General features: G+C 45.9%; 1 protein-coding gene and 1 pseudogene across 8 annotated transcripts; one reads left to right on the forward strand and one right to left on the reverse strand.

Moving 5' to 3' along the window:
• Positions 1–616: 616 nt before the first annotated feature.
• MTCL1 (microtubule crosslinking factor 1) lies at positions 617–114256 on the reverse strand. 8 transcript variants are annotated; one of them, XM_036418131.2, is made up of 16 exons: positions 112729–114256; positions 103511–103735; positions 102034–102192; positions 55406–55465; positions 54192–54269; positions 49023–50330; positions 47757–47912; positions 35211–35441; positions 33562–33759; positions 22792–22959; positions 19022–19276; positions 13246–13542; positions 11235–11266; positions 7363–8902; positions 4225–4281; positions 1693–1831 (listed from the first exon to the last, which is right to left on the reverse strand). In XM_036418131.2, exons 1-15 carry the CDS (start codon positions 113803–113805, stop codon positions 4243–4245), a joined length of 5823 nt encoding a protein of 1940 aa, XP_036274024.1. In that variant the 5' UTR covers positions 113806–114256; the 3' UTR covers positions 1693–1831; positions 4225–4242. The 8 variants fall into 8 exon arrangements, with proteins under 8 accessions (XP_045430857.1, XP_036274020.1, XP_045430856.1 ...); XM_045574903.1 differs by having other exon boundaries at positions 22792–22964; positions 33561–33759; XM_045574901.1 differs by lacking the exon at positions 4225–4281 and having other exon boundaries at positions 617–1831; positions 22792–22964; positions 33561–33759; positions 54192–54266.
• On the forward strand, positions 29293–29597 carry LOC118707803 (annotated as a pseudogene).
• Positions 114257–144179: the final 29923 nt, after the last annotated feature.

Raw genomic sequence — 144179 nt, forward strand, 5'->3', positions numbered from 1 at the left:
CCACAAGGACTCATATTTAGATTTTCCTCTCTGTCAGTGCCACCCTGATTGGAGTGCCTCAGAGTGTATTAAAGAGCCAGTGTCATTAAAATTCATTCAGAGAGACACCTTGCTTATGACTCAGCCTGACTTCTTGCTATACTGGTTCCAATGCACATTGCATTCAAAGAATAGTGCTGAAAGGACTAAATGCAAATTGAAGAAAAGCAGGGCAAGTAGCCTATGTACTGGTGGCCACTTGGAGCAATTATGTTTAAGAGTCAAAACAGGTCACTGGCAACTCCTGCTTTCCCAATGAGGGGAGAGGGATGGAGGCTGGTACATTCCGACTGTGGGTAGCCAGTGTCCTCACGCCCTCCCCCCCCCCCCCCCCCCCCCCGATCCCACATCCACCCCTTTTGGCTTTTTCAACAAGAATGCAGTTGCCTTTTTATCTACTTCCGGAGGCTCTTGCAATCCAGTGAAACTACACCACCATGCACTCAGCATATTCCAATAGGTGCCTCATTGGCCACAGTTGCCTTTTCCTATGAGCTCCCCGGGCCTGAGAACCCCCGTTTACAGCATCTCTCCTCTTGAGCCCTGAGGACAGACAGAGGGCGTGTGAGACACCAGGTCTGGCAACAGGCTGCCATCATGTCAAGGCTTTATTTCTCCTTCATCATTGTCTCATACAGACTCCGAGGCACTGTCCTTGGTTCCAATCCAGTATCCTCATGACCGTGTGTAGTATTTTTCCCCGTAAACAGAACGTTTTGAGTAAACACTGCATATTGTTAGCTCGCCTTTTAACAATAATTTAAAAAAGCCACGGATATTGTATCACCGATGCAAGAAGACAACAGAAGTACAGTACGAGGGAACTCACAATGTGCACAACGGGACGACTCACTCGGGCGGTGGGGAGCCACAGCAGCGGTATGTACATGCACCCCAGCGCCTCGAACCCGAGGACGTGCAAGTCGACAGAGTATGTGGATTATACAAAGAATTGGGTGAGTCCCGCTGAGGACTCGGTTGCCCTTTTCCAGAACGCTGACATGTGTTCCCTCCAGCATATAGGGCATCTGTCTTGACTATTGGCTTCCTGACTTTTTCTCTACAAGAAGTTCACTTTACCAGACGGTCTGAAGTTTTCAAAAATTCTTAAAAACTAAAAACACAGACAAAAGAAAATTAACTTAAAACGCTCTACTTTCAACGTGGAAATAAAGCAAACCAAAACGTAACAGTGCAAATGGAACAGAGAGGCAGCCAGCATTAGATCGAGGGTGTTCAGGATCTCTTAAAATGTACATCTTTAAAACGTTTATTTTTTTTTAAAGTTTATTTATATCTTATGTACCCTTTTTTTTAAATATACTGTGTGTAAAAAAGATGGGAGACAAAAATAGTTTTCTGAGCTATGAAAAAAATTAAGTTAGTACAGGCACATTTACTGTTTCGTTCTAGAAACATCTCAGGTCGGAGGTTGAACATTCAGCAGCTGAGTGTGTGTGTTTTTTTAAACACGTTCTTTGACCTCGGGGCAACGAGTTCTCTCCTCGTGGGCAGAGTTTGGTGGGTGATGGTGGTGTGGTTACGCAAATTACAGTGAATTATTCCGTGATAATCCATGCGAACTTGCATCCCGTCACTGGTGCAGCTTCTCCCCGGATGGCGGCTCCTCCTCCCCGAACTCCTCCAAGGAGGCCGGGTCCCCGAGCGATGGAGCCGTGGAGGCAGTGGGGGAATGTGGGGCCCAGCGGGACGGAGGGCGGCGGTTTGCTGGTCTCTCGGGCCTGGAGAAGCAGGATTCTAGGGACGGAGCTAGCGCGGAACAAGGAAGTTCCTTCAAAGCCAGAAAGAGAAAGACAGGGTTACTCAGACGGACAGCGCCTCCGGGGGTGGGGGATCTCCCCCAAACACACTTCTTGATGATGCAACAGACCGAGGGCAACTTCTGCATGCTAACTGACGTTTTGCTCATGGAGAAGAACTTAAAATGGCAAGGAAAGACCTCAACAGGAATGGTCAGTGATGACAGTCATGAGGAGAAAACATGGCAAAGCCGTGAGATGGGTGTGTTTGCAGAGCACCGTCAGAATGGGGCTGGAACCTATGGGGGGGGGGGGGGAAGCCACAGGCCATGTGTGGTCTCCCCAGGCCATGTGGCCGGTATGATCCAGCCGATCCCGTCACTCTGCCCCTTCTGAGTGACGTACTCAGTGACAACGCCAGTCCTAGGAGGCCAGCCTCCCTTGATGCCATCCAGTTGTGTTAGGAATGAGACTCCCCTCAAAACAAGCACTGCTACTGTTTATTCCACATCGACTGGCAGCGGGTGAAACAAACTCCCACTACGTGCAAACATGCTGCCGGCAGAAAGTTAATTTAGGCCTAGTTTTCTTTAGTGACGCCTCCTGGCAGCAGCATTTTAAGAAAGCGGGGTCAGAGCGTGCTTGTGCTTTTGTGTTGCAGGCATCCCACACCTTCTGAGGACAGATGATGCCACACTCCCTCCACCATGGTGCCCATCACCGGGAATGCTTCTTCCCAGGGCTCAGTCTCCACGAGGGGAAACCAGGCCACCGCATGGGAACTGGCTGGCACAGAGCAATGTGCAAAGCTGTGGCAGGAGGAAACGGGGAGTCCTATGGGGGGGTGTGGGGGGGGACTCATATGCCCCAATGACACTCAGACAACAGAAAGCTGAGATGGGAAACCACTGCAATGCCAATGACCGAGCGCCAAGACCCTCCGAGCCAGCCGGCAGGTAGAGAGGATGTAAAGAGAGGTGACAAGCAGCTGCAGAGGTCAGAATGAGGACGATGTAGTTAGTCAGCAGCTCAGGCGAGCGACACAGAGAAGTCAGTGGCTGTGTTGAAAGACGATGTGACAAACCAGGTGACAAGGAAGAAGATGGAAGGTGGACAGGGGAGCGATGGAGTGAGGCGGCTCCCCCCCTCTGGGGCCCACAGAGGAGGAGCACTAACATGGAGACTGCTTCTTGCCGGTCCCTGCCTCTTCTGTGGTGGGCACTTTCTATGACAACGGGGAGGCCTCAGTCAGCAAAGCACGTGTGCTGACAAGAACCATGACCACCTGAGGTGCCTGCCTGTGGAAACACCGTGGGCCCCGACATACCTGGAATGCGAACTTAGGCGGGGTGAGCTGTGTCCTTACATCGGCCTCAGCCCAGGGCATGCGGGGGCGCATGATTTGGGAAATCTGCTACTGTTTTGTGTCTTCTGGTGTCACTGCTCCTGGTGTGGTAAGAGTTGTGTGTGCTTGTGTTGAGTATGAGAGTGCGTTGTGTGCAAGGGCGTGTGCTGGTGTGGCTGCTGCTAGAGGTTGATCAGACACACTGCAGCCAGTTCCCAGCTGTGCTTTCCATACGTGTTGTGCCACCTCTTCGCCAGCACCAGTTTGGGGGCTCCCGCTGGGAGCAATGGCGTGTGGCCATCCCAGCACACCTCCCTGTCCTTTCCCGACGGGCCTTGCCGTGGGCTCTGTGGGCCTCTGGCCTTTGGAGCACTTCAGTCTTGGAGAAACAACTATACTTTGGCCCTGAGCGGCTGACTTGAGATCAGTGAATGAGCCAATGATGTCCTTGATTCAACGCGAGGCTCCTGCTTTCTCACGGGTCCCGGCGTGGGCTTTGAAGCCAGTCCTGAGAATACTTTTTGGAGCAGGGGTGACTTTGCTGTTTATCCAATCAACACCTATCTATTGAGCACTTACTAGGTCACCCCGCCTAAGTTTGCAGTGTGTCCCTGTGGTCACCTGGAAGGACAAGATGTATTTACTCTTATTCCTTCTGGTGCGGTTGTTGAAAAAGAAGCCTCCTTAAATTATGGTCACCCCCGATATAGCATATGGTAATAACTTGTGCCACCAAATACTGGCAGCGGGTCCAGCAGATCCCCACAGGCTAGGGCTCTGTGTCAGAGACAGTCCCCTCTCTGAAAGCACACTGGCTGCCAACTGCACAGGGAGCAGAAACTAGGTGGGGTCCCTATCACCTGGGAGCCTTTCTTTGCACCCAGTAGTCCACCCTTGGCAAAAGGGACTGTGCAGGCCATCAATCCGTCCCTGTAGACGGACCCTGAGCCAGCGGGGGCGCCGCCTCTGCGAAGCAGACCTTCCTGAGATGATTCCACCCGTTTCTGAGTGTCCGAGGCCAACCACGAGGAACACCATGCCCCCTCCAGACAGCGTGGGGAGAAGAATGGAAGCACTTACTGCGTGAGGCAGGCAGGGCTAGAGTCCCCAGGGGGCAGTTAGTAAGACAGTTTGGTTCTGGACAGAACAGACAGACAAAGAAAAGAAGAAAAGAAAAGCAAGTAGGTTGAAAAGTACTTTAAAAAAGAACAGTAAAGGTTTTACATCAACAAGCCAGGTCCCAGCTCGAGGGACAGCTACCAGGAGAGGCAGGAGGTCCCCCAAAGGGGCATGGCATTCCTGGGTACCCAGACCTCTCCTCGGCTGTGTCCGAAGGGAGGAACAGCCACAGGCCTCTCCCTCCTGACTTCCATTCTTCCCTGAGTCGCCCTTTGGCTTAACATTTCCAACATCCTTTGGCACAGAGAGATGGAAGTCGCACGACTCCTGTATTTGAAAGGAGGCACAGGACAGCCAGTTTGACGTAATGATGCAGCGACCGCCGCTCACACTAAAACCCTCCCCTCCCCTTTTACACTTCGGTACGGGAGAGGAGAATAGAACTACACTTTCAGATTGTGTTCATTCTCTTCACTCTAGCACTCCTCCTCACGGCTTCTCTGCTGGGTGTTATGGCTTCAAGAGAAAAGAGTAAGCAGTGTGTGGGTGACAGTGGGAAGTCCCGCTGTGTGGGTCCCAGCCAGGACCCCTACGTCCCTGTCTCGCTGTGACCATTCAAGGGGAGCCCGGGCAGGCCACACAGAGCAGGATGGCAACTCAGAATCACCGGAGATTTTGAAATGAAAACCTAGAACTACCACAACATTTATGGAGTGACAAGAAGGGCTCTCCAGTGGGCCTAATAGATAGTAGTCAATTCAGACGAGAAGTAATTCCGGTGGAATCTAGGACAAGTAAAATGGCTACAACACAAAAAGGAAAAAAAGAGTCCAGGACATTGAAACGGTGGCAGAGAGGACTCCAGTCAGGCTCTGACCCCGGAACTCTGCTGTGCTCCCATCCCACGGCCACCATCTCTGAGGCGGTAAGCACCCCTAGTGAGAAGGAAGTCTAAGACACGTGACAGAGAGCCGGAGGGCTGGGCATAGCTTCGTACCGGTAAAACCATCTTCACACCCGAGAGCTGTGACTCGGCCGTTAAACCGTTCTTCGTATTATCATAGATTGCTTTTTAACTCCAAGTATTTATTTTATTTTTGATCCTGAAAATTAATTTCCATTTAGTTTCAAATATAAATGGACATTCCAGACACAGCCAGTTAATGTTGTGGGACAAAGCCCCGATTTCAACCTGAGGCAGGCATTCATACAAACCCTCCTCAGCAGGGCGCCACTTACCTGAGGACCCCGAAGGATGGGGTGACAGAAGCCGCGGACACCAGCTGTGACCTGAGAACACTCAACCATGCTATGTGTTCTTCTCAGAGCCTGCACACCGCTGTATCACAGACTCACGGCTTCAGAACATGGGGGCCATGGACCGTCAAGGTCAGGCTGAACCATAGGGCATTGCCATCTCAGTGGGTCACTGGCCTGATTGAACCCATTTCAGATTTAAACTCTGTATTCTGAGTTAAATACCACTTGGTGGGTTAGACTGGGAAGCTGACCATCATTGTTTCCCTGTGGGAAATGTGGGGCAGAATGTAGGAATACACTATTCTCCTCTCCCTACTCATGAGGGCCGGGCCACAGGGGGTGGGGGTGGGAAAGATGTGGCAGCTCAAGGAGTGAGTTTCTCTTCTTCCTGCCACCCCTCGCCATCCATTGGGCTGCCTGGCCCGGAGAATGCCTGTGGGTGTCTGTGAGTGTGTCCATGTGGGCTTCTAGTGGGTGAGGGCACACACTCAAATCTACGCGTGGATCACTACTGAACAGCGACCGACTGAGTATCTCAACTCCGGGAGGCAGGCGTCACCACTTCTTTCACCCCCAGCACTGTCACCGGGCTGCTTCACTTTGCTCATTCTGGATGTGGAAATGGGGATTGCTTTCTAAGGTGGCGTGGGACGAGGACACCACGTGTGGAGAGGCATCAGAACAGAATACAAGGCTGACTGATTTGAAGATATTGTTAACAGGGATATAATAATAATTACATGACAATGTGATAACGTGTGTGGTCTTATGATAATAATGTGATAACAGGTGATGTGTCAGAGGGTACTAATCGTATTGCATGAAGGCAGGGTTTAGAGTGTTATGATGGGGGGCTTCATGGGCACAGAGAGTAACGTGTGAGACGGAAGGCTGCAGGTTTGCACTGAAGCCCACACTGGAGTCCCGCTGCTGTATAATAACTCCTCATGAAAAGTTCTAGAATCCACACTCTCAAACCCTCCCCTGCACACCTCTCATGCTGTCACACAGAAAGACCTGGAGCACGCAGAAAGCCCTGACACGACTCCCATACTTTACACACACACATTCCTAGGACACAAATTTATCCCCAAAGATGGCACATGATGACCCAAGTGAAACGCTCAGATAAACAAATGAGCAGCCACCGCTTAGACCGGAGAAGAGAACCTGAATCACTTTTAAAAAGCAGCTCCGGCTGAAACCGGTTTGGCTCAGTGGATAGAGCGTTGGCCTGCGGACTGAAGGGCCCGGGGTTCGATTCTGGTCAAGGGCATGTACCTTGGTTGCGGGCACATCCCCAGTAGGGAGTGTGCAAGAGGCAGCTGATCGATGACTCTCTCTCATCGATGTTTCCAACTCTCTATCCCTCTCTCTTTCTCTCTGTAAAAAAAATCAATAAAATATATATATTAAAAAAAGTAGCTCTGAGTTCGTGGTTCTGCCTATTCCATTCTCCCATAAAACAGGTATCTCCCCAGCTCACAAGAACCTTATTATGAGCCAGGATTCTTAAAATCAAATGACCTAGTACCATGGTTGGCAAACTACGGCTCACGAGCCACATGCAGCTCTTTGGCCCATTGAGTGTGGCTCTTCCACAGAACACCACGGCCTGGGCGAGTCTATTTTGAAAAAATGGCGTTAGAAGAAGTTTAAGTTTAAAAAATTTGGCTCTCAAAAGAAATTTCAATCGTTATACTGTTGATATTTGGCTCTGTTGACTAATGAGTTTGCCAACCCACTGACCTAGTCCAATCCCAGGTTCAAAGTTTGTTTCCCCAGCACTGGAGTGGAAGAGCTGGCGGGGGAGGGTGGGGAATACTCAGCTTTCATTACCTCCATGGACCCTGGTTCGGCTTTGACGGTCTCTCCCGCGAGGCTGTCACTGTTAAGACCGGGGAGGCCCTGGGGCGCCTGCCTCCTCTCCTCCTTTAAGGCATGCTCCAGCAGCTTCTTGTGGAGGATCCGGGCCACGCTCTCGGTGAACGTGTAGCCAGGGGGAGCGGATAAGTCCTGCCTCACAGGCGTGCTCTCCCCCCCTTCCTCCCTACAGGTCTCTGAGCCAACCCCGATGGGGCTGGGGGACCGTCCCCGGGAACTGGGGCTGGTGTCCTGGCCCGGGCCCGGCTCCAGCTGCGGTTCCGCTGAGCGAGCCCGACCCCCAGCCCGCACCCCCTTCTGGAAGGGGTCCTGCACCACGGGGCTGTGGTCGATGATGTTGAAGAGACTGGAGAGGCCGTCGTTGATGGCGGTGTGCACGGGGCTCTCCCGGGTGGTGGTGGAGCGGGCCCAGGCCGACTCACTGCACCCCTTCTGGGCCGGCCCCGGCGAGGTCCTGCTATTGGGCTGGTCAGCTTTGGGGAGGGGCTTCCTCTGCAGCTTGGGGGACCCGTACTTGGGGGAGCAGCATGTCCGTTCGAACTTGGCCTGCACCTTCTCGATGGCGGGGGCCACCTGCCTGCTCCTAAGGCCACGGGATGGAGACGATGCAGGGGTGGCGCCCCCGCCTGCCTTTGGCGTGAGACACTTGTGGGGGCTGCTGGTGACGGCGCTGCTGCGCAGGGCCTCAGTCTGCAGGCCAACGCTGGTGGTCTGCACGGTCTGCGTCCCGGTTGTTTGGGACCCGTTGGTCTGGCAGGCCATGTCCTTGACCGAGGGCTCGGGGGAGCCAGAGCAGATGGCACTCCTGACGGAGAAGGCCACCTCCTTCATGTCGTCACTCATGTTCTTGGACATCCCCAGGCTGTGCAGCGGGGAGGCGAAGCCCAGGGAGGGGCAGAGGGTGCCCTCCAGGGGGCGCAGGCCTCCCTCCCCGTAGTCTCGGGGCTGCCTGGGAGAGGCACAAGGCCACCTGCTGAGCATGTGTTCCGAGGGGCCCCCCTTAGCGTCTCCCGGGCCCCCTCGGGCTCTGCCTGTAGCAAACGGGTCCTCGGGCTCTGGGTGGCCCACGCTCTCCCCGCCGGCCACCACAATGCTATCCATCCTGCGGACGGCAGGCGGGCTGTGCAGCACCCGCACCCCCGACGGCTCGGTGCGGACGTGGCTCCTCAGGGGCTGCTTCTGGCAGTGCTCGGGGCTGGTCATGGTGTCCGTGGTCATGGTGACGCTCGTGGTGAGGTACCAGGACGCGTCAGGGAAAGGCTCCACAGTGGCCTCGCCCCCAGCCCGCCCCACCTCGGTCCTGCCCGCCCAGGGGTCTGGGGGCCTCTCGTCCCAGCTCTTGCTGTTGAACTCCTCGATGTACTTCAGATCATCAGGGGACAGGGGCGGAGTGATGTCCTCTTTGCTACTGGCCGCGGGCAGGCCCTTCTCCGGCAGGAAGGGAGAGACGTCCATCAGGCGCTGGAACTCAGACATGGAGGACACGGACACCGCCCTGGGAGAAGGAGTGGGAGAGGAGACAGTGTCAGCTGCCCGCCAGCCCGGGCGCCCACCCACCTGCACGGCATGTGCCTGTTTCGTGCAGGTCGCTACCGGAACTATTATATGAGAATGCTTTCCAGCCGCTCGATGCTCTCCAGCCTTGAGCTGACCCTGTGGATGTTCAATGGGCTTTTTATGGCTCTGGAATTGTCCCAGGACCTGTGTCTGGGTCAGAATCGAACACAGCCAACCCTCAAAGCCTGGGAACGAGTGGAAGGTGGGGCTATCAGGCAGGCATGGCTAAGCTCCGAGTCACCTTGGATGCTTCCCTTCAGCCTACGGTGTCCCAAAGGAGGAAGGGACACCTGGCTGTGGCCTGGCGTCTCCATCTACTGACCAGAGCCTTCCGTCCCCACCCTACTGGGAGCTTCCCGAGCGCCGAGCATTATGGGAGGTGCCATGCTACAGACATGGGCCACCACAGTCCCGATCCAGAACCAGCTAGCGGTATGGGTGGGGGTGAGGGGAGCTACCACAACAAAATAACTATCATCTGAAGTCTTTTTCACCCATTGGCCTCATCCCCTATTGACCTGAAGTACTAACCGTCTCCAAAGGCCAAGTGGAAGATGAGGAAGAGGGGAAAGTGGAAGATGGAACTAGGTCAACAAATACATTTCCAAATACTTTTTCAAATGAAATTTCCACCTGGCCCTGCCCAAATCTACCAACGGGGCTTGACTCCCCTCTCCCTGCTCTGCTCCCTGCTCTACAGTCAGGCCTTCTCTTTGTTCCTGCTCCTCCTGTATCTCTGGACACGAGGAAGACACTCCACATGCACACAGTGGAGACAGGTGAGCTAAAGCAGCAGGAAGACAGGCAAACTAAAGCAGCAGCAGTTTTGGGGGAAGTTCCTGCCTGGCAGATGTGGCTTTGGCTGTAGATTCCTCAATACGTCAGCTCTTTAATTCAATCTATTTCTACTTGACAGGAATTTACTGACTTCCCTCGATAGGCTGGGTGCTGGAGATCTGACATGCTAGGTCGGGGGTTGCTGGAGCATTTTGGCAGCTTGCCAGCTCTCCCAGAGCAAAGACAGAGTAGCCAGGAAGGAAGCCTGGGGCTGGCCATGCCTATAGGTGCAGGCCCAGGGCCCTCGGGCCCGGGATCCCTCTGGATGGGTGACAGGGTTGTGAGGTGTAGGCACACTCACGGTCTCTGCAACTGTACCACTTCCCCATAGGACACCGATATTCACCCACCGTCAAACTGAAGCTTGAATACTCACGTGACTTTTTATGCCCAGGCCTGGCCCTGCCAGAGGGTCTCACATGACATCCATGGGCCTCTCCACTCTAGGGCTGATTAACGATGGTGAGGCCAAAATTGGGGTCTCTGTACCACCTAGACTGGCCCACAGAGCCAGCAAAGCTCCCGATGGCTCTGCCCTCACCCTGGGGCACATGCTCTTGTGGTGGTCACTGTGGGGTAAGGGTCTAGGGGACAAATGCCACTGTTAGGCTTTCCATCTTATTATTCCTCACTAAAGGCAGAGTCAGTGAAATTTCTATATTAGAAATAATCTACAAACTGTCCAATGCCCTTAAGCTGGCGATAACCAGTGCTGGACATAAATGTATATATCAATTTGTTATTAGGTCTTAAGGTTTCCTGTAAGCGCGATTTCCCTTTCCTTGTCTCCAGTCCTGTCAGGAAGTGGCTGAATTAACACTGAGCTTCAGAATGCTGGCAGCTGGAGTACTCTGCAGACACCTGGGCCCTGGCCCTGCTTGGACGGGACTTATCTAACCCCCACGCCTGCCCACACAGGAACCACTCAGCGTTGAATCAGTGGCACCCATGTGGAGACCTGGCCTTTCAGGCTCGGATGGATGTTGTGGAACAGAGATCAGGTAGATAAAGGAAAGGCACCAACCTCAGCAGCATCCGAAGTGAACCAGAACAGTAACTACAAAACCAGGATGCATCTGAAACACACTGCCCAGAAAATCACTGGTATAGTATAAAGTTTCCTAGCCTAGCAAGCGGGAGCTTTTCCAGATTCTAAATGAGAAGAGGAGTTTCCATGGACTTTTCAAAAACGATTTACCGCAATCGTTCCTTAATATACACAAATACACAACTGGAACGGCAAAGTTCTTACCCTAAAGCTAATAACAACTCCCCCTCCCCACATTTATTAAGTTAAAAATAATAAAGCAACTACTTATTCAGAAGCCTTATTTTGAAGAGAGTATGATAACAGACCGCAGTGACAGGTGGAACTTCCAGACAAGGGGGTTTTATTTCAGGCGTCTACTATTGTGTTCCTCGATCTTACTTACCTTTGAAGATTTCCCTTGTGGTTTTCTTCTTCCTGTAAAGAAGAAATAAGTTCATCCGAATCAGCTAGTGCTGGTTGCTAGGAGCTCTCGGGGGTGATATGGGATTTGCTCTGCTCGCCTGCCCCAGGACAACAGCACTGAAAATGCGCATGGAGCCAGCTACTGCCCCAGCCCTTCGAGGTTAGATAATAAAGCCACGATCCACAGTGTGGTGAGGGGCTGGAGCTTCTGCAGTCCAGGGAGGAGTCCACATGAGTAAGAAAAACTGGCCAGGAATTTTGTATGAACACTGGCATGGAGAAAGTGTCCCTCCTGGCTTTTTCAAAGGACTTCCCTGAGCACATGTCTTTCCAACCTCGCTTTGTAATGACCCAGATACGTCTGCATGCGTGCCTGCATGTGTGTGTGTCAGAGAGAGAGAGAGAGAGAGAGAGAGAGAGAGAGAGAGAGAGAGAGAGAGAGAGAGAGAGAGAGGGAGAGGAGAGATGTGGGAGAAGATGAGGATGACAGACTGAGTTAGAAAATGGATGTCCCTAACTGAAGTTGATTTGACATCCTTAGGCGTGAGTACTTCCTTCATTTTAAATTTCGCCGTTTGGAATCAAAGACGAAGTTTCAGTGACTTCTGCTTACGAAGAATGATAGCTGCGCTGGCAGAGGACAACGCGAACACAGGTGGACTTGGGTGTTTTCGAGCTGACATGGTCTGGAAGAAGGAGCAAGGATCCTACACGCCCTGATAACGGAGGTTTATGCGCCGGCGTGGTCAACAGCCTGGTGCGCTTCCCCCCAGCGAGCACGGTCCGCAGTGCAGGTCAGGAAGGGGCCCAGGCCCCTGCAGGGGGCACCAGGCCAGTCTCCTGACCCCCGCTGCCTCCTCACTGCTGTGAGCCTGGACCATGTGAGACTGCCAGCAGATCTAACAGGGTGGCATACCTCAGTGTTTCCCAACCTTCTCTCATGATGAGAATCACCTGGTGGAGTTGTTAAAACACAGATTCCCGGATCCCAACTAAGAAGTGCTAAACTAGAATTTTTGGGAACATATAGGTAAAATTGTATACTTAACTAGTGCTCTAAGACAGATTTTATATACAGAGCACTAAGTTAGGTATGCAATTTTACCTATATGTTCTCAAAAATTCTAGTTTAGCACTTCTTAGTTGGGATCCAGGAATCTGTGTTTTAACAACTCCACCAGGTGATTCTCATCATGAGAGAAGGTTGGGAAACACTGGCATACCTGACGTCACATCAGCTGGAATCTATTGCGGAGGAGTCGGGTTGGGGTGGGGGTTGGGGGGGCACCTGGCCTCACTGACATGTGACTGAGTATAATTTCCTCACATTTCAACAGCACTATTGACAGTCCATTAAGAACCTGGGACAGGTTAAAAAGCAGGCAGAGCAACTGTTAAATGGACTCACAGGTAATGATTCCTAAAATCAATTTTTAAAACCCAGCTTTACCAAGGGCTTAACCAGAAAAAGGTAACGCTGAGCAGTGGAGATTTCAGCACACAGCTTAGCTCAGCTGCCTGCTCGCCTAGTCTATGTAGGGTCTCTAAGTGCTGGACTGTCTTCCCATGGTGCAGAGTAAGGCCTTCAGGGTATGCCATTGTTTAGTGACATCTGCTACTCCCACATGTCAGGTATTTTCTTTAAAACAGAGTTGCTTTCCTGTTATTAAAACATTTTCTATGATTTGAGGTGAAGCTGAAGATCTACACTCCCCAGAAGAATCACCTACTCCCTCCTGTGTGTCTCACTGGACATGCCCCTGTGTGAGACCTCTCCGTTTACACGGGACACGAAACGTGAGACAAAGTGGCAAAATATAGCTGGCCGCAGCACAAGCTAGGAGTTTGGGGTCAGGGCCACCCAGCAATGCCCTTGGCACTGTGAAGGTTTCATTTTTCCTAAGCCCCGGAGCCTGCCTGCCACGTTGCAGGGCCTCCCACCAACCCCATGGCCCCACAGTGGTTAACTGGACCTGAAAACCCAGGCCCACCTGAGGGAGGCAGTTCCTGAACTCCTTTTGGGGCCCGCGGGCCGGAGGCTCCTCCGGCTCATCCTCCAAAGACAGGGCGTCCAGATAGAGGTTCTCCCGGGCAGAGCACCTGTCCGACTCCTTCAGCTTGGAGAGCGGCCGGTCTTCAAAAGAGGTCGAGTCCGACTCTGTGCAAGGCCACATCCCCAGGGGCTGGGGCATGCGCGGGCTTCCCGGGGGAGCAAAAGGGCGGATGCTGCCTTCTTTTTGATCACAAAGAAAATTTCCACCTCTCCGGGGACTGTTTTCTCTCTGCAACTTGAGGGTTAAAAAACGAAAACAATTAGCCTCACATTTCTGCCTGTTGCTCTCCTAAAACCATGGTCTCACCACAATTTGGGATTCCAGGTGAGTCCGTCTGTAATTCCATAGCTCACTTCTCAAAGACCAGGACAAGAAAATGCTCTTATAGTTCTGGCCTTAATTTCAAAACGTAACCCACTACCATAACAAAGGCTTTAAAAAAAAATCACAATTTTGTTTGGACTGAAAATCTTCATTAATCACATACAAGCCAACTCCTACTGACAAGAATTCATTATGGTACATAACTTTGAGTACTGTACTCACAGAAAACAATACTTTAAAAAAATCTAATATTAAATGACATATTTAGAGCTCCTTTTTTTTTTTTTTTTAATTAGCTTCAGAACGTAAGGTATACTCAGTGGAAAACGATCAGCAAACTTCTGAAGGTGAATTTGGTTTTCCCAACTAGCAGTTTCCTAATAATAATAGCATATTATTTCCAAATCATCTGGAACAGGTTTTACACATAATCCGAGCGATCAAACTGTTATAACCACTAGATGGAAAAACACCTTCCACTTTGCTTGAGAGGATGGAAACTTAGCTATAAAGGGAATTAAGCTCTGATATGACTGAAAACAACACAAGACAGGTGCTTCTGAGTCACACATTTTGTGCCTGGCGCGGAAAGCTCAAGGAGCAGTTGTGGGGAGCACACAGGGCCACTCGGAGTTGGGAAGACCTACCTGAGTTGGAACCATTGGCTATTAGGTCTTCCTAGCTCTGTCTCCTCATCTGTAAACCTCCCTCCCAGGTCCAGGGGGCACTCCTGGGAGAGGCCATTGTCAGGGAAACCACCCCTGACTTCCCTCAGGCCTGCCCTCAGGGACTGGGTCCACAATGATCACCTTGCCTATTCACTGCACAAGAACCAAGTGGAGGACGGTCAGGATGGGTGCCAGGGTGAAACCACAGGACAGTCAGGGAAATGCATGGAGGGCGGATGCCCTCGTTCCCCTCCTCAAAGCCCAGGAGAAGCCCTGATGGGCGGTTTCCCTCTGCTCCACTCGCCTGCACTTTCTGCACTGAGCTCTCCTCTCTGCCTCCATCACACATGCACAAAACGCACAGCTGGGCACTGAGGGTTCCCACCTACACACCCCTAATGGGGTCTTTGTTGAATGAGGAGCTCAGCACGCTACACGTTGGCTGCTTTTTTGAATAATTGTCTCAATGACAAAAAGGACTTTTGGGTTTGTCGTGAAGGGGTGGCAGAAGAAGGACGTTCAGCCGAGAGTGCTGGGACAGTGCCAGGAAGTTCTAAAACTCCCTTAGAATCATATATTCTTTTAAGAAGGCATCTTCCATAAGCTCTAGCTTCCTGTCCCGATTTCAGCCTGCACCCACACAATGGCTATACGTGTGGCTATGGGGCTAGAGGACTTTCACTTATTTTTAGTAATTTTTGAGGTGGTGGAACCGAAGTCTCCAAGTCCCATCTTCATTTTGTGAGAAATATGAAGCCTCGAGCAGCCAGAGCTCCAGTGTTGGAGTCTGAGGCAGGATCACAGTTGTGTTAGAACAAACACATCACTCTGGGTTTCAGCTCCGCCATCTCCACTCTCAACCCCTCTGCCCCCATGGCAGTTCTTCCCAGCTCTCTTAAAAGATGCTGAATGCTTTCTTCAATCGAGTAATAAAAAGGAAAGCTTTCTATTATGTTTATCCAATGCATGTCAGCGCAATTTACTTTCAACGCATGATCATCTCCAAGCTATTCTGGGCAAGGAATTAAAATGCTAGAATCACAGTTGAAGCTGTAAATGTGCACGGAGCGTGAGTGCGAAGAGGGGGGAGGAATGACTACAGAGGAGAGCTATGAACAAGCAGGTTCTAACTCAGGAAAGTGGAATTTCAAAAATAAACCCTGCAGCCAGGAGCAACGAGCTGGGGAGCCGGTGTTAGGTTTCTTAAAAATGAAGCTGAGTGGTTTTAGCTGGAGGTATCTGCTGCTGAGATGCCTCTGGGGTGGCGTAATAGAATAATGGGCCCTTAAAAGGACAGGGTTTCCTAGGGGAGTCATTTCAAACCAGGCATCTGCAATTACTGCATTTAGAATCCTGCATTGGAACAACTTGTAATGCAAATATAAAGTTTTAAAGATTTGCACTTCAAATAACACAGGAAACAATACAGCCTCAAGAGTGTCACCTCATCTGAATCAATCAAAAAAAAAAAATGGTCACTTTGTGAATACATTATTATTATTTCTAAAAATATATCTTTATTGCCCTGCAAGGTGTGGCTCAGTGGATACAGCATGTGCCCTCTATCCACTGAGCCAGAAGGGAAAGGGGCAAAGGAAACAATTACAGCCAAGGGCATAAATCTTGGTTGTAGGCTCAATCCCAAGGCCCCAGTCAGGGTGCATAGCGGAAGCAACCAATCGATGTGTGTCACTCTCTGTCTCTTCCCTTTCCTTCCATGCTATCAAAAACAACAACAAAAACAAACAAACAACCCCCCCAAAAAACAAAAACAAAAACAAAAACAAAAAAACCACCACCAACAACAAAGAAAATCAATAGAAAAATTTCTTTGGGTGAGGAGTATCAACAACATATAATATACATATTATTTCAGGGAGCAAGGCCAAGGGAGAGAGATAGAAACATCAATCAGTGATAGAAACATCAATCAGTGATAAGAATCATTGATTGGCTGCTGCTTGCACGCCCCCCACTGGGGATTGAGCCTGCAACTTGGGCATGTGTCCTGACTGGGACCATGAGCTCCGGTTTCATAGGTTGATGCTCACCTAATGAACTACACCAGCTGGGCATGAACAGGTTTTAAAAGAAAGGTCTTTCATGTTGTAGAGGCAACTGATTTAAGGAAGTTACTGGGAGGAGAATGAACTTCCCTTTAGCTATAAGTCTTCTATCAGCTTGTTAATTGGGAACTTAACGATTCTAAGGAGAAATGCAGTGTGACTCCATAAAAGTTAACTATCACCCAATCAAGTGCGGACTGAGACAGGATGTGTGATAAGATAGATGATAAGTGTTATATGACCATACCCACAGTCATCCATCATGTAAAATGCCTCGTGTGGCACAATACTTATGTAGGAATTCAATGACACCCGACAAGTATGAAGCATGTGTTCTGAAAGTGGAAAATGGATTTAGTGTTCCTTCTTTTACTATCTGTATTAGGTTATCCTAGTCAAGGATATATGGTTCACCACATAGTCAAATATCAAGAGCACACACTATGAGGAATGTTCATTCTTGATTATCTGTGAAATGTGTAGCTAAACGTTAAATGAGTGAGCAATCCAGTTACTGATAAACAAAATCTATACACATACATACACACGCCAGCCAATTTCCTCTTACACAGAGAATGCCTTTACCTGATTTTCAAGATTGGGCATCAAGGTTTATAAAATCTCCTTTTAAAATCTCTAATATTTGGGGGGAAAGGCAAGACTTATTTTTGAAAGCCACAACTGCATATCTGAAGCACCATTCACTGGCAACAATCCCTCTTCTAAAAACAGCAGCCAAGTCATTGTACAAAGCCTGTGGGAGCCACCACACACACAGATTTCAGAAACAGATGGATGCCCGGAACCCATTCTGCTCAGATGTCAACCTTGAGGACTGACGTTCTGGGGCTGTCAGCTTGGTAGAACTGTCGCAGTGTTGATAATCTGGACATGGGGTTCAGCTCCTATCCCCTTTTCTCTTTCCAAAATGTGGTCTAGTAATGAGGTGAATGCTCATCCCTCAGTCATTAACTTTTTGAAAGCTGAGTATCATCAAATGTCTTGCCACTTTTCCCTCTACTAGAAACCCCTCATTCCCCAAAGTAAAAAAATAACAAACCCAATGGCTCGCTTAATTTATATCCAAGGTGTCACTTCCATAATGAAGCCATCTAAGACCAACAGATCTTAGATGAGTAGGCTAAGGGGACCCAGAAGGGCAGGGATAGTGATGGCCTTGCTGGGGTACAGGAGGGACAGACACAGTGAGAGATCCCCGAGGGAAGGCCAAGAGGGAACATCCCTGGTAATGAGGTGCCTAGAGTTACTGGGATACCGACCAGCTGCTGCAGTTGGATATAGTGAATCCATGACCATCCTTATGAACACATGCTGCTTGGCCCCTACAATTTCCACTGAACAACTGATCCACTCGGTAGAGCACAAGCACACAGGGGATTTAAATCAGAAGATTCTCCTCAAGGGCTGGCATTTCTAGGCTGCACAGGAAGTGGCCAACTTTCCTTTGATAGAATTTTTAAATGAACCATATCAAATATCAGTAGGATGACTCAGTGGTGAGTAATCCAGGCTCAGAGAAACTTCAGCTCCTTTTTATCTGCAGTGCACTTCCTTCTCCTCAAGGATTTTTGAGCCAAAGGCTCCGGTTTTTTCCCAGTTCATCCCCCCACCTTCCCCACCCCCAACACTCCCATGCAGTATGCAGAAACTAGCCTTTGCTACTGCACCTGCAAAACATAGGTAGCCATATGTCTGGGAATAATGGAGCACATTTAAAAAAAAAATAACCTCATACAAATGCAGGCAGTATGGGTATTTGTAACTGAATAATGAGGTTATTTTTCCTGGACTCAGTTTCTATTGATTAATGCATTTCCTTGAGGCCTCATGAATGTATGACAAGCTGAAATAAAATGTGTGCTATGTAAAAATCCAGCCAAGAAGGAATTCCAAACCTTCATCAGTTTAATGTAAAAATGTAATCTGTGCATCACATAGGCACAACTACAGCTACACAAGCTGTCCTAAGTCTGATGCAATGCAGAGAATAATGATCTGGGCAGTAGAAAAACAACTCCCCCTCTCCCCATGTACTCATCTGAGTCTCTGACTCATTTGTTTAGCTGAAGACAATGAGCTACCAGCTACTTCCCCTGACTACGGTGCTACGTAATTATAGCTCAGTAATAGCCACAGCAGGTGCAAACAGCCCGACTTCTAATTTACTTCAGCAATTTCTTTACTAATGAACAATAATTCCATTTAAACTGGGGCAATCACTGTGACCAGATCTTGAGTGGAAAACTTAAAAGTTAATTTGCTTTTTGGCAGAAATCACTTTATAAGACCTGAAAAAACCCTCATGTTCCAGGTTTAGTCTTTAAATTCCTTTAAAAAGTTACTTCCCAACCCGGAACATACATGTACACACACACACACACACACACACACACACACACGCATACACACGTTATAAACTTTGCAATGAAAAGATCTGTGTAATAGCTGAACCCAGGTTTTCAATACTAAAAATTCCACTTTTTCTTTTCTTCCTCTCCCTTGGGGAAGAAACATCCTAATGTACTAAGGACCTCTGAGCAGCCTGATTGCTGTTCCCTCTACATGTTCAGATTTCCAAGTCATTTTAGCTGTCTCCTCTCTTCCCGGTTCTCTGGAGTCTGGGAGCTTCCTTACCTGTTCTATTTTCCACAAGAGTTCCTTCCGTTGCCGCTCCCACTCCTGCCGATCCCTGTCCAGACGGTCTAGGAGTTCCACCTTCTCTCGGTTCCAGTTCTTCTCACTGTGATGGATCTGCCAGCGTAGGTCCATGACCAGGCCGTGGCTGTCAGCAAGGAGCTTCTGGTGTGTCTCCCTCTCCTTCCTGAATGCCCCTTTGCTGTCAGTGGTGGAGCCTGGTTCTCCCAAGCCTTTCCCAGTCTTCTCTTCCAGCTGTCGAGGAAAAGAGAACTTAACAACTTAGTCCCTGCCAAGTCTCACTTTAATCTGTGAAAAAATCTCAGATCATTAATGCATTATGCCTGGAAACATGTTTAAACGAAGATTTGACCAATCCCACGGAAGAAACCATTTTCATGTTGAAAGTCCTAATTATAAACATAGTCAGACAGAATATCAGTGTTCTCATAGTCTGCTTCTCAGCTCTACATCCCTACTGAGTCACCACCATCTTTTGCCTGTCCTTCTATTGAGCTCCTTGAAGACAATTATATGTCTGCCCTATATCTTAGCACCTCTATGGAACCTGGTGATGGGGCCATGGTGGGACCTGGGCATCTACAATACATATTTGTCGAACACTCGTTTAGTTTTACTAAAACTAATCACATGAGCAAAAACACTCCCATCCAGGCATATCATTGAAAACTAAAGAGGAAGCTGTGGAGGCAGAGAAAAGAGACACATGCATACACACACACACACACACACACACACACACACACAGAGGCACACACATATGAACGACAACAGACCTCTCTTCAGAAACTATTTAAGTCAGAGGACAATGGAGTGACATCTTTAAAGGGGGAAAATGGTAACATCTTTCAAAAATAAAGAAAAACAAACATTTTTGAATAAAAATTGAAGGGGAAAAAATCCCATTGACAGCAGATGTCAAGAAATGATAGAGGAGCCTAGACAGAGTGGTTCAGTTGGTTGAGTGTCATCCCATGCACCAGGAGGCCGCTAATTTGATTCCCAGTCAGGTCACATGCCTGGGTTTTGGGCTTGATCCCCAGTGGGGTGCCTGCAGGAGGCAGCCCACCTATGATTATCTCTCATCACTGATGTTTCTCTCTCTCCCTTCCCCTCCTTTTCTGAGATTAATAAAAATATTTTAAAAATCAAAATGCTTTACTTTCATGATGAAAATCAAGGTTATCATTTTAATTCTGTGAACGTTCTTTCTCTCACACCTAATGAGGGTTAGTCCTGCAGATGTGGCAAGCTCCCTTCTTCATGATGTTCCTATTCTATCTGACATATCCTTTCTCTCCTTTTCCATGTACTCATACTATTCATCCTCTGAGATTCATTCTAAGCAGGCCTTTCACAAACACTCCTTCCCTAAACCCTCAAGTCGAGGTGTGTGCCCTGCATGCCCCCACTCCCAACAGCACTGTGTACAGGCCTAAAAGGGCACTTCTCTGGGTCTCTCAATGCATTGAGAACTCAGTCAAAAAATATCTTATTTGTTGTTGGAACCTTGGAATTTAGAATAAGGTCTGACTTAGGAGTCAATGGAAGGAATCACAAAGTTGGAAACTGATACAACATGGCCTTCATTGAGGAAAAAATACTTAAGCTTTGGTAGATTTCACCTATCTTGCTTTTAAGTAGAAGAGGTAACCATCTACACTAATCTACACTGATAAAAGAGTAAGATGCAAATTGACTGTACCTTTGTGATGCCCACTAGCCAACCAGGAGTGAGTATGCAAATTAACCCAATAAAGATGGCGGGCTAACTTGCACATGCAGGTGCTGAGTGGCCAGGGGCAGGGTGACACGCTTGCGTTGTCGCCATGGTGATGACGCAGGCATTCCAGGCCCCTGGGCAGCGTGGGAAGGTGGAAAGGTGGCTCGGAGCCAGAGCAAAAAGGCGGCTCTGGCTGGAGCAAAGGCGCTGCCATCAGCCAGGGGAAGGAAGGCTCATTCTTGCATGAACCTTCATGCACCGGGCCTCTAATAGGACTATTATAAATGAACCAGCAACCACCCACATTCATAGCTTCCTGGGCTGCAAATGTTTAAAAAGCATCTTAAATGATTTGGGCAGAAGATGAATCTTACCTATTACCACCTGCCTTTTAGGTTTGAAGCCCTAGCATTATTTCACAGTGTTTAATGACTCTCCCTGAGGCTTTATTTGTGGCACACACGTGGGCGAATACCATGTTTCTCTAAAACAAAGATGAAATGTTTTGAAACTGGTTCGCATCAAAGATTATGCCTCCTTTTGTCAACTACAGTCAATGTCTTTGAAAATATTTAGTTTTTTTCTCTTATAAACATATTTTTAAGTAGGTTTAAAAAAACATCAAAGAGTGTATTCCTCCTCTGCTACTGACTGTTCAGGCTGCATCTTAACATAAACAGAGCATCTGTAGGAGTCTGCTACCAGGCAGTGGGCAGGATTAGTAACTGGGTCAGCGGTTCTGTCACCTGACCAGCCTGGCCTGGCACTTGGGTTTTCCTGTGCTTTGCAGCATCCTCTGCAGAAAACTTTGTATCTCTGCTTGTCTCAGGGCTGTGAGCCTGACAGCGCTGCTCCCCTGTGCCAGGCAATGCAGGTGAACTGGGTGCCAAAGGAGCCGTTTCCTTTTTAAATAAATATGTTTATATTGATTTTTTTAAAGAGAGGGAATATATATATATCTCAATGTGAGAAAGAAACATGGATTGGCTACCTCCCTCCAGCCCCACGGCTGGGGATCAAACCCACAACCTGGGAATGTACCCCAACCGGAAATGGAGCCAGTGACCTTTCAGTGCATGGGACAACATTCAACCAACCGAGCCACACCAGGAAGGGCAGGAGCTATTTTCTTTTGACATGACAGGTCCTTTCCTATTTTATTAAGGCCATTTGAAAGATATCTCCTTTCTGTGCTTTGTGTGTGTGTGTGTGTGTGTGTGTGTGCACGCAATTCATATAAAATTATAATTATTTTATGGTTTGCCTCAAAATAAGGCCTAGAAGGTTGATTACCGAAGATGCACAGACCTTTCCCCCTCATCATGATCAACGGGCTGCAGGAAGTGGCTGTGCTTTTAGAAATCTCAGGGAGAAAATGTTTCTGAAAATGTAGAAAAGAATGTTTCTGGCTAAGTCTGCTGTGAATAGCCCTGCCACGCCTCAGACCTCCCAGCAGGCTCTGCTCTGTGGGAAGGGTGGGTGCAGGAGCCCGCTCTCCTCCCACGTGAGCACGGAAGGCTCTGTGGTCTGAGAGCAGCCACTTCTCCCAGGCTCCCCTTTTCTCCCGTGTCCACCAGGTCACCAAACCTCATCAGAGGGCATGAAGTGGAAGGTCCACAGCTCTTTCTAGTATTCACAGAAATTGAAAGGAAAGTACGTGTTTACCTTTCTCAGAGATAACCAAATTACCGTCTGCTTTTTCTTAGCTCCCGTCCGAACCACGTCAGTGCATCCTGGTCACCGCCCGATGCTGGCGGGCCTCTGGATGGAGCCAACCACAACCTTGCCCGATGTGGGATGAGAAAGTACGTAAACGCTGCTTCAAAAATGCAGACGCGTTTCATACACGGGAGAGGGAATATGGGGGCGGAAGAAGATGCTTGCAATGGTGGGGAACTTTAGGAAGAGACAGCAGGTGGCTGCTCCCGGTCTGCTCACAACCCTCTCTCTCTCAGATGAGGGTCACTATGGTCACCTGTGCCTCCTCCCCGCCTGTCCTGGGGAGAGGGGAGATGGGGGCAGGTACCTGCTCCAGGCGGCACTTGAGCATGGCCCACTCCACGTCCCAGGCCGCCTTGTCGCTGGCATACTGCTGCTGCAGCCGCCGCCGGGCGCACTGGTCCTCCCGCAGCTCGGAGCGCAGGTCCTCCAGCAAGGCCTTCAGCGCGCCGAACAGCTGCTGGCTCTCCACCGCCTGCGGGGACATGGGGGTGGGCTGTCACTCACGGAAGGGTGTTCTTCAGGTCAGAAGAGGAGGGAAGCCTGCAATCAGGGTGGTGCTGGGCTGTTTCCAAGGTGCCACCGGAAATGGGCGCAGAGCCAGGGGGTCCCCAGGCTGGCCACCGGGCCCCTGGGGCTGAGGCTGCTAAGGGCTGGTTGGAAGAGGAGGGAGGGCAGGGCTCAGGCTGGTGCAGGGAACCTGAAGCAGAAGCGAGGAAGGCGCAGGAGGCACAGGGAGCCCTGGAGGCCAGCTGGGGCTGCCATGACGCTCTGCGTGACTTCAGACGTCCAAAGCTCTGGCTAGGGATGCAGGTAAAACCAAATACAGGCACTCGCCTATGTGTAAGGCCATTTTAACGCCAGCTGTTGCAACAGAAGGCAATGAATAAAGGCCTTGTGTTTCCTATAAACACAGGGTGGTACCCTCTGACTTGCAGTGACTCCAAGGTCATGGAGATGACAAACATGGCCATGGGGAGGGGGGCACTTTTAAGCCTGAGCCTGACCCGCCCCGACATTTCCAGGGTCTTGCACAATGCCTGCCATGTGAAATGTGCAAACAGGTCTGATAAAGGAAAATGGGTTTTTATTACTAACCTGCTTACGCCCACCTTAAAAGATTTTATATATTTTTAAAACCTGTCCCCGCCCTTTGAAGGCACATTTCAAAACTATGACTGCTCTCTTAGTATATTTCAGCATGTCCATTTTATCAGAAAGGCTTGGCCAAGTGAATTAATTCTGTAGCTGGATAATGATAGCCAAATGAGCCTGTCTCTTGAAGCCAGACAGAAAGCACAAACATGCACCGCGCGGTCTCGAGGCAATCCTGTTGGCTGCATTTATGAGACGGAGGAATGAAAGCTCCCTGAGTCCGGCTGGAGGCAGAATGTCTCCGTTATAGAAAGGAGAGCCCCTTCCTCTCGAGTGGAACCCCCTACTTGGTAAAGCACGGTGAGTGCCCTTCAGCTCCCTAGCGAGGGATCTCCATACACCATCTCCCCTCCATCCCCGGAAGAGTCAGCTGTGCTTCTAAAACCATCTAGTTCATGCCCTGAGCACACACATGCGCATACACAAAGATGGTCAACCACACATTTAAGATACTTTGGATATGGTTGGATTTAAATAAAGTTGAATCAATAAAAAGAAATTCTTTAACATGAACCGATTTGTTACTGAAAACTCCATAGTTGCTCCCGTAATTTATAGGAAGGCTTATAATAGTAGATACAGTAGACTTTTGATCTAGTGGAAAGGCTTATTTGTTAAACTTTTTACTTATTGCTCTTTGATTTTTCTCAGCTTGAACACCAATTTTTACTTTAATAATCTTGAGATAAAAGGCTTGTTAAGAGTACAATTCAGTTAACATTTGAAAAGCTCAGCAAACAGAGAACCTTCTTAAAATCCTATAGTCTTTCCAACCTCCTGAAGATAAAGACCCTGAATAGCCTCAGTAATCTTGAGAAAGACAAAATTTGGAGGTATCCCAACTATACTATAGTTATAGTTGGGCCATTGTTATCAAAACAGCCTGGTACTGGCAAAGGAACAGGTATATAGATCAATGGCCTAGAAATAAAGTCACACCATCAATACATCCACAAACAAGTGCTGGTGAGGATGTGGATAAATTGGAATCCCGGTGCACTGTTGGTGGGAATACAGACTCATGCAGTCACTGTGGAAAACAGTATGGAGGTTCCTCAAAAGATAAAAAGTGGAACTGCTGTTTGACCCAGTGACCCCACTTCTATGAATATATTCTAAGAATCCCCAAACATCAATTTGAAGGAATATATGCACCCCTATGTTCATAGCAGCATTATTTACAATAGCCAAGATCTGGGAACAAGCCCACGTGCCCATCGGTAGATGAGTGGATAAAAACTTGGTGGTACATTTACGCCATGGAATACTACGAGGATGAAAGAAAAGAAGGCTCTTGTACCCTTTGATCAGCATGGATGGACTTGGAGATTATTATACTAAATGAAATAAGCCAGTTAGTGAAAGACGAATACAATATGATTTCACCTATATGTGGAATCTAATGAACAAAATAGCTTGAGGAACAAAATAGAAACAGGGGCATGGATACATCGAACAGACTGACAGCTGACAGAGGGGAGATGAGAAGGGAGGCAGGATGAAAGAAAGTGAAGGGATTAGCTGAAGAACATGTATGCATAACCCACAGATACGGACAACACAGTGTGGCGATGGCCAGAGAGGAAGAGGAGGAGGTGGAAAAACAGGGGAAGGGAACATCTGTAATAGTATAAACAATAAAAATAAAGTAAATAAATTACCTCTATATTCAAAGAGATGCTTTTGAAATGCATGAAATTGTAACAAATGCTGGTTTCTCTAAACTCTATATCAAAAGTACTATTTAAAAATTACATAAGTGCAGGTGAGTGAGAAAAGGTGTTGCAACTATCTTTTCAGGAATATCCATCAGTCTAAGTACAGAATTTGTTGAGAAACTATGTATACATGATGGTGATTTATTTGGTATTTTCATCTTTGTATTTTAATGTTTACATATATCACTACTTTTTAAAGTCGAAGTAATTTGAGCATAAAATAATGATAATAATTTTAATACAGTCTTTGGAGTAGTCATCTAATTTTCACTGCAGAAAAGCAGAAAACCATGTAATAAATTCTTCTATGTAATCCATAGCTCCCTATAAACCCCAGGCCACATCAGGGGTCAGCTTGTAGGGTTCTTAACCTATACCAATCAGCTTACACAGCACAAGGGCCAGCCAGCCTTTGTGCTTCTCGCAAGCAAATCAAGCCTAATGTTTCCATGTCCATTTGGGTCCGAGCAATCAACATCACCTATTTTATCAGTATAACTTTAATCATCTCAGCATGAGCTCAAAATGGCTTTGGGGTGAAGGTGGCCATGACGGCAATAGAGTTCAGAGAATCATGCCATTGGCATTTGTCACTGCAATCACCCGCAGCAGTGCGTGGCATGGCGAGAAGCCACATGAGCTCTCTGCCTTGGTGCACAACAGCAAGAACTGAGTCTAAGGAAGAAGTTCTGAAGCCCCTGAATGAGCCCTTATGGGGCTTTTCACATACAAAGCCCCCAGTAATGATAACTAATATTGTTTTCCATGAGTGAGGCCGGGGAGGGGGGATGCTAAATCATTCATTTCCATGACCTCGCGCTGTACATCAATCCTGGGTACATCCTGCCACGTTCACCATGTTACAGAGGAGGGGCCACATGTGCAGAGACTGCCAAGATCTAGCTGTTAGAAAGTGCAGGCCCGGACTGCAATCCAGGTCTGTCCCTTCCGAGGCCGAACAACCCTAGCTAGGATATTTGAATTCTGACATCATACCCTGCCTGGGCTCTCATTATTAGTATTTTTCACTTGGCCTTAGAGAAGCCATCTAATCTCTGTGAAATGAATTTTATCCCCATGTCAAGGGAAATAATAATAGTGAGTCACCCTGAAAGAGTCCCTCAATGTTACTTCTCTCACTTTTCTTCTGGTGGTGGCCCGTATGGGGCTCTCTCTGGGGGAAAACAATGACCCCAATCAAGTCAGGAATAGAACCAAGATGCTTTGGTCCATTTAAAGGTCTTTAGGTGGGAGCATTCCCAACACAGAGCTTCTGAGCCTTCTGTGCCAGGACCCCAGCTATGCAGCCTTTCAGCCGGGCATCTGTTAGATATTGGCCAATGAAAATGACCAACTTTTCGATCTCTTTAAGATCAGCTGGTTGGTTTTCTCACAAAGAAGGATCAAATGGTTCTATTATTTCCCCTCCCCAGGTTAAGGGCATTTCAGCCCTCCCGAGTTCGTCTCTCTTGGGTGAAGCTTAAATTAATCCCAAAAACTGGATCAGGAGCTGGGCTGTACCGTAAAATGTTAATCTTTCTCTAACAGGTTCAAGGTTAGGCGTCAGCTAACAGGACTGCTATCCAAGTATACAATAAATTATTAATAGAAACTGAGAAGGAAGTTTATGGAAAAGGTAACATACCAAGCTGTGAGTGATGCAATGCTAACGATTTTATAAAACCATTCTTGCCGAAGATTTCTAAAACCTGTGTAAAATTTTGTTACTTGTGATTTTATCCTTACAATTCTGTGAAAGGCTAAATCATTATCAACTACTTTGCTTGCCTTCGAGGCATTTACTTTGCAAATCAAGATAGCTGTACTTGGCACACCCGGGGTTAACCCTGGGAGGTGGGACTGGGGCAGAAAGAGTCCTGCCTTAAATCCCCATTAATCCTTGTGACTTTTCACCTTCAGCAGTAACGGAAGCAAACAAACAAAAGTAGTCAGCAAAAATAAAGTGATTCATAATCATAAGCTCTTGTCCGGCTCCTTTTCTATTATATAAAGTTGCATGACTCCTACGGTGAGGATATAGCTGCAGAGTCTGAAGAATGAATCATGGCATAACATACAAAATCAAAACGCAAAAGCTACTGAGGCTCAAGAAGAGAGTTTTCTTACTACAAAAAAAGAAGAAAGCAAGCCAGCAAGCCAGGGCATGTCCTAGTTCTGACATGCAGGCCTTGTCTGGAAGAGCTGTTCTTTCTGGAAGTTTCTGCATTTGGGGCAAAATGGAAAGACGGGCCGCCAGGAAGTGGGTAGCTGGGCAACCGATGAGTCGAAGTCTGAGAGGTCCAGGAAGCCAAAGGCGCTTTGGCTACAGAAGGAGGGACGGTTTTTCCGTTTAGGGGAGCCCCGGGAGCCCCTGAGCGTCACAGGAGTCCTGGTCAGTGACAGAGGCCCAGGGAGCAGGAGCCACTCGGTCCTGAGTGAGGCTCTTAGTGACCAGCCCCCGCTGAAGACTGGGAGACTAATATGAAACAGTACGGCATCAGGTCCTGCTCTGAGTTTTAGATTAAATTCCCTATGTTTACACTTAGATGCTTTAATAAAGAGGAGTATGTCACACCCCTGAATGAAAAAGTGATTTCTCTTTTTGAAAAATTAGTCCTATTCTTGGAAGACTGGAGTCATAATTCTGGCACTATTAATCACCTTGTTTAAAAACAAACCTTGATTTCAGGGATTACTAATGAATACTAAACGCACACATCCTTAGCAGTGCTAGTCTCAAAAGCTTAACACAGCAGCAAGTGGCAGGCATCTGGGAGCTCAATGAGAACTATCTGAGGTGCCCCTGCCCACTCCCGGCCTCTGCTCTGCTCCAAGGCGAGCGTGCTGTTCGCAAGGACAATCGGGTCGCTGCTGCAGATGGCATAGCCAAGGACCAGTCAGCAGGGAGCATTCGCAGGGCCAAACACTTTCCAACCTGATGGTTTTCATGATCGAATTCCAAGGTTGACTCAATACATGTAATTTTTTTTTTTTTTACCTCATTGGACATGATCAATGTTGCCATTCATTGTGTTCAACTTGGAGAATGTCCAATATGACAGAAATTAAAGACCAAGGCCCGGGAAATTTTGTTCCTTGTGAGTTTATCCTTGGGAAAGAAGTTCAGCCTCGTTTCTCATTCTGCTTCTCACCTGGGCGGGGGTAGGGAGGAGGGGAGGCGGTTCTCAGAGTTTCTGAAAGGCTGTGGCCCTGTTTGGCAGCTCTGTAAGACACCCAGCCTGCCCAGCTAATACCCAGGCCACTACAGAGCAGGCAACCCTTCTAAGGGAACTCGCAGGGAGCCAGCTGTCGCTTACAGTGGAGCTCACTCATCCTCTGTCCTTGGGCGGATGGCAGTGCGCCCTTATGACTATGGAGGGATGGGTCCATTAAAGGCAGAGCTGATTCCCTTCTCCCCCCCCCCCCCCCCCCCGTCTGGGCTCCGCTCCGAGAGCCCCTTCACCTGCCTCTGCTGCACCAAGTGAACACCCACAGGCCCCTCGCCATTTGAAGGGGAAGATCTAAAACATTAGCATTGGAAGAGGAGGAAAGGAGAGATGATATTCAAATGCACTGAATGTGAGGTTCCGGCTGAGTGACTTTACATTAGTTTTCACTCCAGGGGCAAATTTTCCATGACTCTGGTTTAGAAAACCAGATGTTACATTTTTTTCTCCTTCTGCAAAGCATTTGGATGTGCATATGAGGAACACCCAACACATGCTCTTAGTGCAGCAGGTTTTCAACTACATGGAAATTGAAAAATACTATTTGAGTTAATCACAGATAGTTTACAGTATCGGTGGCCAATAAAACAGGTCCGGCAACAGTCTGTGCTGTAGGGAAGAGAGATGGATTTGTAAACCCGGGAGCGAGGTTCTCTCTACCCTAGCCACTGCTGTGCGGGGAGACCCCTGGTGAAGCCACCACCCCCCATGTCTGGCCAGCAGGCAAAACCTTCACAAGCACACAGGGGATAAGAAGGAAAGAGAATACATTAAACTCAGTCTTTGGACAAGACAGCCGTGAGATTCACTTCTAAGTGAAAATGGCAACACATCTCCAGACACTGAAAGACTCATACAGTCCAAGACTGGGAGGCCAATGCCTTCCCTCAGGTTTCTCTCGGGAAGTCAGAGAATCGCTGATCATCCACACTCCAGAAGAACCGGGGATGGAGGAAGAAGATGTGACTGAAGTCTACCAGGAACACATGGGGGTCCTTCAACGGTTTACATAGTCTTCCTATTTTTTTCTTTCCTCTCGCACCTTTTTCATTCTTAAAAGTAGTTCTTTCTTAAAAGAAACTGGCACCCTGTTTCTTTTAAACACCACCCATGGAGAGTCCAGGGCCCATGTTTCATCAGTGCTGGTTTTCATTGTGCCGATGGCGGGCAATGCCCTCTCCTGCTGAAATGTCACCTGTGTGAGCAGGGAGGCACCTTTTCCAGGGCCGTACCCTTCAGGCTTGTGCTCACTAAGGTCGACCAGGGCAGGTGCTCCTAACGGCTGCCACCTGGCCCCGAGGTTCTGGCCCCGAGGTTCTAGCATGTGTTGGCTGCACTCCTGGGCCACGACTCTCAGGGCGAGATGGAAAAATGTCCTTTCTTTGCCGTGAAGCTACTTTTGAAATCTGAGGGTCAGGACCCAACAAAGAGGAATATGAGGTTGGAGTCAAGATGACAGATCCGGTGAGAATAAAGACTGACAGTGGTGGCTTCCCTCAGGAGAAAGCATGGAAGAGCAGAGAAAAATCTTGTCAGAAGATCCCAGAAAGTCCTAACTTTCACTAGCAGTTCATAAGATATTCGAGTAGAGGTGGGTACAAAGGAACAATGTTCTTTTTTAGTTTATTTGTACTTGTTTTGGCCTGGGATATGGGTTTTAAGTGGACATCGTCTGTACCAGCTTCATTAAAATAAACAACATCTTGGTTTAAAAAACCTGGCAGATTTTAAAGGATTATTGTGCAAAGTAGCATTTTATTTTCTAAGTCATTGTTGGCAAATTCACCCTGTGAGCTACTAAATTCTCCCCCTGGACTCTGGCGTTATGACGAACTTCCTAATGACTGTAATTAAAAGTGCCTTTGAACATTCCTCCTTGAGTCACATCAGTCGGGGAAGAGGAAGGGTGGGTGGGGATGCGCAGAAAACAGCTCTTCAGTGTGACCACTGAGCGCTGCTTGTTCGCCTGGAAGGCATTCCTCTCCCGGTAAAAACAAACGCGCACTTGACGCAGGAGCACCCTCGACGCAGGCTCTGGATTATGAAAACTGTTCGCTATTTATTAAACTAGCAAATGATGCACACATTTTGTTTTTCATGTACTCGGCGACATAAGTAAAATTAAATCTGTCCCTTTGTTTCCTTTGAATGAGACCTTCCATGAGAAAGTCTTACACTACTCCTGCATATATTTTGGGGACACAGATACCAATAGTTTCCATTTTGGGGGCTTACGGGTTTTTCTTTTCCCTGTTTAAAACACTACTTATACTTTTTTGATGTATAGTACTTGAAATTCTTACCAGAAAACACGTTAAGCACAGTTACTTGATTACAAATGAGAACTATCCAACATGCCCCTGCCCACTCCCGGCCTCTGCTCTGCCACAAGGCGAGCTTACTGTTCGCAAGGTCTATCGGGTCACTGCTGCAGATGGCACAGCCGAGGACCAGTCTTCTGCGATTTGGCTTTTGAAGCCTTTATTCAAACTACTTTTAAATGAGTGGTTTACTGTTAGTGTGTGTTTTTTTTTTTTTTTAATAGCACATATTTCCTTTACTCTTTTATTTCTTTTAATATATTTTATTGATTTTATACAGAGAGGAAGGGAGAGGGATAGAGAGTTAGAAATGTCAGTGAGAGAGAAACATTGACCAACTGCCTCCTGCACACCCCCCACCGGGGACGTGCCTGCAACCAAGGTACATGCCCTTGACCAGAATCGAACCTGGGACCCTTCAATCTGCAGACTGATGCTCTATCCACTGAGCCAAACCGGTTTCAGCTACTCTTTTATTTCTTTCTTCATATATATAAGAGATCCAGGATATTGTCCTGCCACTCATGACAAATGCTTTGGCACCAAAAGTAACGGCCAATGTTAAAGGGGTAATAGAAAATTAGAGCAAAGAGTCTTTCAGCCTCAGTTTTTGCTCACCAGGAATAAATCATTAAAACACCACATGGAGGAGTCTGCATGGTGACTATTCGCCTGCAGTCCCGTGGGATTTTAACATACTGTCCCCTGTCCAGTGAACCAGAGTAGAAAGAGTTGTCTACATTACTGTTATTGGTTGATTTTTTTGTGTGATAATAGTCTATCCTTATGACACTTCTGCAACCAAATTGGCTTTCCATCTCCGCTTTAATAGATATAGAGGACAATGATTATCATCTCTGCTGCTGTAATGTGTTAGGTATTTTATGCTAGTAGAATCTAGTGTAATTGTTTCAGGTGAAAAGTATTCTTTCAGTTACCATTTTGAATGTGTCTGGATTAAACAAACAATAAAAGAGAGAGAGAGAGAGAGAGAGAGAGAGAGAGAGAGAGAGAGAGAGAGAGAGAGAGAGAGAGAGAGAGAGAGAGAAGTGAGAGAGAGAGGAAGAAAGAAAGAAGCAGCTCTTCAGTTGTGAAAAATCTTATTTGCACATGGAGAGAAAGCAGTAAGGGGGCCTGTGCTCACACACCACTTTCTGTCTGTCACTTGGATCTGAGGCCAAGTGCTGACACAGCCTCTCCTCCCTGACCCTCTGAGGCTCCGGGCTGAGGGAGGGTTGCAGCTGTGCTGTCCGCGCAGAGGGAGTGCCCAAATATGCTTGTGGCTGAGCGGCCGCAGCTGCACCCGCCCTCCCAGGGTGACTCCGGCCCTGTCCCTCACCCCAGAGCCGGGCCTCAGGCTCTGCCCCATGGAACTCCCAGGAAGTCTGGAGTGAGGAAGCTTTAACAACTGGTGCAACCCTCCAAACCCACCTAGGCTGCTGTTTCATGTAAAACTGCAAAAAATTTGGATGGTAGCAATAGTATCTTTTGGGTTATTAAGCAAGGTCTATCTGCTTAATAATTAATAAATGTGGCCTCTAGCAACACTACTAATTACTTAATATTTCACACTGAAGTCCCACCTCTCTTTAATGCTTTAATTTTTTTAGGTGTCATCAAATATTTTTATATTTCAAGTGGCCCCAAAAGAACATGAAACACTTTACACATTTGGGGATATTTTTTAAAAAGTACTTGTTCCAGCCCTGGCCAGTTTAGCTCAGTGGACAGCGTGTGGGCCTGTGGACTGAAGAGGCCCGGGTTTGATTCCAGTCAAGGGCACGTATCTCAATTGCAGGCTTAATCCCAGGCCCTGGTTGGGGCATGTGTGGGAGGCAGCCAAACAGTGTGTCTCTCTCACATCGATGTTTCTTTCTCCCTGTCTCTCCCCCTCTCTTCCACTCTCTCTAAAAAATCAATGGAGCCAAGACCGGTTTGGCTCAATGGATAGAGCGTCGGCTTGGGGACTGAAAGGTCCCGGGTTCGATTCCGGTCAAGGACATGTACCTTGGTTGCGGGCATATCCCCAGTAGGGGGTGTGCAAGAGGCAGCTGATCGATGTCTGTCTCTCATCGATGTTTCTAACTCTCTATCTCTCTCCCTTCCTCTCTGTACAAAATCAATAAAAAATATTTTAAAAAAATCAATGGAAAAAAATATCCTCGGGTGAGGATCAACAACAACAACAAAATACTTGTTCCTCTCTTACACATTTTATTACCAAACTAGTGCTATTGTATTTTCAAGGGCCCATTCAGCTGAGCATCCACACAGAAGCCCTGCACTTGCTTTTCTCTTCCATGATGGGCGCGTGGCACTCAGTATCCTTTCCTTGGGAGAACAGTCAGCTTTCATACGGCCTCGGACCACTCTGCAGAATACTCTCTTTCTCTGTCTGCGGCACATGCACGGGCCTTCAAGGGACACAGCTAATCTGCTCTTCTGTCGTCCTTAGTTATTGGGGTAAGCCAAATGAACTAATGGGCTGACATCAACGTAAAAGCCTTCATGATGTGATTTCTAGCAAAATTACAGCAACAGGCAGCCACAGGTGCCAGAGACATTTTCTGATTCCCAGAACACCTGCTCATGATGGGAAATAATACAGACACAGGCTGGAGTCTTCTCTCCCCAGGTGTGGGGACGCGGCACCCACCTGCCCATGGAGCTGCCCGCCATCTGCAGGCTGCAGCCGTGATCCGTGGTCACCGATCTGCACGGGGGAGTGTGGAGAATGCTCTCCCACCGAAGAGCCACAGCCTGGACCGTCGTCCTCTCGGTCTGGACTGGCCCCGTTTGGGTCCCCCTGGACTCCAAGCTCCCCAGGCCTGGGGTAGAGCTCCGGGTGCTCGCTCTGAAAACAGCAAGAGAAGATGATCACAGCTTTACCCAAATGCTTCCGCTGTGCAATCTGGTTGTTATGGTTTGAGGATAATTACCCACTTTATAGGCTTTATCAACTCTTCACATGGCAGCAATTCCCCCTAATATGCTCATGATGGCCCTTTCGCTCACTGGTCACTTTCTCCATTCCAATAGCATGCAGGTTAGTAAGTATAGTTTATTAGAAAAGATTGGAAATTGTACTATTTATAAACTACTAGAGGCTCAGTGCACTAAATTCATGCACTCTGGGGGTGAGGGGTTCCTCAATCCAGCCTGCACCCTCTCACAGTCCAGGAGCCCTTGGGGATGTCTGACTGATGTGGAGGCAGGAGAGGCTCTCACTGTGAGCCTGGCTTCAGGCTGAGCAGCCCTCCCCCTGTGGGAGCACACTGACCACCAGGGGGCAGCACCTGGGTTGAGCATCTGCCCCCTGGTGGTCAGTGTGCATCATAGTGACCAGTTGTTCCACTGTTCGGTCAATTTGCATATTAGCCTTTTATTATATAGGATTATTGCTTACAGTTATGGTTTTAAATTAGAGGAAAAAGTCCAAAGCATTGATGAAACTTTACAACCACTTCTAGGTTTTGCTTAGTGATGATTTTCTGTCATGGATATTTGGGAGCAGGTTGAATTAATTTTTGAAGACGTTCTTCACTCTGAGGAAAGATTATCACTGTATCTTCCCATTCACAGGATGACTTAAAATTACTTACCCTGCTCACTAAAGTGAAAAGCAGCTGAAAGGTCTTTGGGGACTAAAAGGAAACCAACATGCTCGGTGTCGGAAGCAGCTGACAGAGTGGCGAGCGGTGTGGATACCAGCCTGCTCTCACTGAAAGCTCACGGCCACTCTGCTTAATCAATAAAGAGCCATCTGGAAACAAATAACTGTTCTGGTTCTATTAAGAATCTTGGAGTGGAGGCATGCTCCCTTTCTTAGAAGAACACACATGAATTTCAGAGATGGCAAGGAAGTTTAGAAGCTTCTTGGAGCTTAGAAGAAACCCTTATAAAACTGCACTGGCAGAATGGGCTCTGACATTTAGGAATAAAAATGTAAACTTAGAACTAGGTTTTACATACTAGCAAGGTAGAGGGAGAGAGTCAGGGATGATCACCTTAATAAATTTATAAATCAGCAACCAAAGAGATGGTAGCAAAACTCTGTCACAGAACAGAGTTACTGACCCATATACTCTTGCAACGAGGTCAAAGGACAGACCAGAACACTCGGTCTGGTACATAATTGGACAACCCATTGCATTTCCATCGCCTGGAGCAGACTTGACAAAAACGATCTGAACGAACAGAACGTGACTGTGTGTAGGGGGGAGGAGCACAGCAGTGCCTGGGGGTCAAGAACAAAACCGATGCAAATGACAGTGAACTCCCCCGGAACGCTCCGGGTGGAGGTACCTCAGTGAAGTCCTCTCCTTCCTCCTCCATCTGTTTCCCTCGCCGCCAGTGCTTCAGCAGCCACCTGAGTTTGACGTAGAAAAGGAAAATGTTCTGCTTCAAGGACCGGAGCTCCTGCTGCACGAGACTCCTCTCGTCGCTCCAGGTCCGCTCCGGGAGGGCACCCTGCAGAGCCAGGCTGTGCAGCTCCAGTTCCTTCCACCTCAGGGCGTAGAGGTGATCCTCCTCCACCTGGAACGGAAGGAAGGGCAGCGTGACAAGCAGCGATCCCCAGGTGCCACCCAAACCAAACTAAGAGTCTTTTCAATCTGCCATTCAACCCACACCATTTTGCATATGGTGCTTGAAATAGAAACCAACAAAAGTTTGGTGAACTCCTTGAGACTGTCACTATGTATAAAATATTCTGAGTTTTCTGATTTAGAAGGAAGTGCCATTTCAAGTTAAGGGGTTATAATTTCTCCTAGTCAAGTCTCCCCTGGTGCTTTTAGATGTCTCTGGATGCCTTCAGGAAAATTATTTCTTGGACGCATGGCTACAGATCACATACAAGCAGAGTCCACCTCGGCCTCTGAACTTGGGCTTGCTCACAAAGGCACACTGAGACTGTGACGGGGGGAAGAAGTAGGAATCCTTCACCTTGAATTCCTGGGCCCTCTGACCCCTCTCAACCCCCAGCCCCTGACAGAGAATGGCACGCGAAGAAGAGGCCCACAGGGAGCCTGCAAGGGAGAGCTGGGGCCTCAGACACTCTTTCTAAACACGAAGTACTCCACTCACACGGTGGTGAGCAAACAGGGAAGTACATCCATAACCTACGTCCACTTCCATGCCCAAGATTTCGCATTCCTGTTAGATGTGGGTTCGTCTGAAGGAAATAAAAGCTCTGCTAAAAAGAAAGGTTTCTCGTCTCTCCATCAAGTTCCTGCTTTTACAGCACAGGTCTAGGCACGCTTCCAACAATAAGCAATTATTATATGTCAATGACGTCTAAGCAAAAGGGTATGAATGCAATCTTAATCTACTTAATCTCACAGTAGCTGAAGTGGGGTGAAAAAAGGATTAGGACCATTATCAGCTGTCCTCTCCTAATTTAACACTCCCTCCTGCGCCAAACACTAAGGCGGTAGGTTTTGCTTTGTTTGCCTAAAGTACTAGGTTAACGTGTGGGAACCATGGGAACATGACTACCACTGCCTGGGCCGATGGATGTGGCTGTGCCCAAGGCCCGTGAAGAGCAGAGGCAGCTCTGGGAAAGGTCTGGGCAATGACTGGGCAATGACTGAATGGCAGCTGTCTGAGCACCAGGTTTGTTTGCTCTTGTTGATTCAATTCAGCAGCTCAGCTGCCCTGAGTCCCACCCCTGTTCTCCCCCGTCTGGACACAAGAACGAACGGCACAGAGTGGGTAAGGGGTAGCCCACTGTACTGGAAATCCAGTTCTCAACTTACCGTAGGCCATTAACTGCCTCTGGTGGTTTCTAGTCCTCAGCTACAAAATGGTTAGGCTAACAGGGCAGAGTGCCTAGCTCCAGGTAGGTACTCCAGAGGCGACAGTGTTAGTAAGAGAAGCAGTCCTGGGGGGTGTTCTTTAAGTCCCTCCTGGAAATGCCCCTCCGGGCTCACTCTCTCGGACCACTCCTCCCCTGCCCCTTGGCCTGGGCTGTTCAGGACTCCCAGTGCTTCCCCTGAGGCAAGCGCAGAGCTCTGCCCGGGGGCGTGTTAGGGAACACCTTCCCTCCCTCTGAACAAGCCCAGGTGACATCACACCACCTGGGGCCAAGGTCTGGGAGCCTCTTCATCCTGAGTACAAGCGGAAGAAACACCTGGGACCCGGCCACTTGGCTAACAGCATCTCCAGGAATAAACTCATTTTCAAAGAGGATTTTTGGTGCAATGCAAAAAGAAAAACAAAAACAGGTTAATTACTTAGGAATTTACCTTCTGTGTAATAGGAAACCATTTTCCTTTTGTAGCAACATGTGACGGTTTAAAAGGGCTGTGCTTCTGCTGGTGGAGGTTGGCAGAGCACTTAGATCTGGGCACTCAGCTTTGCTCTCCCCAAGCCGCCGAAGGTGAGCAGGACCATGGACAACGTGGGGCCCATGAATTAAATTCTTGGGATACCTAATTGTGCACCGGACATGCATTTTACATTTTGATGCCCTGGTCAAAACCAACTGGTTTTGTTTTTAAAAGTACAAGTATCTTTCCCAATAATAAATAAATAAAAGTGCAAGTATATTTTGAGGAAATATACAAATTAGCAATACAAAGCGAAAAGGCAGCAATGTTTACAGGTTGGAGGTGGCAGCAGGGACTGGGCAGTCCCCAGGCAAGGAGTGCCTGTATCTGCGAATCCTTCCTCCTGGGCGCTCTGGGAGAGAATTTAATGGGTAATCAGCCAGTAACAGTTTATTCTAAAATAGCTAGAAGGGCTGATGAAGCCACCGCTCAATGGACGTTTGCTGAAAACATCTGGGAGTGCTCCTTCCTGGTTCACCCTCTGACCTCTGCCCCCTGCCCCAGGCCTCCGCTGTTCCACGCCTTCCCCGCCCTTCCTAAGGCGCAGAGGCTCCTCTGCCCTGGGTGTGCTGGGGGACACCCCCTCCCCCCAGAGTTGTTGGACACACATTCATGATGCATTAGGGCCCTTATTTTACTTTACTTTTCTGGTTTGGATGCAGGGAAACTTAGATTAGGTATTAAGTACGCCCTGAGACCACACCGTAAATACTGAAAAGCGTATTTTAGAATAGAGAGGAAGGCAGTTGTCTGTATGAGTTGTCTGAGGGGGCACCGGACTTTCCATACGCCCTCCAGTCCGTGCGTTCAGGAGCCCATGCACCACCGACAGCGTTCCTGTACAACACATCTTGTCATCTCTCTGGAGGGGCTCCGTGGTCTGAGACATGGTTGTGCTGAAACCTACGTGACATATTTACTTTTTGGATCTTGAGTGTAAGTTTCTCTCTCTCTCTCTCTCTCTCTCTCTCTCTCTCTCTCTCTCTCTCTTTTTAAAAAATATATTTTATTGATTTTTTACAGAGAGGAAGGAAGATAGTTAGAAACATTGATGAGAGAGTCATTGGTCAGCTGCCTCTTGCACGCCCCCCACTGGGGATGTGCCTGCAACCAAAGTACATGCCCTTGAATGGAATCGAACCCGGGACCCTTCAGTCCATAGGCTGACGCTCTATCCACTGAGCCAAACCTGTTTCGGCTCTCTGTCTCTTCTTGATGCACCCTGGTCACCTGTGCAAGCTGACCCTGTAGCTCCTCTGTTCAAGTAAAACGGGGTTGGAGGCGGGGGGGAGGAACCCTGAGCTGAACAGTGGGATAATGGAAGGGGTTTAGTGGACGGGAGAACTCTGCCTGGTGTGAAGACGCAGGACAGACCTCTGCACATGCCAGGGACACGCGTGGAGCGACACGGCATGTACGCTACAGCAGAGGAGTGACTCGGCAGCAAGTCCCCGGGAGTCTGCCCTGGGCCCTTGTATTATCTGGGGAGGACAACTTCACCCGCCCTGCACCTCTCACCTAGGAAACCAGGTGAGTAAGTAAGTGGTGCCTATCTCCTGAACTTCGAACACCGCAGTAACCACAACCCAGACTGAGCAGGGAGCCTGGTACTGAGCAGGTATCTCTGCTACTACAGAAGCTTCTAGAAAGTTTTATGAAATGCTGGGGGCCATCAGAGCTGGCAATGATGACCGTCAAGCATGACCCCTCACACACAGTCAGCCTCTTAGATGCACTGCCCAAGTTCAGACATGGCTATGTTGCATAGTTAACTTGTCTGCATGCTTTTTAAAAAAATATATTTTATTGATTTTTCTTACAGAGAGGAAGGGAGAGGGATAGAGAGCTAGAAATGTCAATGAGAGAGAAACATCGACCAGCTGCCTCTTGCATATCCCCTACCAGGGATGTGCCCGCAACCAATGTACATGCCCTTGACCGAAATCGAACCTGGGACCTTTCAGTCCGCAGACCCACGCTCTACCGCTGAGCCAAACCGGTTTCAGCTGTCTGCATGCTTTCTTATCAGAGTCTGCCCTGCCTTCCTTTTCTCCCGGCAGTCCTATCCTGGCTGCCCACAGTCATTGGGGTGGGGGGGGGTCCTTCATTCGCAGACACAAGGTTTCCGGTCTCTCCACTGCACACAGTCTGTGCCGAAGGGGAATTGCACAAAAATCTGTTCATTTACATTTAGAGTTAAAAACAGTTAAAGGAATCTCTTAAAACTCTTTTTTATTGGTAAAGTCTATCTTTCATGCCTTTATGTCCAAACGGCAAGGATAGAGGAGCCGTTCTCTACTCCTTACTTTTTTATTTTTTAATATATTTTATTGATTTTTTACAGAGAGGAAGGGAGAGAGATAGAGAGTTAGAAACATCGATGAGAGAGTCATCAATTAGCTGCCTCTTGCATGTCCCCTACTGGGGATGTGCCCGCAACCAAGGTACATGCCCTTGACTGGAATCGAACCTGGGACCTTTCAGTCTGCAGGCCGACGCTCTATCCATTGAGCCAAACGGGTTTCAGCTCCCTACTACTTTTGATATGTGCTTTTTTAATTTTTTTTAGAGATGTCTTATTAAAAATCTTAGGCATCATTAAAATGGAAGCATGAGATTTTACCCACTGGTTTATGCTACTTGAGGACAGATGATTTGTAAAGCTAGAAATGAGAGTGGATTGTTGCAATAAAAACCAGGATCATTTCACTAGTTCATTCTGATGACCTTTAACTAACCTGTTATTTTTCATTTGGTCTTCCTAATCTGGTGTTACCTGAGTTGCTGTGATTGAAAACCACACACCCCCAAAACAGGAGACACAGAAAATGAAAGGGTAGATCACTTCCCTTAGCATAAGGGGAGACCAAGAGAGAGTTTACAGAAACAAGGATTTAGACAGAGAAAATCAGACACACTGGGGACTCACCAACTGTGGGGTGACATTTTTGAAAGACGTAAGTGCATCCTACTTTCAAGAACTCCTGAGAACATGCATGCTTCTTTGATTTGTTAGTTATTAAAGATCACTAGTGTAGTCATTTATATCTGCTAGGCAAGGTTTCATGTTCTCTTTGAAGAGAGGTACATACTTCTCTACACATTGAATTTGCTCTAGCGGCTAACTTCTCATTTCTGTCTTACTGTTTTTTAATGTGTGGGGTCCTTTACAACAATGACTCTTCCCGCCCCCCCCCCCATTTGCTTAACTTTCGTAGTTTTAAACACATTGATTTTATAGTTTCTTTCTGGCAATTCCAGAGTTGGAGGGTCTTCGCGCTGGATCCTGCCGTTGGACACTGGCTGTCTCCTGCACCAGATGCGTGTTTCTGGCTTGGGTGTTGGCAATTTTGCATCGTGAGGTCATCTTCAGTGGGGAGTTAGCTATGATCTCATATGTGACATGGCTGACCATGTGCCTCCAGAGGGGCTTCGTGCGAGCAAAAGGCAGCAATAGAACACAAGCCTTCCTTTCCTTAGGGATTTCTGGGCCTCCGGGTGGCACCAGTTCAAAGCCTGGTCCTGGCGAGGCTACAGGGGGAGGGGAGACTCCATGCTGGTGGACGAGATCCCTGTTGCTTTCCTCTCCCGTAGGCAGAGGTTTCTCCAGTTTGACCTTTCACGACGTGCAGCCCTTCGAGGGGCCTGGTTCATGTCTTTCTCTGCCTGTATTGGGCCCAAGGCCCTGTCTCCTGTCCTCTTAGAGCTATTAAAACCCAATGCTCTGGGTAAGAATTCTGGCAACTTTCCACTCATCTCACCCAAAAGCCAGACACTTCTCTGGTTTTCAATTCTGAAATCAATTGCAACCCTTGAAGGTTTTTTTTTGTTTTGTTTTGTTTTGTTTTTTTAAACTTCTTTGGGAATTCAGCTATATATGTTAAAGGACATTTTATATTGTATGCAGCATTTTCTTCAATAAACCTTTATTAAGCACCTATCGTGCTAGGCACTCTACTAGGGGCATAGCAGGAAGTAAGGTTTTTTTTTGTTTTGTTTTGTTTTGTTTTTTTAAACTTCTTTGGGAATTCAGCTATATATGTTAAAGGACATTTTATATTGTATGCAGCATTTTCTTCAATAAACCTTTATTAAGCACCTATCGTGCTAGGCACTCTACTAGGGGCATAGCAGATCCAGCCCTCCTGGGGCTTCCTGTCTGGCTCTTTAGGTGTTTTGCCCAGTTGGCTTCTCAGGTTACCCCCGCTGCTCTGGGACATATTACTTTATACCTTTAAAAATGTAAAAATCCTCCATGCTCTAACACAGTTGGTAATAGCCCAAAGCTTCGTAATAGATGTTAAAATGGGCATCCTAATTAAACTTATCTCTTAAGGGGGAAAAAAAAAAAATATATATATATATATATATATATATATATATATATATATATATAGTTTCTATTTATTATACTGCTATTTAGTTCTGCTTTAATCTTAATAAATAATTATATAAACTATTTTTAGTTTAAACAAACATGAGTTTCATACTCCAGGCATTGTTCGACAAGCGGTCCCTGTGTCTGCACACCCTGTGGAGGCCTGATCCTCGGGGGCATCTGGTTTACCTACAGCGGCTCCCGTGGCATCTACAGAGACTGGTGAACAACAGAAACCTTTAAGTCCTCTGTTAGAAGTCGTACTTTTCTGCACTGTTCATTTTTGCTGAGAGAATACTAAAACTACGACAGCTAAGCCTCCCAGACGGGATGCCGTCACCCCAGTGTTACAAAAACAAAATGCAAACAGGCTCTGGCACAGTATTTGTCCAGAACTAGCCTACGCAACACAACCACTCACAGCCGCACACATCAGAAGAACATTTTCACGTAACACACAGAAAAGAAATAATTCCCTTCACGACCAGGCTCCCCAAGACTTGATTTTAAACCCATCCTTGGCCCACTTAGCTAGGATTGTGATTACACATCGAATGAATCCACCTTGACATGCCTGTGAAAGCAGCTTATGTGAACACATGCCACCCCTACTTGGTTCAGAGGCCGTGGGGCTTGTTCATCTCCACACCACAACCACCCTCCCTGTGCATGTTCTGAACCCCTGGCCATGCTTTTCCCTACACCCACCTACACAGCCAATTTCCTGGACATCTTCAGAGAAAGGGGCTTGTAGATTACCTCCCATACCTAAGAAGATAACTGCACTACCTCATTCTAAAAAAAAAAAAAAAGGATGCTTTCCATGAGGGCATTAACAATGCTCTCACCTAACAATACTACTGTAACCAGAACTCTGTTCCACCTCCCTCACCGTGACTTCATATTCTGGTGAGTTCCATTTTGCTCCGGCCAGTTTTGTTACTGCTTCTCCCCAAAGCAGTAGATGAGGTCAACAAATGTGTACACATGCTTGGCATCAAACCAGCACACATCGTTTTACCGTGGCTGGTAGGGCACAGCTGAGGCATAAGTGATCACAAATGCTCCGTGCGCTTCGCCGATTAAAGGATAAAGGGGGAGCTGGGGAAAGAGGGCCCTCTGAGATTTCTGAAACCCAATCCTCAGGGCACAGGCTCGGTTTCATTTATATCTGACATCTGACCAGTGCCCGTACTGGGCTACTCCTCATGGAGAACTATTTTTAAGGCACCCTGCACATTCCAAACCACAGATTCTATATGTTGCTCTCTCTCAACTAATGGAAATCTCTCATGCGGGGCAGAGTCAGGGAAGAACCTGGTGCCAGGTGTGAGAATCTTGCCACCGTCTATGGAGACAAACAGACAACAGAAATATTGTTTGTTTGAAATCTTTTTTTTTTTTTTTTTTTTTTTAACCAGTTGAATTTTGTGTGGTTGCACTAATGGGTCATTGGGTGTTAACAGATTCCGAGTTCGGCTTCCTCTGCCCAGGACTGTTGTAAGAGGGCAGGGCGTAGATATGCCATGCCCTTCCTGGACTTATTATGAGAGCCATCTGAGTGGCAGTCTTCCCTCACAGATTTGTTATCTGCTTAAATGCTACCATGTAAGAATGTAGATTTTTTTACTTTTCTCCTTTTGTTGTTATTGCTGCTACTGGTACTACTGGTACCATTAGTACAAGTAATAATTTAACCTGCCCCAAACATCTGAATTTCCCAAAATAAGAACTTACCTTTCCCCCCCTTTCCCTAAATAGGCAAACCTATCAGGCGGAAATCCTAGAAGGTATTTCGCAGATGGAACTGGAGAAATGGATCCTTTTTTAAAACTTCAGCTGAAAGTCAGAAAGTTGTTTCTTCTTCTAAGCCACTGATACGAGGCGTCCTATAAGGCTCCATCCCTTCCCCGAGGCACGAAGGCAAAGAGCTGGGGGAAGTTTGGACGCGGCCCACAGAGGAGTCTGATCCGGCCCGCCAGGTTTTTTGGGCAGTGAGCGCAGCCGAGGTGTTACAGTAGGAATTAGTAGTTCATATAGTCTGGCCCTCCAGCTCTCTGAGGGACCGTGATCTGGCCCCCACTTTAAAAAGTTTGAGGACCCCTGCCGTAGAGGTTGGCTTATGCAGGTAATTAGTGGTAATTCCAAAAGGAATGTAGAAGGGAATATACTGCCATGGGTGGGTGCACGCTGCCTCTGTCTTGGCCTCCTTCTGGAGGAAAGCCTTGTGCTTGCCTCTCCCCTGGTTCCCGAATGTCTTCAAACAAGAGTCAGTCAGCTGCCCTGATGGGGGCCTGGGTACCCTTTCCATCCTGGCCTCAGAGGAAAGCAGTTGTAAGCACTGCGTTCCGGATGTTTCCATTGAAAGGCTCTTAGGAGTGCTTTCTAGAACTGTCTGCTGTACCATTTCAACCCAATGTAATATTCAAAGACCAAATGAAGCTGTCTGTCAGGTGACATCACCCGAGGGACAGAGAACTCCAGACCCAGACTCCACGAGGGTGGATATCTGGCTCCTCAGAATAAAAGAAAAAGCTATGGAGCTACCAAAGTGGTCCTGGAATATGTTTTATCTTTAAAATATATTTTTAAATATGATATGCTTGCATGCATAACTGGGTTTTCTCTTCTGTGCAAAATGCCTTAGTGAATAAAAATGTCTCCACAAAGGATGTTAAACTTTGCGTTCAGACCATTTTCCCTTCTAGGGATGCTGCCTAGATACTGCCTTTCACTATGAGTCTTCCTCCTCCTCCTCCTCCTCCTCCTCCTCTTCCTTCTTCATGTTCTCATTAAAATATTTAAAATTAAAGAAAACCTGCCGAGACCGGTTTGGCTCAATGGATAGAGCGTCGGCTTGCGGACTGAAAGGTCCCGGGTTCGATTCCGGTCAAGGGCATGTACCTTGGTTGCGGGCACATCCCCAGTAGGGGGTGTGCAAGAGGCAGCTGGTCGATGACTCTCTCTCTCATCGATGTTTCTAGCTCTCTATCTCTCTCCCTTCCTCTCTGTACAAAATCAATAAAATATATTTAAAATTAAAGAAAACCAGAGAGATGTTCAAAAAGTACAGTAGAAACACACCTTGGTAACATCACTGGTCATGCAGTTAATCACCTGAGTGATCCATGCTCAGAAACATCCCCCAGGAAACGGAGCTCTTGTTGGTGTGTCTGGGCCCCGGGGCCAAGGGGAGGTCAGGGCTGCCAGGACCTGCCGTCCTGGGCAGCAGCGGGGGGACAGGATTGACAGGGCCTGAGCAGACTGTTTCAGACCCAGTCCTACCACCGTGCCCCTGGGAGCCGAATGGCCAGCCGCTCCACTCAGGCCTCGTGTTCCTCATTCTCCTCCCGAGGGAGACAGACATTCCCTTCTGTGCGACGTTGTTTGGCGATTCAGCCTTGCCATGTGGCACCAACTAGCTCGGCTAGTCTCCTTCTGGAGGTTTGCCTTTTTAGAATATTCAGTTTTATCCAATAAAGTATTTCTCTCTCCCTCATGTGGAGGGAGCTCTCTCTCTCAGATCTTTGCTGGTTTTTGAAGCTATGCAGTGCGTGCGTGCGTGCGTGCATGCGTGGCAAGCAACAGCACGACGTCTCAGTGGCCTGGCATGATAGCACCCTTGATCAGAGCTTCACTAACAGGCTGGAACGATGGCACCCACGGGAAGACAGCTGCAGTTCTCCGCAAACAGTGTATCAGAGAGACCAGGGCGGCCACGTCCAGCCAGAGCTGTGCTTCTGTACAGGACCCGGGAACAGCCAGTAACGAGGGACAAAGGGCTACAGGGGCAGAGAAAATTGGTCCCATGACCAGGGCAGCTGCGACACCCCTTCCCGCCTATAGTCTTCGATGGCGGGACATAATCCCTCTCCTTATGATGAATCACACCTGATGCTTAGATGGCATTTAGCACTCTTTAGTGTACTTGTTCAGGTAATAGCTCACCGGCTCTGAGAATCATCCCCATATAACCACATGAAGCAGGCAGGGCCATTTTATAGATGAGAAAACAGAGGCTGACCCTTGCCTGAGAAGCAGGGCTAGGGATGCACACAGAGCGGCCAGGGCCCGGAGCCCCGATGCCTGGGCCAGGGGTGATTCCAGCACAGCATGGCGGCCCTGCTAGACATCACTGTGCTCAGGGGAACTGAGAGCTGGGGCACGTGTCTTCCTGAGCTTTCTGCCTTGGAGGCGGATCATTCCATTCATTTGAAATGTATTGTGAGTCTGCTAGTGTCCGAGCAACCAGTATTCCGGATGAAGACCCTGCGTGGGGCACGGGTTGATCAAAGGGTTTTACTGTGAAAGTCCCATAGAGTTACAAGACACACCAATCACTAAATCTATCTTTTGGGGGGAAAACCCAAATATGTAGTGTTCTGTTTTACTTTTGGTATAAAACCTAGGAACAGCTGACCTGCAAATCTGGAATGATAACACACTAAAGTTGCTCTGCCGTAATACATGTCCAATTCCGTAATACATGTCCAGAGCCTGTGCCCAGAAGACACCTTTAAAAGTCACAAATGCTTATGCTGGGCACTGAGAGCTCCAGACTGGGACAGCCCGGCATTGCTGCTCTGGGGTGGCACATAGCAGCCCCACATGGCACACAGGGATTCAGCTTGTTGTCCGGGAGCTGGCACTGCCGTGTGCTAGGCCAGTGGCATGCACAACTCTTCTTGTCACACCTCTGTGTGGTCCACAGTTACTTCTCTCTCCTCGGGCATGGACTTGGATGCCACCTTTGGGCGAGCCTGGCCTCTGCCAAAGTATTATAATGTAAGGTGGTGGGCTACAAAGGCTGTTTCAAAAAAACGGTTTTTGTTTTATTGAAGCTGTTTGGAGAAGGTTTTCATATTACCGCGTGCTCTACCCACGAGGGTAGAAATGTGACATACTCTCTCACCGACTGGAGCTATGTGAACTCCTGTCTGGAGTTCAGTGCCCCACCCGCCTACCTCTGACGGGGGAACTCGCAGCCTAACCAAGGCATTAGCTGCCAGCTGAGCAAAAGGCCCAAGCGCCCCACCCCCAGGGCCTCTTCATTTCTTAGCCAAATGCCTGCCCTTCTTGTGGAGGGAGCTCCAGTTTGCATCCAGGTGTGAGGCTCCCGCCCCCGCTGCTCCCTACTCTGCCCTCTGGAAGCCACTAAGGTGGCTCAGAGCTGAGTGGTTACACCCCCACTGGGAATAATAAATTAAGATTCTTTATCCAGATATTTCCTATGCTTGGTGTACTATGCTTCTAACCCTGCAATGCCCTGCCGGGACCAGCAGTATCGGAGCCAGGGACTCACTCCTCAGAGACACCTGTCTTCTGGTCCTGGGTGGAATTACTCGCATGGAGGAGCTTTTGCTGACAGGACCACTGACAACTGTTTCATGGAATGGAGTCTCTGTGGTGGCTCAGGACTTTGTTGGCAAGGCGTTACCGTGGCAACAACAGAGCAGGCTGAAGAGTCCAAGTCAGGAGTGCACTCCTAGACTCTGCTACTGGCCAGACCGCCGTCACCAGAAACTAGGGACGCGTGAGACATGGGAGGGGTTTTCTCCAGAGTGGCAAAAACAGTGCATGGCGTTATCCCAGTTTTCTTTCCCGTGTGACAAGAAGCCGTTTAACCATCAGTCTCCCACGTCTTGCTAAATTTCCAGGCACCGCCGAAACTGGTTTGGCTCAGTGGATAGAGCGTCGGCCTGCGGACTGAAAGGTCCCAGGTTCGATTCCGGTCAAGGGCATGTACGTTGGTTGCGGGCACATCCCCGGTAGTGGGTGTGCAAGAGGCAGCTAAAAAATCTCTCTCTCTCTCTCTCTCTTCCTCTCTGTAAAAAATCAAAAAAAAAAAAAAAAATTTAAATTTCCAGGCACCCATGGGCCCTGGAGACACCGGTGTACGAGTGGGACCATGCCTGCCTGGCCAGGGGTGCTGGCAGCTCCCTGCAATCAGCCTGTGCAGACCCTCCAATTCCAGAGGCATGCAGCGGGTTGGCTCCTAGTGACGTCCTCCTGATTCCATCTTTTCCTACTGTGCTCGCTAAGGGCCTTGGACTCACAGGAAATGCTGGATAGCCAACCACACAGCCAGGGAAGGGAGGGAGGGCCGGGGCGGGGGTGGCCGGTGGGACCAGCCAGCTTGCTGACCTCTAGACTGAAGCAGCTCTGGCCTCCGGGCCGGCAGCTCCGGGCGTCCCCGTCGGCTCGGCGGTGCAGCTCCCGCGTGGCTCCGAGGGGCAGGTGCTCCCGCTCGTCCCCTCGCTCCTGGCCCAGCCGCCACTCCGTCTGCTCTCTCAGTTTGGACTGTGAGGCGCATGGAGGGATTTGGTGGTGGTTGTTTTTTAATTTTAAATAAAAAACAAAGGACAAAGAGGGTGAGGGTAGGGTAGGGTGGGGAAGGGAGATAAAGAAAACAAAGATGGGTAAGGCGGACGACTGAGAACACTACCAGGCGAAGAAAAGCACGGACAGGAAAACCAACTTAAACACAGTGGCGTAAGAGAGCGACGAGAACAGAACCAAAATGAGGATGAGCAAAACGATGGGCTGAAAGATCTGGAAAGCAAAGGCGGGGAGGGAGAATGCAAAACACCGGTTATGAGGCGCATGCAATGGGGATGCATGAATCACAGACGCCACCGCAAGCACGCTACCCACGAAGGATACGGAAGCAAGGCTCCTCCTTCCTCGCTGTGGTCGAGCAGTCAAAGCCAGAATCCGGGGTGGCAGCTGGGTCATGCACCCCAGGGTGACACATAGGAAAGCAGTCCTGGGACGGCTGCTCTGCTTGGCCCTCACCCTCGGCTCAGGGAGGGCAGCGGGAGCAAGCCAGCAGCGAGACTTTCCGTCACCACCATCCTTCTCTCAGAGCGGGGCTCCTCTCCCCACTCTGGCTCATCTTCCAGTGGGAGTGGGTGGGCCTGGGTGCCTGGGGCCTTTCAGAACTGTCCCCTTTGGCAATGCGACTTGCTCCTGAGCGAGTGTGCTAATTATCCTGACTGTGAGATGAGTTTGCACTTTTGTCTTAAAAACTCCTCTTAGCTTCTTCATCAGGACAGCTGGTCGTTTGAGACACCAAAAAAAAAAAAGTGAGAAAGACTGCTTCGATCCCTATCGCTTCCATTGGGATTAGCCTGGTGCCATGAGGGAGGACCTCTAAGCCAAGAGCAACGGCGCAGTTAAAAATAAGAGAGGAAAAAGGAAAAAAGAAACAAGGGAATAAAAGAGAACTTAAAAAAAGAAAAAAACCCAACCAATAGAAAGGATTTGGTTGACACTTGAGGCTTTAGTACAATGCAGGCTTGAAAATCATAACCAAGCAGCCGTGAGCAGAATGAGTTCAAGTGCAGCAAGGCCAGCAAGGAGGAGGAAGAGCAAAACCGAGCAGGGAGGCAGAGCCAGGAGCCCCCTTACCTGCAAGTCTGGGACCAGCTCCTTCCCCAGGTTCCCGATGGGGGAGTCCCGGGACACGGAGGTCACGGTGGAGAGGAAGCTGGAGGACTCTGTGAGGTGGGGCAAGGGGGACAGGCCTTCCAGGCGCTCCCTCACACCGTCCCCGAGCCGGTTCACCTGCTCCAGGAAGGTCTGGAGCTCCTTCCGGAAAGTCTTCATCCTGGCATTGATGGTCCCCAGCAGCTGGGGCCCCTTCCTGTCCCCCTCCCCCTGAGCACCGGGCCCCGGCGAGGCCACGTCGTCCACAAAGCCGTTGGTGTCCGTGATGAGGCTCTCCATGGTCCGCTCCAGCCGCTCGGCCTCATGCTTGATGCTCACCAGGCACTCGGAGTCCTCCCGGGCCCTCAGCACCTCCGCCGGGCACAGCTCGCCGGCCTCCGACGGCTTCCCGCTGCTGAAGCCCGACGTCTTCTCCAGCACCTCTTCCGAGTCGCTCTCCCCGCCGATGGGGCCCTCCCGCCGGGGCTGGGGTGGGCGGCCTTCCTCCCCGTCGCTCTCCTTCTTGGCGGTGTCGCTGTCAGCGTCGCTGTCCCGGGGGCTCGGGGCGCGCAGGCCCAGGTGGGCGGCCAGGTCGTAGCGCTGGACGTTGGACAGCAGCACCCGGTTCTCGTACTGCAGCTTCAGGACCTTCCCGCTCAGCTCGCTGATCTGCAGCCGGGCGGACTTCAGCTCCTCCTGCAGGGGAGCCCCTCCGTTCACGCCCTTGCCTCCGCCGTCCGCCAGCCACCCGGGCTCCGGGCGCGGTTCGAACTTGAACTTGCTCAGCTCGTGGGTCAGCTGCCGGTTGTGGTCTTCGATCTCCGATATGGACCTTCGGAGCAGCTCCGCCTCCTCCTCCACAAACTGCAGGTGCCGGCGGAGCTCCGTGGAGGACTCCAGGGAGTCGCCGCCGCCGAAGGGTGAGGTAGGAATGCTGGGGAGGTGGTCCCGGCCCAGGCCCTCGCGCTCATACTGGCCTCGCAGGTCCTCCATCTCCGCTTTGAGGCCTCGGTTCTCCACTTCCAGCTCCACGATCTTCCGGCCCAAGATGTTGGCTTCTTCCTCCACCAACTTCAGCCGCAGCTTCAGCTCCGCCTCCCTGGTGCTGGGCGGCCCGCCGGCCTCCCCGGTGGGCAGGGGGCTGTCCACGTCGCCGTAGAGGGCCTTGTACTTCTGGAGCTCCTGCTCCAGCTCGTCCTTCTCCTTGCCCAGCTTGGCCATCTTTTTGCGCATCAGGGAGCCTTCCTCTTTGGCAAACTGAAGCTGGCATTTCAAATCGGCACTGTCATCCTGCCAGGAAAGAACAGCCCAGGAGAAGGGTTATTTGAAAATACCAAATGTTCGTGTTTTTCATGGTTTCCCTCGCACCTCGCCCCCCAGCACGCACACACAAAAACAAAACACCGATCTTTCTGTCAGTGCGTCAGGTTACGGGAGAAGGGGCCAAAACAAAGCCGAGGGGAGCTGGGGCCTTCCCAAGGTCCGCGGCGTGGTCCCAGACACAAAAGAAACCAAACGATTAGTTTGGAAAACACGTGCACATGAAAACCGTCATACAGGCGATGCGTGAGGAGAAGATGAGATGAAACTCAACACCTGCCGGTGGATGCGGTGATCCCACGTTACCTTGTGGTCCAGCCTGACCCGCCACCAGCATCAGCGGGAGAGAGAACCCCTCGTCAAGTCTGGTGCAAGGCACACAGGCTTCCATAGCCACTTCCACCTGCGGCCACTCGCTTCCTCCACGGTACAGACCTCCCTCATCCAAAGGGGTCATCGACCCACAGGTGTTACTAGGAGTGGGGAGGCCAAGTGACCCCAAATCACGGCCAGGCTTTCCACTGACATGCTGAGAACCTGAGACACGGCAATGCCCCTCCCCGCTCCCCAGGTCTCCCTGACCCCAGTGTATCCCAAGGATGACATGAGCACAGAATGATGAGATGACAGGCATGAGGGTGCTTTGGGAGTCGAGGTGTGGGGTAAGTGCCAAGCTCTGACAGTTAGTATGAAGTGGTTACTGCAAACCTCAGCCCCTGGGTTACTCACAACCTTTCGCCATGCAAGTGCAACTTCAGAGCCCGGGGTTATGTTCCGCTCCCTTTAGTTGCTATAATGCAGCAGGAAAGTCAACTTAGAAACCCAAGGCAAGGAGGTTAAGTGTTTCAAAACCCGAGATGCAGTTATTACTGGACTACCAGAGGTTGCCGAGGATCACCAAAACAGACTCTCTCTCTTAAATGCCACACTGCTTGGCTGAGGTCACACTGCTTGGCTGAAGTCAAAGGGGCACTATTTGGCCAAGTGGAGAGCAGACTCTGCCTTCACAGTGCAGGTCTCAAAGCCGGGAAGCGACATGAATTCTGGTTCGGGGTTGTGCAAAGGTTTTCTATCACTTTCAGTGGGAGCAATGACCACTTTCAGGAGTCATTCCTCTGCAATTGGCTATCAGAAGTTTCAAAGGGCTGTCACGGGGACAAAACTTTCAGCAAAGGAGACACTCAACAGCATGTTGGAGGGTAGGCAAACCCTATCAGCTCAGGGGCAGGGATGTCATCAAACCAGTATCTGGAACTAAATCCTCTGGGGAGAATGAACTCTTTGAGTGTGTGCTCACGTGGTAGAGTTGACACAGCTTTCACTCTCACTCTGCCATTTTTGCCACCTCTCACTACTACTCAGAAAGATATGGAAAGATTTCCCTTGGTGACCCCCCAACTTTCATCCCTCCACCCACTCACCTCTTCCCTGTCCCACAAATCTATTGGGGATAGGGGGTGATGTGACAGGGCCGACTGGAGGAAAAACTTAAGGCCAGCTGTGAGCCAGTGCTGCGTGGAAAGTAGGCCCAGGTGCTGTCTGTGCACCTTCTGAAGGACATGCTCCCCCTGTCACCCTCCTAGCAGCGGACAAGCCAGTCTTGCCTCACCTGGGGTCAAACATGCTGCCCTGAGTCCCACCACTTCTGCCCCTTCTGTCCCTGGTACCATGGGCTGATCACAGACAGAGCCCTGGTGAACCCTTTGTCTAAAGTAGGATTCTCACTCAGTCACAAGGTCGTTTTGAAGGTCAAATGGAATAATGTTCAGCAAAGTGGTTTGTATATATATATGATAAATCTCTATACTCTAGCACCCTGAAATTAACTTTCTCTCTGTCTGAAACACAATTAATATTAGGGGAAGGAGCCAGTAACTTTACTCCCCACCCTTCCCCCACTCTGTATATCAGAGAGTAATATATATAAATACCATTGGGAACAGAGAATGGTCTTCGTGTTCTAAGAACTCATTCCATTAAGGATTTAGTTTTGGGGGATTAAGGGGACATAAAAAAGGCTTCTATGACTAACTGGGAAATGAAGCTGTCTGCCCACTCACAGTAAGCAAAACATGTTATTAACACTGCTGGGATAGTGATGCACATATTTTTAAAGGGCCTAATTGAATAGATGGGCTGTAAAAGACATATTGTAATCTATCCTAATACTAAGGGGAAATGTGTATTTGTTGATTCACTCATTCTTCCAGTACATACGGAGTACCTACTATGCACCAGAAATTGACATTTTACTTTTAAATGACCTCAGCTTCATAAAACTTTCTAAAGTAAAACAAGCAAAAGTACCTTTTCAATTTATTACTAAACCTAGATTCCCAAGAAGTCAATGGAGACGGATAAACCAATCCTTTGTAAATTGATTAGCATACGAGTGAAAAGTGTGGGACAAGACAAGATAATGCCCTTAGCCCCATCATTAACTTGATAGCCAGTGTTTATCCTTCGTCCAAAATCTCCTAAGTGATCCTATCTCCACCAGGGAACAGAAAAGTCACCTTCTTCATGAAAATGGCAGCAGAGATCATGGAAGACAATGTCGCCAGCCACAAGGGAACTCCAACCTCTGCCCACCTCAAGCCTGAGCAGACCCAGCAATGGACAAGACCATCTACTGTAACCAATGCTCTAACCTTACTTCCATGGAAGCTTGCAACTGTTGAGACCTTGATAGGAAAGAATAAGTATCTAATGAGGGGCAGAGTTAGTTACTTGTTCAATTCGGGGAGCTTTTGTCTCAAAACCCAGACCAGGGAGTCTCAGGGGATCTCTGCTGAGAGTGTTCCCCAAAGGTGGAGCTAAGAAGTTGAGGAAATGGGTAAGATCTCTGAGAGGCACATGGAACCAGGCCTTGCACAAGGATTCTGAAACACTTGGCTATAAATACTTAGAGTAGAAAAATACGATGAAGCCCTCAAGTTGCCTTGATTTCTGGACACCTTAAACCTTGCACCATCCCTTTCCATCTGCCTCCCCCCCACAAGTCTGACTAGAAACCAGGACCATTCTCCTCTGTCTCCTTGACCTAAACCCCGGTCAGTTAAAGAAGCAAGATTACATGACATACCCTAATGATGTCCAGTTGAAAAAATATCCCAAAAGTCTTCTTGTTCCTTAAAGGAAGAACTACACACACACAGCAGGAATGTGACACATAATTAAAGCATGCTGTCATCTCTATTCAACACCCATGCACGATGAGGCCTGCAACCAAGACTGCAGCCGTTTTTGAAAGAGCAATCTTTGAAGTCAAGGCAGTGTGTGCATTTGACGAAAGGGTCAGACTTTCCCACTCCATTGAGGTGGCTGGAGAAGGTGTGGTACCTTCTAGGGCTGGCATGAGGAGAGGAGGCCAGGGTGCTGGGCTCAGCCTGTTCTGGGGGCAGGAAGTCACTCCTTCTGATGAGATAGAGAATCACAGCCTCAGCTAAAGCAGCGGGAGGCTGGCTAGCCATCTTATTTTGTAACCACAGACTTCTAAACCCTGCCAAAATCTTCGGGGGAAGGGTCTAGGCTGAATCCTAAACTGAAGGATATCAAGCTCTGGTTTCAAGAGTTTATCAGATAGCCCTGGAATGCAGTATGAAAGCAGAAGGTTGAGTCAAACTTTCCACACGACACTGTCCCTGTGCAAGCAGAGAAGGCAAGCATGGCATGGGGGCAGGACACACAGAGGACCACCACCACCAGCACCACCACCAGATGGAAAGGCCTTGCCAAGCAGCAAAAATATATCACTACAGGTGTATATTCTTTGGCTTGCAAGTCTGATGTGTAGCCAGCACCCCACACGCTGGCTGCTCGCATTCCTACCTTGCGCCGGGGTGCCGGTTTCCTTTGGGTTTTGGTTGCAGACCTGCAGTTCCCAAGGCGCTCCGCTCCACCACTCTGCTGGACAGAAACTCCTTTCTCAATGACACTGCAGGCTGGGGGGGCCGAACACATGCCCAGGGCCCGGGGCTTCTCACACACTCCTGAGGGGCAGCTCGGCTGTCCTCAGCCCGATGGACCCACAGGAGCAGGCAATACCATGCTGCTCCTCCCAGAATGGGGTCAACAGCTACCCCTTCAAGGAAAAGATCTTCCCTGGTCATGAGCCAGCAAGCTGAAACATCCTCGAAGCCCATGAGGGCTCAAGCACGCAGCAGTGGGACTACAGATGCCAATTTCCCTGGCATCAGTGAATGGCAAAGCAAGACGGGGGCGTAGAGATGGTAGAAGAGAACAGTTCACCTTTGGCATCCCTGCTGTTCACACGGCCTGGCCCCCTTTGAAGGGCACTCTGGGGATCAGTGTGGAGACTGGAGAAACCAAAGGAATCCATGTGGAATTCACAGGGGCGGGTCAGCGGAGCTCTTAGCTACTGCCTCTCTCTGATTACCACTTGCTCTGAGAGCTCAGGGAGCTGATATCCCAATAATACCTTTGTTCCCTCCAACACTTAATACTAGCAGTGATTTTATAAAAGAGGAAGAGAGGAATCCAGTAAAGCAACTATTCAGGAAAGCCAGGAAAGTTCGGAAGAATACATACGTACCATGTACATAGAAAGGGCTACGCTTTTACCATCCTTTGGCAGGAACATTTCAGGTTCATTTAGGACAATTGAGGATACTGTTCAACTTGCACATATATATATATAAACAATGCTCCAAACAGTGCCCTGTGAATGACTTTGTGAACAGCACAGTAGTTGTACTAAGTGACCGTGTGGATGATTTTTTAACCAGGTATGGGTACTGCCAGAGCCCTGAACCGCACCAACTTACATCTCACACAAAGCCATTCTGTACTCCTCTTTCTTGAAGGAATCACCAGCTTATGGGTGTAAGACACAAAAAGGGAGGAGCTGTCGGTTTGGAAAGAAAAGCTTCACCCATGGAGGTTTTGAATGAGTCCACATTTATTGCCAGATAATGTTTCTTTGAATATCTTAAAGGTGACGCTAACATTTTTTAAAGAAAATTCAACATGGGGTGTGATTGCCTCCTGAGGAGATGTAACATGAGAACAAAACCTCTGCTTACCTGGTTAAGGGTTTTCTTTTCTTTGTATGTTTCCCGACTGCCTCTTCTTTTCAGGGAACTCTGAAATAGATCCAAACAACATTCTGTTAAGAAGGGGTCACGGGGCGGGGGGGAGGGGGTGGGGGGACCTGCCCTGGGTGGGCACCATCCCAGCTGGTAGGGGACACACAAGGACAGGGCTCTTCTTTCCTCACTGAAATCAAGAAACCTTTTAGAGTCAACATTTCAATGCAGTAAATAGGTTGGTGAGGTCTTTGAATTCTAAAAGGCTTTAAATCCTAATTATTATATTTCGGGTGTTCCTCAATTACTCAGTTTCATGACTTAGGTAATTTGTACTAGTGGAGGGGAGACAAGAAGAGGAAAAGGTAGGAAGTTTTAAAAATAGATATATAATATGTCTGGGGCTGCCTTATTTCCTAATTATGTTTTGTTTGGACTCATATCAAAATTATTTGATGTTTCCTGAATGCCTAAAAGTAAATGGTCAGATAGAGAGAGAGAGAGAGAGAGAGAGAGAGAGAGAGAGAGAGAGAGAGAGAGAGAGAAGGAGAAGGGTGGCTCTTGTTTTCAGAGAAAACCTAATCTAGGTTGCAACATTCTCCATGAACAAGCCCCAATTGATGATTAAACCTACATCTTAAAGATCTAAGAGAGTCCCTAATATAGTCATTTGTGATGTGTACTTGGCCACAAGTAAGTATCCTTCGGTGGACTGGGTCTTGCCTACTTTTACATATACTACAGTGCACCATTGTCTGCTATGGCCAAGAAGTGTGTCTGAAATATAAACACAAGTATAAATACAAGGGCCCAGGGGGTCTGAAATGGAGTAACAGGGAGGCAGACATTTCCTGCTCAGGAAAGTATGAAGGATAGAAGAGCGAGAAGAGGAATTTGAGACCTGAAAAAATTCATGCAATCCTGAGAAAGGTGGAAGAAAGCCGCTTGGAAAGTTCAGATTGTGGCTGTCACTCAGACGCTGGCAAACCTGTGACAGAGGACACTCTCCCTGGGCGCTGCCCCTCCCCTCTGCAGCTTCACCCTCACTGAGGCGAGCACCTGCTCCTCTGAAGGTGGGTGCACTCAGCACCCGCTCTGCCTCATTCCTTTGCTGCAGCCCACACACCCAAACAGCTGGGACAGGAGGCTCGGATGCACGTCCCTCACATAACTGTCAGCCTTAAGTTAATTAACTCAGCTCTGTTTACAAGTGTCTCATCCTCAGAAGACTAGGCCATGCCATTTATTGGACGAATTTTAGTGTTAAGAAACAAAATTCTGCCAAAACCGGTTTGGCTCAGTGGATAGAGCATTGGTCTGCGGACTGAAAGGTCCCAGGTTCGATTCCAGTCAAGGGCATGTACATTGGTTGTGGGCACATCCCTGGTAGGGGGTGTGCAGGAGGCAGCTGGTTGATGTTTCTCTTTCATCGAGGTTTCTAACCCTCAATCCCTCTCCCTCTCTGTAAAAAATCAATAAAATATATTAAAAAAAAAATAAAAAAGAAAAAACAAAACAAAATTCTAGCCCTAGCCGGTCTGGCTCAGTGGATAGAGCATTAGCCTATGTTCTGAAGGGTCCTGGGTTCCATTCCAGTCAAGGGCACAGGCCTGGGTTGTGGGCTCAATTCCCAGGTGGGATGTGTGTGCAGGAGGCAGCCAATCAGTGATTCTCTATCATATAAAAGAAACAAAATTCTAGTTTCCCTGGACCTTTAGGAGGCCAGGGTCGTGTGTGTGTATGTGTGTGTGTGTGTGTGTGTGTGTGTGTGTGTGTGATTGAGTGAATGGATGAGATGGTTATAGGATCAGCATGTGAGTGAGCGCTCCCTGGTTACCAAGGGTGTGTGTGTGGGGGGGGGGAGTGTCTCCTCTGATGGGTTAAATGAAGCAAATCTTAAGAAGGGCTTGAGCTTTCCCTTCTTAATAAGTAGGTTTTCCAGGATTATTCACGCTGCAGTGAAGGAGTTTCTTTGATTTGAATGAGCTAGTGAGATGAACACTTCTGACGATTCCCTATAGAAAAATAGGTTACAAACAGCATGTATTTTGTGGCTTCAGTGTACAGCTAATAAAATATAAATATATGTACGTATTATATATGTTTGTTAGAAAAGTAGGCCATAGAAATTGTATCACAATGTAAATAGCAATCATCTTCAGGTGACAGAATTACAGGTGATTTTAATTTTTGTTTTTGTGGCTTTGCATAGTCTGCAAGTTATCTACACTAACTACTATTTCTCTTGCAAGCAAACAAAACAAAAGTAACCAGAATATGGACATTTGTGCTTTAAGGAGGAGAGAGGAGAGGCGAGCACCCATCTCCTATGCCGGATTGCAGCGGAGCTTCATCAGAAGTTCTGTGCCGAGTTGTTAGAAATTGTGTTCACTAGCCTGGACCTTGAGGTATCATTCAGACATACACAGCTCTTTAAAAGGACCAAGAGGCTTCCTAAGGGTTGAAGAAACTGGCCAGGTGCCCCATTGCACTGCAGGCCCCTGGCATATGGCTCCCTCTCCATGTTCCAAGCAGTGGTGAAGTCCCTCCCCTGGTGTGCAGTCTCCTCCCTGGCTCACCTGCATATGGGCCAAGGAACCCTGGCTATAGAATGATTTGTATGAGCATCATTAAAAAAAAAAAAAAGATCTATATTTTGTATTGATTTCAGAGAGAGAAAGGGAGAGGAAAGAGGAAGATAGAAACATCAGTGATGAGATAATCACTGATTGGCTGCCTTCTGCACACCCCCGACTGGGGACCAAGGCCCCCAACCCCGCAACCTGGGCATGTGCCCTGACCGGGAATTGAACCGTGACCTCCTGGTGCATAGGTCGATGCTCAGCCACTGAGCCACAGCAGCTGATCTGTATGAGCATTATTTGTGGCCAGTTCATTCCTCTGGATGACGCAAAGATCTAGTGGAGAGTCTTCTCCAAGAAACAATTAAGGGAAAGGGGAAAATGTAGACTATCAAATAAATGGAACCCAGAATAGGGTGTGCCTGCTGTTTCTACTTTCTTTTTAGTCTGTTCAACTGCCAGAAAATCAACTCCAAATTCCTATGAAAAAGGGGGGGAAAATTAGGTTTGTGAATCCAAATTGAATCCATCCAAGACTGATGCATTTGCTGAGCACTGGATATGATTAAATAAAATATGAAGTTAGGCAATTATTTGGACTTCCATATCAATTCTTAATGTTTCCTATTTTAAGTTAGCCAGTTACTTCTAAGCAATTTCAGAAAAACGAACAGACTCTCATGGCTCAAGTGTCTTCAGAGAGAAGCTTTTGGGGCTTTAACACTTTAAATTGGTAGTTAAAGAAGGCAAATATAAGTTAGAATGCTATACATTATGAGTCTATATGGAAAAGAGGGAAGAGATGTAGGCAGGTGATTTTCAAAATTCTCACAGAATCTCATTATTCAGAAAGTAGTCTGGGTTTTGGGGGGGCTGATTTATAACACAAAGTTATAAAGTCAGAATAAGAAAATGACAGTTCACAGGTCTTCTTCCCTTTAGGAGAAAGTTACCAAGCTTCTTCTACCCACTCAAGTTCTCACTTGAGTGATGCAGGATGTAAAGAGTAAAAGCGATCAGCTTCCCCTTCAGCTAGAAGCACCAGGTCTTGGCTGGAAGATGCCTCATGCCCTGTCTTCCTCTTCACCTGCCCTAAAACAGCTCTCAGGGAGATGGGTTCCCTTCAAGCCATGCAATCACACAGCACCCCCCGGAAACCAGCGGCACCAGTTACACTGCAGGGCCCAATACACATAACCCCCTCGGATTCCACGGAAAACCCTCCCTGGCCATAAAGGGAAGGGAAACTGCCCTAGCCAGTTTGGCTCATCAGCCTGAGGACTGAAGGGTCCTGGGTTTGATTCCAGTCGAGGACACATGCCCAAGTTGCGGGCTAGGTCCCTAGTAGGGGGCGTGCAAGTGGCAGCCAATCAATGATTCTTTCTCATCATTGATGTTTCTATCTGTCTCTCCCTTTCCCTTCCTCTCGGAGATCAATTTAAAACACACACACACACACACACACACACACATATATATATATATATATATATATATATATATATATATATATATATATATGTATATATGAGAGAACCCTTGCTCTGGCCCTGTTTGGGAGGATAATGTGATATTATCAACTACCATTTTGTTGGGCACTTGCTAATCTCTTTGTTTACATAACTAACCTAATTTAATTCTCACGAGACCCTGAGACGCATATACTATTATCACAAACAGACAAGAAAACACAGCAGACATTAGGTAGTGTTTCAAGGTGCCCCAGACTCGGAGATGGGGCACCAACCTGTCCCCGACTCCAGCTCTCACTCCTGGTCACAGCCTCCAACCTCAGAGCTGCCTCCGAGCCTCCCGCCGCCCAGTCTCCTTATTTGGGCTGTTTTTCTTTTTTGTTTTCTTAAGGTTTCTAAGCCCCAGATTGCTGAGTTTTCTCATCCAAAGAGTCTCTCCTTTCTTTAGAGAAAAAAAGCACAAAGAGCTATTCTAGGAATGGCTACAAATTGCTCTGCTCACAGGATACCTCATGGCCGGGAAGTGCTTGTTGGCACTCTGATTATTTCTGAAAGGTCTGAGCTGCAGGCAGCAGAAGTCCTTATTTGGGAAAGATATAAAACTATTAGCAGAGACAAAGTACCACAAAGGAAATGAGGAGACATGGAGGGAAATGATACTGAGACACTTCGGCTGGACAAGGCCACGGCCACACCGTCCAGGCCCCGGGGCCCACCTGGAACAGACCAGACCGCATAGCCAGCCTGTCAGGCGGCACCTGCTCCCGGGAAAGAACATGATGATAAAAAAAAATGACAGGTTGCTGCACATTTGCTTTTCTTGGCTCAGTTTAAACCTTAGAGACATGTATCGTGAGGCCTAATGATTGGAAACTTGCTGGCTAAAACGTGCTATAACACAGTAACCTCAACCAAACATGGTAAAATAAATGAAACGGAAGATGACAAAGTAAAGCTGTAGGTGATCCTTCGTATGCAAACAGAAAAATGGAAAAATCAGGACCACTGCAAGACCATAATGACGATTGCACCAAAAGTATGTCCTTCTCCCAAATTGTAGGAAACTCAACTCTTTAAAAAAATATATTTATTTTATTGACTTTTTTACAGAAAGGAAGGTAGAGGGATAGAAACTTAGAAACATCGGTGAGAGAGAGACATCCATCAGCTACCACCTGCAAACTCCCCCATTGGGAAAGTGCCCGCAACCAAGGTACATGCCCCTGACCGGAATCGAACCCGGGACCTTTCAGTTCAAAGGCCGACACTCTATCCACTGAGCCAAACCGGTCTCGGCCTTTTTTTTTTTTTTTTTAGTCCTCATGTGAGAATATGTTTTTATTGATTTTTTTTAGAGAGAAAGGAAGGGGGAGAGAGAAGGGAGAAATATTGATGTGAGAGAGAAACCTATTGGTTGTCTTCTGTACATACCCTGACCAGGGATCGAACCCACAACCTAGGTATGTGCCATGACTGGAAATTGAACCTGTGACCTTTCAGTAAATGGGACAACACTCTAACCAACTGAACCATCCGGTCAGGGCAGGAATCCGAGCTCTTAGTATACACATCCACGCAGGCACTTAGCAGCACCACCAAGCATTATATGAAATACGAAATTGGAATGCACACTTCAGAAGTCTCTTCTGACTTACTTAGTAGGTGACAATAAGTGCCCATTGAACTGTCAGAAAAGTTGAAAATTGGTAGAAATGTATATGCCATTTGCCTGTCAGAACTGAAGATTATTTTTAAAAATAATGTTTCTGGCTCCCACTGGTCTATGGGAAAGAAATATACCAGTCATCAAGATAGGCAAATTATTTTCTTAATCTAATGAAATAATACAAAAGAGAAGTACTTTGAAAAACAAAGCAAAGCCAAAATACAATATCTACGTAAAAATGTGTGTATATATGAGAAAATGTTGCCCCCTTTCAGAAAAATCCATCATTCTTTTTTCCCTCAGGTGCATGTAACATGAGAAAATACTTTGTACTTTTGTTTGTTTATATTTCAAACAAAAGAACATCGGGAAAAGTTCTGAATTACTTGTGCGACTATTTCATAATAATCTGCTGTCACATCCCTTAAACCTTCTAATTTAACTTTTCACATTGTTCTAAATAATAGAGTTCATTATCATGCTATTAAAATTTATGCACACATCTGTCAAAACTTAGTAAATCTAAGATCTGCAAATTTCAGTATATATAAATTGACTTTAAAAAAGTATACAAAAAATTAAGCTCTAGTTAACAATGTGTATTTAGGGAAAAGTGAATTGGTGTCTAAAATTTATTTTCAATGTATCAAAAAAATAAGATGATTAATAGATAGGTGGATGGACAATAGATACGAGATAGATCAAATACAGTAAAATGTTAATATGGAATGTAGGTGGTGAGTATACAGGTGTTTGCTATAAAATTCCTTAAGCTTCACTGTATGTGAAAATTGCCATAATGGTGGAAAGAAAACCATTATGCACATGCGTTCCTGATTTCATGGAAAACAGTTAATACAATATTGTATAGCCATTAGTAATTATGATTACAAAAAACTGGGAAATCTTTTACTAGTAGAATTATGGGTGACTTCATGTTTTTCTTTATACACTTTTTTTGCATTTCTCCCGAGTTATCAAAATTAATATATATTATATTTTCGGATCAAGGACGATGCTATATTTTAAGGACAACAGAACTGACTCATAATGCAAATGTCCCCACTAAACCTAATGCTGTGTTACCTTTGCCTGGCCTCCTCTGGAAGCGATGGGCAAGACTGACAGACAAGACTGATTGTGTGGCCTCCAGAGAGTCAGGAAATAACAGGAAATTAAACTGGAGGATTAGTTCCCAGGTAGGATTAGCTCTCTGCTGCTGGGGATCATCAAATACATCTTCCAACAGAGGACAAAGAAGGGCCTAATGCACATTTAGGGACAGCAAGTGGATCTGAGATTCTAATCACCCTCCGGGCTGATGGCTTCCTCTCGAAGAGGCTCCCGACCGGGCAGAGGCCAACCTGCTGGCCCATGTCTGCTGAGGAGCCCTGTTATCTGGAGCCGCTGCTCAGCTCCATTCATCATCCAGAGAAAGGCTCTGAAATCTCAAAAGCATCCCTGGTTAGCATTCTGCATAAAGCCGTTCCTGTCCCTTGGGGAAATCTTCAACAATGCTTTGTGACAACTTGGATTCCCACCTTTGACACCAAGATGCATGCTGAGAGACTTCAGGGGAGAGTGGGCATGCTTGCCTGTGTTTTCATGATTCCGATGGAGCCAAAAGCTCTCTCAAATGTCCAATGGCCTCCACCACCATTCAGGAAACTGCAGATGATTCAACTAAGCAAGACCAGGAACTGAGCTGCGGGGCAAGGGGCAAGACACTGCCTGTTCTTGTAGCTGGAGAGACAAAGCCCCAGAGGCCAAGAGCGGCTGGGTCACTGTGGTGGGGGCGGGCCAGCCCTGCCTTCAGAGGCGGGCCAGCCAGTGGGCCCTGAGAAACCAGACGTGCTTCCTGTAGAAGGAAAGCTGGCCCAAAAGCTCAACACTAGCTGCCCCGGGCTAAGGATGGGCACAAAGCAGAGGAAGGGGCTGCCCTGCCCGCCTGGTGGGGAAGGGCCTGGGCAAGTCTTTGAAGCAGCATTCAGTGCAAGAATGAAAACAGCCCTACGTTTGGGTGATTAAAAGCAAGGCGCTATTTTTATCCGTGGTCCTGTCTTCTTTGTTAGCACACCGGCTGAGAAGGTTGACGCCCTAAACCATGCATAATATTTCTGCTAGCACATTATGTGGATGAGACAGCACATCCCAGACAGCATTTAAAACCACAGTCAGCTGCCTCAGACCAGTGTGTCCACTGCAGCCTCTCCACAGCTAAAGCAGAGCGACCACCATGAAAGCCCAAGGAGCAGCCCGACCCCCGACACACACACACACACACACACAAACACACACGCACACACACACACATGCACACACATATGCGCAAGCTGCTCCTCTCCCCCTGGGAGTTCCTGCAGCTCCTGCCTTGCTGAGGACGGGCACCGTGGAGCAGGCTCCCGGGACAGCACTGCGCTGAGCATGAAGGGGGTGCTGCTGTGGCGTCAGCCAGGCGCGGCGCACTAACGTGCAGGCTGCAGTGCCCATCGGGGCACTCTTCCCGTGTGCGAAATCTGCTTTGCGGTGTTCGAGCCACATCGGTCTAGTTTTTGTCTTCTAAAACGACGCCAAATCGCTAACAGTTTCCTATAGGAAATGCTGGTCTGAGGAAGCGCAGATGTTGTTAAGATGCTAAGTGCAAGCTCTAATGATCCAGAAAGCCTCACCCAGCTATCCAGGGCCAGGGTGCTCTTTACTCAGACTCCGGCAGCACTTCATTAGGAGGCTCCTCCCAGGCTGCAGGAAATCTATCGATGCAATCACGCTGGATGGGGGTGGTTTCAGAGCTGACAGAGTACCAGGGGCTGAATCAGGAAATCCCTTCTACTTGCAAGCTTTCTCCTGCTTCCTCTCTGATGCACCTTCCATGGCCATTCCCCACGGGGACAGATCGCTGTCTCTCACAAGCCAGCATGCCTATTTCTGAGCCGCTGCCTGTCCAAGGATGAAAGCACAGGTCCCAGGTCCTTCCCTGGATTCTCTGATTCTACTATTCAACCCAAAATCACTGCCGCCAGGAGCACACGGGGTTTGGGCAGAGTGATGCGTGCCCTGGAGGAACTGTGGGAAGAGGAAAGGATACCCCACAAGATGTGGGTGTGTACAGTGCCTTGCTATTTGCCTTTCCCAGGATGGAGAGTGGGAATGATGGCCCTTCACTGACCAGGAGCAAACTGAGGCTTGCGCAGGTCCTTGGTGCAGCCAGGGAGACGCGGGGAGGAAGGCCCGCCTCACTCTGGAGTGGGCTGCCCCTGCAGGGAGTGCCGGGATGAAGCCACAGGGACTCAGAGTTGAGGTGCCTTTGCTTTGCCATCTGTTCAGTCATCTCTCACCCCCCAGGTTCACAGAGTGCTGTGCGTGCCCTTGTGTGGCTGCACCTTGTTCGCATCCTTCCCATCCTCCATCCCTTTCACAGGTTTCCAGAAGGAAAGCCAGCAGCCACTCCTCTCCCTCCACCTTACTTGGGTGCACAGGCGTTGCTGCTGCAAACTTGTACTTGGGGATGATGCAAGAGTGCATCAGAGCATTCACTGGTATTCGGAGGAAGAGTCTCTTGGAGGTTTAAGCAGCAAATATCCTGCAAATAGGAACATGCCAGGGGAAAGGCTTTTTTCCTCTCACTGGATGTCCACGGACTTCTGCTCATGACCTTGAAAACTCAAATTAGGCTTTTGGACCAAATATCTTCATGAGTTTTTCAGTTTCCCGGCAAGCATGTGAAAAGCCTCGCGAGGAAAGGGAAAGGTGGATTAGGAAGAAGGGCATTCCTGCCCACATCCAAGCACATCCCTCATGGCTTCTGACGCTGAGCTCCTGGTGGCTTAGTTTCCTTATCTAAATGTGGGACTAATATTAATACCTGCATTATACAAAGGGTTCTTGTAAGGACTTGGTGAAGTAATATGCTTAATAAGTGACAGCTATAAAAAGCAAACGTTAGCCTGCTAAGCAGTTATAATTCATTCATTGGCTAATATTTTCAAATGCCATTCATCCACCCCCTCTTTTTTTTTCTTCTTTTTTTTTTTTTCAAATTGTAAGAGCCATCATTAATCATTCCAGCTTTTTTCTCTCTCTAGGAAAAAAGACCAATGTTTACAGAAATGTGTTTTCCACTCTGCCTGGGAAATGTGTAAACTTGTTCATCTGTGTGGTTTCTGTATGTTCTTTTCTGCATATGGATAATTTAGGACTCTGAATTCATATCACAGATCACTTAAAACCCGCCGTGAAAATATTGCAAGATTGTCTGTTACTCATTCACAGATAAAACTTTAACTTAAAAAAAAAATTCTCTTGTAGTGTTTTTTATATCATTTCAGGGAAATAAGTAGGTCAGATTCTCCACAAAGCAATTAAGTATGCTAAGAGCCAATGGCAGGAAAAACGGCCTCACACACAATGTTTAGAATGAGTCAAACTGTGAGGAGAAAAATGGTGAGTGACATCACACGCCCTCCCCCGAGATCAGATCCTAGCAGATCCCAGTTATCAAGGGAGAGGCGCTTGCCTTTGGGACTGACAAGGTTTTTCTTTAGCATATTCACATCCAGTGAATAATGAGGTTGCAGGGGATTGGCTGAATGGAAGGCTAAGTAGAAGCATGAAGCAGAGGAAAGGGGTATAAAGAGCAAAGACATTAAGAAACCTCTTCCATACAACAGCCTCTGTCTGGTAGCAGAGGGACTCCGAGCAGCACCCAGCATGTGAAATGGAATACGCTGGGAAGACCTCCTCTCTTTGGTCATGGCATCAGTCAGATGAGCAAATACACGAACTGTTCTCGAGACACAAACCAACACCCAGGTGGGAAACACGAGAAAAGAGTTACATTACGCACCTTACAGGCCTTTAGACACGTCAGACCCACGTATCCTGGGTTGGCCCCGTGTGGGAGCCCCCGCCCGCTGGCTGCCTGTCTGGGCCGGGAGAACCCTCCGTGGTGTGCTTCTTTTCTTAGACATTGTTTTCTTCCCTCTTTCTTTCCAACCCCCTGATCATTTCTGGGTTATGGTTCTCTGTTTTCTTCCACATGACTGAAAACAGACACAAGGTATTGTCCAAGTCTCCTCCACTCTGGGCAGATATTGCGCATTTTGTTAGAAATTAGGACATGTAGGGTAGAGATGTTCTTTGTGCAGTTAGCAGGTTATTTCAGGCTAAAAAAAAAAATATGTACAGAAGACTCTAGCCCCCAAGAATTGATTAAAAAGGAAATTGATAAAGAGGAGAAAGGATGCACAGAACGACGTGAAGCAGGGCGGAAGCTGCCGCTGTAAGAAGGGGCGGGTGTGCACACTCCACCTCACCTCCTGTGTCTCCCCCTCTTCTCACGTTTTTCTCCCGCAGAGCCTCAGGTGCCTGTCACCCCCAGCGGGGGTCCCCACTTATCCTTCTACCACTCCTTGTACCCCATCTGCTGATACTTCCTCATTCCTTCATCTCAGCTGCTATAGACATCGCTCCATCTCCATCCCTGGGATTTGGAGGGGCAGGTGGGGTAGTAGGGGTGGAGGGTGTCCTGTAGTCCCCCTCATCTGTCCTCAAGAATGGCAGCCATGTGGTTTCTATCGACTCTTCTCTCCTCACTCCACATTGCAACATGCCGTCCCTCATACACCATCATTTGTATTTGTCCCTTTTTCTCAAGGGAAACTGATCCCCTTGATCATTCTGTTGGAAGGCTTCTTGGTGGTGATGCCCGACCTCTGCAATAGATGCTGAACTATTTAGTGATGTTTTCTTCACGGGGGATCCACAGAGACATCTCCACCTCATTTACATGTCACTGTGCATTTGCAAGATGGTTGCCCCCGGCTTATGGACCATGCGTTTTGTGTTTGCAGAGTCTGTAGCATGTGGTGGCTTTAGCTACTGAGACAGCACCAGACAGCTCCAAAAGCATGTGGGTGCCATTCACCCATGGACCCTGATACCTTCTCTCTGAAAATCTAACCTACAGAAAAATACCTTTTAAAAACACTCATTATTGGAGACTCAAATGGATATCTGCAGCGGAGTGTTATTTACAATAGGCAAAAAGGTAGAGAATATCCAAGTGCCCATCAACCGATGAATGGATAAGCAAAATATGGCAAAAACACTCAATGGAGTACTATTCAGCCATTGAAAGGAAGGAAAATCTGACACATGGATGAACCTTGAAAACATAAAACTAGGTGGAATAAGCCAGGTGAAAATAAAAAATAAATATTTTATGATTCTATTTATATGAGATCCCTGGATTAGGCAAATTCATAGAGGCAGAAAGTAGAATAGAGGACACTAGGGCCTGTGGGGAGGAAGAGTGACTGTTTAATGGATGTAGAATTTCTGTTTGGGGTGATGAAAATGTTCTAGACATAGACAGTGGTGATGGTTGCACAACATTGTGAGTGTGTCCAATGCCATTGATTTATATACTGAAAAAGGATTAAAGTGGTAAATTGTAGGTTATGTATATTTCATCCCAATAAAATAATTAACCATAGTCTATTTTAAGAGCCATAACAAAACATCCCAAACAAAACTCTATGGACTGCTATAGCTTATATTCTGGGTCACCATAAGATCCCGTGATTTATTTCACTTTCCATGTGTACAATATTATACATTCTTTCTCTCCTTTTATGGCTAAGAAGCTAAGATTATCAAGTACTGTTTTTAATCTGTAAAATACACATTCCGATAGATTCAAACTGTTTATAAATGTTTTGAAGGCAGCTTTTAAACAGTGACCAAAGCTTTAGCAAGTTTTTTTTTTCTCCAAAGGCCTTACATTTTTTTAAACAATGGCACACATTTAAAATTTTTATTTTATTATACCTCTAAAGGTAGATTTTCTCTTCTACTGATGTTTCAGGTCAGTATATTTTAATCAACTATTACATGCATGGTTTCTTTATAAGAAGTAAAAAATTTCTCTCAGTGATCATAACTTATTTGCAGGAAAAAAATTAATTTATCAGAAAATACTAGTGGGAGACATTTTTATGTTTTTCATAGAGGTGCAAAATTTTAAAACTTGTTGGAAGCAATGCAGGAATACCTTCTATGTTATTTTGTATTTTCTTTTTGTACAAATACACAAATACATTCACAGATGAAATCAGTAGGAAAAGAATGAATGAAAGGAGTAAAGGAAGATGTAAAGGATAGAGATAAGAGGGAAGTAAAAAAGAAAAAGTTCCGAGCCTTCCATGTATTCTTAGATATGGCTTCAGCTGACCTTGATCACAACACTTGCTTTCTGATGGGTTAGAAGAGATGAAATGACCATCCACCGACCACCAGATCATGGCAAAAAACATCAGGTAAGTCAGCAAACACCCTGCTTGCATTTTGCATCTAATAGCTTGCTCCATTATAAGCAAACATTTTATATTCAAGATCTTTTCTCCTCAAAACCTCTGTGAGATATTATTATTCTCATTTCACATTAGAGGGAACAGGCTCCGAGAATGTAACTTGTCTGTCTCCATAGGCAGGATTTGAACCTAGCCTCTCTTTCATAGCCTGAATTTCTCCACCAACCGTGCTGTCTCAGACGAGGAATTTTGGGAGAAACGAGATCAGACCAATGCTTGGCCGTTCACCTCCCTCTTGACTGTTCTCCCATTCCAGTTGAACCAGTAAGATTAGCCTCCATCCTGGGAAAGTATGCAACAAGGAACAGTGATGTGCCTTTGGTATTCTGGGGGTCTCAAAAGGGGCAAAGAGCACCTCTTGTACTGCTAACGTCACTTCACATTTATCCATCTTTTATGATGTAAGAAAGGACTCCACCCTATAAACGTCCCTTCGAGGTGGAGCACACCCAATCCTCCAGGACTCTGAGGCCCCCTTAGCATGAGCCCAGCTCTTCAGGGCTCCTCGGAGGAAACCTGAGATCCCCAAACAAGTCCCTGTGCTCTTAGTCAGGACACCCACAGCTCACTGACGTGTCTCCCATTCTACCCTCTTCCAGTTTGAGACCTCAGAGACCCAGGCCTAGTGTTTTCCGGGTTGTTGGTAAACTCAGAAAACCTATTAAAATGACGGTTTATCATTTATGAACATTTACACTCTTCTCTAGAAATATATGCCAATTACATGCTTCTCTAAAAATCCTGGGCTTGAGAGAACAATTTCCTTTTAACAAGGGCCTCGTTACGATGCTCCACTTTTTGAACATCTTTTCTTTGCAAGAGACTGTTTTCATAGTGTTTGTGACGAATAAGAACCTCTTCAGCTTCCTTATTAGAAGGCTCTCCGAGGGCCCCTGCGAGGGAAGCAGTCTCACAGTGAAGCGAAGACAAAGAAAGAAACCTTTCTCCTGTGTATTCCCTGCTGTTTGGGAGACACGGTAACTCTTCAACCTCCAGGAGTCCATGTTTCAGCAGCCTGTAGTATCTTTTTAGAATCCCTCCTGAACTTGGCTCCTGTTTGTGGCTGGGGACTAGCAGGGGCAAGGATGGATAACAGTATTGAGCTCCAGGAAGAATATTAAAAACATGCCTCTACTTTCTTCTGCCTTAAGAAGCAGTATTCACTTTTAGACCTTAACGCCATACAGATGCACTGATAGAAAGGATGCTTGGTGGCCTGTCAGGCACTATGGATGACTTTGAAAGTCTCTCTCTCTCTCTGTGTGTGTGTGTGTGAGATCTGCTACTTAGGTCTGTCCACTCAAAGGCAATTTTCCTCCCAAAGTGATCCCAAATGCAGAATTAAGCAACAATAACACTTCCCTCCCCCGCAACAGTCTCCCATCCCTTTCTGTCATTGTGTCCATCTGTTCCTCTGCTGTCCTGAACTGACACTCTGGAGGAGGTATTTCAACTGCGTTTTACTCCCTAATAAGTGGAGGGAAAAGAGGAAGGGTCTTGGAGAGAAATCTGCCATGTTGTTATTGTCAGCCTTCTGCATCTCTATTCTGAAAGCCCTGCATTTGGTCTCCCCCGGTATCAGCACAATTTGCAGAAAGAGTGTTTGCTTTTTGGTGCCGCTTATTATTATCTATCTATTGTCTGATCACAAACATGTGACAACCACGAATTCCCAGTTCCTGGAGGTCCCTGGCCCTTGAGATGAGAGCGTGCCTAAATATGAGTTCAGCATTAACCATTCTCAGCACAAAGTAACACAATCACAGCTCACAGGAGACCAGACTCTTACAGATTTATCAAGTCATAAGCTTCACTAGCCCTAAGGCAGAGGTGCCAAGCTCATCACAGATCAGATTAACCAACCTGAAAAATTTACCCACTGCCTTTCGTTATCTCAAATCCTATGGATTAAGGAAAAGCCAGGTGACAGGCACTGCTTTAATCTGCAGAAGAAAGCGTCCCGAGAAATTATCTCTACCTAGGAAATGGGAAGTGAGTCACGGCTAGATAGCCGGAAAATCTCTCTGGTGACGTCTGGCGTAATTCCTGAGGGAGGATTAGCAGGGGCTGCTACCATCTAGTTCGTGAGTCATTATTGGAAGCACTTTCTTTTATCTTTCTTGGCTAAAATGCTGACAAACCAGCCTTTAAAACCTTATTTAGCCAAATCCAGTTACAAGACCAGCCAAAGGAAAAATATCTGTATCTAAAGAACGTGCACCTTTTATTAATACCAACAATAAAAAGACAATGATAGTCTTTAATACAGTAAACAATATTGCTTTTAAAGAACTATAAACCTTTACCAGACAACTTCTCTTAGAAGAGACTATTTCTCAAAGTCCAAATGACCTCCTTTTCCTATACACATCTCTCCAAACACATCTCTGTGCTTGCACAGAAGTGCTTCTGCAGTGTCACTGGGTTAGATGGGGAGGTACACCTCTCTCCTGTTACACAGCCCCTGCGACTTCCATCAGACTCACACTTGATATGCTCACAGATCTCCTTGCTCCCTGGCCTTCTTAGTTCTGTTACTGATCAGCAAGTCACGGAAATCACCTGCTACAAAGCCTTATGGGGGTTTTCTTAGTCACCAGGACACATATCTTTAGTTTCTACAGTGACTGCTGATCAGCATCCTCAGGAAAAAGAGGGGTTCCACATGATTTCCAGGGAACTAAAACTTTCCTCTGAAGAAGCTAAAATATAAAACAACAAGTAGATGGAGTCAACCATTACAGATGACTATGAAGTTCCAGACTCCTGGGAGTTTGGGAGCGCGCAGGAGAGCGCCGTGGTGACCCACAGAACTCAACAGTGGGAAAGCCGGCATTTCTAATTCCCAGTTAGTCTTTTTAAATTAGATAGTGCTTTTCGCCACCTTCTTAAATGGAATTTGTAAGATACAGTCAACTCTGACCTCGTGGGAGGGGCTCTGCTGTGGGCTCTGTGGCTGACTCTGCCCCTGCCAGTGCTGTCATCAGGGTGTTAACAGAGCCTCTCTTTTGTCCGGAGCCAGCCTGGTCCTCTGGGGTCCAATGAACCAGGAGCTGGGGTACAGAGGACGGCAGCCATGGGAAGTAGGTAAAAACCCTGCTAACATCAGGGAGGAGGACTCTAAAAGGAGACCTCGCTCAGGAACTGCAACACTTGGGATTCACGACAGCTCTGTGGGGGCTCCGGAGCCTTTTGCAATGCGCTCTGGGGTTTGTGACCATGTTCTAGTTGCTTAAAGCTGCCAGCACCTGAATTTTAGATAAAGACACAGTCTCATCTTTCTCCTTTTTCTGTAAAGTCTCTAAATCTCTCTTTTCTCCAAAATGTTTGGTTCTATCCTTCAGTATTCCTGAAACTCAAGTGAGAACTTGAATCTCCTCCCTTTGATTGGTGCAATTCTTTTTCTTGGCTCGCTGAAGCTGAAATCTCACGCTGTTCTATAACGGAAATGTGATAAGGGCCAGAACTCACCAGGCCACCTTACAGCCTCTAGAAAGGCCTGGGACCTTAAAAAAGAGACCTCAGCACTCATGTGCAGAAGCTCAGCACCCCACTCCTCCGACAGAGCCCCTGCCTTCACTCCACACCTGTATACAAATCCTCATCTTGAATACAAGCCAACAAAACAGATGAGAATAGTCGTATTTGTGTAATATTTTATAATTTGCCATATAACCTCCATATCAAGCCCTGCTCCATGCACAAGTCCCTGTGAGCAAGCCTTCCGTGAACATTACCGACTATATTCATTCACACAGATGATGGTTTGTCTTTCAAAGGTGGCTGAGGTATTAAAAATAGTCATGACCCATCACAAAATAGGCCAGGTTACCTGGGAGCCCTGGAGAGATGTCCTGGAACCTAAGAAGCTACACTGGCTTCAGGAGGACTTTCTGGGACAGAGCTGGTTCCGGGGAAGTGAGGAGAAGGGTGTGAGATGCCCCTAAAGAGTCCTTGGTAGAAGAAAGTCTTGCTCGGTCATCAGTTCCACGACTGACAATCACCCATGCTGCAAGTGTTAAGACCAGATTATCATCTCACCACTATCACCACTCTTATTAAGTTGAAGCTTGATAAGAGTCAACAATCAGGGACTCACCATCATTTTTTTATGCTAATATGGTGGTATTCATCTAAAATAAATCCTAGGTTATGAACAGCAACAACAAAACCCCAAAAAGCACCCGAGTCCTGGACCTTGCCCTGCACCTGTGCGTGACCTCAGGCAAGTGCCTTGGCACTCCTGAGCCACCCCTCCTGTGGGAGTGAGAGCACGGGGGCACTTGGCACTACTCAAACGTGCTATGTGGTTACCAAGCATCTCAACAGACAAGTGACCTAGGGATTCTCAAGCAATGTTTTCAGTGAATTCAGTTAAGTGCCACCCCACGCCCAAACAGGAGCAAACACCAATTGCTTCGGCAGCCATGAGCTCTCCGAATCTGTTACGTGGACAGGATCAAAGCTGATGCAGCACGGGGGAGACTTTCTCGGGTGAGCTCCACCTGGCCACTATTTTTTCCCCCACCCAAAAGTCTGAAGAACTAACGGCCCTTTCCATTAATACTCCTGCACTTCACACCTCAGAGATAGCGAAATGGAGAATAAGAGAGATACAATTGAGAGGGGTGAGGGAGGGCAGGAGGCAATCTCAGACAGCACATTGCAGAACTGCACGCTTCTGTTCTATAGGAACCGGGGTGGCTGTGGCTAGGAGAATACCCAATAGTTAAAAAACCTGTAATCATTCATGATAGAAATGCTACTGAGTGATTTGGTTCACTTTCCCCACTGCCGACATTGGTCTTTCATTATCCAGCAACTGAAAGATTTACTCTGGTTGTCTCACGCAAGCCTGTCTCATCATTCTAATATGTTTTGAAACCAATGGCATTGACAGAATCATCTACTTCCTCCATATTTGCAACAGCACCCTGTAGAATATTATGTTAAAGGGATTGTTTAAAAATGAGAGGCAAAGGAAGGGAGAAAGTTTATCAAGTGGTTGCTTTATCACAGTCTGTAGGAAATGCACTAGGACTTTCAAATAGTTTGAAATAAGAATATCTAATTTATATTTGAAATATATATTATAATTATATGATATGACATGGTAATTTACTAAGTAGACACACATTTTAGCACTACTCTCAGGTTTTCACCTGTACACTGTGTTATTTATATTTTTATATTAATAGGAGATGGTCTCCATGGGTCTCATGGGTCTCTCCCATTCCCACCTATCTTTCTGGGTATGCCAAGGACACAAGGCTTGGATCAGTCTTTACCTGGACCATTTCAGGGCTGTGTGTGCAGTGAGCAACCTTGAAGCATGAGGTAGCAACTCTCTCTGCAGCAAAGAACATGCGAGTTTATGGATCCCTGGCTCAGCGATCTCCAGCCATGGCTCAGGCCCACTGTGTGCACAGCATCCATATGGACTCGCTGGGTCCTGCTCCTTGGACTTGGGGACAAGGGAAACTTGACTGTGCTGATGCTGACTGCTGTGCCTAGAGAAACAAAATCCTTTGTCTCTAGCTCAGGAGGCTCATGACTTCTGTCAGCAACCCTGGGACAAGCTGGATTATTATCTTGTGAGCAGGATAAAATCAAATCCCAGATCTGTCAATATCTTACTTCACATAACGATGAGAGTCTTCACTTGATTGCGGAGTTGAGTCAAAGGAAAACAACTCGATTCGAAGGTCCTGCCTATGACGATGGAATTCAGCATTGGACACCTTAAAAAGTGATTTTTTTACGTTGTTGAAAAGCATCTCACCCACCATGGCTCTTGTGTCTCCAGTTCTGAGTGTGCCCAAAGATTCTATCTGTGACCCTTGCCTGACACCCCAACTGCCTGGCCTGGGGTTTGGCTTGTTTCTATTCTCTGAGTGACTGTGGTTCTCCTGAAGGTTTTGTGGTCTGATAATTCATAACGTTTATTTGTTTGTTTGTTTGTTTGTTTTTCTCTGTAAACTACATATTCACTTTTTAAACTTTATTTTTGTTACTATTACAAAATGTCCCTATTGATAACCTTTAAATACAAAAAAACAAACAAAAAATAAATCCAAGGGCAACCAACCTCTGCTTTTGGCCCAGCTCCACCGTTTGTCCCTGCAGTAACAGGTCAGAGCAGCCATGTTCAGTCCGCTCGTTTCCCTGTTTGCCCTCGTGTTCTCTGAGGCTTTTCATGTCCCAGCTGTCCACGGCCTGGTGCTTATGCCTCACTTACGGTTTACTGCTCACTGTACGAAGCCTAGGGCCTCCCCACTCATCACTCTTGGAGGGCAGGGGCTATGTGGCTGCTCGAATAGCAAGAGGGCTCCCAGTTGCAACTCTGTAATACTTGATAACTGATCAATTTATCATTTCTCATTCGCATTTTTGCAGCAACGTTTTCCAACATCATTCCATTGGCTTTGAAAAGTGGGAAAGTTCCAAGTAAGATTTTTAAACAGTTGCCCCAGGAACCACAGAACTGCTCTGTGTGTCTGGCCCAAAAAGTGCAGCACATCTCAGACTAGAAATGTTTTCACTCTTTGATTTGTTATTCCATGTCGTTTTTTCTGAGACCAAGGGCCACACCAGTTCTTTCCTAACTTTCCTCCAAATCAAACCTGGAAAAGCAAGTAGCAGCTGCTGAAGAAAACCATAAAACTTAAAAAGTTTTTTTCTATTTAAAAGTTAACAACTAAGCTCTCCTTCAGTTTTATACAACTAGTATGTGGAAACTTAAATAGGAAAAAAAAGTTTAATGAAATTTACAGAACTACTATTCAGTACTTCTAATATGCAGATAATTTTAATAAAGTCATGATCTTCACATCTCTTACTCAAAATGATGCTATTTAGATGTTCCTGTTTAAAATATTAGATGACCCTTAATTTTACTTCATTCTGTGAGTTGACCCTGACCTTGTCATCTTCTCCCCAGGTCATCCCTCTGCATTTATCACCAAATGACCCAGATTCAAAGCACCAGAGGCTGCTCTCCTTCTGTTCCTTCTGTTCAACAAAACTCCATTCAAGATACTTCCACATTTATTGTTTCCTTCATTTTCAGCATCACTACCCAGATCTAGGTCTTCCATACTTCATGTCCAGGTTAATGAAATAACTTTCCAATGAGAATATAATTGTCTTTTTTTTTTTTTTTGGTTACCTTATATAAATTTTTATGTTTTAATTATAGTTGATATACAATATTATACTAGTCTCAGGTATACAACCCAGGGATTAGACATTATTAAGCTTTCACCCTGATAAATTTAGTATCCATCTGACACCAGACATGGTTATTAAAATATTACTGACTTATTCCCTATGCTGTATTTTAAATCCCCGTGCCTATTTTGTAACTACTAATTTGTACTTGTTCGTCTACTGATTTCTCTGTTGCAGCTCAAAGCATGCCTAATCTAATCTAGTCTTCAGCACGACAAGAAAAAAAGACTTTATTGTGATGTCCTCCTCTTCCAAAAGAGCCAATGGCTCCCTGAGCCAGTGGCTGACCTCACTTGTGCTGAGCCTCCTCCATATCTCACCCACACCCACTGAGCTCTGGGTCTGTGGGGTTCAGGGCAATGAGAAAGTTCACCCCGTGTCTCCTTGACCGGTGAAGGACATGCAGCAAAAACCCCCAAGAACAAAAAGCGATTGTGTTTTAGTGTTGACAGTTAAGAAATTACAGCACCCAATTTAAGTTACCTTGTTCCAAAAAAAAAAAAACAGCAGTCTATTCTGGAAGGACTGAGCTGGTCCGCTTTTGAGAGCAGCCCAGAATGGTAGGAGCAGCATTCCTCATATCCCCAGATGCACGTTAACACTCCGGGGTGGCCACCAGAAGAGAGAAGTCTAATGTCTCCCCACATAAAACGTACAACACAGAACCAAGCACCTGGCAGAATACCCAACCGACAGAACACACACAAGCTATGTCCAAACATGTTCAAGATTCCTTGTAAACATTCAAGACAGAGTGCAGTGTCAGCAACAGCTTGAGGTGTACAAATCTCTTTTTCGCAGAAATATTTTCTCCTCAACAGATTCCAGACACACACACACTCCATGTGCTGAAAGAGATGCACATTCATCATGAAAAGGCATGATCACATGTCCACACACATTTCTCCTGCTTTGGGTCTGGTGCCCAGGGCACCTGCCCATCCAGCCATCCTGGGGCCCTGAGTGGCTGCCGAGGAGGCTGTGGGAGGGACCTGGCCAAGGTGCATGCTGTGCAGCGATGCGGCATCCCTGGCCCACAGCGGCTCCCCACACTCCCCTGTAACTTGCTTCCAATCCCCGTCTAATATATCAACATATAAATAGAAGGCAGCTCTGCAGGCCTCAGCCCCAGCAAAGCCAAAGGTGGCTGTCTGTGGCTCCCTGAAATAAATTAAGTTTTACTGGCAGGTCACTTCACTGTAATGAAGATAAAGCACTCTAATAAGCCAAGAACTCCCGCAAGTCAGATGGTCCATCTGATTATAATTGCAATGCATTCAAAAAGCAAGATAATGATCTTGCTACAGCCCTTCCCACACCCAGAAAAGAAGCATTCTCGAGCCTTTTGCAGAGCAGTGTCCTCTGGTTTTGTGCAACTGTGGTCCAAGTGTACTAACTAGTACAGCCCAAAGGAGCGCTGGTGGCATTTTATGGTTCCTCTCTGCCCTCCATCTGATTAGAAGATAGAAATTTACTTTGTTCACCCATCCAGCCAGGCGACAAGTACACACTGCACTGAGCATGGGTGCATGGGCCTCTGCAGGGCACCAGGGACACAACAGGCAGCAGGTGTGTCCCCATCCTTGAGGAGGGCAGGCTCAGGGTTTGGGCTCTCTCCAGGCCGGGCTGACTGACCAATCACACACATGGCCACCCAGCTGACAATGACTTTAATATTCCCTCTGGGTTAACAGAACTTAACAAATGTCTTCATGTTAAACCTGTACCTCCTCTTGGAGCAAAGCTTTAACTCACAGAAGCATCAAAACAGGCTTACAAAGGAGGTACTGTTGTTCTCTCCCCTTTACAGTTGCGGATACTGATGTTCACATAATTCAGCAACCTGCCCAAGTCACGAAGTTACAAAACAGAAGAGGATCTGAAGTCTGAACAATGCCTAGCTTGGCTGCAGCCACTACACACCAGCTCTGGCGCCACTACAAGCGAAAGACATTGTTCTCACACAGGTATGTAACAGGGCAAAACCCTTCACCTGCTCATCGATCTATCACCCTCGCGCCTGCCTTGGTTCAGGCTGGCTCTTTCCCCCCCATTTAGATTCCTAACTGGGCCCTCTCTACCAGCTTCATGCTATTGCCAGTTATCTTCCAACAATACAATTCTGATCGTGTCATTTCCCTTTTAAAGTCCTCCTGTGGCACCCCACTGCCCTCAGAATAACACCCAACACTCAGGGCCCAGACATTAGATCCCGTGGCTTGTCCGGAGCCAGCCTGCCCTGCCCGGTCTCACCTCTGTGCACTCCACACACTGAGCCCTCGCAGTGGTCCCAGGCTGCCTGACTCTGCACCTCCCGCTCCAGGGCGTCCCCAGTCTGCTGATGTCATTAGTGCTTGGCCTGCGTCTTGGTCAACTGCTCTGGGGTGTGCTGTGGTACATGTGTTATTTCCCAACTGCTCTTTGATGGCTTTATGAAATGAGTTTGAAGGCATGACACAGGGAAGAATGTTCCAGAGACTGAAGATGGTGCTGGTCGGTCAAAATTGCCACCTTTCACTGCTGCCAAACAAATAGGGTAAGTGGCCAATATCTCAGAAGGTCATCCGAGGCGAGTCCAGGGTCTCCATTTATAACAGAACTAAAAGTAGAGATGAGGCATGACATCGTGGGGGTGGCGTCACGTGCCAATGGTGCTAACGGAGGACACTGCCCTTGCCCTTGTGCACGAGGAAGTACTCTGAAAGGACTGAGCCTCTGTGACAGTGACAACCCCTAGGAGCCCTGGTCACCTATGACCTCTGGTTTACAAACCCTGTGGCTTTTCTGCTCCAAGTCTTGCACTTAGTCTAGTGATTCCATTCCGAAGACCAAGGTGGCTGACCCTGAACTAATACAAAATTTTTTCCCCCTGAAGAATCTGTACTAATATGTCAATACATTTCCCCAATTCTAACAGATATGTATGTTATTGATTAAATATCTTACATGTATATTGAAGATATTCAATCGATAACATACATATCTATGTAATATATATAAAATATATATATGTATTTTATATGTGTGTATATACATATATATTACATATATAAAATATATATGTATTTTAGGATATCTAAAATACTTATATATGTAAAATACATTTATATGGTGTATAAAATACACACACACACACACACATATATTGTGTGTGTATATATATATATATATATATATATATATATATATATATATATATAAATATATAGTATATTTCAGTACCTGAAAAAATGTGAATCAGTGCTATTTTTATATAGTTCTGAATTTTCATTCATCCTCAGTTATAAAATCAGTCTCCATCAAGTACTTTAGTTTTATTTCTCTTGGTTATAAATGTGTGGTTTCATTAAATTTGTTGAGTCTTTTGTTCAGTGTTTTCTTCGATTGGGGAATTCTCTCACTCAATATGTATATTGTACAAAGTCACAAAATATTTCATGAATTGTCAGTACAAAGCAATCGGAAACCATGGGAATTTTCAAAAACTTGAATAGAAATGTTTACAGTTCCAAAAATTATTTTTTTTTATCAAGTTAGTTTGAGCCAACAGCTAATCTACAGGTGATGCCACAAAGGCCCCACACTCCCAGCTGGGAAAAGAGGGGCTGAGACCTGTCAGCTTTGGCATGTCCTTGCCAAGGGCCCTCATCTTCATGTGACTGGTTTCAGCTATTTAGCTATATTGCATGCAACTGGTCTTTCATTCATGCATTCAGCAAACACTCACTAATGTTTTACTATGTGTTAAATGATACCTCACTGTGATGGAGATAAAATAAGTCAGTGCCTGCCTTCAATGAGCCTGGGGTCTAGCAGAGATGTTGAAACTAATACTCGAATAAGAACAAAGCAAGACAGAATTAAAAACTTAAACACGTGCACACCCTATAGCCCAACACACCTACTCCTAAGATTGCACATCAGAGGATTTATGGCACACAGCAACCAGAAGACTGCGAGGCATATGCACAGAAGCATGACTTTTAATAACAACAATCTAGAAGCAACCAAACAACCCACAAGTCAAGAGCAGAGATCCAGACAGTGGAATGATAAAGGACAGTGACAATGGGTAGACTACAGCTACATGCATCAGCATGGATGAATGTCAAAACATACTGTCAAGTGATATCATGTACCACAGAAGAGTATCTACAGTATGACTCCCTTTTATTGCTTCTTCAAAACTAGGCAAAACTGAACAGTCTACTTCTTTGGGATACATAGCTGCAAAACTATAGAAAGGCAGGGAAAAAATGAACACAATTCAACAGAATGTTCACTTGAGAGTGTGAGATAGTCATACATAGATTTTTTCAAACCAAGTGGTAATGTTCTATTGCCTATGATGGATATTCTTTCTACTATTCTTCTTTAAATTTTATATATACCTTATAAATACCTTATTTTTACATACAATCTAGTTAATAATTTTTAACCATTTAAAAAATTAAGGTCATGAACTTGGTTTATAACTGAGAATCTCAAATCTCAAACCCTCTCAAATATTCGAGGCGGGAGGTGAACTTGTCCCTCTGATCCTCTGCTTGCAGCCCAGGCTGCTCCCCAGCTGTCATCTCCTTGTGGATCATGGGATTAGTGCAAACCACAGACACTGCTGGAAAATTTCAGTGGAGCTGGCTGCCCTGTTCTGGGCCACCAGCTCCAAGGCATTCCCTGCACCCGATCTTTAGCTGTCATCAGAACAAGGGCACTTATGAGGTTGTGTGGGGAATGAGGGACTAGTTTACAGGATTCTAGTACAACCCATTCCTTACAACAAACAGAAGAAACAGAAAATGATCAGTGAGTGCGGTAGTCTTTAACAAAGGGGCTGTGGTAGCCATTTAGAAAACCTAACAGATATCACACCATGGTTTCAATGGGGCATATGCATATAGGAGTTCATACACTCTTTAAAAAAAAGTTTCCAAATTTGTTAAAGGAAAAAATAAAACAGACCAGAAGAATGTATCAAAGACAAAAAGAAAAAAATATAAATGGGATTCAGTCCTAAGAAGCAGCAGGAGGCAGGGTAAGGAATGAAACACAGGTGATATTTCTATCTCAGGATTTCCATATAAATCTTCTGAGGTGTTTGAACTGGGTAATTTACTACAGAAGATGAAAAATTTATGCTGTCCCTTAGAGAAGGAAGTCAGGAGCCACAAAAAATCAGAAGGCTTGAACATACAAATAATACTTTAATCTGCCTTCAGAAAGGAACTTGTGGAAAACATATTGTTACTCATGTCACTGGAGGAGAATTCGAGCTGGCAGAATGGTATAATGGAAAAAGAATGCCAGACCGGAAACCAGAGACCTGATAGGGAACTACACACACCCAACACGTGGTAGAAAGAGTATGCCTGGGCTGGGGCACTGACAGCTGTGGATACGAGATTCTCAGCTCTGCCACTTACCAGCTACGTGACATAGGGCAGGTTTGTCAGCCATGGCGAGCTTCAGTTTCTTCTTGTTAAAATACGAATATAAAACTGCCTCTTTTAAAGGGCTGTCATAAAGATTAGACAACCATTTGGAAGCATTTAATATTCAATGGTGCATAATAAGTGTTATGCCCCAAGCCTTCACTTACCAAGTATACAAATGCAAGAAGGAATAAATGAACTCTGACCTCACCAGCTCTGAAATTTTGTTTCCTTGCGAAGGGAGGCAGAATAATTCCCCTCTCCCTCAAATGTCCACTTCCTTAACCCATGGGGTCTGTGATTGTATGATACCATATGGAGAAAGGTGGTGGTTAATCAGCTCACCTTAAAAATGGGACTCGCTGAAAACGGTTTGGCTCAATGGATAAGCGTCGGCCTGCAGACTGAAGGGTCCCAGGTTCGATTCCAGTCGAGGTCATGTACCTTGGTTGCAGGCACATCCACAGAAGGGAGTGTGCAAGAGGCAGCTGATCAATGATTCTTTCTCATCGATGTTTCTAATTCTCTATCCCTCTCTCTTCCTCTCTGTAAAAAATCAATTATATATATATATATATATATATATATATATATATATATATATATATATATATATATGGCTCACCTGGATTATCCAGGTGCTTAAAAATCACAAGGCTCTTCGAATGGAAGAGGGAGGCAGGAGAGAGAATCAAAAGATCTCAGCCCAGCCCGGGTTCATGTGACTCAGTGGTTGAGCATCAACCTATAAACCAAGAGGTCAAGGTTCAATTCCCAGTCAGGGTACATGTCCCAAATGCAGGCTCCACCCCTAGTAGGGGGCATGCAGGAGGCAGCAGATCAATGATTCTCTCTCATCCAGAGGGGGAGCTGGACTAAGGAATGAAAGCTTCTCCTCCCAGTAAGGTCAGGGGAGCAGGCTCTTCCATAAGGGCGCAGCTTAACTGGCTCCCCAGCCTCCCTCAGATGTCAGTCTCCCCCTTAGAGTGCAGCCCAGGGACCGGCACACAGGCCCTGCCTTCCAGCTACCTCAAGCCTGCTTGTCTCAAGAGCCATTTCACTCTCCACTAACTTGATTTGATAAGTTCCTGGATGGCCACCAAATGCACTGAGAAATAAACTCCAGAACAGCAAGCACATCGCAATTTACCACAGCCTTTAGCTGATACGTGAGTCTGCCCTGCTTGGCACAACAGTAAATCATTTCCGATTTCTCGTTTCTCCTCAAGTCCTTGCTCGTTTGTTGTGCATATAGTTGGCTCCTCTCATCTTTTGCAGTTTTCCATGATGCGGTTATTCCATTTATTTTCCCCATCCCGTTATCTTTTACAGCACTGTTTGCCATCCATATAATTTTTACAGACCTGACCAAGCTTTTCTTTTCTTTCTTTTTGTTTTTTACTATATTTTATTGATTTTGTACAGAGAGGAAGGGAGAGGGATAGAGAGTTAGAAACATCGATGTGAGAGAGTCATCGATCAGCTGCCTCTTGCACACCCCCTACTGGGGATGTGCCCGCAACCAAGGTACATGCCCTTGACCGGAATCGAACCCAGGACCCTTCAGTCCCCAAGCCGACGCTCTATCCATTGAGCCAAACCGGTTTCAGCCTGACCAAGCTTTTAAGGCAAAAATTCCTCAAACCTTCCACTCATCTCACTTCAAATGTTGACCTAGACCAAAGAAAATCTTGCCACACCCCTGAACCATTATGTGCGAAGGGAGATGAGATGGTCTGGGGCTGCTTCTGGAGAGGATGCTGCATCTGTGGGGAGAAGACCTGAGAGGCAAAATATCTGGTTTGATGTTTGAGTTTCAATTCCACTCAGCAAATATAAAAGCAACTACTGTCCCGGGGGCCACCCTGGGACCATAGCTACAATGATCACAGGCCTTCCAGTCAGGCTACGTGGCTTCTCAACAAATGATCTACGATTACAGTCAATCTCCTCTGAGTATCTGTCTAAAGGGGGTCGTGATAAAACAATCAGCTTGCCCCCCTATGCTAGCTATAAAGAGTAAATAAAACCAAAGCAAGAAGCACCATCCTGAAATAGCCATGATCTTGTTTCTCAAGGATTTCTCCTGCTTAAGCAGGTTCTTGCATCCCTGGGTGCTTGTGGATAAGAGAGCTCTGAAGATTGAAAGATAGTTAGTGGAAGAACAACCCAGATAAAGGTGAGTGAGTAAAAAGAGCAAAACAACAACAACAAAAAACCTTTTCTTTCCTAAACCAACTATTAAGACATACCTGCCTCCAAACCCTCTCAGCAGAACTGGCTCCGGGAGACATTCACGAACATGTTTTCCAAGGAGAAAGCAGTTGTTATCACAGCCTTGAAAAGAAATCTTGCTCTCATCTCCTCTCTGCAATCACAGACATTTGCAGCAACCCTCTTAGTACGGCACCTAAACTAAACATGTCCACAGACCTCCCTCTGATCAAAGGCTTGTGATCAGCCAGTGCTGTTTCCCCGCGGTGATGTTCTTCCTGAACTTGTCACTTCTTGAATGACTCTGACCTCTCTGTATAGAAGACAGATGCTGATGTTCCTCTCTGGAAAATGTATCCATAGTAACAAGGGGAAAACCATCCTGGGTAGGGTAGGATCTCTTATAAACGCCGTACGTGTGCGGAGGGAAAGCACACTCAGGTTTCTAGGAGAACGCCTTCCTGTCCCTGCCTCTTCCCCACCGCGCACACACATGTCCGTGTACACACGTGTCCGTGCACAGGCGCACACCCCGTCCTGCTGGAGGAAGTGCTTCCCAGCGGAGCAGCCCCCTGCCTGCCCCTGACTGTTGCTTTGACCCTCGGGTCCCCCACATTTCAGAGTATGTTTTTGGGTGAATAGGACATGCACGGAAACACCAACTTTGGAGACATCATTAGGCGGATTCTCACCTCAGTGTAGCACCTGCAGCTCAAGGTTTTAATGTGTGATTTCTAACGCTGCTGAGCCTGGTTTGCTGGTGTGTTACAGCTGCTACAGAACTCCTCAGGGTGGAAGGGAGCCAAGAAGAGCTCGGTGAGACTCCCTTCCAACTCTCAAAGCAGCATGTTCTACCTCACACACGGACAAGGTCAGTCTAACCTGACTCTAAAAGGCAGTTCTTGGGCAAAACTGTGTGCTGTGTGGAGAGATGGGGAGCCAATATCAAAAGAAACAGCTCCATTCCCTATTCTGAAAGCAAATGAAAATGCCATGCCTTCATTTTCTGCGAATCATTAAGGTCAAGTAGGCCTCCAAAATCGCCCCCATCATAGTTTTCTAATTATTTGTCTTTATAATTAAAAAACATGTCTCAAAATATTAAAGACCATCACCTTCAAAACCATGCTTTTTATAAACTCTCAGGGCTTCACATTGAGAGTGCCTATAAAAATAACTCCACAAGAGAAGAGAAAAATCGCTTATGCTCATTCTTTGAGTTTCCTACTCTGGGTAAGGTAAAAATACATCTGTAATACCTGTAAGTGCAAAGATTTATTACTAGTATATAGAGTAACTTAACTAAAACAACAATATTTCCCTATAGCAAGTGGTTAGCTTTTATAAACTGCACCAGTAAGCTCAAAGCAGAGACAGAAAATGGCTTTCCTGCACAGCCGCAGGAGGGAAAGGGAAAGCCCTCTGGTACGGGAATGGCCAGGCAAATGTTTCTGGAGGGAAATGCTGCCAGTCATCAAATTACCGACTACATTGTCTTTTCTTGAATAGTATGGAAAGAGAAATAACAGAAGTGAAAAATACGTTTATTCTTTTAAGCCAGCACACTCCAGTAAGTGTGTGACACGATGGCTGCCTCAGAGCTCCTGTATTTAGTGGTTAGAGATTTTTAGCGTCTGAAAGCTCTAACTGAGATCTTATGCTATTAATCCTGCACCATCAGATATGCCTGACAGACATTGCCAGGCAACTGGGCCTGCACATCAGGCAAATCCCAGACAGGCTGGGCCATTATGTTCAAACATAAGAAATGAGGAAAATCCAAGAGGGATAAAAAAAAAAAAAAGAAAAAAGAAATCTACATCGAGATACAACATAGTGAAAAAATTACAATGGTCAACATAAAAATCTTAATAGGAACCGGAGGGAAAATTCAGGTTACCCGCAAAGAATGAACAATTAGGCTGACAGCTGCTGTAAGTGACAAAGGATACAAAAATATTAATGGAATTCCATCTTCAGAATTGCTGAGGCAAAATATCTATTAATCTAAAATTCTCTACCAAATTAAATTATCACTGAGAATCAGGGAAAAATGAAGTCAATTTTTAGATTGCCTCCTACTTAATGCTTGCAGAAGTAACATTAAGAGATGCCTTCCAGCAGGAAGAAAAAGAGCCCAGTAAGAAAAGTAATAACTGAAGTTGGTAAATTTAGATCTAAATGGTGAATCAACATTTTTTATTAAAAAATGTATTTAAAAATTTACATTTTTATAAGGGGAGCATAAGATGGGTGGGTGGGTGGGTTGAGGAAGATGACACTAAATGACTGTCAGGAAGTCACAGTGTCATTCTCATTGAGGAGAATGAGCAATATACTTTAAGTATGTTTGTTAAAATTTGCAAAGGCAATCAGTAAAATCACAGAATGAGATTTTACATCTGTTGCTTCTAAATCCACAGAGGAATTAAAAACAAGCCCAATATTTTTGACCAAAGGCAGCAAGGTTAAAAAAGAAGTGGAAAAAACATGGTACTAGGAAATGGAAAAGGTAGAACTAAGTCCAATTACAATTTCAATCACAATATCTCTAAATGGAATAAACTCCATTACTAAGAAAAACTTGAATTATCTCTCTCATACACACTCAGAATTAACCTGTTTAAAATATGATATAGAAAAGTTGAAAACAAAGGGGTAAGAGCTAACTTTATCTAAAAGAAAGCTAACGTTGCAATGTCAAATTGGAATATAAACAAAGCATTAACAAGTGTAAAGAATGTATTTAATAACAGAAAAAAATACAATCTACCAAGTTGTAACAATCATGAATTTTTATACACCTAATAATAAGGCAGCAAACCAAATTCGTTTTTCTTTATTTTGCCAAAATTTGGTCTAAAAAAAAAAGCAACAGACAAGAAAGCCAGCCCACTGGTCCGAAGGGCCCACTAACAGAACCAACCCTTTGATGAAAGGGACCGTGACCTTGACCCAGGAGCAGTTTCCGCCTTGCAGGAGGCTAGGGAGCCCTGTGTGGTCCCAACTCTTGAAGTTATGAATGCAGTCAAGGGCTGTTTTCCTCCTCCATGTGTCTCAAGGGACTCAATTCCAAAGCTCAGTCTTTAGCCTGAATCCCCTCAGTCACTGTCTCAAATCTGACTAGAGAGACACCCCAGAAACCTGCTGCCATCCCGTTGGGCACTTGCTTGGCATCTCCAAGGGTCTCCACTCACTTCGCTGGCTGTCAATTAGGTTTGAAAGAGAGACCCAAGAACCCCCACTCTGCCAGCCAGCCCAGGACACCACCGCCATGATGTCGGCCTCATGCTGCCCTTGGTTAACGTTCCAAAAGTCATTAAACCAGCCCCAGCCTTTCAATACAGATGGGAAGTGCCCTAACCACAGGCCACGTCATCCTGCTTTCTCACATCGTGTCCTTAAAGCTCTTTAAACTACTCTGTCCCGGGTTCAATTCTGGTCAAGGGCATGTACCTTGGTTGCGGGCATATCCCCGGTGGGGGGTATGCAAGAGGCAGCTGATTGATGACTCTCTCATCGATGTTTCTAACTCTCTATCTCTCTCCCTTCCTCTCTGTACAAAATCAATAAAATATATATTTTAAAAAAAATAAATAAATAAAATAAAATAAAATAAAAGTACCAGGAAACTAAAAACTAAAACAGAGGTGCTGCTGTGGCCCGGGCATCGGGATTCTTAAAAGCTCCTGGCTCGCATTTCTCAATCCTTTCCCTGACCTCCTAATACAAGCCGTGGCCCAAGCTGCATCTGTCAAACCTGCTCTAAGCACTGCTGTTCTCTAATCCTCCTGCAAGAAAGGCTTCAACCGTCCACACAGTCACCTCAGAGGGCGCCTCTGAAGATGTTCTGCAAGAGTTCTGAGAGCAAAGGTGAACATGTAGTGCCCACCTTCTACCTACCTCTTCGCAGAGTTAGAAAGTGGAGGCCCTTCGGAAAATAAAATAATTAACCAAGCTCTAGACTTCTAGGATTTGAGCCCAGACATAGTAAGCAGGGAGACAAGACAGCTTGCCTAATGTACTAGAGCAAACCTTGTGAAGCTCCCTCACCAGCAAGTCAAATCCTCCTTCGAGAGAAAAGAGCCTGACACGATTGCCAAGGCCAAATGCAGCTCAACATCACCACACACTCCTCTGGTCAACCAGGAATCTGCCTCCAGGGGGCAGAAGACGAGATGCCCTGCTAGCCTGCTTGTCTCTCTCAGCAGGTGGTACTCAACTGTCCGGCCGGCCGTCCCACGTCCCCCCTCCCCTTCCCCCAGGACGTCTGGCAGTGCCCTCAGACATTTTTGATTGCCACAGATGAAGAAGTTTGTTTCTTCCATTCTAGTGGGTAGAAACCAGAGATGCTGTTATGCATCCTACAAGGCACAGGGCAGTCCCCAACTGCAAACAATCATCAGCCCAAAGGGTCCGGAGTGCAGAGGCTGAGAAACCCTGCTCTAAGCAGATTACTCAGAAGTGATTCCTGAAGCAAGTCCAATGTGTGATGTTTCATGAGCGCTATATCACTTCTGGGCCCATCACCTAGGTCAGTGGTCGGCAAACTCATTAGGCAATAGAGCGGCAAACCGTGGCTCGCAAGTGACCCCAGGAGTAATCGTGTTTGAAGATAAATTCAAACCCCAACTCTTAGAAACAAACAAGAAACTCTTAGTGTTACTTCAAAACTGAAAAAGTTAAAGAATGGTTTGGCCAACCCCCTCCACGGAATCAGTCAGGGGGGAAAATCATCCTTAATTCACATGAGAGAACAATCCTGCAACTCTCCTCTAGTAGGAATGTTTAACGGTCTTGATCATTAAAGTTGTTTTAGACCAAAGCAGATGGGCACTTATTGCAAAAAAAAATTATATCATTTTAAATTGCAATATTTCCTATGATTTATAAAAAAAAAAAAAAAAAAATGGGTTTTCCAGAAATGCTTCTGTTTCACTCATTGATGAAGAAAAAAGTGTTGCTAAACCCTCTGTGCATCCCACTCCCAGTGTGGTGGGTCAACAGCCCCGGGAGGCATGCCGGTGCCCTGACATCCCACCACTGGCTCCCCCCAAACTTCCCTCTCTAGCTCCCAGTCCTGCTCAGGTTCCCAGCAGAAGAGACAGAGCACATGTGGTAGACAAACAACTGACAAAGGTCTACTCCAACTGTTCGGAATTAAACAAACACAAATGTGTATTTGATAAATAAATATTGCTTTGCTTGGCAACCAGCTCACGTCAGCATCCAAAGATGAACAGCGTCTACGGTCCAATGCCAACTGTCTGATAAGCGCATCCCACATTTCTATTGTACATTCCCTTGTTCCAGGAAAACTGCTGTGGGTCACAAGAAAGAACATCTGAGATAAACCAACGGAGAACCCAACCATCCCACACAAACATTCGCTCAGAAAAAGCATTAACCAACCTGCACAAAGGAATGTGCCCTGGGAGAGCTTAGGGTCTCTCTTCTCTCTAAGGCTCCTTCTTCAGTCAAAAGTTCAAATGCTGTTTGATCAACTGCTCAAAAGTAAGACATTGTATATGACTATAATTTGAATATATATTTACATATACATATTTATATATCTTGGGGTCTTTTCAATGTTTTATTACTAAGGAAAAAATGAAAACTGCTTATTTGGCTCAAAATCATATTACTCACTGTATAATGGCTCTCAATTGAGTCAGAGAAATACCAAGAAAGTATACTCAGGAAATAGATAGTACTATATATTGTAGTATTTTCTAAGCATTTCTATTATCTCTGACTCTTGATTCTGTACTTAAGGATATAAGTACCTAAATTATATTATAATTTAATATATAATACTATGTATGTAACACCATAACGATTTAACAGATCCCAAGAATCAAATGTAAATTTTGAAAAGGAAAATATTTTTCTTATTTATTTCCATAGCACAAGTTTGATGCAGTTAACTGCCCAGTGAAAAATCTAAATTATTCAGAAATATGTCTGGTCTACATTTGAATTAAAAAAAAAAAAAAGCAATGTGAACACAGTGCATGTCACTAAAATTCACAAAAGCTCCATTCTAACACTTAAACAGCAGTAGTTAGATATTGAAGTTTTGCCATCCACATCATATAAGAGTTCCATCTGCCAAGAAAGATTGTGCTAAATGAAGAGGAAAAATGGCTAAGTCTTAAATCTCTGGGAGAAGTGAGTGGCCTGAAAACCAAGGGCGGCTCACACAGCGGCACTGCTTCTGATGTGGCCGTCCCACAGGGGCCAGGCCCTGCCTGAAAGGTCACCTGGGCCCCGCAGTTCCTGTTGGTGAGATCCTATAGAAAACAGTAAAGGGCAGGAGGCTGCCCAGCCACAGGGGACAGGAGATGTGGCATGACCCCGGTGATGGACACTCTGAGCCTGGCTGTGTGTTCAGGAAGCCATGAATGGAAGCTTTCCTTATCACTAACTAACAGTGTGATTTTATAACCCAGGGTCATTGTCAAAATATCTGACCTAGAGTGGAATTACTGGTTTGCATTAACTGTCCTAAGGTAATCATTTACAGAATCAGAAATTCTTCACCACGAGATGTAAAAATAATGTTGTGCTCTTTCTCATGGAAAAAACTAAAGGTGATAAAAACTTAACTCATCCAACAAATACTTATTGAATGCTTGATCAGGGGAGGGACATACAGACACACGTGTATGTCCTATAATGCAGAGATCTGAGGGTTCTGAAATGCCACAGAAGGGTCAAATGAAATTCTCCAACTGCTAACTGAAACAGACACTGTACCAAGGCAGCACTCTGAAGACTTATAAAGCTAAGTAATCAAGGCTGTGTTGGCAGAATCAATGGAACAGAGAAATATGTCCAGCTGATTTTTGACAAAGGTGCGAAAGTAATTCAATGGAGAAAAGATAGCCTTTCAACACATGATCCACAGGCGTTAAAAAAGGATGAAAGTCTCGTGTCTTATACAAAAATGAATTCAGAATGGGCTATCGATTTAAATGTGAAACTATAAAACTTAAAAAAAACAAACGTTGAATAAAATATTCAGAATCTAGAGCTAGGCAAAGAGCTCTTAGAATTGATACCATAAAAGGAAATATTTATAAGTTGAACTTCATCAAAATTAAAAACACTTGCCCTGTGAAAGCCTGTTAAAAGGATGAAAGACAAGTGACAGAGTGGGAGAAAAATACTTGCAACAAATACTGTATGATCTCACGTATATACGGAATCTAAAAAAACACACCAAAATAAATGAACAAACAAAACAAAACAGAAACAGATCCTTAGACAGAGAGCACAAGCTGAAGGTTGCCAAAAGAGAGGGAGTGGGAGAATGAGAATTTTAAAAAACAAGAAAAGAAAATTTAGAAAATAAAGAAAATCTATACTATGCATAAAAAAAGAAAGAACTTTAAATCTCAAAAGTAGTGAAGAACAAACAAAACCCAGTAAAATAAACAAGCAATTCAATTAGAAAATGAGCAAGACACATAAAAAGACAATTCAGCCAAGAAGTCATACAGATGGCAAATACCCCGTGAAAAGATGCTCAGCATCATTAGCCGTTAGAGGAATGCAAATTAAAAGCACAGTGAGCTTTCACCATTCGGAATGGCTAAAATAAAAAACAGTAGCACCAAATGCTGGTGAGGACACGGAGAAACTGGAGCACCCACGCACGACTGCTGCCAATGTTAAATGGTGCAGCCACTCTGGAAAATAGTTGGCACTTTTTTTAAGAAAATGAAATATGCAATTGCTATATATAACCCAGGAAATGAGCTTCTAGGCATTTATCCCAGAGGAATGAAGATTTACATTCCCGCAGGAAACATGCACATAAACATTCACAGCAACCTTATTTGTAAGAGCCTCAAACTGGAAACATCCCGGATGTCCTGGACCAGTGAACGATTAAACACCCTTTGATACATCCATACCAGTGGAACACTACTCAGCAATGAAAAAAATGCCAACTATGGTTATGCACAACAGCCTGTGAACCTCTGCAGAGTGATGATGCTGAGTGAAAAAAAGCCAGTCCCCAAAGGTACACACTGTGTGATTCCATGTATATAACATTCTTAAAATTACAATGTCACAGAAGTGGAGAACACAGCAGTGGCTGACGGGAGTGAAGGATATGGGAAGGGACTGGAGGGAAGTGGGCGTGGCCCAAAAGGTCAAGGTGAGGGATCCTTATGAGGATGTAACTGTCCTATAGCTTGACTCAATGTCGACATCATCGTTGTAATATCAAGCAAGACTTTTATGAGATGTTATCATTGAGGGAAACTGAGTGAAGGCTACCTGAGGCCTCTCTGTATTATTTTTTAAAATATATATTTTATTGATATTTTTTACAGAGAGGAAGAGAGAAGGATAGAGAGTTAGAAACTTCGATGAGAGAGAATCATCGATCAGTTGCCTCTTGCACACCCCCTACTGAGGATGTGCCCGCAACCAAGGTTCATGCCCTTGACCGGAATCAAACCTGAGACCTTTCAGTCCACAGGCCGAAACTCAATCCGCTGAGCCAAACTGGTTTCGGCTATATTATTTCTTAAAACTGCATATGAATGTACAAGTATCTCAAAACAAAAAGGTTAAAAAGCACAGTGCTAAGAAGTATAAATGGTATGTTTCCAATGTCACACTAGTATGAAAAATCAGATATATCTCTGGGACATTAGCATGATGGGAGTTCTCTACAGTTTACTTTTCGAGCTTTCTACAATAACCATGTAATGGTTTAATCCTATGGAAACGTTTGCTCAGAGTTCAGAAAAGTGTGCTGTGGAAGGCCTCAGTGAGGAGGTGGTATTTCTGGGAGAAGCTTACAGAATGGGCAGCATTTCAATAAGGAGAGGTGGGATTCTAGGTACACTTCTGGTGTGGTGGTGTGATTTGTAAGATCATTCAGACGAGCAAAATACATTTCAGATATATTTGGTCTTCATTCAACAGATCCTGGCTCACAGACCCCCAAAACCCTTAGAATTTCCTAACTGACAAGAGCAATGGGAACTTCTTTTATTATATTTGGTGTCTTGTCCTCAGTTCCTAAAAAAGTCTCAGAGCCATAAAGGTGAAATAGGTGTCTTGTTATTCACAACAAGCCCTTCCCACGACAACTGGCTTGTATCAATGAGACTGACATTTGCAAAACACCTAAGGATGCGGGATGGTTGCCAGGGGAACTAATCACAAACTGAGGGCTGGAACTTTTGGTCCCACTTTTAATTTCCAGGGAGGAGAGAGGAGGGGCTAGAGCTTGAATCAATCACCAATGGCCAATGAGTTCATCAAGCATGCCTGTATAATAAAACCTCCATAAAACAAAAAAGAGGGGGCTTGGAGAGCTTCCAGTTTGGAGAACCAGGACACTTGCACACACCACCTTGACAGGCTCCAAGCCCCGCGAGAGTAAAAACTCCTTTGTGTGGGACCTTGCGTTATATGGCTCTTCACCTGGCTATGGGTTCCTTTCCTTTAATATCCTTTCCTGTAAATCAGTAATCTAGTAGAAAACGGGTTTCCCTGAGTTCTGTGAGCCATTCTAGTCAATTAACTGAACCCAAGAAGAAGACTGTGGAAACTTCTGATTTAAGTATAGGTAACAACCTGGACTTGCGATTGGCATCCTGAGTTGGAAGGGATCAATGGAACCTACAATCTGTAGCCAGTTTGGTCAGAAGCACTTGCTGGAGTCTAAGAATTGCTTGTTTGTGTGGGGACTCCTTCTCTCTCTCTCTCTCTCTCTCTCTCTCTCTCTCTCTCCCCCCCCCCTCCCTCTCTCTCTCTCTCTCACACACACACACAAACACACACACACACACACACACTCTCTCTCTCTCTCTCTCTCTCTCTCTCTCTCTCTCTCTCTCTCTCTCACACACACACACACACACACACACACACACACACTGAGCAGGGTGGTAAGGCAGGCTGGGAGGACCCACGCTCACTCTCTTCAAAGGTAAATCCTGGCCTTCTTCCTATAATTTTCTCAGTAGAGAAGAAAGAAGAAGCTTAATAAATACTTCTAAAAGTAGAAATTAATTTTATAGAGAAGCTTTACTGGGTCAAAAGAAGATACAGTGCCCTTCCTCACCAACGCACCGGAGCAAGGAACCGGGGGCAGCTTGTTCCAGCGGCTTCCCCCACAAGACACTCTGTTCAAGCGGGCTCCCCGAGCGCCTGCCTCCAGCTCTGACCGGGCAGCTGGTCTTTTCCAAGTCTACGGAAAAGGAGAGTCCAGCTATGGATGGTCTGGAGGATAAACAGAGATATGACAGCTGCTGAGAGCCAGGGGACCTGGGGACGGTAGAATCAGGAGACCTGGGGGAGCTCTGCCGTGAATGGGCCACCCAGCCCTTGGTTTCTTCATGTTGGTAATGAAAAGGCTGGCTAATTCACGTCAAGTATTCTTCTAACTCTAACACTCAGCAAGTCTATGGTCTCAGGCCTACTCTGGCCTTGCATGCCTTCACACCCCATCAGAAGCAAGCTGTCAAATAAAGTTATTATTTCCAACATCCTTCCTTTGTCCTTACCACTGTTTTCTTCCCCCCCTCCCCCCACATAAAATCCACAGAAAGTAAAGGTAAAAATCTCCTTTGACAACAGAACTTAAGGAAATAGCATAACCTAAGAAATGAACGCATTTCAAACACTTGAACCTAGGCAAGCCCCCTCTCCTCCTCATGCCTCTGCCACAGCTCGCCATGAAGAAGCAAAAAGCCTGCCTGCGCTGTGTATCGAAGAGGCCTGTGAGGCTCAACTGAGCTGCTTCCCTCCGCGCCACCACCCCCTGCCCCCCACTCCTCCCTCCCAAACACTGGGATTCGCTGTAATGTGGGTGTCAGGACAAGCCTAGTAGAAAGCACCAATATGATTCTGTCTGGGTTTTGGCAAGAAATGGCTCCAAGGGGACAGGTTCCGAGTGACTAGGACAGAATGCGGTAGGCTGTTGCTCCTTCTTACAGCAAGAGTATGAATCAGCCATTAAGTGCTATTTACAGTTTCTCTCAACATACAATCCCTTTCTTCCCAGACACCAAAACGGGTCCATTTACAGCTTATGTAGTCAAAACGACGTATGCCAAAACTTCCTGCAGTTGCTGCTGTTCCTAAATCCTCCCCAACCTCTGACCTCTGGATTTCCAGGTCTGGGATACTGGGATTTGTTCCTGGGTTCACACAGCTCTGGCCCAATCCATTCCCTGCCCTCCTGGATTGGGCAGAACTCACAAAAGGCCATTTCCCTCCAAATTCCTGTTCAGATACTACATATACATGTGTATACACACACACACACACACACACACACACACACACACACACACACCAGACTCTTCTCACGTTTCAGTGTTCGAGTAAAAGACTAAACCAGTCACCCTGATTCTTCTGCTCCCAGTCTCATCCCACTCTACCTCATCATGAACTTAGCAGGCCACATAACTGGGATATCATTCAAGGCACCAGATTTCTCCCGCTTCCTGTTCTCTATCTAGTCACCCTGCCCCTCCCCATGAACTCACGGCTAGCAAATGAAACCTGATGCTACTTATCCCTTATGAGCTGTCCTAGAGAGCCCACCAAGCTAACACAGCTGCCTCTGCCCCGCATGGCCTGCTGGTCCTACCTTCCACTGTTGGCTGGGCCAGGGGTGAGGCCCTAACTGATTCCCTGGCAGCCACTGACAGCCTGGTCAGGGCCCCAGAAGATGCTGGAAGCAGGACTCTGCTCAAAGATGCTTTACAGTAGCTCAACCTAGTAAATCTTTTTCTTACAAGGGGGACCATAAACTCTGAAAACAAGGATAATACTATTTTATTAAATGCAGTCTAACTGCAATAAAACCATTTGTTATGTTTGTACACCTATATTTCCAGACTTTATGGCTGCCTGATAGTTTGAAGGTAATGACAGACAGAGAAAAGTGCTTGCCCACTGGTTAAGATAGAAAGACTATCTTAATCTATTCTGGCTGCTATAACAAAAATACCATATAGACTGAGTGGCTTAAAGAACAAACATTTATTTCTTACAGTTCTGTAGGCTGAGAAATCTAAGATCAAGGTGCTGGCAGATTCAGTGAAGATCCATTTCCTGGTTCACAGACAGCCAACTTCTCACTGTATCCTCTCATGGTAGAGGGAGCAAGGGAGCTTTCTGAGGTCTCCTTCATAAGGGCATTACTCCCATTCCTGAAGGCTCCTCTCTCATAACCTAGCCACCTTCCAAAGGCCTCATCCCCAAATACCACCTCACTGAGGGTTAGGATTTAACATATGAATGGGGTGGGTCCACAAACATTCAGTCTGTAGCAGCCATAACGGAGAGAAGCCATGAAAAAAAAAAAAAAAAAAGGGGGGGGGGCCCCAAGGAAATGGGAGCTGGTGAGTAGCAGGGTGGAAAAAACTGAGCAGAGAAGGAGGAACACAAGTGCCAAGTCATGAACTGGAAGACAACTGGGGTTACTCATGGCACCCCAGAGCTGCCACGGAGAGCAGCCGAGCCCAGAGGGGTCACATCCTGTTCTGGCAGCACAGTACACTGAGTTATCATGAGCCCTCCCACAATAAGCAGCTGGAAATGCTAGGGAAAGCATAACAAGCAATAATTTTTACACAGCTGAACTCACACAAAAAAAGGAAAATTCCCCAGTGTCAGAAATGCATAAGATATTGAAAACCAGAGAAATTAGCACAAGGGTATGTGTCAAGCATTGTGGGGTAGGAGGGAGTGATGGAAGTTACCAGTCACAGAAATAGGCCCTCGTAGCCAGAAGTGTGACAAAAAGCTTTCATGAATGCAACCAGGCAGCCCACTGAAGAGATGCACCCCAACTGATAGCAAACTAAATACCACCAGGGGCTGGGGATGGGGAGAGAACTTCTTTTCAGGACACCAGATGGTGGAAAACAAAATATCCTCTGAAGTATTAAAATACCCTAACCTATGCTCCACGCAAGTTTAATTCCCCATTGGCACAACCAATTTGGTACACAGCTTCACAAGTCAAAAACTAAGACTTTAATTTGGACCAATGATAGTATCAAGGCCTTTGGAAAAGACCAATGCAAAAATCTCACTAGAAGGACATGTCAACAAACTTCATGGAATTCTCACTAAGAGAAGCTCATAATAAAATGCACGTTGAGTGAGTGTCAGTGGATATGATGAACAGAAGGATTAGTAACACCAAGAACTGAAAACAACAGAGCAAACTGGAGGAGACTATGACTGTAAAATGGTTAAAGATCTAAAAGAAGGAACAGATGAGGAACAAAGAAATATTTTGAAAAAGAACATGCAAAGTTGTGTGTGTGTGTGTGTGTGTGTGTGTGTGTGTGTGTGTGTGTTTAATCCTCACCAGAGGACATGCTTACAGAGAGGGAGGGAGAGAGACTGAAAGAGAAAAACATAAATGTGAGAATCATTGATTGGCTGCCCTCCACGTGGGTCCTGACCTTGGATCAAATCCGCAACCAGGCACATACTCTGTCCGAGAATCAACCCACAACTCTTTGGTGCACAGGATGACACCCAACTGAGTCACTCCGGCTGGGCAGAAGAAGTAAATTTTTTGAAATTCCAGAAATGAAAGGTAAACTCATAGAAATGAAAACTTATTGGATAACTAAAAGACTAATTTGGGGGGGGGGGGGCCCTTAAAAAAATGAGAATTAGTAACTTGGACAAGAAATGAAGAAATTATCCAGAATACAGCACACTCCCGCAGTGTTCCCCAAAGAGTGGTCGCTTACCCCCAGGGGTACGGGAAGAGTTTGGTGGGGGTACGCGTTACACCGGAGTTTGGTGGGGAAATACACTGCACAGTGCTTAGCTGCGCCTAACTCTACGTTCTCATGAGTACGAGGGGTACTCAGCATTACGAAAATTATAGAAGGGGTACACATATGGCAAAAGTTTGGGAAACACTGGCACAGAGAGATAAAAAGATTTTTTAAAGAGGTTAGGTAAGATGGAGGATGGACGAAGAATGGCCAACATAAGAAGATCCCACTTGCGACTAATAGGCATTCTGGAAGAAATGCAGAAACGAGGGCGGAAACGATACTATTGTAATTAGCCGGTTATTAATAAGCATGGTCCCTCTGGGCAGCTTCCCCGGGCGGCTGCAAGCTTCGGGCTCCCCAGGGAACCGCCGGTCCACGCCCTGCAGATCACTGGGGAAAAGGATCGACAAAAGGGAACCCGGGCACCTGTGCAGTGACGTTGCGGTGATGTAAGGAAGGGGCTTGCCTGCCAGTCTAACCTGGGAACTAGGATAACTGGCTAGAGGACAGAATCACTGCAAGCATGTGAAATCTGAGGGCTTCAGTGATTAAGCTCCTAGCTACAACCCCGAGACAAAGTGCTCTCCCTCTCTTGTTCCTCTTGTTTTGCTCCTGCATCCTTGCGTTTGTTTACTCCATGACCGGCACTGGCCTGCCCCTGTGACACGAGAAGCTGCGCGATGGACTGCCCTGGGAACACAAGCTGAGCTGGCCAGACGCTGGACTGGACTGTGCTTTCACAGGGAGCACAGACTCTGGGCAGTGGCTGTGATCTCAGCCTAGTGAAGTGCAGGGTGGGATGAAGGGAGATGGGACCTTGGAGAGAAAGTCCCTTAATGTCCCTCATCAACTAAGTTTCCCATGATACCTCAGTCCTTCCATGGAGGCCTCAGGAAATTCTTGTTCCTGCAGCACGACAAGAAGCCCACTTCCACCAGGTGGGGACACAGAGGGTACCCACTGATAACAGAGAGAACAGAGACAGTAAATGGTTTTAATAGAGGCTACAATAAGCCATTACAGCCCTGGCTGGTGTGACTCCGTTGGTTGGAGTGTGTCCCATGCACCAAAAGGCAGCAGCTCCATTCCTGGTCAGGGCACATGCCAGATTGCAGGTTTGATTCCCTCTCAAATCAATTTTAAAAAATTTAACCATTATAAAGTGTAGAATTCAGTGGCATTTAGTACACTCACAATGTTGTACAACCATCACTTCTATTTAGTTCCAAACATTTTCATTATTCAAAAGGAAACCCCACACCCACTAAGCAGACCGCCCCCTTCTCCCCTCTCCTCAGGCCCTGGAAACAACTAAGTTTTTTTCTGACTCTGTGGGTTTACCTAGCCTGGATATTTCCTATAAATGAAATCATACATGTCTGACTCCTTTTACTTAGCCTATTTCTGAGGTTCATCCATATTACAGCATGTGTCAGGGAGAAAGAAAATGTCTAAGACTGCAAAAGCAAGGAGCCATTGAACCTTAAGCACCTGGCAGGCAACTGAGGTTGAGAAGCAAGACAAGTAAGAACAACAGCAATCACTTAAGCCCGAGTGACTAAAAGGACAGTCGCACCACTAACCAACCCAATGGGGAAAGTCAGAAGGAGGGGCAGAAGGAGCGAGGGAGATAAGTCTGTTTCTGACACACTGAGTTTGAAGTGCTAGGAGAAATCCGTCTTGGACAAGTCCACCAGGCAGCTGAAAATAGTCTGCAGCTTAGGCGAGAACAGCCCCAGCAGAGGCTACAGAGCTGAAGAGGTACAAACATGCCCTGTCTCACTGCCTGAGGCCAAGAGGGACATACACTTCTGTTGCCTAGAGACACACACGCACTGTCCTTGCCTTTTTTTCAAAAGTTGATGCGTCCATTTACAAAACTTCAGAGGTGAACAGAATCGAGCAAGGCTCAGGAGAGAGAAATATTATCCTCACCCTAGAGCAAAACTCAGGGCGTATTTTGTTCCGGCTTTCATAAAAAGAGCCCATTCATGGAGACCACTGCTGGCATTTGCCAATAAATACCTCCTCCACCACTTTTGAACCTTATCATGGGCTCCATCATTTTCTGCTTCCAGCATAGAATACCAGCGTCTAACCCTCCCTCAGGCTCCGATCAGTTTTAGGGTTTATTTAGAACAGCGGTGTTCAGACTTTTTCATCTTGTGGCACACATAAACTAAGTAATTAAATTCTGTGGCACACCAAAAATATATATTGTCAATCTGACCAAAAAATAGGTGTAATTTTGATTCATTTACAATAAAAATAATAGTAATTATCTACGCTTTTTGCTCCAAAGTGACCTTTGGGGGGAAAAAATCAAGTTGCCTATACTTTTATATAAGGATTTCTGGTACCAAAAATAAACCAATCAGATTTAATCTTATTATGTGGCATGACCAATACACATGCTGTGCCCCTAAAGTGTATGCACACTGTAACAGCTGACAGCTCAATTTTAAAAATGAAATGTATTTTAATAAACACCACCTTTACAATAATTCCAAGTGTGTGTTTACATTTCTTTTGAGACACCCTATATTAATGGTTCAAGATAGGATATTCACACTAGATAGCTATTGTGTTGGCTGTTGTCATTTTTTTTACTTGGCAATCTGAGAGAAATGAGGTGCCCTGAATTGAACAGTCGGGCATTGAATGTCTTAAAAATTCTTATGGCACACCTGTTGAAAATCACTGGTTTACAAGTTTGGTGTGAATACACAGCCCCATCAGCCTGACTGTAACTCTGGAGGCAAAATACTTATTGTGTCCCCATTGAGCAACCCCTCTCCAAACAGCTTTCACACACGAAGGAGGAGCTGACCCCTCCACCTTCTTCCCTCATATCCAGCCTGAGCCTACATCACAGCTCTGAGGATCCTTACCTCACACTTGCCTGGCTCTGAATCTTCCCGCAAAGAGTTTTTATCCTTGACTGAAAGCCAAATACTTGCACAAGCCATCAAATATGTGCAAAAGAATTCTTGCTTGTTTGAAATATATATATATATACACACACTTAGGTGCATATAATTTATATATGTACACACAAATATACACACATCAAATTTATAAATTAAACTTCTAATTTGTTTTCTATACCCACAAGGGCAGGATCAAAATCAGAAGTTTTGAGGGGAAAAACCCATTATGACATACCTTCTAGTAAACTTAGACAAAGGAAAGAGAGGAAAGAAAACAACTAGAACAACAAGTCAGAGATAAAAGACCCACAATCAGAGGAAATTCCTCCGGTCCTGGGCTAAGTATGCGTGCAAGGTAAGAGGCAGGGGTGACCCAGAATGAGAGAACATTGTCAGCATCTCCCTCTTCCTCTGGGAAGCCCACTGAGTCCCCCGGGCAAGCTGTAGTCACTACAGCTCCACATCCTCAGCCTCCTTCACCCGCTCACCCAGCGAGTCTCCACGATGCCCGTAGGCCAGGCACTGTTCTAGGCACAGAGACCCCACAGTGAACCAAGAAACAAGTCCCCCACACCTACTGAGCTTGAGTTCTAGAGGGGCATTAGTGAAGGGGAGACAAAAAAAAAAAAAAACAACACACACAGCTTTTTAGATAAGTGGTGACAGTATACCCAAATTTATGGGTAATTTACACAAATCCATGATGTATCAGATGGGAAGGCAGACAGGGATGTCCAGGGTAGAGACAACACTTAATGTATAAGTGTTGAGAGGAGGCTGGATGAGGAGAGATGTCAGCAGAGACCTGCAGGTGAGGGACTGAGCCACAAGTGGCTGGATCTCTGGAAAGAGACCGTATCTGGGGAGGGTGAGCTCGAGGTTGGCATGGCTGTGAGGGGATGGGGGAGGAATCAGCGGTCGCAGCACTGGCTCCTTTGCTGTGATTTTTGTTATCTGTATGCGACATTGAACTGTAAACACCTTGAGAGCAGGGCCTGTGCTGCCATACTCTCCTCTGCATGCCCAGTGCCTGATTCAGGGCCTGAATTAAGTTGGGTGGATGGACGAGAATGGCTGGTGAATCAGGAAGCTTAGCCAAGGGAAAACTAACCTGCTAAGTCAGGCAGGTAATATGCTGGTTTTAACAATTATATTTTTTTAAAACCACTATCTTAAAGCCTTCCCCAAGTTTTTTTATTTCATCAACATGCAGAATATTTCTAAGAAAATACTCAGCTTAAAAAAAAAAAAAAAAAGAAAATACTCAGCTTATAATAGCAATCAACAACAGAAGAGGATTTACATGACTTTATGCAAATGAGTATATCTTTATATTTATACACTTATATTTATATAAATTCATATATATTCATTTTCTAGACCACTTTGCGAGGACATAGTCACTCCACAAAAATTTTTAAAATTTACATTTAAATCACATTGGCCAAATAACAGATGTAGGTTGCATACTCATATTACCTATTGACCCAGGCAACCATAACGTATTTTCCAGCTTGTTGGAAGCCTTTTGAGAAAAAAGCTACCACTTAATGTTGTATTCCAGTAACAGTGCGCAACATTTTGACCCATAAAAACAATTAATAGCCAGCTCATCTGAATGGAAAGTATTAAAAATAGCTCAGACCAGCGTTCAACCAGGTTTTTCTGTAAAGGACCAGAGAGCAAACACCAGGTTTGTGAAAGCAACATACAGTCTTTGTCACATCGTTTTTCTTTCTTATTAGTTTATTTGGTGTGGTGGTGGCTGTTTTCCCATGCTATAAAAAAAATGTGAAAACCATTCTTACTTTCCAGGCCATGCATACAGGCCATAGTTTGCCAACCACTACTTTCAACCATAATGATAATGGGATACTTGGAGTCCCAACTTCCTCACAATTAAACCCAAAAGAGAAATCCCCACACATTTCCGGATTACCTCTTTCAGCCTCTCCAGCTCATTTTGGAGGGCCTGTTTGGATATTTCCACTTCAATCATCTGCTGTCGGAGGGCTTCATTTTCATCTTCGGCTTTCGCACGCTTCTCCTCCACAGTTTCAAGTTCATGGTGCAATCGGACAGACACGTCTTTGGCTACCTGCAGAGATAGTCATCCGGGTATGAAGCTTTCTGAGCGCCAAGGCTGCATCCAAACAACTTTTGAGGCAGAATCATTAAGAGATACGGTATTTACACTGAAGAGCGAAGACCTTAGCAATGTTAACAAGCTGATTTTTACAGGCGGGTATTAGTTTAAAATGTGATGTCCGCATTATGAGGAAGAATACAACTTTTATCCGGATTAAAGCGTCACTCTGGATAGCCCTTCTTCCTTATAAAATATTACCAAGAATGTTAATTCTGCTCAAGTGCAGAAGCTTTAAATGCTAAATTAGAAATAATAACAATACACAACCAATTTTTCTGTTCCCTAAGGTAATGTTAAACCTATTTGGTAAAAAATATATAATAATTCCGTAGTAGATGTTTAATGTAGTCAAGTTTTAAGCTATCTCCTATGGTAAAATATTTGAATGTTAAAAGCAGTTAAACATTTTTACTTTCTAAAAGGAAACAAGGAAGAGATTTTGCTAAAGAAATATATATCTCCCTTATGTCACACCAAATGACATTTTTAAGTGTTTTATAAATTTTATAGAAGTACAAAGATCTTTTTTTGTTAATGAAAAGGCTAATGAGGCTTCATAAGTACTCCCATAATAAGGAAGACATTATGCATAGTTCATCTCTTGATGAATGATTTGATAATTGGGTATGAGAGAAGCCAGGGTTTAAAGTCTGGGATTTATTCACCTCATTCCCATTTCTGTCACTGGTTCTCAAAGACACTTTAACAATTAGCTATGACCTTATTTCTCGCCAGTTAAACCATCACTACACTATTCAAGTCTCACTTGGGTTATGGTAATTTCAGGTTTTCTACATCCTAGAAACTTAACAATAAAAATGTTAAGTGATTATGGTCAACTCTTAAGAGTGGTCTTTGACTATAACTGAATTGATAATCAAGAGATTTTTTTTAAAAATATTTCAAATCTTTAGAAGGAGTTTCTGTATCATTTCTATACAATTGCCAAACCAATTACCAGGTATTTATTATTTTTTTATTATCTATTTTTATTTAGATCTATTACTATGGTTTCTTATCTTTCTTTTTTATTATGCTTGAAGATCTCATTTCATATGACAGATTTAAATCTTGGACCACCAAAGCCATATGAATCTTCGTTCGTAAAGTGAACAAAGATGTTCACGCTGAAGTCTGTTGAGAGAAACATGACCAGGACATTGAGACCACATGTAAGTGGGACTCGAGGGCTGCATTTTCAGATCTGCGACCCCGTCCAGCCCAGCTCTTCCCGGGAAGCTCACGCCCCATTGGCCCCCTCCCTCACCTTTAAGTCCTGTTCCAGACTGCGGATGAGCTCGCCATCCACTTGACCCGTCTCAGCCACTTTCAGGCTCTTCTGCTCGGCTTTCCTGAGGCGGTACTGCAGGATCCGGCAGTTTTTGTTAGCACGGTCCAGTTCTCGCCGGAGCTCCTGCAGCTGGTACACATCTTCCTCCAAGTAACTGTCCCTCATCTCCTCCATCTCAGCCCGCAGTTCATCCAACTCATCCTACACAAGCCAGATGGAGTAGAGTTATAAGCCGAGCACCTCAGAAAAATGACCATGCGCCCTCTCCCCGCCTTGTGATACGAAACATGCACTACCTGCACACTTACCCCCGGGCTTATGTGACATGGCACAGAGACCTCTGGGCATCCTTACACGAGTGAATATCACCAGATGTCTGTTCAAATAGTATGGACCCAGAAACTAAAACCCAGCTGAATTGTTCATTGTGGCTCCTTAATATTTATTCCATTTCCAATACTCCCTTACATAATCATCATAATAATTGAAATAGCTCTGCAGATAACTAAACTTTAGATTCAGACTGAACATTAATTCCCATCTCTAAGGCACAATCCAGTTGTCAAAGGTGAGTCAGACAGACCTTGCCTTCAAAGCACATAAACTTTAGCAGGATTATAACTGTGACCTACCCTGGAATCATAGCATACCTGCCAAGGTCCCTAAAACACAAATCTCAGCACTAACCAGGGGTCTGACCGTCTAAAGATAAAATGTTTACATTGTATCAAATACACACTGGGTTTGCTTCCCCCCATTCACCTATCCTTTATACAACACCTCCATTTCACTTTGTTGTCAATATGGAGACCCTAAGAATACAGGAAACCCCCAGACAGTGTCCCTGCCTCCCCTCCACCCCTCCAATCCCACAGCCAATCCAGTGCTGTCAGCTCAATATCAAAATACCTCAGGGGCTCTCTTCCCAAGGACCACATTCTCCATCCCTCTCAAGGGGCTACTGCACAAACAGATAGATTCATCACATGGGACCCCCTGCTTCCCCTCACTCTCTCTTCTCCACAGTCCATTCTCGGCCCAGACTGCTATTCTTTTATTTTTTTAAAAAATATATATTTTATTGATTTTTTACAGAGAGGAAGCCAGAAACATCGATGAGAGTAACATCGACCAGCTGCCTCTTGCACACCCCCACTGGGGACGTGCCCGCAACTCAGGTACATGCCCTTGACCAGAATTGAACCCGGGACCCTGGAGTCCGCAGGCCGACGCTCTATCCATTGAGCCAAACCGGTTTTGGCAAGACTGCTATCCTTTTAATATGGAACTCGGACCGGCTCCCGTACTCAAACCCCCATCACACCCAGAAATCCTCCCAAGGCCTCCCCAGGGCCTCTGGGCTCCCCCTTCTCTTGTCCCAGGAGGTAGAGAACTGCTCCAGGCCTTTCACCTGTTACGGCCTCTCCTTAAATCGCTCCTCCCAGCACTCTGTGAGGCTCTGTTCTCAGTATCTGTAGGACACCTAATGCATTCTCTGACCCCCTTCCCTCCCCAACCCACTGTCTCTCCTCCCTGACTTGCTCTACATTCTTCCACCTCTTATCACTGTCAATTTATCACCTGTCACCCACACTAAAAGGTAAGTTCCATGGCAGACACCTTGAGTATCTTGTTCCTCTTTGCATTCACAGCACCCAGAGGAGTGAGGCAGCCATACAGCAGGTCCTCAATAAATATGTGTGGAATGAATACACAACACGTAGAAAGACCGAATCATAACGATGACCAATATCAGACATAACTGCAGCTTTGCTTTGTTCCAATCCTATAACCTAATTTATATATATATATATTTCTCAATCCCCTAGACAGAGCTGCAATATGTGAGATATAAATTCTATTGAAGTATTACTAAAGATTTTAATAAGGAACTATTTAGAAAGAGGGAGATTAAGGAAAGCATGCTAAGAATTTTCTTGATTTGTTTGATAATTGATAGTTTAAATGCCTCCAGAATAAGATACACTTAGTCATTCCCATTTGTTTTCTTCAATTAATATCGAAGCTCAAGAAAAGAGAGAAAAAAAAAGAACTTTACAAAACTTCATCCTAAGTTGTCATTTCAGGTTCTGCCATTCATTTTGCTTCTGGATTCTCCCCACTCTTGCTAATCCCTGCATTTGTTCTTAAAACTGGGGATTTACTTACAATAAGGCACTAGAGTTTCCCAATCTAAAGCTTCAGGTAGATAAGAAATTGAACAGAAAGAAGCCTCCTGGAGAGGGTAAGATTAAATACAAAAGTGTAAAAAAAAAAAAATACATTGGGAATCTTTATGGAAAAACAGATTGGCATAAACAGGGTGAAGACAGTTCTTCAGCCATCCTCAACAGTATGAGTGGTCTACTGGGAAGCACAGAGGTGCCATCGCTGTCCCTCAACCCCAGTGTGTATTGGTAGATTCTCCCCACTCTGTCCACACTACCCTAATCAAGAGAATGGCCTATGTTGAACATACATGAACAGAATGGGCTTGCTGAGCTCTTCAGAGAACTGGAAAACTCAGCTCTATCAAGAAGGTCCTTGCCAACCTTCAGCAAAGAGGTTGTGACTGATGCCCACTCCCCACACTGAGGCTTGGAGGATGCAGTGCCCCTCACTCAGCCCATGCTGGAGGAGACCAACCACAGACCAAAAGCTTGAAGTGGGCCTTGTGGATGTCATCCTTTTGATAAAGAGAGTATCTTCAAAATCAAGGTCAAGTTTCGCCCAGGTTCCATCCATGAATATGATGAGTCAGACTATGAAAGAGTCTAGTCTTTACCCTTGTGACTAAGGACACTTAAAGATATTTGTGTCACTGGGTAGAAGTAATAAAAAAAATAGTTAAAAAATAATCACCATATGTACACACACACACACAGACACACACACACACACACACACACACACAAATATACAGTGTCTGTGGCCATTCAGTTCACAGAAGGAATTGTTTATGACTGCTTTTCCATCTGGAAAGCTTATCCCTAAAAGCCAAAGTCACTAACGCTTGTCATCACTTGGTACTCAAACCAAAGTTTTTAAAATGTGATATAGTCATGAGAAGATATAAGATAAAACTTCCAGGCATAAAAATGTTCTCAAATTTTCAGACTTTGTAATAGGAGAGCTCTTGTCGGCCTAATGTCATATGCTGGATGTGTGCTGGATGTGTTATATAGATGTGTAAACAACCAATGAAAGGCTAAAAAAAACTATTTAACATGTTAAGCCCCCAGCCTGCTTTGTCTTCCAGACAGAAAGTACAGTGTCCAGTCACTGGTGACTGACAGGGCACTTAACGTGTTAAGGGCCAGAAGAACCCACACTTCCAAACCATGGAATAGGCCAGATATAAACAGCTAATATTCATGGCATAAATAATTAACAACATTAATTGCACTGAGGCTAAATTAGGAAGAGAACATAATTTCATGTATTTGAATCATTACTTTTATAACTCATATTTTACCTAAATTTGTAGAATAGAAGACATTCTTTATTAAGCACTTTGCCTTCATTAGTAAGCCTACAATAACCCTTCCAGGAACATATTAATCAATCCCATTGGATAGACAAGAAAAGCAAACCCACACTGGTTGGCATGTCTGAAATTCCAGCTAATAAATGGAAGTTAGACTGCAAACCCAGACTGTCTGATTCCAAACACACGATCTTTCCAATAAATACTATAAATTATTTGCAAAAACCAGAACAAATGAAATAATAATAGGCTTCATATTGCACTTTTAAAAGCCCACAGTCAGTGTGAAATAACAAAAGCAGGCTAACAGTTAGAGCTTGACAATTGTCAGTGTGCACGTATATCCATTATCACAACTGGTCCTCAGAAAAGCCTTGTAATGTGCAACAAAGATATTAAGACACCCCCTTTTTTAAATGAGGAATTTGCTATTCTAAAAGTTTAATGGCTTCCCAACACTAGTCTGTTTCAGAGATGGGATGAAGCCAGTGTTTAAACTCTTTTCTTGGAACCTTGAAAAAAAGCAATTTTTCAGGTTCAGTGAAAAGGAGTTACAAAAAAAAAAAAAAAAGTAAATTATAAGCCCTGTAAACTGGTAGCAGACATTTGGAAAGCAAAAACTGTGATTATTCAGATTAGGGTCATGGTGGATAGTGATTTTCAAACTAACTACATTAATTTTCTGACAGCACGCTCTAATTTGTATTAAAGAACCATAAGATGTCTGTCATTTAAATGTTTAAGAAAGTCAAATCAAGCAGAACATACAATGTTTCTGGCAGATGTACGTTAGACATAGTAAGTAAAAGTGAAAAATTGCTGTTTTGTTTATACACAGAATTAATAAGAAAAATATTGCTCTTAATCAACAGCCTTGTATTAAATTAGCATCAGGTCTGTCAGATACTTGAATGTTAGATCATTATCTCATTGAAAAGCTCATCTAGTTTTCCAATTAATTTTTCAAATTTTATATATAAAATGAAATCATGAAGTGGTATGAATCTCTTCAACTATCCCCCTGTGCCTACAGATAACAAATTGAGCCTATTTTCTATATAAATTAGGGTAATAACCAGATACCATCGGAGCACTAGAGTAAAGCAAAATTAAAATGAAATGTTTCAGTGAAAACCTCTATGAGGATAGTTTTAGCCACAAATATAAAGTAAAACCCAAATCCGTGGTTTCTTAGTATAATCGATACAAATTCTTGATCATACAGATAATTTTACCCAAGTCAAAATCTCCTTTAAACAGCCCCAAATCAATAACTATTATTGATTTAATAACCCCTCCTTAAATAGGCCCAATTTGGACAGTAGGAGGAGTCCTCTGGCTACTGTTGCAATAATTCCATCTTCTGGGAGTTGTAGACAGAAACTATTGTCTGTTGTGATACACAAATAAACCCGCCTCATTTCCCTCCGGACAATGGAAATGGTCTCGGCAGAGTCCCAGCTGTGGCTCAGAAGGCGCAGGGGCTGCTACCATTGTTTACCAAGTGATAGTTCACCCAGCAGCTGATGGGTTGTTGGCCCTGGCCTACATTATCTTGCCACCCAAGACTGTTACAGCCGCCCTTTCACAGAGCAAATAAAGAATGGATGTGGAAAGTGGGATGTCAGGAACGAATAGGAACGCTGTCCACTTTAACCCTGCCCACGGAAAGGGAGGAGGAGCAGGGTCCAGAAGAGGGACGGAGGAGCTGACTGCACTTCAGAACTGCTGGGCCCTGCCTCGTGGTGTGCCCGCCGCTGGGCCACGCTGAGCACTCAGAACCCAGGCAGCCAAATATAACAAAACCATTTCAGAGCCTGAAACTCAGGAGACAACCTCAAGTGAGAAACAGAATGGTAAGATCGGATCAGTGCATCGTAAAAACAAACAAACAACAAAAAGACCTTCCCAGTCATCTCCCTTGGGAAGTTGTTCCTCTCAAAGAATTCAATGTTATTTGTCCTTGTAGCTAGCACTGGCTTCTTTTGTTTCAACCAAAAGTAATTCTTATGAAATGACAGAAAGCAGAGCAGAAAGAGGCAGCGCTTCCCCACACCAATCCTTGTTCATCCCACAGGACATGGCATTTAGGAGTACACTCTTTGGGAGCAAGAGTGAGGGTGTTATGAGTGCATCACCTGTAATGAAAAGGACGTGTTCAAAATAGGCCAATAAACTCAGGGTGATTGAATCACCCTGAAAAGCTTGTGGAAACAGCGAACATAATTAATATGTTCACAAGGAGCAGGAAGGCTGCCTGATTATCTCAGAGCGCTCAAGCAGAAACACAGCGGTGGCAGACAGGTGGGCAGGGGAAACACACCAGCAATACTTCATAAAGGTCCTCCTTATGAAACATGCTTGGGTTTGGTTTGAGAAAGAAGCGAAGGCCTTTGGGAACCTTGAACTCAACTGTTTACCTTAATTTCTGAACACTTCCAAATACATTCAAGTTCACCAGAGGTAAAGGGACAACAAGAATGCTTCTCTGACTGTGTTCATGAAAAATGGATTGAGTGATTTTTGCATTTTTTCTTTGAGTCACCTTGCTGCCCTTTGATGAAGGTAGTAAAGGAACAGAAAGCAGGGTCAAGGACAGCCCCACCCAGCACAACAGAAGGCATGCACTTCTCTGTTGACATTTGCTATTAAATAAATAAATAAATAAAAATACAGCAGTCTGGCTAGAAAACAAGAGCATTCCACTTGAATTTTCTGATCAATAAGACATTCTCCTATGATTTTGTAGGCCTGATTTTTCTGCTTTGTTACCCCATCGTCATTCTAGCTCTGAAAGTGTGAGTCTTGTACAGTGACGATGGCAAAACTGACTTGGAAAAGAATGTAATAATATTGTCACATTTCTCCAGAATATAGTGAAGTACATACAATTTACGGGCTGCATCTCTTCTTGTTGGATAACATTTGAAAAGAGAAATGCTCTATCCCATTGGTCAGCAAACTGCGGCTCACAAGCCACATGCGGCTCTTTGGCCCCTTGAGTGTGGCTCTTCCACAAAACACTACATGCGAATGCGCACCTACGGTGAAATTGAAACGTCGTGGCCCCTGCCCAGAAGTTGGTTTTCGACTCTCAAAAGAAATTTCAATCGTACTGTTGATATTTGCCTCTGTTGACTAATGAGTTTGCCAACCACTGCTCTATCCAATCACCAGAGTTCTGGGCAGCGGTCCCTGGGAAAGCAGTAGATGCACTTTTACCCACCATCTTAAAGAGTGCCGCCGAGCAACAAGAACAACCAAAAGAGTTCCAACTGTGCATGCTCTCAGTACCACGTGCAAAGACATGCCTACTGCCTCTGCTCCATGAGGTCATGGATGCTCCCCTGGCAGATTTGCATTACGTGGGCGGGTTCGCTGACCTTTGGAAAAGTCTACCAGAATTGCTGTGTTTCTTCCCCAAAGTTGAACTATTGTCATTTACTCTTGGGAATGACCACACATGTGACTCACACATACATTTGCGAGTGTTCTTCTGTCTCCTCTCCTCCTTTGAACCACCTCTACCCACTTCTCTCTCCTGCTGGGAGAGCAAGGCTGGGAGATGGACTCAGGCATAGTGAACAGTTGGCCGTGACATTTGCTCCACAGGAAATGGAGACTGAACATTTCCCACAAATGAAGCATTGCCAGTGGGACTTATGTGACCATTTGCACACAGGCGAGGGGAGAGATGATCGTTACCCAACGGCCCTTTCACCTAAAAAAGAAAATGGAGCCCCTAGGAAAGCTAAGCCCTGGGAGCACTTGGAGCTAATACAACTCCAAAGCAAGCAGCGAACTCTGAGAAAAGCAGCCTTGCTGGAAAGAGGGTGCAGCCTGGTGCAGGGGACCAAGCAGAGGCTTTGGAGGTGGCCACACTTACTAGCGGTGTGACCTTGGGGAAGTCATTTAAGTGGTCTGGGGTTAGGAATAAATATACCAACGACCATGCCCTATGTTGTTGTGAAGATTCACTAAAATATCAAATAGACCAGACAAGACTCCAGGGTCAGACATACATTCCATTCACCGAGAAGTTAACAATGTGAAAAGATAAAGCAAATAGCCAGTTCCTTAGGAATGAACCCTGAAATGAGGTCAGAATGCTTACCTTAAAAAACAGAGATACAATGAGTAATATATTTTCTTTAATTTTTTTTTTCTTGTTTAGCAGTCATAATTTGCATAAGCATCATTTAATCAGAAACACAGAGGGTCAGGGATGATGTCCAGAGTTGGGGCTCAACACTGAACAAGATCATCTTTCTCCCCCTTAGGGAGATGGCATTTGTTGAAGATCTACCAGCGTGCTGCTTTGAGGCAGCCACGCAATATAGGAGCCCTTTCTCTTCCGCACCTCTAAATTTCACCCTGGCATCTGTTACATAAGAGGAGGTGACAAAAGCAAATGCACTGTTTGAAACGTCTCACTCCAAGCCCTAATCTACTCTTTTCTCAGGTCTCTCCCCTGCCTCATTGTTACTTCTTTGCACACGATAAAACAACTCCTGGGTTCAGCTGGTCAAGAGCAGCTCCTGATAAAAGGGTTAGCTTTGGAACACTCAGCAGTTAGCTGATTCCAGTTTGCACTGCACACTTCACCGCCATTCCTCCTCAAAGCCCACACCTTTGGTCCCATGGACCAGAAACTGGGCCTCAGTCGGGCAGGTTCAGCATTTGCTGAGAAAACAGTGCAAATCACATAACCAACTGGTAAAAGAGGGCTGCCCAAGTGGTTTGGGAGGAGATGTATAACATCCTTTAACAGAAGCACGAATTCATTTGTATCACTGGAGCTCTTTTACTAACCTGAGGATTACAATAAATTAAAACCATTGCCTCATTATAACCAATTACATTTATTTTTTCTCAGGGCACCGCACACCTCAATTATCTTAACCCCCACCCACCACCCAACACTGTCTAAGCCCACTGTTGTGCAACACCAGCCAGCTCTCCTTCTCCAAGAAAACATGGATTCAGGTCCCGCGCCCAAAGGCTAGCAAGACCAAGAGGCCATTGCTCGCCAGCCTGGCCGGAACACACCGGCAGAGGTTGCAATTCCCTCGAAAGTGCTGGCCTGTGGAGGGAATCAAGTGGCCTCTCCTGACACAGAAAACCGGCTCGTGGACGCTTACTGGGGCCTGGGAAGCAAAGCACTGTTGTCCCTCCAAGCAGGCCCCACGTCAAGGACCTCTCTGCCTGTGTGTCTGAACCCGGAGGGAGACACAGGGCGTCTGATCTTCTGTAATAACAAGAGCCTGGCCCACCGCAGCCTCGGGAGCCAGACACACCGGATGTGCGGGGACCAGAGGTCCTGGAGGAAGGATAACCCGCTCTCCCAGGGGAGGGTGGGGATCCATGTGGATGCAGCGTGTGGGTTCCATGTGCATGCACACTGTGATGAAAACCGCTTCTCCCACAGTACACGGACAGGGGAAAGGGCATCCGGAGAGGGACTTCCAGAAACAAGAAAAGCTAAGTGGATTGAGCACCTGCCCGGAGGACCCACAGGTCTTGTGGCTCCTTCCACAAGTTTTGGCTTCAGTTCCAAACACCCAGCGCGTTCGGGGCCAGGAAAGTGCGAGGCCGAAGGGGAAAGCGCTCATCAGGACCCGGGAGGCTGGGCTCGCGGCAGGCAGACCTGGGGGGGGGTGGGGGTGGGGGTCCCCTCGGAAGCCCAGAGCGGCCGCCAGCTGCTCACCTTGAGATAGTCGTTCTCCGAGCGCAGCTCCTCCATCTCCCGCAGCAGCTCCTCCTCCGCCGCCGCCGCCGGGGCCGGCGGGGACTGCTCGCCCGGACCGGGCTCCTTGGGGGTCCCGGGCACCCCTCGCTCTGGCGGCGCGCGCCCCCCGGCATCTTCTGCCCCGCTGGGCCCCGGGGACCCCGCGGGGACCCTGCCCGGGCTGCTCCGGCCCCCGAGGAGAGCGCCGGCGGCGGCGGCGGCGGGGAGCGCGGCGAGGAGCGCGGGGGGCTCGGGGCTGAGCAGCGGCGCCCCCCGAGCGGCGGGGCTGGTCGCGGACACCACCCGCAGGGACTCCCGGTCGCTCGATCCCGTGCCGGACTCGGCGTCGCTGCCGGCGGCGGGGAGCAGGCGCTGCTCGTCCGACAGCGGTTCGGAGGGGCAGTCCGAGAGGTCCGAGCTGCTGTCCGTGTGGCTGATGCGCGCGCCGGGGGCGGCGGGGAGGCCGGCCGCGGGGGTCACGGCGAGGATCACCGCGGGGACCGGGGCGTGGGGGGCCCGGGGCCCGGCGGCGCTGGCTGGGAGCGCCCCGGGGCCGCCGCGCTTGGCTTTGCGGTTCTTGGCAGCGGCGCACGGGGGCTCGGCCCCCGGCGGCGGCGGCGGTCTCCCCGCCCGGGGCAGCGGGTCCGCGCGCGCCGCCCTCCTGGGGCCCGGAGTGGCCTTCGCCCCGCCCGGAGCCCTGGCCCCCGGCGGCGGCGGCTTCTCCTTCGCGCCGGGGACCCCCGCGCTGCGCCGGGAGAGGCGGCCGGGCGCGGCTGGGGTCCCCGGCGAGGGCGGCGCCTTGCCCGCCAAGCTGGGCGAGCGCGGGGCGGCGGGGGCCGGGGAGCGGCCGGAGGGGCGGGCGGCCGGGGCCGGGCCGGGCGCCGCGGGCCGGCCGTGCAGGTCCTGGAGGAACGGTCTGGCGGGCGAGGGAGCACGATGCAGCCGCCGCCGCTCCGCCAGCGGGTGGAGGTGGTGGTGCTGGCGGAGGTGGTGCTGGCCGGGCGGCTGCGGCTTGGCGTCCGGAGCGCCGCCCGCGGGGCCGTTCAGCGTCTCCATGGCCGGGGCCCGGCCCGCGAGCGGCAGCTCGGGCGGCGGATGCTCCAGGTGGCGGCGGCGGCGGCGTGCAGCCTCCCCGCGCGCCGGCTCATCCCGGTCCCCCGCCCCGCCCGGCCTGCGCCCCGCGCCCCCGCGCCCCCGGCCCGGGGCTCCCGCGGAGCTCGCCACCGCCTCGCGCTCTCCTTGCTGAGGTCACTGCCGCCGGGGCTCTCCGGGGACAGCGGCGCCGTGGCTTCCCGCCGCTCGCATCCCCGGGGCGCGGCGTTCCGGGCTGGCGGGGGAGCTCCGCGTCCTCGCACACCCCGCTCCTCCCGCGGCCGCGCTGGGGGCGCGCTGCCCGCGCCCGCGTCCTGCTCCGGCTCCCGGCGGGCCGGCTCCCCTCCGCGCCCGCCGCTCGGGCAGCGAGACTCTGCACGCGCGCTCCCCGGCCTCCCGGCGCCGGAGCCCGGCCTCCCCGTGCGCATGCCCCGCCCGCGGCCAGCCGAGGCCGGGGTGGGGGGGTGGGGGGAGGGGGCGGGGCCTCGCTCCCCACGGCTGGCTCGGGGGCCGCGTTCCCCCCAGCCCCCTCCGCCCTGGGACCCTATTTGCTCTTTGAGTTTCTGAGACACAGCACCTGGTTCTGGGAAGGGAGGGCAATAGGAGAGGTGAAGTTTGGGGGGGGGGGGGCATGCGGGCACCGACCGCTTGGGGGAGACTGGGAGTCCGGGAGGCATGGGTGCCCCCCCACCCCACCCCGTAGAGTGTGCCTTCGGGTACCTCCTTCCCTCGATTGACCAACGTCTGCCAGAGTCCCCTTCACCCAATCCCTGCTTCCCAGGACCCCTTATTGAGCTCCCGGCATCAGTGTCCTCTCCACGTGGTGCCTGCACACCCCATGAAGGATGGCTGGTACCCAATGCAAACCGGGCACAGTGCTTCGTGGTTGGCACTCTCGGTGGCCTCCGGGGCTCAGAAGAGAAAGCTTGGGGCCAGAAAGCGGAATCAAGTTTGTAGTTCCAGCTCCGAACCCAGATATTGTTTTATTTCAGCCTCATCACAAGCGGGCATTGGGGTTACCTGAGACTCTGAGGACACGAGTGCAGTGAAGTGCAAGTCCGTGCCTTAGCCAGACCTTAGCTGCATGGGGATTCACACCCAAGTCCACAGACTTCTCAGTGCTACCTGTGTGTGTGGGATTTAAGGGAGCGAGTATGGGATCACACTGTGTAAAGGGTGAAGGGCTTTGCAAATACCATCAACACGGTTCTGATCCCAGGCGTTGGATGCTGGGCAGGGCTCAGAGCAATAATGATGAGCTGCCCGGTGGCCGCTTACCTGGCCTGGGAGACTGGAGCTTTCCTAGAAGCATGGTTGACCTTGCAGGTGAGTGAGTGCCTAGGACTTGCCGGAGTGGGGACTGCAGATGAGATGACAGCCTCAATTTTGCCCCTGCATTTTGATCATTATCCCAGAGGCTGGAGCGGCCATGGAAAGATCCTGAGTATGTAGGGCTGATCTTATTTGCTTAGAAATGTCCCACTGAGGAGAGGGAGGCCGGGAGGGGAGCGCTTAGTGGCTGTGGCAGTAAGCACAGATGAGGAGCATGGGTAATAGGGGTAGAAAAAAAAAGGAGACAGACTTGTGAAAAGAAAAAGGAAAACAGATTTCAAAGTTTGTGATCTTATCCCACACAGCCACCTCCTTCAAAATCCGCAGGATAAAAAACAAAAAAAATAAATAAAATAAATTAAAAAAAAATTAAATCCTGTAAATCAAGAGAGCCATCCTCCCAGAAGACGTCCTGTCTGCTTTCTCCTCAGATCCCCAGGAGCTGCCCGGCCACCTCCTGCTGCTGAGCTCTGAGCACACTGAAACTTTGCTGTTTTGGCAGCTGTCTCGTGTTTTGTTTTTTTTTTTTGTGAGTCGTTAATCTAGCAATTCCTCTAAATGTGTGACAGCTCAAACAAAATGTAATCTGTACTGAATCTCCTTTGACGCAATATTTAATAATCACAGCCATATATTTCAGGGAGTATTTGGGGGTAGGGGAGCGGACAGGGGGCAGGACATTGCTCATGACAATACTGCAGAAAGGCTTGAAAGGTGCCCAGCCACCGCGCCAGCCGCGACCAGCTCTCCCCTAGAGGGCGCTCTAACCCTCCCCTTCTGAGACTGGACAGTTAATCAGAAAGTGGCAGCTGTCAGTCAGTCCCCAGAGCACCACTGACCGGAACCCAGGGTCCGAGAACTTCACCTGGAACTTCCTCCAGAGACCCAGAGAGAGTGGAAAGGAGGTGGGGAGAGGGGCAAAGGGAGAGAGAGAGAGAGAGAGAGAGAGAGAGAGAGAGAGAGAGAGAGAGAGAGAGAGAGAGAGAGAGAGACATCAATTGATTCCCTCCTGCATGCATGCGACCCAATGGGGGTAGAGGGTGGGAGGGGGTGGGGGGGGGGTGCCAGGCCACAGTAGTTGGCAAACTCATTAGTCAACAGAGCCAAATATCAACAGCACAACGACTGAAATGTCTTTTGAGAGCCAAATGTTTAAACTTCTTCTAACGCCACTTCTTCAAAATAGATTCGCCCAAGGCCGTGGTATTTTGTGGAAGAGCTACACTCAAGGGGCCAAAGAGCCACATGTGGCTCTTGAGCCACAGTTTGCCCACCACAGTGCCAGGGGCTAGAACCTGCAGCCCCGCCATGGGCCCAGGACGGAATTGAACCAGAGACCCTTCGGTAGAATCTAACAACTGAACACACCCGCCAGAGTGCAAAATAGGTGTCTTTAAAGTCACATGTGACAAAACATTTTTTGTTGTTCAATCATGTTTAGTCTACAGGGGGCTTGCTATTTAAAGGAGCCTTAGAATGCATTTTTTTTTCCCCCTGGAAAATAATAACAAAATCCAGCACGGGTGTGCCTGTTTCAGTCTGTCTGTCCTCAAACCCACTCCTTGTCCTTTCCTCGCTCAGTTCTATAGGGAGGGGAACAAACAATCCATAAAGGTGGGGTGTTTTTTGTTTTTTTTTCTCCAGGTTCCTGGGTGTGGCCGGTAACAGGATTAGAGCGTCAGGAGATCTGAGTGTAACAGCAAAGGAGAAACCAGGGTGTTTCTTACCTTATTTCTCTGCCTCAAGTGGCCACTTCAGAGTGGCTGGATGTCCTTTATGGACTGGCTTATTGGGGTCCCAGCTCTCACTGGAGGGCCTGCTCCCTCGGGTAACTTTACCGCCACCTGCTGTCTCTCGGTGAGGGGCGAGAGTGGCTTTCTGTGGTTGCAGATCCCTGGGTTACTTCACCATCCCCTGTTTGGCTCTGGATTCCTCTCCCACCTTTTTCTTCGTTGTAAGCCCGTTGTCATAAATACTGCTCTGTCCTCCAATATTCCCATTTTCTCACTCACTTGCCGAGGCCTAAGTGTAGGCCCAGGAAACTACATGCAACAACTTAGTGTACGAAGTAATTTGATATAACACACCCATGACTTCCTTTCCAAAGAGCAGTGTAGTATGGTGACAAGAACTGAGGTTTAGCCCTAACCAGTTTGGCTCAGTGGATAGAGCACCAGCCTGCAGACTGTAGGGTCCCAGTTTTAATTCCAGTCAACGGCATGTACCTTGGTTGCGGGCACATCCCCAGTAGGAAGTGTGCAGGAAGCAGCTGATCTATGTTTCTAATGCTCTATCCCTCTCCCTTCCTTTCCGTAAAAATAAATAAATAAATAAATAAATAAATAAATAAATAAATAAATAAATAAAAATATATTTTTTTATTTATTTTTTAAGAACTGAGGCTTAAACACTAGGTAAGTATGGGTTCAAATCCTGCCTGAGTCACTTATACTTGATGTGCCCTTGGGTGACATACTATTATCAACATCATCATTATGATTTAATACCAGTGGAATAATCTTCAATATTCTTTAAATGTGAGTAAACCAAATTTAGAGGGAGAGTTAGAAATCTAGTCTGATTGTATATAGTTATATACAAAAATAAATATGTGTTTTTTTTTACTTTGACTCATGGAAAAATATGACTTAGGACTACACTATACTGCTCTAAACTCACAGGCAGAATTATATGCAGAATTTCTGCATCCTCAAAACCTTATGCAGGCCTAGGCACATATCTATTTGCCAGTTTTCCCCCTTATTTTTAACACAAAAGCACATTTAGAATATAAGATCATTCCTGTTTTAAATAATAAGAAATCATCCACTTTGAAAAGAATGCAAAGAAGGGATTTTTAACAGAGTGGGCAAATTTGGGGGTGCTTCAGGAAAGCTAGGGTGTAAAAGGGACAAGTTGAAGTTAGGTGACCCTTCGGAGGTTGAAGTCAGTGCATTCAACCCTGGGAGGAGGGTGTGCCTTCCAGATCTTGTAGGGTTACTGCCAAAATGCCGTATGGAACCTAAACCAGGCCAATTCTAGAAGGACCCTCTGACTCCTCCTCATAGCCAGATTGACAGCTGTGGTGGTGGTGGTGGTGATAATGACAAGGACTTCAGAGGCTCTTAAACCTTGAATACATTAAATCACCTTGTGAGCCTGTTAAAAATGCAGATTCTATGGCCACATCTTTATATACAAAATAAGAGAGGTTTACATGGACAGAAAAAAATAGAACAATGACTTATAGAAGGTTCCATAGCAGATAGTACTTATGAAATAAGTCTCCTAAGTGCCTAAGATCACACATAAAAAATACATTTTAATTATTACTTCTCTGTAAAATTATTGTCAAGCAAATTTTACCAATGAGGAGATAGAACCATGATGGACACAATGATTATTCAGTTACCTTGGACAACTGTGAATGCCATTTGAATTATCAACATGGAAATATTCATAGTAAATTGTAGGTCAGCTCTCTTCATTCTCTAGCAAAATATACTCTAGACATGTAAATGAATTTTAATAGAATTACTATCATGGAATTAATGTGACAAATGTTAGTTATGTATACCCTATTAGGGCAGACTGTAGACAGTGAATCATGTTTTTAAGTGGCTCTCAGTATTATTGCTTAGAAGAAGTCCATTTCCTACTTACCCCTTTAAATATTACCCACAGAGTCTAAAAATTGAAAGCAGAAAGCATTTACTGTCCTCTCATTTGTCACCCTCTATTTAGGGAGCCCCATGACTGATACCCACAGGTTGTTACTCTGAAGCAGTTCTCCCTTCTGTGATTAGGGTGATCTATATTTTATCACCCAAATCACAGAAATATTGAGAATGAAAGGGGGCACTACTTCTACTTGCATGTGACAATAGGCATGAACTGAACCTGAGCGAGTACATTCCTCAAGGTAACACTGTCTCCAAATGAATCCGACTGACTCATCTTTATATCTGCCTACACTAAGAATACATGAACTCCTTTCCCTTTGTTTAACTCTTTTAAAAATAATTGAAATAAAAGACTGTTAAAGAATATCTACAGCCCCTTCACTACTCATTCATTTGTATATTTATTCATTTAAAGATTCTTTATTGAACATCTTCTAAAATCTAGGCTATCTATAAATATTTAATATAGCAGAAATGAAAAACAAAACAAAACATGGCATCTGACCTTATGAGACTTACAATCTTGTATAAAAATATTATGAGAAGGGAAAAAGCTGTCTCTGATACCCATAGCTGGCTTCCACTATCACCAAGACCTCCATGTTCCTGGGATCTGGCCTGCTCTCAAAGCTAGGCCCTGGCGCTCTCCCGTTACACATAAACAATGTTACAGAACCTCAACATCCGACAAGGCCACTCTGGGACTGAGATGAGTCAAGACAAAAACAAGACCACTCCACAGTCTTGTTTGAACACAGACAAAACACAAACATTTTCTAAACTCCAGATAGGACCGAACATCCCTCTCTCACAGCTAGGTTGAGTGGCTGCTGCTTCCTATCAATTCCAGCGTTAGCCTTGCCCCCGTTGTTCCTCCTTTCAAATAAGATTTATTAGGAATCCATTCATAGAACTACCCTCGCTTCCTGACAACATTTGATCCATAGCACAGCCCCGCCTCAGTGAACCCTCCCCCAAATCCTCTAATGCAAGCCCAAATCCAAGGCCTTTCTAACACCCTCTTACTGAGGGCCCCGTGGTGTCATTCTCCCTCACTGCCCTGAGCAATAAGTCTTACCAACTCTGCCGCAGATGTGTGTGCTCCTGGAGAGGTGATAATTATAACTGTGGGCAGCACAAGGCAAGATGAAACAGAACATAACACCTGTTCTCTGTTTTACAAATATACGAGTATCTGAAACATAGGGTTTTTGTTTTGTTTTGTTTTGTTTTGTTTTTTGCTTTGATGGGTCTTGTTTCTCCTTGAAAAAAACCTGCATGATTATTGAAAAACATTATCTATATATTTAAAAGGCTATAAGTCTCTGAGTAGCTAAGCCACTTTAATAGCTGCCCAGTGGAGGGTGAGAGGAATGGTAGCTGGCTGGAAGAGGTTAATGGAGGGAAAAGGAGGACCTATGTAATACTTTCCACAATAAGGATTAAAAGGAAAAAAAAAATAGTTGCCCAGATCAAAGCCTACTTTGGGGATGATGCTGAATAGAAAACCTTTAGTTCCATGAATTGCTTTTGTTCTACAGTGAAGCAAGGACCTTATCTTTTGTACCAACACAATGTCATTTTCTACTATAGGCTACAGCATTCAGCTAGTTCAGCACTCCCAAGTCCTCTCTGCCAAGCAACTGAATTTGTGTTTACTTCTATTTTCTCTGTAGGATGCTTCTCGAATACAATCAGGCAGCTACTAATGTGAGTTTGGAAATGTATCAAGTAATGAAAAATGAAATAATCATAGAAGCATAGAAAGAGGAGATTATATAAAAAGTCATTGCTTATTCAATGTTCCAAACATTCTGTGTTCCATTAATATAGAATTTGAAGCCTATAATTGTTTTCATCCCTAAAAAGATAAGTGACATGGAACGGAATGACTGTCTCCCAACGTGTAATTGCAAGTGCTCTGGAACGGAGTTGGCAGATGGCCATCTTTCAAGGATGCTATAGAGAAGGTTCTTATCTGGCCAAAAGGTTGTCTCAAGTCTATAGTTGTATCCTTTCTCTCTTCTGTAGAGTGTAACCTTCGCTGGTACAGAGCCACAAGGCAGTACAGAAATCTGCACACAGTAGCTAGTTAGTGTATCCTTACTTGTTATATAACTAATATAACTCACCAGTGGAGCCAGTATGTGTCAAGAAGGAAGACAGCTAGGACTTTGCAGAATTGGAGAGCTGCCAAAGCTGCCATTGTTTCTATGATTTTTCCTTCTGGTCTTTATTCTTAATGACAAGAGTAATATCTTTGTCCTTGTCTGGCACTTTGAATGTTCCACATGCTCCACAATAAGAGTTGCTTTTCTCTTTCTTTCCTTGCTCCTACTCTTAAAAGTTTCTACAGATGTATCATCACATTCAAGCAAGTTATTATTTAGAACAACTTAGAGTTGTCTTCTGCTTAAATCTCTTCTTTGGGATGATACCCTTCCATCTATTCACGGCAAGATTCCAGAATCTTAGACAACATTCTATCAAGTAGAACATTCTGGATTTCACCTTTGCCTTATTCACTGAAAATTATGGAGACCAAGGCTTTCCTTTATACTACTTCCACATATACATCCAGGGGGAGAAGAGGGAGTAGAAGTATAGTTATCTTCTATCTTTTTCATATGTATATATATATATTTTAAAGAACTATATTTTTTTTTTCAGAGAGGAAGGAAGAGGGAGAGCTAGAAACATCAATAATGAGAGAGAATCATTGATCATCTGCCTCCTGCATGCCCCACACTGGGGATTAAGCTCACAACCTGGGCATGTGGCTTGACTGGAATGCGAACTGTGCCCTCCTGGTTCATATATTGACCCTCAACCACTGAGCCATGCTAGCCAGACTCTTATACCTTTTTCAAATAAGAACTAATTTTAATCTAAAAGGATGGAGTGTAGAAAAATCACCACCAAAAGTAGCAGCAGTTAATACCTTCTAGATGCCTGGAACTTTTCAAAGTGAACTACAAAACAGATTTGTACCCTTTAAAAAATTTGTAAATTCAGGAACTGCTGAGAGCAGACAAGTGCTCCTATCAATTTTGAGGGTTGTGAAAAATGCAGGGAGTTCATAGTGTGTAATTTTAGTATAAATTTTGTGTCTTGTGCCTCCTGAAATGGATATAAAATGGACTGAAAGATGCAATTGAGATGTAACTTTCTTAACTACCACTTGGTCCTTTCTGTGCAATGTTAAGATGCTCCAAACACTTGCATTTCAACTGGGAATCCACCAACCAAGTTTTCCTCCTGGGCAAAATAAATAGGTAAATAAAAATAAAAATACTCAGCCAAGTTAAAACCATTTAAATGGGCAAAAGCTGACTGAAGTGGAAAACACAGATACTAAACAAGTCGCCCTGATGTGTGAATGTAATTAATTCTCAACTACATGGAGTATTGAGACTCACCAGCTGCTTTTTTTTTTTTTTTTTTTTTTTTTTCCCATGGCCTCTGAAGACTGCTGATTGGGAAAATAACTCAGAGGTGCTCTATAACTCATTCTCTAAATGTTTGTTACCTTTCATTCATTCATAGACATTTTTTTCATTTATTCTTTCAAATGACATTATTGAGACAGATACTGAATATAAAAGATAAAAGGCCTGTGCCCTGCTCTTGAGAAGTTTAGGAGGAAACAGACATTTTAAAAATTAAAAGCATTGAAGGAAAGTTGCTATACTAGCAGTAACCAGGGCCAGCTACATAATTTACAGCTCAGTGCAAAAGGAAAATGCAGGTTTCCTTTTTCAAACAGCAGGAGGAAAGGTGTGATCAAGTATAGTCTAAAACAGGAATCTTTTCTGTTCATTCATGGTCTCTCTGTGCACTTGTCATAGTGTTTTTATTTGCTATTTACTGTTGCTCTAACGAAAAAAAAACAAAAACAAAAAAACACCCAAGCTTTAAAAATAATTAGTATGAATTTTGCCATATTTTTAAATGCAACAAAATGAATCACAAAGTTACCCAATTTGTATTTTGAATCTCATTCATTTGTATGTATTTTGTTCTTGCCAGAACAGTGGAAATGCTGCCCCAAATTAATTCAACTGTTTTTATGTTGCCTCTTGATATTTGCACATTACCTATGACTAGTGGAGATGAGTCCGTGCCCACCAACCGTCTTCTGACACTAGTTCAACTTCCTGTATAAATCTGTTTACAGGCAAAGAATGTGCTTGATAGTTCATTTGTGATCGGAGAATAATAAATAGATATTCTCTTTTGCAAATTAAAAACAAAACAAAACATAAAGGGAACATATTAGATCTGGCAAGGCTTTGTAGTGGAGATGGCAAATGAGCCTTATCAAATGGAATAATGGGTCCTAGATATTATTGTTCTCTCTGTTTTACAGATGAAGAAACAAAGGCACAAGATAAACAAGCAATCCCCCACCCTCACAACACTGAAGTGGCAGGGCCAGGCTTTTCACGGAGAAGTGTTATGTCAGTGCCCACCCACCGCCCTCCTCGGAACCCCCTCCCAGCACATGCTGCTGCCCTCCCCACCCTGGGTGTCAGGCACCCATCAGAGCTGCTGTGGACCTTGCCTAGGGTGAAACGAAGCCCACTGGGAAGGATGCACAGAGGAGAGAGCTGCTGGAGAGGCAGCTGGAAGGGAAGAACCAGTCATCAGGCAGATGTCTTGCTTCTTCATGGGAAATTTCATGCTAGATAGCTGCCCTCTGGGTTCAAATAGCCAGGAGCATTTTTGGAACTTCCATTTTCAAGTGAGATGATGGTGGGAGGGGTGTTTTATATTGATCTGGAGTCGGAGGCTTTGGTAGTACATGGAGTTGCTGCAGAAAAGGAGAGTTGTGCTCAAACTAGTTCTACATACATTAATATTTGAAAAGGTGGAGAAGCGGTTTTTTAATTAAAAAATGGATTGGGGCCATGGAGTGTGAAGCGGCACGAACCCATGGGGTGATCTAAGAAAAAGCTGGCCTTGAGCTCCTGAAAGAACTCGTTATCTTTAGATCCCTTCAGAAGTTCAAATGTCCTAGGAGAATGTTTTTTGAGAGGATCAAAAAAGGGAAGCAATTAGATTCCTTGAGATGTGGGAAAACAGAACCTACTTGTGCATCTCCAGTGTTCGTTCATTGGCACTAATGTGTTTGGACCAGCCTCCCTTTGTGCTGCACAATGAATAAACAGTGGACAAGGGCCAGCTCACCAAAAATGCTCTGGAATTGTGTTTATGTGCCATCGGGTAAATGAGAAGCATGTCTTTGATCCGTGCTTTCAAACACTGTATCTCAGTCTCAGATATTCATGGAGCACAGAGACAGTGTGATGGGATCAAATGCTGATTTAACAAGAGGGTTTAGGAAAGGCCTTGGTATGACAATAAGAGCATCTTAAATACAAAAACTATGTTATCAGGATGTGAGGGCGATCTGGCTGCGACATCTGTCACCCCATTGATCGCCAGGGTTGATTCGGCTGATCTGGCTGGCTAGGCGGGTGTCCCCCTCCTCCCTCACCGATCCATGTGCGTCCCTCCCGAAGCTGCGCGCTCGGTCGAAGAGGACGACTTTCCCCCAAGAGGAGAGGACCGGTCTTCGGTCAAGGGTATACGAGTAGCTGCGCTCCCCTGCTAGAACCTCCAAACAAGCTCTCAAAAACTATGTTATCAAGGTATATTAGGCTGTGGATGGTGATGATGATGATGATGATGATGTGTGTGTGTGTGTGTGTCTTGGATTTAGACTTAGCTTATTAGGTCATGGACTTGGACATTTTCAGCTCCTTATCTTCCATGGCAGTTTTTCCACATTAATGATTGGAAAGAGTTGCCACAATTCCATTCTTCCTGTTTGTCTGTTTGGGAGGACATTGAGGTTTCACTGGAGCTATGTTCTGTCCGAAGATTGACCTAAGGAGGAAGAAAAAGGATGGCCAAGACTATGCTCCTGAAATTCTAACAGGAAGGCACTTTTGGAGGACAGGAGCAGTCTCAAAAGTGAAGCCCCTTCTCTGTGCTTCTTTGTTAGTTTGGCTCCAGAAATTCCAGAAGGTTCAATTTTCTCCTTATCTTTCTTCTTCTCAAAGACTTCTGAGCTATCCATCAGAGAGTACTTTGTTATTGAGCATCTACTCTATGCCAGGCATGACCATCACCCATCTCCTCCACCATCACCCTATCTCAGTCCCTCAGCTCCATCCCTGCACACCAACCAAGCGCCTCTGGATCATGACTGACTTCCAATTTCCTATCACAGCATGCTTGGTCAGCTCCAGGGCAGACCACGGGAACAGAGTGTCTAAAGTGAGCTTGCAGCATATTAATCCCACCATTTCTGTCTTTATCCTGCATGGACAACCAGGACAAGACTATAAAACTTTTAGGATAAGCCTGAAAGAGGCCCTGCTAGTTGCTGAGAAATTTCTTGAATAAGGGGAAATCTATCTATCTATCTATCTATCTATCTATCTATCTATCTATCTATTATCTTTCTATCATCTAGCTAGCTATATCTATCTATCTTTGTCTATTTTATGTAAACCTGAATGTTTACTTTTTTATTTTTTGAATTAAGAACAGAGAATATATCACATCTATAGCTGTTAGATACACTCAAATGAAGGAGAAAATGGAAAAAACACACTTTTACACTTTTTGTTTCTGACTTATAATGTTCTTTAAGAATTGGCACACCGTGCAAATACCTCATTTTGGGACTAGACTGATCTCAATGTAAACCTCAACGGGCTTCAGTAGATCTCTCCCCGCTAGCAGAGAGGGTCTGGGCATGTTATGACTTAGCTTACCTTCTCTCTCGATGGTTACCCTTCTTCACCAACAGCAAGGCAATAATAGTCCTAAAAATTCACCCAAGAGTTGTTGAGAGAATTAAATGAAATATTCATGTAAGACCTTTCATACATTCAAAGAAAATGTCCAATGTGTCAGCCATGTGACCTTTGAGCAAGTCACTTAACCTCACAGGCTTCTCTCCAATTCTAAATCCTCTTTCCAAACAGCCCACATAGATGATAAAGTATTATAATTAGCATAGCAAACACCACCCTAATGCAGGCTAGCTCCTGCTTTCGCTGCAATTACACTGTTTATATGTAAATGACACTCCAAGTCCCAGAACAGTCACTCAACCAAGAAAACAGTGTCTCATCCTATTGACATTTTTTTTTCTTCAGCAAACTCTTGTTCACTGAAAACACAAAGGTACACTTCTGACCTGCCCCTAAGGAGCTGACAAGGTTGACAAAAGGCAATTTGAAACCTGAAGATTTTTTTTTGTTGTTCAGTGATGGGACTAGAAATGACTCTGCACGTGACTAGCACGTTCCTTTAAGAGGATGTGTGTTGTCTGAAAGAAGACTGTAGAAGCCTTACTCTTTGGATTTTATTTGGATGAACTATTGCATTTAGCTCTGAGAGCCATTTAAAGCTTTTAAAAACTGAAACGGTGTTTTAACTGACCTGAAATAATCACCATTAAGATGTGTGTGTGTGTGTGTGTGTGTGTGTGTGTGTGTGTGTGTGTATGTCCAACAGAGATCTGCAGAGTCAGGAGGTTTTATTGAATGGGTCTTAGGATCTGCTCGCTGACTTCATTTCCCACCAAACATCTGGATCAGCCTAGTTAAGGCTCATTCATCCAGCAAATAAATTTTGCCGAACACAGAGAATACAAAAATGACTAATCCTTATTTTAGCCCTCAAAGAGGCCTGTTAAGGAGCCAGTACATAAGCAAGGATAGCATATTATGCTGTATCTGCATGAGGCAGGAGAGTAAGAAGCTAGAAAAACTCCTTGACAAGTGGAATGGGGAACGGAGGCAGATAGCTGAACAAACTGGTCAAGCAATGTACAGCCAGATAATAAGTCACAAGGTCTTATCTTTCCTCACCAAAGACACTTAGGAGCAAATGGTTTACACATTCTGAACCAGGCAAGGGCAGACCCTCTTTGGTGACATTCTTTGAAGGTGAAACTGACCAGAGAATGATCCTGACCCTTTTACACACTCATTTTGATGAATCAGCATATTGAAAGACACACCTGGAAAGCTGGTGAATAGTCTATTGAGATTCTCCCCTGAGATCTCCCCTAAATTTCCCACCATTAGAAAACAGATAAAAACCCTGAAGATAAAGGAAGGCAGGTACTTTTTCTCTCTTTCTCCTAAACTGTAAAGTTCTCCAAAAGACTTGCAACAGGGGGAGCAGCAGGCAGTGGCAGATTGTCCCTGGCCAACACCCTGAATCGGTCTCCAAGGGCCTCTTTTCCTTGACTTTTTAATGAGCTGATAGCAGTCTGCCTTGGCTCACTTCTGTCACTGTGAGTTTTACTTCTCAGTGAGTCCACACAGCCCATGTGACTCACTTTTCCCCCACAATTTTTCTGGAGAGCCAAAGCAGAGCACCGCTTAGGCTTTTTCTTGATGTTCCTTCTATCCTAAGCCCTTCCTCAGTTTCGCTGTGCCCAGCCTTCATAGATGTACTCTCAAAATCACCTGGACTTGTGTTGTGAAATCTTTCCTGCATGAAGTCAAGAACCTACACACTACAGCTGGCTAGAGGCTTGGTTCCTTTCTGATGACAAGAGAAGATGGGTGCTGCAGTGGGACACATGGCTATCCCTTGATGAAGGTGGGAGGAGTTGGTGAGAAATGTAAAGAATGGTCTAGAAAGGAGGTGACCATTTTTGTCTTTTCCAAATCAGTGTTCCCCCAATTATTAAGGCTCCTTCCCTGCTCCTTATTCTAAAGAAAGATGCCCTTGCCATCTGTCAATTTTGAGGCCTCCTGTCTGGGGATATGACAATACCCCAAACCAGTGGACGGCAAACTCATTAGTCAACAGAGCTAAATATCAACAGTACAATGATTAAAATTTCTTTTGAGAGCCAAATTTTTAAACTTAAACTTCTTCTAATGCTACTTTTTCAAAATAGACTCGCCTAGGCTGTGGTGTTTTGTGGAAGAGCCACACTCAAGGGGCCAAAGAGCGGCATGTGGCTCTTGAGCCGCAGTTTGCCGACCATGGCCCCAAACTGAATGTGTCAATGGGGAATCAGAGTGGCAAATAACTGTAAGAAAATCAGAGTTTTGCTGAGTTGCTTGGGCATGTTTCCTGAGAGGAGAGCTCAGCTGTGCCTACTCATTAACCTCCTCCTGAGTGGGGAAACCAGGGCCAACCAACAGCTTGGGGTTGCCATGAGAGCAGGCAATAATTAGTCACGTCCCTTAAACAAAGCCCCACAGTCCACAGTGTAAAAAGCAGATAGTCTCTGTCTTCAGGATAATTTATTTGTTGGAACAAGACCACCTTTGAACCAGAAAGGAAAAGAATATGGAGCTCTAACTGGTTTGGCTAGGTGGATAGAGCATTGGCCTGCAGACTGAAGGGTCCAGGTTGTGGGCTCTGTCCCTAGCAGGAGGGTGTGCAGGAGGCAGTTGAGCAATGATTCTCTCTTATCATTGATGTTTCTCTTTCCTTCTACTTTCCTCTCTAGGAAAAAAAAAAAAAAAAAAAAAAAAAAAAAAGAATATGGAAAAGTAGTTTCTGGAAGAGTCCTCTCCACTTCCTTACAAGGCAACCCAAAGGTATCTTTAAAGGTATTTAACCTTCACGACCTCTGGAGTCCTCGGAGCCCTGGTTCTTAAATAGCCCACATACAAGGTATAAGCAGCACTGGCGCTCAGGCTGCTGGGCTTCCCCCCCAGAGTCTCCTACTCAGTAGGTCTGGGGCGGGACTTGAGAATCTGCTTTTCTAGAAAGTACTCGAAGGAGACCATGTTTGATCACCACTGCCTCAGAGAATGACTGATTGCCCTTGCTTAAGCAAAATTTCAGACAGGTATGAGATTTAGGGAAATCTTGCATGCAGAGGTAAAGACCTTTAGTAGAACAATACAATTTACTCTTGGTAGGGGCATTTTACAAGAAAAAACACCCAACTGATTGGGTGGTTGGAAGACAGGTTTTCCAGAACGAGTCTTAATTCCATTAAATTTTTATCATTAAGTTGTTTTAATTTTGAAAACCAAGAATGCTAATTTCCTCCCAGAAGAAGACTGAGAATTGCATCTCACATAATTAGGTTTCCTCCCAGACTGATGAGTCCTTATGTAAAGCTGTAGATAGGTTCTGTGTCTTTAAGCAGAAAGAGGTATATGAAACTAATTTTACCATGGACTACTAACTGACATAAACAAAATTTCCTGGGGTATCTCATTAAAACAAAACTACATCAAAGAAAATGACATTTTTTGAGGACATGCTGCATATTATTTACACCAGGAATACAAGCCACTTAATATAAATAAAAAGTGGTTTAAATAAGGCTTCACCATCTACTTCCTCATGCCTCAAAAAAAAGGAATGGTTTTGCTCCACATTGCACTAGAAAATCAGAGAGTTTTGCCTTCTCCACAGCAATGGTGTTCCTTGTCTCCACTTCTCACCACAAGTTATCTGTCTTGTGGCTTTTCTTCTCACCAGGACTTTCTCTGCATGTGGGATGGTCTCCTGCAGGGATGGCTTGGGACAGGTGTGAGCCATGTGAGGTTTCTGTTCTGCTCCCTCTCTTCCTCACTACCTGTGTTCCAGAACTCCCAGGAGAAAAAAGCTGATTGACCAGCTTGGGCCAGGTGTCTGCCCCTGACCTACTGGAGAGCAGCTGTCAGCTGCCAGTGCAATGGCCAGCCTGGCATCCCTGAGAGAGGAGTCGGGGTGGTGAGGCAATGATAGATGGGTGTCATTCAGCTATATGCAGAGGAGACCACATACATTGTCATACCTGTGTAAAACACTTGTCATACCTGTGTAAAACACTGGCCAGACACACAGTAAACACTCGGTAAGATTAGTTTTTTTCTCACCTCATTCTACTTCCCGCAAATTCGCCAGGGACTTAGGGCATCGGATAGAGGTTTCTGGTTATCTCTGTCTAGCAGGATAGCTAGGTCAGATGGTCTTCTGAACCCTTGATCCAGCCCTTTACAAGCTGCACAACTAGCATCCTCTCAGGGCTAGGGTACATTCTCAGCCCCTCCCCATCCCCCAACCCCCTTGGAGGGGGCATCTTCAGGTCTGGGAGCTCAGGACACCAGGAAATAGGCACACACCTCTCCTTTTTCACACTCCAGAGAAGTGCTGACCATTTGTCAAAGATTTGTTTTTTCCCCCAGAAAAGGTGGCAAATATTGTGAATGTGTAAAATTGTACTTTGATCTCAAGGGTCTAAACCATATTGTGAACTGTGACCCATGCTTTATTGTATGTGTGTACTTAATCCACATATGTGCTATTCTGTGCCAATTTATGCAGGCTGGGGGTGGAAACACATGTAATCCCAGCAGAAACAATGGCTTAATGAATTAGCATGAAGGGCTTAAAGAGGCGTGGCACTGACTTCAGTCCTACTTGACAGGTTCACTTCAGGGGGATTGCTTTCCTTTTCTGCTCATCCCTCTGCTCCCTTCCCTTCGTTCTTCTTCTGTTTGTTTGTTTGTGAACTTAAATTTTACCAATATTTTTAGGGCTTTTTGTTAACATAAGTCATGTTTTTATTGGTAGCATTTTGACCCATCATAACATGGGTCAAAATACTACCTGGGGATTCAGTGCCACAGTACAAGGTCACACAGGGTACTCTTGTCCCATTGTGTGCACTCGCAGCCCCTCACTGCGTGTCTTGGGTAAGGCAATGTTGGAGGGATGACAACACCCAAGGACAGGAACTCAGGGGTCTGTTTACCAGGCAGAGGGCAGGTTCTGTGGGAACAGGCAGCCTGATTTATTTTAACTTCAAAGTACTTGCATTTCTTAAAAATATTTTTTTATTGATTTCAGAGTTTGAGAGAGCTAGAAACATCAATGATGAGAGAAAACCATTGATCAGCTGCCTTCTGCACGCACCCCCCCCGCACCGCCCCGGGGTGGAGGAGCCAGCTGTGTCCTCCGCTGTCCACCACTCACTCTGGGGCCGGACAAACCCTGACATCTCTGCACCTGCGGGTTCGCAGGTCTACAGTCAGGACGCAAATAGTACCCATCCTTGGGCCGTTGTCAGAATGAAGAGCTTTCCGGCATATGAAGTGTTTAGGATAGCTCCCAGTAGCTAATGGTGTTACCTGTTGTTATTAGGTAAGAGAAAGGGAGCGGAAGTCCAGGAAACTAGTGCCAGAGAAATAATGGCTCAGAGCCCCCCTGGGACCCGCACTTTGCATACAGCTGGAACTCGGCTTCTCCCCAGAAGTCACTGAGCCAAGGAGCACACAATAGGGCAGAGAAAGGAGCCGCTGTTGCCAAAGGCACAGAATAAAGACTTACTCTGCTGACAAAAGCAGGGGACCCCTATTGTCCAAGCACACTCTGCCCCCGCCCTTTACGAAATTAACATAGCTCCCTGGGAATCCTGAGTCTTTGTCCTCCTCTGGTCCAGTCTCTAGTTCAATGCTAATCTGTGGTCTCTCTGGGGACGGGGTGAAAAGAAAGGTGGTCCGAGTTAGAGACCAGTGGCCCTGTGCACAGTTACAAGCCAGAGATTGCATTATTATTATTATTATTATTATTATTATTATTTAAATCACTTACAAAACAAAAATGAGTGGCAGACTCCTCTTAACGGGAAGAAATGGGTGTGTTTTACCGGTTAAAAAAGCTCTCGCCGAGGCAGGGCCAGCCAGAGCGGATTAGCTTTCCGTCCTCAGGAAAGGCCACCCGGAGACCAGCTGCAAATGCAAACGTGCAGCGAGAAAGGGCGCTGCCTCCAATCTCCACCAGCCAGCTGAGAACCAGTTTCCTAGGTGACAGCAGGTCCATTTTCCTGGGTAAAATCACAGAGAGAAGGAAGCAAAAACAAGAATGAGCCTGAGTGATGAACTAACCCTCTTAACTAGGAAAGGCTGACCTCCAGCAGTCACTGACGACTGCAGGCTGTATTCTGATCTGCTCTACCTCTAATCAATACCATCTATGGCAAGTTGGATTATTCACCATGTATTATTCAATTTGTGTTGATAGGCAAAAAGAAGTACCCAACAGTGCCACTTGTGTTTTCACAACTGAGTTGCATTTGCTTTTTTTGTAGCAATTGATGCTGAATGCTTGTCACAATATGATAATGAAGTTTGAATGGTTGTAAAGACTTCTCTTTATCTCAGAATTAAAAAGAAACTAGTGGCCCAGTGCAGGAAATAGAGGGGAGGGGGTTCCCCTCAGCCCAGCCTGCACCCTCTCCAATCGGGGACCCCTTGGGGGATGTACGACTGCTGGTTTAGGCCCGATACCAGAAAGGCAAGTGCTGATCAACAGCTGCCACCCAGGCTACAGATCAGACCCTGCTTCTCTCTTCAGGCCTCTCTCTGGGCCTGATTCGTAGCCCTCTCAGCAGTCAGTGGGTCGCCATGGCAACCCAGCACGGACTGCAGGACTGACTTCTGCTTGGTCAAGCCTCTGGTTGTGACGAACCCAGGATTTTTATATATTAGGATAGGAATCTTCAATAACTTGTACATTTTTGGTTTAAAGGTAATCTATGTATTCTTCCATACATCTACACAGGAACACACAGATATACACAAGCACATCGTGTTAAAGACAAAAACCACAGATTGACAAATCGCTTAAAGGCAATTAGACCTTCAAATTTACTATTAACCTGCTCCAGCTGGTTTGGCTCAGTGGGTAGAGCATCAGTCTGTGGACTGAAGGGTCATGGGTATTGAGGTCAAAGGCACATGCCAAGGTTGTAGGCTTGATCCCCAGTAGGGGGCTTGCAGTAAGTAGCTGATCAATGATTCTTTCTCATCATTGATGTTTCCTTATCTCTCTCCTTCTCCCTTCCCCTCTGAAATCAATAAAAATATATTTTAAAATATATATATATATTTTTACTAGTAACCTGGTACTGACTCATTTTGCAAAGGGAAGGAATTACCATCACTTTATTTGGTTTGGATTTCACATATGGATTTTTCTTAGAGTACACAGGTCTCACAATATCTAAGGCAGTGGTTCTCAACCTTTCTAATGCTGTGACCCTTTAATACAGTTCCTCATGTTGTGGTGACCCCCAGCCATAAAATTATTTTTGTTGCTACTTCATAACTGTAATTTTGCTACTGTTATGAATCATAATGTAAATATCTGTGTTTTCCAATGGTCTTAGGCGTCCCTGCTAGCAGTTCTCAAGCTGTGGGCTACGCAAAACTGTGAAGCTGGTCTGCATTGGCAGAAGGCAGGCAGTGTCTGGAGGGCAGGGAAGAGCTATGGAGAGTAGACAGAGAACAATGCTTTCAGAGGGGCACTAAGTACTGACACCAGCCTTGGAGTGGGAAATAGGGCATGAGGTTAAGAAGGAGGGAAGCATTGCAGACGTTCCTTTGAGCTGGGACCCAAAGAAACACAGGAGTCTGGGCCTTCATCACCACAGGGCCCTGGGCATGAGTGTCCTCCTCTGGAAAGTGGGCTGTGACACCTATCCGCAAGGCTCTCTGGAGGACTCGGTGACAAGAAAGTGGCCAAGGGCCAGGGAGGCACTGAGAGCACTCACAGCTGTGCTCAAGGAGGCTCCAATTCAGGCTCCAGCAAAGTCACATATTGTTCCTCTTCTGGCACGTCAGAATCATCCTCCAAGAGCTTCCATGTAGCCAATAATGAATCCTTGAAAGCCAAGAATGACCCCAGTTTCTCCTTGAGGAGAGGGGGCAGCACTTGAGGAGGGAGGGGAAGGTGCTGAAGAGTCAGAAGGCATGAAGTGGCAGGAAAAGGGCTTGTAGGGCAGCTGGACAGCAAGAATCAAACCTGGCTTCTGCAAGTTTGCCTGGCTTTCAGGAAACAGGCATTTATTATTATTATTATTATTATTATTATTATTATTATTAGAGGCCCGGTGCATGAAATTTGTGCACTGGGGTGGAGGGGTTGTCCCTCAGCCCAGCCTGTACCTTCTCCAATCTGGGACTGCTGGCTCCTAAACACTCGCCTGCCTGGCTGCCTGATTGTCCCTAACCACCTCTGCCTGCCAGCCTGATGTCCCCCTAACTGCTTCCCTGCCAGCCTGATTGACACCAAACTGCCCCCCTGCAGGATGAGTTGCCCCCAACTGCCCTCCCGAGCTGGCCATCTTGTGATGACGTGGGGGCGGCTATCTTGTGATGCAAGGGTGTGAGGCTCAATTTGCATATTACCTCTTTATTATATTGGATTATTTTTTGGCAACAAATGAGGGAAATTTGAATACTCTAGCCAGTGTTTGTCTCAGGACCTTATATATGCTCTTATCCTCCTCAGATTCTCATTTTATAGATGAAAGAACATTGAAGCTAAAGAAAATCCACTGAATTTTCCAAATTCCCAGTGAGTGAGCTACAGACTTAAATCTGAAATTGAAATCTGTTGGTGTTCAGGGGCTCCTCCCAGTCGCAGCCAGCAGATGTCAGGGGCTGAGCTGGCTTTTCGCATCCCCAGGCAGACGAGCTGCGTCACAGCCTCCCTCTCCAGTGGCTACTTCTCCCATTTGCATCCTGTGAGGACATTGAGTTTCCGTTTGAGCATGGCTATTAATATCAGCATCATTAGCAGCAAAGTCACACAGGCAAAGAATAAGCCCTTTTTTACTTCAGGCGTGTGAGTGCTCAGCCAGCTGCCGATCAATAGGGTTTTCTCGTTAATGTCAGCCTGCCGCTGCTTCTGCCGCTGAGGTCACACGCAGGACCAGCACAGGGGTGGCAGCTCAGACAGCCAGTCTCGCTTCCCAGCTGCCCCTCCTCCCCGCCCCTGCCTCGGGGAGTGAGTTGGCTCTCCAGGAGACGAGGGCCAGAGAGGTTTTGCTACAAGGTGGCTTATAAATGATTGTGGATTCCTCCATGTTGTATTCAAGCTAGTTTATAGAGAAGCATCCAGGAGAGAAATTCCAGAGGGCTGACATAGGAACCTTTCCCTACTCAAAGCTGAAGAAATGGCAAGATGTTAAAAATACAATAAAAAACTGCCTCTGCAAATGAGATACAAAATTTCTCGGTTTTCCTCCCCTCCAGTTTTCTCTTCCCTGCTCCCAGCCACTAAGACCAAGTGGGGATGGTCATTTCAGTTTAAGACATTCATTTTTGATTTTCAGTATTGGATTTTTTTAAAATTGATTTTTAGAGAGAGATGAAGAAGGGGAGGGGAGAGAGAGAGAGAGAGAGAGAGAGAGAGAGAGAGAGAGAGAGAGAGACAGAGAGAGAGAGACAGAGAGAGAGAGGAAGAAGAAGGAGAAGGAGAAGGAGAAGGAGAAGGAGAAGAAGAAGAAGAAGAAGAAGAAGAAGAAGAAGAAGAAGAAGAAGAAGAAGACAATGACATTCACTGGTTGCCTCCAGCATGTGTTTCTCCCGGGGATCTAACCCTCAATCTGTGTATGTGGCCAGGAATTGAACTGGCCACCTTCTGGTATATGGGACAATGTTCCCACCAGCTGAACCACACTGGCCAGGGCTATTCTTGTTTTTCAAATAAGCCTATTCTGAAGACAGAATGGGGACTGATTTCCTTGCAGAGAAAATACTTAATTTTCTGTTGGCCCTCAGCAGACATAAACTTCCTAAGTTACTGCCAAGTCAGGTAACCACAGAGAGCTAGGCGGTCAGGAACTGCTGGGACTTGGAGGGTACCTTACAGAGTTGTTTCTGAAATGCTGAAGGAGGGTCTGCTGGCTGGGCCAGACCCCAGCCCACAGCAAGCACACCTTGCATTAGCTGACTCAGCAGGTTGCTAGTTGCCATGGCAACAGGACAGTTAAGCCCTCCCCCCCTCCTGCCCTCCTTCTCCCATGGAGTTCTAAAAGAAGGAAGGTCAGGGGCAGCTGTTAAACTTGCCTGTAGGGCCATGGTGGGTTCATCAATTTGGGAAAGAGCTTCAAATATATGTAAGATTCGTAGCATAATCCCCCCAACCCTCACAATGAATGAAAAAAATCATAAAATGGCGACGATGAAGAAAATGGCACAAATTGCAAATTGGAAAACTGTGGAAAAGGAAAGATAACAGTAAAAGCCTGAAAGGAACCTGCTGCTGGATGTTAAAAATTAAGGTGTGGGAGAGTGAGAAAACAGTGTCATGGCGGAGTGGAAAACCCTGCCCAGGGAGAAAAGGCCAAGGGGAAAAGGAACAACTTGGACCTTTTGTGCCAAGGGAGACACGGCGTGAGAGCCTGAGGTGCCTCCCTCAGCCTGCAGCCTGGGACAGGGAGTGACCGGGGAAGGGCAGGGAATGACCTTGGCAATGACAAAGCCAGGCTTTTGTTGGAAATGCAATTGCTGCAGCTGCCATCCAGGAACAAAATGACAGTTTTCTTTCAGGGCTGGTAGATGGCTAGAGGTTTTGCAGAGCCTTGAACTTAAAGTATTTCTTCCTATAAAATCACACATTTCTTGTAATATGAACCTGGATTTAATTTAAGTGGCAGTTTCATCAACTTAAATTATGCCAGGCCAAACAAAAACAAACAACAAAAGTCAGGCTGGTTTTGAGCAGGCATGATTTATGGTTAGTTAGGCCAAAGCAGCAGGTGTTCACGGTTCTTATCAAATCTGTTCTCCAAGTGACCACCTTTTTCCATCTGGTGAGTGATAAGATACCCCAGTGGGCCAGTCTGGGTGGGTACTCGGCTCTTACTGCTGAAATAGGAGGACTCCTGGCACATCCTGCAAGGAGCTGCCGAGCCAGGCATTATAACCTGCCCCCAGCCTTCCTGACTGGTGAAGGTGTGGATGAAATGGCGAGGCCTGCATGGAGGGGCTTCCAAACTCAAAGACAGAAAGCAACCACATAAGATGGTCTGAACATAAAAACTCCTAAGTAAAAGCAAATCATGGCAGGTAGCCTCGTCCTGGGCCTGACTAGAGACAAAAGTCAACTTTAACTAAGGGAGCCTATTGCCTTTTCGCATCTAAGATAACATACCTTTTAAATGTCAGAGTAATCTTCTTTTCCAGACCCCTCCTGGCACACCTACGGTACCAGAGCACAAAACCAGAGAACCCTTCATTGTTACATTGTTCCCTGAATCCACCTCTGTGAGCCATTAATGTTAATTATTATCTTAAAAAACCACATAGGATACAGTAAGGATACCAAGGGCAGGCCTGGGGAGGGTAGGTAAACACAAAGGTTAGGCATAGAGAGGGAAAGTTCCTTCTTCTTCCTCTTCTTCTTCTTCTTCTTCTTCTTCTTCTTCTTCTTCTTCTTCTTCTTCTTCTTCTTCTTCTTCTTCTTCTTCTTCTTCTTCTTCTTCTTCTTCTTTTTAAAGAATAGTTTATAGATGTTTAGAGAGAGAGGTGGGAGAAGGAGGGAGGTGACCAGCTGTCCCCTGAACGCCCGCTATAAGGGATTGACCCAGAATCAAATCAGCAACCTTTCTGTGCACAGGATGGCCCTGACCAACCAACTGAGCCACACTGACAAGGGCCATTTTTTTTTTCATTTTGAAAAAACTATTTACTTTATTTCAAATAGTATTCCAAATATGTGTTTTACAAACAATGTAAAAGAAATATGTGTCTTATTTTACTTTTTATCCAATCCCAGGTATTTCCCTATTTTTCTTTCTCCTAACCCCTTCATCTACCACTGTTAGAAATAAGGTGAGCCTCTAAAATCAGGGGTCCTGGTAAAACACAAAGCATACTCGGGAGCCAGACAGCAAGGCAAATATGTTTACTTCTGCAGAAAGGTGCATACCAACACAAAGTGTGCAGTCTGCTTAGGGTTTTATGCCTGACCAATGTCATCTGTCCCTCATTCTTGATTGGTCAGAGCTTAGGCTCACACTATTTTGCAATTGGCTAATTTAAAAGAAAAAGGGAGGGGTTGACTGACCTTTGCCCTTTCAAAATGGTGGCCCCCAGGGCAGCTGCAAGTTATGTGAGCCAAAATGGCAACTTGTCTAAACTCCCTTTTTTGACAGAAAAGATTACTTGTTTATTCTCACACCTTTCTCCCTTCCTTCCTCTTTCTAAAATCAGTAAAAACATATCCTTCAGTGAGGATTAAAAAATAAATGACTATTATTACAGTCTGTTTACTTCTTTCACTTCTTTATGCTTAAATATCTTCAGTCTTTTGTTTAGAAAAATTCACCTGAGTTCAAACTGAATTCAGTAGGTCTGCTCAAATTAGTGTTAAAATGTAGGGCATAATTTTAAAGATTTATATTACTCCTCTAAATTATACCATATATAGATATCTAATGATACATTTAAATTATATGTGCCTTTTATTCATAATAAAAAGCATAGGAATTGCACAATTTGTAAATAACCTGCATTTATCATCATTGGTGCTCTGGCTCCTCCTAATGGCCAGTTTGAATTACTGCAGAAGCAATTCGGTGATTGTTCAAGGACCACTAAAATATTTCATTGTATTGCAGTCAGATAATTTCCCAAAGGAATTCAGTAAAAACTAAATAAGTAGGAATTTAGGCTTACAATTTAAGCCCTTACTAAAGGTAATAATGGATTCCACAAGAGTTTTCCTAAGGTCGTTCCATGTTAGTTAAAGGCTTGACATCAAAGCATTGTGAAAACAATTCCAAGAAGACCATAGGTTTCTTTTTTCTTTTTTTAAAAAAAATATTTTTTTTATTAATTTCAGAGAGGAAGGGGTAGGGAGATATAGAAACATCAATGATGAGAGACAATCATTGATCATCTGGGGATTGAGCCCAGCATTTGCCCTCGACCGGAATGAACACGGGACCCTTCAGTCCGCAGGCTGCGCTCTATCCACGAAGCCAAACCAACTGGGGCAAGACCGTGGGTCTCTTTATTTAGCTCTCCTCTGAGCTATCCTGACCTGGGGAATAATATTAAAGAAAGGAACGGAGAGTGACTTTTGAACTCCGCACCCCAGAATTTTTTATAAAGTTGAGCAGCAGATATTTGAAGCTTGCGTTCAATTTTAACAGCTTGGAGTATGGGTAATTTGTGTAGCGGATTAAGAACAACCCATATGTTTTAAAAGTGCCAAACAGATGGTCGGGCTGCCTTCATTTTCTCTGAAAAATAAAAAGGTTATGAAAATGTTAGACTGAATGAATGGTCACACAGGCTGCTCCATCCAGCATCGTTCTTGGTATTCTGTTGATGCACGATCACTGAATGCTTCTATTGGCTTTCTAATGGGGTACGATAATTTGGGATCAGTCATGGGGAAGATGGAGAAGAGAAGTGACGAAGGAACCAATATGTAAAGAGCCCAGGGTGAGATCACCCAGTTTCTCATTAAGTTTGATCACGTGAGAAACGACTGCTGAGCAGAAGTAGGAAGGATGGGAGTGGGAGACAGCCACACAACCATCAGCCGGCCTCCTGGGAAGAGATGCTGCACAGAGAAGGAAGCAGCAGCTACATGTTCCTATCAGTGGTGATGAACAAGGGACGGGCTGTTACATGCGGAGTAAGAAGTACGTGCTGTGAAAGTTCCTACAAATGAAACGAATACATTTAAAAAAAAAAACCACCTCAAATAAACTTCAAGGTGATCTTGAAGAAAACAAAGACTGTGGCCACATGCTCATCCCCAATCAGCAGCAAATGGATGGAACTATCATGGTGGGTATGTCCACTCCATGGCTGCAGAGGGAGCCTGTCATGAAGCACCTGGCCATTCCCGATTTCAACAAACTGAAGGAAGTGAGATGAATGGGACAGAAGCCAAGAGGCCTGCCCCTGCCCAGGGAGCTTAGCACCTGAAAGACAAGCAGAGGAAGAGATGCTTACAAATATTCTGAGGACACTGACATCAGAGGCCACAGCAGCCGAAAGGAAGGAGAGATGCAAAAAAGAGAATGTGATTATTATTAATTTATTAATTATTTTAATTTCATTTTATTTATTTTTTAGGGTGGAGGTAAGGGGGAGAGATCAACCAAAGGACTTGTATGCATGCATATAAGCCTAAACAATGGACACAGACACTAGGGGGGTGAGGACATGAGTGGGGGTGGGGGGCAATGGAGGGATAAGGACACATATGTTAATACCTTAATAATATATATGTATATATATTATATACAATATATATAAATTAATTGATTTCAGAAAGGAAGGGAGAGGGAGAAACATCATTGAGAGTTATTGATCGGCTGCCTCCTGTATGCCCTCTATTTGAGATCAAGCCCAAAAACTGGGCATGTGCCCTTGACTGGAATTGAACCCGGGACCCTCCAGACCACAGGCCATCATTCTATCTACTGAGCCAAACTGGCTAGGGCTTATTTTATTAATTTACAGTTTACATTCAATATTATCTTGTATTAGTTTCAGGTGTAGAGCATGGTGGTTAGACAATCACATAAAGTATTCTACGAAGTGTTTCACTGGTATTTCCAATACCCACCAGGCACCTTACTTAGTTATTACAATATTATTGACTATATTTCCTATGCTGTACTTTAGATCACCATGACTATTTTGTAACTAGCAATTTGTACTTCTCAATCCCTCAGTCCTCTAGTCCCCCATCCCTCTGGTAACTAAGAACAATTAAGAAAAAAAATTAACTGGTGACATTAGAATAAGGTCTGCACCTTAGTTAATATGATTTAGCTAATGTCAATTTGCTGATTTTGATAAGTTTATTATAGTTATATAAAATGTTATCATTAGGGAAACAAGGGGAAGAGTACATAGTAACTTGACTATTTTTGCAATTTCCTGTCAATCTAGAATTAATTGAAAATATAATGTTTAAAAATTTGCCACAGTAATAGTTAATTACTGTGAACTAGCTATGTGCCAGAATTGTTACAGGAAGTGTACAGATACTCATGTAATCCTCACAACACCCCTACGAAGTAGTTAGTATCCAGTATTATCCTCACTTCTCAAATAGAGAAACCCACCAAATGAGCACAGAGCTGGGAAACGGTCAGGCCAGGATTTGAACTGGTACAATCTGGCTTTAAGGACTATATTCCTGCCCACTATTGAGACAATCTGTACTGTTGCTCATGAGACAGTCTCATTTTGAGGGCCAGCTAGACACTGAGGGCTATGTCCGGGATCCCTGGGCCCCAAAGGCTCTCCCAGCACCGTGGAGATGCATGCTGATGTTCATCCACCCACTGGGCTTTATTAGCACGATGGGTTGTTGGTGACTTTGGCGAGCAGAGGAGCAGAGTCGTTGTGGTTAGGAGCCAGGCAGCAGTGAACTGAGAAATGACCTGAGGAGTGAGGGGAGATAGCAAGTGTGAAAGGATCCTTCAAAAAGGCTAGAGGAGAGGTCAGAGGAGAGCGTTCCCAACATGTGGAAATCGGAGCTAATTTAGGTCCAGGGAACGGGCCTAAGCTAAGGGAACAACTTGAGCATACAGGAGCAAGAAGGGAGAAATTGGATGGACCACGTCTGGGGTGGCCAACAGGGACTTCCATCCAGGGCACACTTAGGGCAGACATCCCCCGCGGTGCCTGATGCTGTGTGTGGTGGAGGCGGCATCTGACGACCTGTTGTGTGAATGTCTCAGTTCTGTACCAGCCTGGTGGGAGGCAGATGGATGCAAATGGAGGTCGGCCCTGCTATCTTTGGCTTCATTTTCTTTCTAAACCATTTCCCTACCTTATTTTAGGATTCCCCTTCAGGTACCCAATGCCCTCCTACTCCCAGCTCTCTCCTGCCCAATCCAAGGCAAGACCTAATGTCCAGTTATTTGTGAATGACTGATTATAAATTGATGGGAACCCAAAGTTAGTATACTGAAACCCTTTTTGAATTATGGATTAAAAAGCTGTTTTCTGAGTTAAATTTTAACAAGTTGGTTGTGGAGACCCTAAGGCAGGTGTCGGCAACCTGTGGCTCCGGAGCCACATGCGGCTTTTTGTTAAGTGAAAAAATCCTTTTTCTGCACGATCCGGTATATAGCATTAAGGTAAGAAACAATCTATGCAGTGTTATATTTGCTTTAAATGTCGCAGTGGTTTTGCGGCTCCCAGGTTTTTTTTTTCCTTCGAAAACAGGTCCAAGTGGCTCTTTATGTCTTAAAGGTTGCCGACCCCTTAGGGCCTAAGGTAACCATGAGCTTAACTAGCTGACCATCTAAGCTTATGACCTCGTAAGGACAGACAGATCGAGGCAAAGAGACCATGGTCTTCCTCAGAGCCCAGAACTAGAGTCGACCGAAGGGTAGCATTCTTTGTCTTTAAAAAAACCTAAGTTCTTCTTTAATATAATGGAATGCCAGGGTGTTTAATCACAAGCATTTGTTGAACTATATTTGGAGTGACATCAGAAAGGTTTACATTTGTTTTTGTTTTTTTTTAAAGAAAGAGATCTAGTAAAATTAGGGTTTTTATTGCTAAGCCCATGTATCAGAGATAACTGGTTCATAAGTAGATCTCTAACCAGTTCATCTTTGCTAAAAATAGAAAGGCAGGTTTTCAGACCCCTTTTCAGTGACAATGCACTGGAATGAGACATATTTTAGGTTTGTGTTGGCAGTCAGGCAGTTCAACATTTCCAGTGATTGCCTGTCGCTCTCAGACGTTTACAAGAAGCAGCCAAGGGTATAGGAAGCTGTAACTGATGGGGACAGCTAGCAATGCATGCTTCACTATCTACAGTCCACGCCTGCCAGCGGGTCCTCCAGGCTTTCAATACACTGCTCCTCAGGTCTGCCTTGCCACCAGTCAATAGCCTACTCATTCCTGGAGGCCAAGGGAGAAGATGCCTCCACTTTCCAGTTTCCCCAACTGGCCTTGGCTCTACCTCCTCTGCTCCCCAAGCCTGGGCATCATCTGTTCTCTCATGACAGAAGCTCTGTCTTGTACTCCAGGTATGGGCCCGTTTCTGGCACTTAATGAACTTCTTTTAAAAAAATAATATATTTTTAATTCATTTCAGAGAGGAAGGGGAATGGAAGATAGAAACATCAATGATGAAAGAGAATAATTGTTCGGCTGCCTCCTGCATGCCCCACACTGGGATTGAGCCTGCAACCCGGGCATGTGCCCATGAGTGGAATTGAACCGAGGACCCTTCAGTCTGCAGGCCAATGCTCTATCCGTTGAGCCAAACAGAATAGGGCTTGATGAATTTCTTAAGGGCAGTGACTGGAGTATTTATCTTGGTTGTATCCCCTACATGTAGCACCTAAGCAAGGAGCCTTGAATAGAGCAACCATGCAATACATTTCAACTCTGTTTTAATATATGTCATGTCCTGTCCAAATGTATCTGCAGTCTGTGGGCCTAGTTGTAACTTCCAGGCAATAAATAATCTATATGACAAGCATTTTCTCTCTCCCTGGTCATGTCAGTCACTCATGAAGAAAACAAACAAAAAAACAACTAATATTAGGCAGTTTGTTTTATAACTAGAAATAAATAAGACTAATCTCTTTGCTTTGTTGTCATCAACTAACATTCACTCAATTACAAAATGCAGAACTTCAAAACCATTAAACTAAACTGCCTACCAACTTGAAATCATACTTTAAGATCTATCTATGTGTGTGTGTGTGTATATATATATATACTTGTATATAACCCTGTTATATCCCCACTATATTCAAAGTCACTGAATCCACTATTAATTCTCCAAGAAGGTGAGTTTCAACTAAGTTTATTATCAAGTTCACAGACTGAAAATATGATTTTTAGCTATAACAAAATCTGAGATCTTGGGGTTTTCAGGGGTTTTTATTTGTACTTCCTTGGATTTTGTTCCTCTCCTTCTACATGGATAATCAACATTCATTTTATACCTCTATCTACTCATCTTGGTTTCTGAGAATGAGATGAAACACTAATCTAAGACAATTAGCTATAAAAACATAATGTATATTTATAATTGTTTAATGGAGTTCCCTTTAAAATTCAAGAGAGAAGACATTAAGTTTCAGCTTATCACACAATAGGCTATTTGGGGCCATGATATACATAAGACAGGCCACCAGTCATGAGAACCATACACAAAATTGCTATTGAATAGCCAGTCCCTAAAAAATTATAGAGGACAATAGTATAGAGACTAAAAATCCTAGTCCTACTGTCACAAAATCCTAATTAGAGAAAAAACATACAAGTACACTGGAAAAACCAGAGAACAAAAATGTAATCAAACTCAAAAGCCATATAAACCACACTAATACTTCTTGCAAAGCCCCACCTTTAATCCCCAAACTACTGAACAAGGGTGGTACTTTTGTTAACACCACAGCCAACAGGCACTGCTGCAGGAGCTAAGATTGAGTCTAAATATGAAACAGACCACAGATTACTGAACTAGCCACAAATGCCCATGGCAAACTTTTCTTTTCTTCTTAAACTCATCTTTGAGGATGTTTCCTGAGAC

Source organism: Pipistrellus kuhlii, unplaced genomic scaffold (genome assembly GCF_014108245.1).
Source record: "Pipistrellus kuhlii isolate mPipKuh1 unplaced genomic scaffold, mPipKuh1.p scaffold_m20_p_6, whole genome shotgun sequence".
Lineage (NCBI taxonomy): Eukaryota > Metazoa > Chordata > Mammalia > Chiroptera > Vespertilionidae > Pipistrellus > Pipistrellus kuhlii.

Coding starts and splice junctions, on each gene's coding strand:
- MTCL1 (XM_045574900.1), bottom strand. CDS start 113,805: ATGGAGACGCTGAACGGCCCCGCGGGCGGCGCTCCGGACGCCAAGCCG. Junction 33,760..35,210: donor AAGGAGAGGACTTCACTGAG/GTACCTCCACCC, acceptor TGCTGTTTTCAG/AGCGAGCACCCGGAGCTCTA. Junction 13,543..19,021: donor TCTTGTGGAAAATAGAACAG/GTAAGGAAGCTC, acceptor TTAACCCTCAAG/TTGCAGAGAGAAAACAGTCC.